Source organism: Trachypithecus francoisi, unplaced genomic scaffold, assembly GCF_009764315.1.
Source record: "Trachypithecus francoisi isolate TF-2019V2 unplaced genomic scaffold, Tfra_2.0 Lachesis_group10, whole genome shotgun sequence".
In the NCBI taxonomy this organism is placed as follows: domain Eukaryota; kingdom Metazoa; phylum Chordata; class Mammalia; order Primates; family Cercopithecidae; genus Trachypithecus; species Trachypithecus francoisi.
In genome coordinates, this window is record NW_022681455.1 from 83,745,880 (window position 1) to 83,882,816 (window position 136,937).

General features: G+C 50.8%; 8 protein-coding genes, 1 non-coding gene and 1 pseudogene across 17 annotated transcripts; 5 read left to right on the forward strand and 5 right to left on the reverse strand.

Moving 5' to 3' along the window:
- Positions 1-21,913: 21,913 nt before the first annotated feature.
- On the reverse strand, positions 21,914-23,276 carry LOC117087669 (leucine zipper putative tumor suppressor 2). The gene is given in 4 exon segments (XM_033218157.1): positions 21,914-22,091; positions 22,094-22,131; positions 22,336-22,384; positions 22,387-23,276. Coding segments are annotated over 4 exon segments (660 nt in total). The 5' UTR covers positions 22,832-23,276; the 3' UTR covers positions 21,914-21,963.
- SRCAP (Snf2 related CREBBP activator protein) lies at positions 22,523-66,746 on the forward strand. Its single transcript, XM_033218160.1, has 34 exons — positions 22,523-22,659; positions 24,154-24,227; positions 25,744-26,006; positions 28,702-28,953; positions 32,364-32,549; positions 32,766-32,906; positions 35,668-35,890; positions 36,006-36,283; positions 36,903-36,996; positions 37,148-37,237; positions 37,721-37,894; positions 37,985-38,310; positions 38,416-38,593; positions 38,832-38,968; positions 39,370-39,539; positions 39,680-39,872; positions 41,609-41,745; positions 41,836-42,022; positions 45,392-45,561; positions 45,940-46,205; positions 46,416-46,703; positions 47,347-47,511; positions 47,786-47,971; positions 48,190-48,466; positions 48,810-50,307; positions 54,505-54,770; positions 54,910-55,112; positions 59,847-60,016; positions 60,168-60,364; positions 60,460-60,574; positions 61,079-61,198; positions 62,778-62,972; positions 63,119-63,202; positions 63,648-66,746. Exons 3-34 carry the CDS (start codon positions 25,953-25,955, stop codon positions 66,327-66,329), a joined length of 9,702 nt encoding a protein of 3,233 aa, XP_033074051.1. The 5' UTR covers positions 22,523-22,659; positions 24,154-24,227; positions 25,744-25,952; the 3' UTR covers positions 66,330-66,746.
- LOC117088856 lies at positions 26,469-26,565 on the reverse strand (annotated as a pseudogene).
- Positions 36,698-36,826, forward strand: LOC117088892. Its single transcript, XR_004439408.1, has one exon. It is a non-coding gene; the product is annotated as a small nucleolar RNA SNORA30/SNORA37 family (small nucleolar RNA).
- Positions 66,747-66,979: 233 nt separating the features above from the next.
- On the forward strand, positions 66,980-71,169 carry TMEM265 (transmembrane protein 265). 2 transcript variants are annotated; one of them, XM_033218158.1, is made up of 3 exons: positions 66,980-67,322; positions 68,321-68,491; positions 70,673-71,169. In XM_033218158.1, the coding sequence occupies exons 2-3, from the start codon at positions 68,324-68,326 to the stop codon at positions 70,832-70,834; spliced, it is 330 nt and encodes a 109-aa protein (XP_033074049.1). In that variant the 5' UTR covers positions 66,980-67,322; positions 68,321-68,323; the 3' UTR covers positions 70,835-71,169. The 2 variants fall into 2 exon arrangements, with proteins under 2 accessions (XP_033074049.1, XP_033074050.1); XM_033218159.1 differs by lacking the exon at positions 66,980-67,322 and adding an exon at positions 67,338-67,827.
- A 4,240-nt stretch (positions 71,170-75,409) lies between these two features.
- Positions 75,410-85,434, forward strand: PHKG2 (phosphorylase kinase catalytic subunit gamma 2). 5 transcript variants are annotated; one of them, XM_033218150.1, is made up of 10 exons: positions 75,410-75,630; positions 76,021-76,133; positions 78,400-78,575; positions 78,854-78,908; positions 81,303-81,368; positions 81,465-81,628; positions 84,258-84,348; positions 84,431-84,596; positions 84,666-84,791; positions 84,880-85,432. In XM_033218150.1, the coding sequence occupies exons 2-10, from the start codon at positions 76,039-76,041 to the stop codon at positions 85,171-85,173; spliced, it is 1,233 nt and encodes a 410-aa protein (XP_033074041.1). In that variant the 5' UTR covers positions 75,410-75,630; positions 76,021-76,038; the 3' UTR covers positions 85,174-85,432. The 5 variants fall into 5 exon arrangements, with proteins under 5 accessions (XP_033074041.1, XP_033074040.1, XP_033074043.1 ...); XM_033218149.1 differs by having other exon boundaries at positions 75,415-75,702; positions 84,880-85,434; XM_033218152.1 differs by having other exon boundaries at positions 75,428-75,630; positions 84,443-84,596.
- A 62-nt stretch (positions 85,435-85,496) lies between these two features.
- CCDC189 (coiled-coil domain containing 189) lies at positions 85,497-90,040 on the reverse strand. 2 transcript variants are annotated; one of them, XM_033218154.1, is made up of 9 exons: positions 89,512-90,040; positions 89,163-89,194; positions 88,552-88,617; positions 88,228-88,397; positions 87,270-87,340; positions 86,959-87,075; positions 86,795-86,864; positions 86,629-86,718; positions 85,497-85,727 (listed from the first exon to the last, which is right to left on the reverse strand). In XM_033218154.1, the coding sequence occupies exons 1-9, from the start codon at positions 89,725-89,727 to the stop codon at positions 85,549-85,551; spliced, it is 1,011 nt and encodes a 336-aa protein (XP_033074045.1). In that variant the 5' UTR covers positions 89,728-90,040; the 3' UTR covers positions 85,497-85,548. The 2 variants fall into 2 exon arrangements, with proteins under 2 accessions (XP_033074045.1, XP_033074046.1); XM_033218155.1 differs by lacking the exon at positions 86,629-86,718 and having other exon boundaries at positions 89,512-89,842.
- A 170-nt stretch (positions 90,041-90,210) lies between these two features.
- RNF40 (ring finger protein 40) lies at positions 90,211-103,168 on the forward strand. 3 transcript variants are annotated; one of them, XM_033218146.1, is made up of 20 exons: positions 90,211-90,365; positions 90,442-90,644; positions 91,075-91,242; positions 91,375-91,516; positions 92,146-92,352; positions 92,895-93,016; positions 93,138-93,284; positions 93,382-93,456; positions 94,119-94,238; positions 94,335-94,514; positions 94,697-94,832; positions 96,167-96,288; positions 96,376-96,803; positions 96,892-97,009; positions 97,111-97,260; positions 97,459-97,671; positions 97,748-97,873; positions 99,804-99,944; positions 100,060-100,161; positions 101,904-103,168. In XM_033218146.1, the coding sequence occupies exons 2-20, from the start codon at positions 90,513-90,515 to the stop codon at positions 102,078-102,080; spliced, it is 3,006 nt and encodes a 1,001-aa protein (XP_033074037.1). In that variant the 5' UTR covers positions 90,211-90,365; positions 90,442-90,512; the 3' UTR covers positions 102,081-103,168. The 3 variants fall into 3 exon arrangements, with proteins under 3 accessions (XP_033074037.1, XP_033074036.1, XP_033074038.1); XM_033218145.1 differs by having other exon boundaries at positions 90,226-90,327; XM_033218147.1 differs by lacking the exon at positions 90,211-90,365 and having other exon boundaries at positions 90,502-90,954.
- A 3,716-nt stretch (positions 103,169-106,884) lies between these two features.
- ZNF629 (zinc finger protein 629) lies at positions 106,885-115,675 on the reverse strand. Its single transcript, XM_033218148.1, has 3 exons — positions 115,484-115,675; positions 112,830-112,935; positions 106,885-112,674 (listed from the first exon to the last, which is right to left on the reverse strand). The coding sequence occupies exons 2-3, from the start codon at positions 112,900-112,902 to the stop codon at positions 110,129-110,131; spliced, it is 2,619 nt and encodes an 872-aa protein (XP_033074039.1). The 5' UTR covers positions 112,903-112,935; positions 115,484-115,675; the 3' UTR covers positions 106,885-110,128.
- Positions 115,676-119,887: 4,212 nt separating this feature from the next.
- On the reverse strand, positions 119,888-120,804 carry LOC117087668 (40S ribosomal protein S2-like). Its single transcript, XM_033218156.1, has one exon. The coding sequence runs from the start codon at positions 120,781-120,783 to the stop codon at positions 119,902-119,904; it is 882 nt and encodes a 293-aa protein (XP_033074047.1). The 5' UTR covers positions 120,784-120,804; the 3' UTR covers positions 119,888-119,901.
- Positions 120,805-136,937: the final 16,133 nt, after the last annotated feature.

Consider the following 136,937-nt stretch of genomic DNA (forward strand, 5'->3'; position numbering starts at 1 on the left):
GCTTGGCACTTAATAGAAACAAGGCAATTTTTCTTATCTAAGGAAATCATTTTATCTCAACCCTCCCCATCTCATTCCTACTTCAGAAGTGTAGGAGACTCCCCTAGATTCTGATCCTTAATTCTGGCATCACAGAGCCACTTTGGGAGGAATAATGTGTGGAATCAATACTGAGGATGCTGGCCGGGCGTAGTGGCTCATGCCTGTAATCCCATCACTTTCTGAGGCTGAGGCGGGTGGATCATCTAAGATCGGGAGTTTGAGACCAGCCTGGCCAACACGGTGAAACCCAGTGAAACTCAGTCTCTACTAAAAATACAAAAATTAGCCGGGCATGGCTACGCAGTAGGTGCACGCCTGTAAACCCAGCTACTATGGAGGCTGAGGCAGGAGAATTGCTTGCACCCAGGAGGAGGAGGTTGCAGTGAGCCGAGATCTCGCCACTGTACTCCAGCCTGGGCAACAGAGCAAGACCCCATCTCAAAAAATAAAAAATAAATTTAAAAAAGACTGAAGATGCCTAGAGCCATTGTTCTAGGTGCAGAACAGGCTAGTTAGGCAAACAATAGACAGATACCGAAATATATATATGTATAAGTATTTTTAAAATAGAGATAGGATCTCACTACAGTGCCCAGGCTAGTCTTGAACTCCTGGCCTCAAGCAATTATTCCACTTTGGACTCCCAAAGTGATGGGATTACAGGAGTCAGCCTCTATGCCTGGTGGAAAGATACTTTTATATTTTATTTTATTTTATTTATTTGACACAGAGTCTTGCTGTCACCCAGGCTGGAGTGCAGTGGCGTGATCTCGGCTCACTGCAACCTCCGTCTCCTGGGTTCAAGTGATTATCCTGCCTCAGCCTCCAGAGTAGCTGGGATTACAGGTGCCTGCCACCACACCCAGCTAATTTTCATATTATTTATTTATTTATTTATTTATTTATTTTTTGAGACGGAGTCTTGCTCTGTCGCTGGGGCTGGAGTGCAGTGGCCGGATCTCAGCTCACTGCAAGCTCCGCCTCCCGGGTTTACGCCATTCTCCTGCCTCAGCCTCCGGAGTAGCTGGGACTACAGGCGCCCGCCACCTCGCCCGGCTAGTTTTTTGTATTTTTAGTAGAGACGGGGTTTCACCGTGTTAGCCAGCATGGTCTCAATCTCCTGACCTCGTGATCCGCCCGTCTCGGCCTCCCAAAGTGCTGGGATTACAGGCTTGAGCCACCGCGCCCGGCTATTTATTTATTTTTAGTTAATTAATTAATTTAATTTTTTATTTTATTTTTATTTATTTATTTTTTGAGATGGAGTCTCACTCTGTCGCCCAGGCCGGAGTGCAGTGGCACGGTCTCCACTCACTGCAACCTCCGCCTCCCAGGTTTACGCCATTCTCCTGCCTCAGCCTCCCGAGTAGCTGGGACTGCAGGCGCCCACCACCACGCTCGGCTAATTGGTGTTTTTTTTTTTTTTTTTGAGACAGAGTCTCACTCTGTCACCCAGGCTGGAGTGCAGTGGCCAGCCTTCCGGGTTTATGCCATTCTCCTGCCTCAGCCTCCCGAGTAGCTGGGACTACAGGCGCCTGTCACCTCGCCCGGCTAGTTTTTTTGTATTTTTTAGTAGATACGGAGTTTTGCCGTGTTAGCCAGGAAGATCTCGATCTCCTGACCCCGTGATCCGCCCGTCTCGACCTCCCAAAGTGCTGGGATTACAGGCTTGAGCCACCGTGCCTGGCCTAAGAGTTTTTTTTTTTTTTAGTAGAGACGGGGTTTCACTGTGTTAGCCAGGATGGTCTCGATCTCCTGACCTCGTGATCTGCCTGCTTCAGCCTCCCAAAGTGCTGGGATTACAGGCATGAGCCACTGCGTCCAGCCAATTAATTTTATTTTTGAGACAGAGTCTCACTCTGTTGCCCAGGCTGGAGTGCAGTGGTGCGATCTGGGCTCACTGCAGCCTCCACTTCCCGGGTTCAAGCGATTCACCCGTCTCAGCCTCACAAAGTGCTGGGATTACAGGCGTGAGCCACCGAGCCTGGCCATGGAGAGATATTTATTTATTTATATATTTTTAATTTTTATTTTTTGAGACAGAGTCTTGCTCTGTCACCCAGGCTGGAGAGCAGTGGCATGATCGTGGCTCACCTCAGTCTCCGCTTCCCAGGTTCAAGCGATTCTCCTGTCTCAACCTCCCTAGTAACTGGGATTACAGTGTGGACCACAATGCCCAGCTAATTAATTTTTATTTATTTATTATTTATTTATTTATTTTTTGAGACAGTCTTTCTCTCTCACCCAGGCTGGAGTGCAGTGGTGTGATCTTGGCTCACTGCAAGCTCTGCCTCCCGGGTTCACGCCATTCTCCTGCCTCAGCCTCCCAAAGTGCTGGGATTACAGGTGTGAGCCACCACGTCCGGTCAATTTTTTATTTTTAGTAGAGATGGGGTTTAACCATGTTGGCCAGACTGGTCTGGAACTCCTGTACTCAAGTGGTCCACCCACTTCGGCCTCCCAAAATGCTGGATTACAGGCGTGAGCTACCACACCTCGCCTGGAGAGATATTTAGAGAGAGAGAGAAAAAAAAAAAACCTTACAGTGTTTCCTTATGCGTGAAGATACGCACAAGGGTACATGCTATTATGATATATACTGGTTTTCATTAATGATTCCTGGCTCCTGACTTCTGTATCCCTTATTACAGTCTTTTGTTACGATGTTGGGTGTGTTAGGCCTCAGGAAACAAGAGTCTCTCTCCAGCCCTCCTTTCACTTTCACCTGCCCCAAGGCAAGACTCTAATCTACTCCTGCCTTTCTGATTATGGGCTTTAAAACTCTCCCAGAAAAGGGTCCCACCCTACACCCTGAAGGCAGGAATGCTGATGCCGTGAAGCTTCCATAAAAACTCAAGAAATTCATGGCTCACACCTGTAATCCCAGCAAACTGAGGCCTAGGTGGGAGGATTGTTTGAGCCCCGGAGTTCCAGACCAGCCTGGGCAACATAGGGAGACCTCATCTCTACAAAAAAGTAGGCAGGCGTGGTGGCACACGCCTTTAGTCCCAGCTACTCAGGAGGCTGAGGTGGGAGGATCGCTTGTCCCAAGAGGTTAAGGCTCCAGTGAACCATGATCATGCTGCTGCACTCCAGCCTGGGTGACACAGCGAGATCCTGCCTCAAAACACAGAACAGAAAGATAGAAAGAAGGCCAGGAGCGGTGGCTCACACCTGTAATCCCAGCACTTTGGGCGGCCGAGGTAGGAGGATCACCTGAGGTCAGGAGTTTGAGACCAGCCTGGCCAACATGGTGACACCTCATCTCTACTAAAAATACAAAAATTAGCCTGGTGTGGTGGCGCGTGCCTGTAGTCCCAGCTACTGGGGAGGCTGGGGTGGAAAAATCACTCGAACCAGGTAGGTGGAGGTTGCAGTGAGCTGAGATCACGCCACTGCACTCCAGCCTGGGTGACAGAGCGAGACTTTGCCTCAGGAGAAAAAAAGAAGAAAGAAGAAGAAAAAGAAGAAGAAGAGGAGGAAGAGGAGGAAGAGGAGGAAGAAGAGGAGGAAGAGGAGGAAGAAGAGGAGGAGGAAGAAGAAGAGGAGGAGGAAGAAGAAAGAAGAGAGAAGAAAGAAGAAGAAGAAGAGAGGAAGAAGAAGAAGAAGAAGAAGAAGAAGAGAAAAGACCCAAAAGGACAAGGTTTGAGTGAGACTCTATCTTGGGAGAGGAAAAAAATAAATAAATAAAGAGGAGGAGGAGGAGAAGAAGAAGAAGAAGAAGAAGAAGAGAAGAGAAGAGAAGAAGAAGAAGAAGAAGAAGAAGAAGAAAGAAGAAGAAAAGAAGAAGAAGAAGAAGAAGAGAAGAAGAAGAAGAAGAAGAAGAAGAAGAAGAAGAAGAAGAAGAAGAAAGAAGAAGAAGAGGAGAAAAGACCCAAAAGGACAAGGTTTGAGTGAGACTTTATCTTGGGAGAGGAAAAAAATAAATAAATAAAGAGAAAAGACCCAAAAGGACAAGTTCAGTGAGCTTCTGGATAGCTGAACAGGCTTCCCCCATACCTCAAACTACCTTCTGTCTGGGCGACAGAGCGAGACTCCTTCTCAAAATATATGTATAAAATAAAATAAAAAAATAAAATGAAATATTGTTTCTAGAGGCAGAGAACGGAAACAACTCAAGTGTTCAAAGTAGGAGATTGATTAAATAAATCCTGTGAGGTTGATCGCAATGTGTAGATCTGAAATAGTCTTCAATAATTATTATTAATTAGTAAATATCGATATCTTGTATTCATGGATAGGAAGACTCAGTATTGTAAAGATGTCAATTTTCTTCAATTTGTTCCATACAAGGCAATGCAATGCTAACAAGAATCACAACAGGGATTTTCATGAAACTTGCCAAGCCAATTAAAAAATATGTATAGGAGGCCGGGCACGGTGGCTCATGCCTGTAATCCCAGCACTTTGGGAGGCCAAGGTGGACAGATCACGAGATTAGGAGATCAAGACCATCCTGGCTAACACGGTGAAACCCCATCTCTACTAAAAATACAAAAAATTAGCCAGGCATGGTGGCACACGCCTGTAGTCCCAGCTACTCGGGAGGCTGAGGCAGGAGAATTGCTTGAACCCCGAAGGCGGAGGTTGCAGTGAGCTGAAATCGCGCCATTGCACTCCAGCCTGCGCGACAGAGTGAGACTCCGTCTCAAAAAACAAACAAACAAAAAAGTATAGGAAGGGCTCAGAACAGAAAGATACTCTTGAAGAAAAAGGGAGAGGAGATTTGCTCTACCTGAATTATTATAGAGCTGTGGCAAAAAAAGATGAGGTAGTGTTGCTAGGGGTAGGAAGTCACCAAAATTAACTCATGAATATATGAAACTTTGATAATGACAGGGTGGTATACCAGATCAAAGGAGGTGCTCATCAATAAATGGAGGTGGGCTGGGCGCGGTGGCTCATGCGTGTAATCCCAGCACTTTGGGAGACCAAGGCAGGCAGATCACCTTAGGTCAGCAGTTTGAGGCCAGCCTGGCCAATATGGTGAAACCCCATCTCTACTAAAAATGCAAAAATTATCTGGACGTGATGGCACATGCCTGTAATCCCAGATACTCGGGAGGCTGAGGCAGGAGAATTGCTTGAATCCAGGAGGCAGACGCTGCAGTGAGCCGAGATCATGCCACTGCACTCCAGTCTGGGTGACAGAGCAAGACTGTTTAAAAAAAAAATGGAAGCGGAAAGAAAGGTCATCCACATGGGAGAAGATGAAATTAAATCAGTGACCTGCTGGGCACGGTGGCTCATGCCTGTAATCCCAGCACTTTGGGAAGCCGAGGCAGTTGGATCACGAGGTCAGGAGTTCGCGACCAGCCAGGCCAAGATGGTGAAACCCTGTCTTTACTAAAAATTAGCAAGGTACGGTGGCGGGCGCCTGTAATCCCAGCTACTTGGGAGGCTGAGGCAGGAGAATCGCTTGAACCTGGGAGGCAGAGGTTGCAGTAAGCCGAGATCGTGCCACAGCACTCTAGCCTAGGCAACAGAGCAAGACTCCGTCTCCAAAACAAAAAAAAAATCAGTGAAAAATATCAGTGACCCACACTATATACAAAAGTCAACTCAAGATATAAGGACTTAATTATCAAAAGCAAAACAAAAACTTTTAGGAGAAAAGTAAGATAATTTATTTCTGACATTGGCAGTAATGAAAACTCAAAACACAAAAGGCTAACTATAAAAGAAAATAGTAATGAATGAAACTATACTAAAATGAATGAAAGTATAAGCTACAAACTTGAAGAAGATATGTGTAAACATATATAGCCATTCAAAAATATATACTGAGATAATCTAAAGGCCTTGTAAAAATCAGTAAAGCCAGCCTGTGCAACATAGTAAGACTCTGTCTCTACCGAAAGAAAAAAATTAGTCAGGTGTGGTGGTGCACACCTGTAGTCTCAGTTACTCAGGAGGCTGAGGAGGGAGGATCACTTTAGCCCAGGAGTTCAAGACTTCAGTGAACTATGTCATGCCACTGTACTCTAGCCTAGGCAACAGAGCAAAACCCTGTCTCAAGTAACAAAATCAATAAATGAAAATAAGCTAGTAGAAAAATGGATATAAGACGTGAACATGCATTTCAACAAGGAAGAAACATGGCTAAAAAGCTTATGAAGAGATGCTCACATCATTAGTGATCAAGGAAATATACAGATCATAAGGAGATACTATTTTATAACCAGTATATGGCAAAAATTAAGAAGTCAGATAACACCAAGTATTGATCAACAGATCTTCTATACATTGCTGGGGAGGAATATGTATCTGTACAGCCATTTTGAAGATTATCTTTTTTTTTTCTTTGAGATGGAGTCTTGTTCTGTCGCCCAAGCTGGAGTACAATGGTGTGATTTCGGCTCACCGCAACCCCTGCCTCAGCCTCCCAAGTAGCTGGGGACTAAAGGCGCATGCCACCACACCTGGCTAACTTTTGTATTTTTTGGTGGAGACGGGATTTCACCATGTTGCCCAGACTAGTCTTGAACTCTTGGTCTCAAGTGACCCACCTCAGCCTCCCAAATGCTGGGATTACAGGCCTGAGCCACCACGTCCAGCCAAAAATTATCATTCTCTTGTCAAATTGAACATTTACATACCTTAAAACCCAGCAGTTCCATGTTTGGGCAAATATCCAGGAGCAAGTCTTGCTCAAGTGTTCCAGGAAACATGTATGTGAATATTCATAACTGCAGTCAACATATGGCAGAAACACCCATAAAGAAACCAAAATGCCCTTCAACAGGAGAATGGATAAATACAATGGGGTACCATGACAAAATAAAATATTATAAAAGAGTGAAATTTCAATGAACCACAGCCACACATAAAAGTATGAATGACTTTTGTCAATACAATATTGAGTGTAAAAAAGAAACAGCTAGAGGATTACATACACCATTATATCATTTTTTACATTTTATTTATGTATTTATGTATTTACTTTGAGATGGAGTCTTGCTCTGTTACCCAGGCAGGAGTGCAGTGGCGCAATCCCCCCTCACTGCAACCTCCACCTCCCAGGTTCAAGTGATTCTCCCACCTCAGCCTCCGGAGCAGCTGGGAATACAGGCACACACCATCATACCTGACTAATTTTTTGGTATTTTTAGTATAGAAGGAGTTTCACTAGTTTGGCCAGACTGGTCTCGAACTCCTGACCTCAGGTGATCTGCCCACCTCAGCCTCCCAAAGTGCTGGGATTACAGACATGAGCCACTGGGCCTGGCTCATTATCCTTTCTTTCTAAAGGTTGCACATATGCCATTTATAGTTACAGCACAACTGAATCAAACAATCCCTAACTATTGCAGTTTTTTGTTTTTGTTTTTGTTTGAGATGAAGTCTCGCTCTGTTGCCCAGGTTAGAGTGCAGTGGCGCCATCTTGGCTCACTGCAACCTCTACCTCCTGGGTTCGAGCGATTATCCTGCCTCAGCCTCCTGAGTAGCTGGGACTACAGGTGCACGCCACCATGCCTGGCTAATTTTTTGTATTTTCAGTAGAGGTGGGGTTTCACCATGTTGTCCAGGCTGGTCTGGAACTTCTGACCTCGTGATCCGCCTGCCTCAACCTCCCAAAGTGTTGGATTACAGGCGTGAGCCAACGCGCCTGGCCCAGTTTGTTTGTTTGTTTGTTTATTAAGACAGAGTTTTGCTCTTGTTGCCCAGGCTGCAGTACAGTGGCCGTTCTTGGCTCACCGCAACCTCCATCTCCCAGGTTTAAGCGATTCTCCTGCCTCAGCCTCCTGAGTATCTGGGATTACAGGCATGCGCCACCACACCTGGCCAATTTTGTATTTTTAGTAGAGATGGGGTTACTCCATGTTGGTCAGGCTGGTCTCAAACTTCTGACCTCAGATGATCTACCTGCCTCAGGCCTCCCAAAATGCTGGGATTACAGGTGTGAGCCACCGTGCCTTGACAGTTTACTTTTTAAGTTCCTTTTTTGTCTTTTCTTCCCCCTCTACCTATAATCCTGTTAAAAAAAAAAAAAAAGCTTTTAATTATAAAATATATCCCTGGTTCAGGCACAGTGACTCACGCCTGTAATCCCAGCACTTTGGGAGGCCCAGGCAGGCGGATCAGGAGTTCGAGACCAACCTGGCCAAAATAACGAAACCCCATCTCTACTAAAAATACAAAAATTAGCTGGGAGTGGTGGCCCACTCCTGTAATCCCAGCTACTCGGGAGGCTGAGGCAGGAGAATTGCTTGACCCCAGGATGCGGCAGTTGCAGTGAGCTGAGATCATGCCACTGAACTCCAGCCTGGGCGATAACAGCGAAACTCCATCACACACACACACTGTAAAAAACTGTAAACTGGCCGGGCGCGGTGGCTCAAGCCTGTAATCCCAGCACTTTGGGAGGCCAAGACGGGTGGCTCACGAGGTCAGGAGATCGAGACCATCCTGGCTAACACGGTGAAACCCCGTCTCTACTAAAAAAACAAAAAACTAGCCGGGCGAGGTGGCGGGCGCCTGTAGTCCCAGCTACTCGGGAGGCTGAGGAAGGAGAATGGCATAAACCCGGGAGGCGGAGCTTGCAGTGAGCTGAGATCCGGCCACTGCACTCCAGCCTGGGTGACAGAGAGAGACTCCGTCTCAAAAAAAAAAACAAAACTGTAAACTATAACACACCAGCAGAGTGTATAAAATACATGCATTTTTTTAAAAAAGTAAACAGATGGTCGGGCACGGTGGCCCACGTCTGTAATCCCAGCATTTTGGGAGGCCAAGGTGGGTGGATCACCTGAGGTTGGGAGTTCAAGACCAGCCTGACCAACATGGTGAAATCCCGTCCCTACTAAAAATACAAAAAATTAGCTGGTCATTGTGGTGGGCACATGTAATCCCAGCTATTCGAAAGGCTGAGGCAGGAGAATTGCTTGAACCCAGGAGACGGAGGTTGCAGTGAGCCGAGATTGCGCCATTGCATTCCAGCCTGGCAACAAGAGTGAAACTCCATCTCAAAAAAAAAAAAAAAAAAAAAAGTCCGGGTGCGGTGGCTCACGCCTGTAATCCCAGCACTTTGGGAGGCCGAGACGGGCAGATCACGAGGTCAGGAGATCGAGACCATCCTGGCTAACACGGTGAAACCCCGTCTCTACTAAAAATACAAAAATTAGCCGGGCACGGTGGTGAGCGCCTGTAGTCCCAGCTACTCAGGAGGCTGAGGCAGGAGAATGGCGTGAACCCGGGAGGCGGAGCTTGCAGTGAGCCGAGATCGTGCCACTGCACTCCAGCCTGGGCAACAGTGCGAGACTCCGTCTCAAAAAAAAAAAAAGTAACTATAAGCCGGGTGCTGTGGCTCATGCCTATAGCGCCAACGCTTTGGGAGGCCGAGGCAGGCGGATCACCTGAGGTCACGAGTTCCGACACCATCCTGGACAACATGGTGAAACTCTGTCTCTACTAAAAATAGAAAAAAAATTTAGCCGGGCATGGTGGCTCATGCCTGTAATCCCAGCTACTTAGGAAGCTGAGGCAAGAGAATCGCTTGAACCTAGGAGGAGGAAGTTGCAGTGAGCCAAGGTCATGCCACTGCACTCTAGCCTGGGAGACAGAGGGAGACTCTGTCTCAAAAATAAATAAATAGTAACTATAAAGCAAACATTTGTGTTACCTCTACCTTAAAAACATTTTTAGTTGTTGTTTTGTAAAGGCAGGGTCTCACTATGTTTTACCTGCTGGTCTGGAACTCCTGGGCTCAAGGAATCCTCTTTCCTCAGCCTCCCAAAGTGTTGAGATTATAGGCGTGAGCCACTGCTTCCAGCCAGTTGTTTTTAAGTTTAAAAAAAAGTATAACAGGCCCGGCGTGGTGGCTCACGCCTGTAATCCCAGCACTTTGGGAGGCCGAGGAGGGAGGATCACGGGGTCAGGAGATCGAGACCATCCTGGCTAACATGGTGAACCCTGTCTCTCATAAAAATACAAAAATTAGCCAGGCATTGCGGCAGTCTCCTGTAGTCCCAGTTATTCGGGAGGCTGAGACAGGAGACCGGCGTGAACCCGGCAGGCGAAGCTTGCAGTGAGCCGAGTTGGCACCACTGCACTTCAGCCTGGGCAACTGAGTGAGACTCCGTCTCAAATAAATAAATAAATAAAAAATAGGTGTAACGCCGGGCGCGGTGGCTCAAGCCTGTAATCCCAGCACTTTGGGAGGCCGAGACGGGCGGATCACGAGGTCAGGAGATCGAGACCATCCTGGCTAACACGGTGAAACCCCGTCTCTACTAAAAATACAAAAAACTAGCCGGGCGAGGTGGCAGGCGCCTGTAGTCCCAGCTACTCCGGAGGCTGAGGCAGGAGAATGGCGTAAAACCCGGGAGGCGGAGCTTGCAGTGAGCTGAGATCCGGCCACTGCACTCCAGCCCGGACAAAAGAGCAAGACTCCGTCTCAAAAAAAAAAAAAAAAAAGAAAAAAAAAAAAAAAAAAAAATAGGTGTAACAAATGCCTGTGGCAGGGCGCAGTGGCTCACGGCTATAATCCCAGCACTCTGGGAGGCTGAGGCAGGCAGATCACCTGAGGTCAGGAATTCAAGACCAGCGTGTCCAACATAGTGAAACTCCATCTCTACTAAAAATACAAAATTAGCTGGGTGTGGTAGTGGGTGCTGTAATCTCAGCCACTCGGGAGGCTGAGGCAGGAGAATCACTTGAACCCAGGAGGCGGAGGTTGCAGTGAGCCAAGATCACGCCACTGCACTCCAGCCTGGGCAACAGTGTGAGACTCTGTCTCAAAAACAAACAAACAAACAAACAAACAAAAAAAACAAGCCTGGGTGTGGTGGCTCACGCCTGTAATCCCAGCACTTTGGGAGGCCGAGGAGGGAGGATCACGGGGTCAGGAGATCGAGACCATCCTGGCTAACATGGTGAACCCTGTCTCTCATAAAAATACAAAAATTAGCCAGGCATTGCGGCAGTCTCCTGTAGTCCCAGTTATTCGGGAGGCTGAGACAGGAGACCGGCGTGAACCCGGCAGGCGAAGCTTGCAGTGAGCCGAGTTGGCACCACTGCACTTCAGCCTGGGCAACTGAGTGAGACTCCGTCTCAAATAAATAAATAAATAAAAAATAGGTGTAACGCCGGGCGCGGTGGCTCAAGCCTGTAATCCCAGCACTTTGGGAGGCCGAGACGGGCGGATCACGAGGTCAGGAGATCGAGACCATCCTGGCTAACACGGTGAAACCCCGTCTCTACTAAAAATACAAAAAACTAGCCGGGCGAGGTGGCAGGCGCCTGTAGTCCCAGCTACTCCGGAGGCTGAGGCAGGAGAATGGCGTAAAACCCGGGAGGCGGAGCTTGCAGTGAGCTGAGATCCGGCCACTGCACTCCAGCCCGGACAAAAGAGCAAGACTCCGTCTCAAAAAAAAAAAAAAGAAAAAAAAAAAAAAAAAAATAGGTGTAACAAATGCCTGTGGCAGGGCGCAGTGGCTCACGGCTATAATCCCAGCACTCTGGAGGCTGAGGCAGGCAGATCACCTGAGGTCAGGAATTCAAGACCAGCGTGTCCAACATAGTGAAACTCCATCTCTACTAAAAATACAAAAATTAGCTGGGTGTGGTAGTGGGTGCTGTAATCTCAGCCACTCGGGAGGCTGAGGCAGGAGAATCACTTGAACCCAGGAGGCGGAGGTTGCAGTGAGCCAAGATCACGCCACTGCACTCCAGCCTGGGCAACAGTGTGAGACTCTGTCTCAAAAACAAACAAAACAAACAAACAAACAAAAAAAACAAGCCTGGGTGTGGTGGCTCACGCCTGTAATCCCAGCACTTTGGGAGGCCGAGGCGGGTGGATCATGAGATCCAGAGATTGAGACCATCGTGATCAACAAGGTGAAACCCCGTCTCTACTAAAAATACAAAAATTAGCTGGGTGTAGTGGCCTGCGCCTGTAGTCCCAGCTACTCAGGACGCTGAGGCAGGAGAATCGTTTGAATCCAAGAGACGGATTTTGCAGTGAGCTGAGATCGCACCACTACACTCCAGCCTGGCGACACAGCAAAACTCCGTCTCAAACAACAACAACAAAAACACACCAAAAGCACCTGTGTACCACTCTCCAGGAATTAACAAACATATTCTGCTAATTTTTTTTGTTTCCTTTTTTTTCTAACAAGACCACAAAACAGAAGGTACTTTATTCTATACACCTTTTTGTTAATTTTAATTTTAATCTTTTTTTTTAGAATACAGTACTTAATGGTCACTCTTTTGTGAGTCACTTAATGGATCAAGGCTTTTCTTATTTATTGTATGTCATGTGACCTCAACCAATCGTCTCTTTTTTGTTGTTGTTGTTTTTTGTTTGTTTGTTTTGGGGTGGAGTCTCACTATTGCCCAAGGAGGGAGTGTAGTGGCGTAATCTCCGCTCACTGCAAACTCAGCTTCCTGGGTTCAATAAGTTTTTTTTTTTTTTTTTGAGATGGACTCTCGCTGTCGCCCAGACTATAGTGCAGTGGTGTGATCTCAGCTCACTGCAGCCTCTGCCTCCAGGGTTCAAGCAATTCTCTGCCTCAGCCTCCTAAGTAGCTGGGACTACAGGCGCAGGTCACTACACCCAGCTAATTTTTGTATTTTTAGTAGAGACGGGGTTTCACCTTGTTGATCACGATGGTCTCAATCTCTGGATCTCATGATCCACCCGCCTCGGCCTCCCAAAGTGCTGGGATTACAGGCTTGAGCCACCGCGCCCGGCCTGAATTTTTTAATTCAAATAAAAAAGTTTGGGCACGCTTACAGTCCCTCCAACAGCAGTGTGTGCACCTAGCTGCCCATACCCTTCCTAGAATTGGATGTCACAATTACAGTTTCCTTCTTGTAGGGTTGGGGTGTTTTGGATTTGTGTGTTTGCTTAAGATGTGCTGGGTTCAATCCATGAAGGCTCAGTGCTTGGCTGTGTTCTGAGAAGTTCCCAGTCCTTGTGGAGGGGAGAGGTATTCTAGCATCTCCCTACCCTCTCCTTCCCTCCTGGGACCTTAGCCACCCACAACTGCCCTCTGGAGTTTCCTCGCAGAGGTTCCCCAGAAGAGTTATTTGCTAAATTTGTTAACCCTACCACCACATTTCCTTTCTACTTAAAGATTTCAATCTCCATCACCTTTTACCTAGACTACAGCAGTCACCTTAGGCTCTTATCCCAACAGTCCGTTGTCAGCACATTGTATCCGGCCTCTGCTCAAAGCCCTCCTGCTACACTTCACATTCCATCTAAGCTCCTTAACTTGGCCTTCAAAGCCCTGCCAGACACAGGCCTGATCCTGTTCTCAGACTGCATTTCCCAGTGCTCCCCTTCCTCTGAAGTCTCCTGGTGGGTTCCTGGCAGGATAAGCTGGGTCTAGCCTCAGGGACTTTGTAATTATTATTACTATTATTATTATTATTTTTTTTTTTTTTGAGACGGAGTCTCGCTCTGTCGCCTGGGCTGGAGTGCAGTGGCCAGATCTCAGCTCACTGCAAGCTCCGCCTCCCAGGTTCACGCCATTCTCCTGCCTCAGCCTCCGGAGTAGCTGGGACTACAGGCGCCCGCCACCTTGCCCGGCTAGTTTTTTGTATTTTTAGTAGAGACGGGGTTTTACCGTGTTAGCCAGGATGGTCTCGATCTCCTGACCTCGTGATCTGCCCGTCTCGGCCTCCCAAAGTGCTGGGATTACAGGCTTGAGCCACCGCGCCCGGCCTCTATTATTATTATTATTATTTTATGAGACAGAGTTTTGCTCTTGTCACCCAGGCTGGAGTGCAATGGCACGATCATGGCTCACTGCAACCTCCGCTTTCTGGGAAAGTGATTCTCCTGCCTCAGCCTCCGTAGTAGCTGGGAGTACAGGTGCTCACCACCAGGCTCAGAAAATTTTTGTATTTTTAGTAGAGATGGGTTTTCACCATGTTAGCCAGGCTGGTCTTGAACTCCTGATCTCAGGTGATCTACCTGCTTCAGCCTCCCAAAGTGCTGAGATTACAGGCATGAGCCACTGTGCCTGGCCCCTTTGTACTTATTTACCTCTGCTTAGGATGCTCTTCCCCAAAGCATCTCTGTTTAAATGTCACCACACCAGAGAGGCCCTCCAGACAATCTTGTCTAAAATAGCACCTCTTCTGCCCCTCACCCGAGCTCGTCCACCCCACGTTATTTTTTCGTAACACATATCAGCCATTATTATTTTATGTATTTATTGAGATGGAGTCTTGCTCTGTTGCCCAGGCTGGAGTGCAGTGGCACAATCTGGGCTCACTGCAACCTCTACCCCCCAGATTCAAGCAATTCTCCTGCCTCAGCCTCCCAAGTAGCTGGGACTACGGGCAGGGGCCACCACGCTTGCCTAATTTTTTATTTTTTATTTTTGAGACAGAGTCTTGCTCTGTTGCCCAGGCTGCAGTGCAGTGGTGGTGGTGTGATCTTGGCTCACTGCAACCTCCGCCTCCCGGGTTCAAGTGATTCTTCTGCCTCAGCCTCCCGAGTACCTGGGAGCACAGGTGCCTGCCACCATGCCTGGCTAATTTTTGTATTTTTAGTAGAGACGGGGTTTCATCATATTCACCAGGCTGGTCTCAAACTCCTGACCTTGTGATCTGCCCACCTCAGCCTCCCAAAGTACTGGGATTACAGATGTAAGCCACCACGCCCAGCCATCCATCATTATTTTATATTCGTACTTATTTATATGTTTGTTCTTTGTCTTCTCCCGCCAAGAATGTAAGCTTGATAAAAACTGAAACCTTGAGTGTTTTACTTGTTTGTTTTCCCAACATTATCTCCCCAGTGCCTAGAATAATGCCTGGCACATGGTAGATGGACTCAGATGGTAGACCTGGATTTGACAAGCTGTATTGCACAGCAGTTAACAGCACAAATGTAACTGAGCACAGTGGCTCATGCCTATAATCCCCACACTTTGAAAGAGGCCAAGGCAGGAGGATTGCTTGAGGCCAGGAGTTGAAGGCTAGCCTGGGCAACATAGCAAGACCTCATCTCTCTCTCTATATATTTTTTATTTTTATTTTTTTATTATTTTTATTTTTTTGAGACAGAGTCTCGCTCTGTCGCCCAGGCTGGAGTGCAGTGGCCGGATCTTGGCTCACTGCAAGCTCCGTCTCCCGGGTTAACGGCATTCTCCTGCCTCAGCCTCCCCAGTAGCTGGGACTACAGGTGCCCGCCACCTTGCCCGGCTAGTTTTTTTGTATTTTTTAGTAGAGACGGGGTTTCACCGGGTTAGCCAGGATGGTCTCGATCTCCTGACCTCGTGATCCGCCCGTCTCGGCCTCCCAAAGTGCTAGGATTACAGGCTTGAGCCACCGCGCCTGGCTGTTTTTTATTTATGTATTTTTTGAGATGGAGTTTTGCTCGTCACCCAGGCTGGAGTGCAATGGCGCAATCTTGGCTCACTGCAACCTACGCCTCCTGGGTTAAAGTGACTCTCCTGCCTCAGACTCCCAAGTAGCCGGGATTATAGTCACAAACCACCACGTCTGCCATTTTTTTTGTATTTTTGGTAGAGTTTCACCATGTTTAGGGGTTTCACCATGTTGGCCAGGCTGGTCTCCAACTCCTGACCTCAGGTGATTCCACCTGCCTCGGCCTCCCAAAGTGCTAGGATTGCAGGCATGAGGCACTGTGCATGGCAAGACCTCATCTCTTAAGACAAGTTAGCCAGCCATGGTGGCTGGCACCTATGGTCTCAGCTACTCAGGAGGCTGAGGCAGGAGGATCACTTGAGCCCATGAATTTGAGGCTAAAGTGAGCTATGATGCCCACCACTGCCCTCCAGCTCCAGCCTAGGCAGAGTGAGACCATTTCTTGGGGAAAAAAAAAAAAAAAAAGCACAAACATGAGTGAAGCCCCTCTGGGTTGACAGCAGTCCCTGTGCTGTTCTTTATCAACTTGTAACTTGCCACAAATTACTTAACCATCCTTTTCATCATCTATAAAAGGAGGATGGTAATTTTTTTTTTTTTTTTTTTGAAGCAGAGTTTTTCACTCTTGTTGCCCAGGCTAGAGTGCAATGGTGCAATCTTGGCTCACCGCAACCTCTGCCTCCCATGTTCAAGCGATTCTCCTGCCTCAGCCTCTTGAGTAGCTGGGATTACAGGCATGTGCCACCACGCCCAGCTAATTTTGTATTATCAGTAGAGATGGGGTTTCTCCATGTTGGTCAAGCTGGTCTCGAACTCCGGACCTCAGGTGATCTACCCACCTCGGCCTCCCAAAGTGCTGGAATTACAGGTGTGAGCCACCACGCCCAGTCGACAATCTATTTAATATGATAATTGTGAGAATTAAGTGAGTTCATTCATGCAAATACACAGGTTGGTGCTTAGTGCTTGTCATTATTATACTTCTTGAGTGAATTTAACACATAGTAGCCAGGCGCAGTGGCTCACGCCTGTAATCCCAGTACTTTGGGAGACCAAGGCGGGTGGATCACCTGAGGTCGGGAGTTTGAGACCAGCCTGACCAAGATGGCGAAACCCTGTGTCTACTAAAAATACAAACAAACAAACAAAAATATTAGCTGGACATGGTGGTGTGCGCCTGTAATCCCAGCTACCCTGGAGGCTGAGGCAGGGGAATTGCTTAAACCCAGGAGGTAGAGATTGTAGTAAGCCGAGATCGCACCACTGCACTCCAGCCTGGGTGAAGGAGCGAGACTCTGCCTCAAAAAAAAAAAAAAAAAAACCACATGTGAGTTATTGTCATCATGCAACATGCAGGCATCAACCAAGCCCAAGGTGTTGATATCTATGATGTGTGTGGCACCCCCACAGACAATGGACATAGATGGGCATGCACTGAAGTGAGCAAGACAGAGCTAAACCCAAGGACTTATTTGTAGAGTGCAGAGAAGCAAAAAGAAAGAAGGAAAGGACGGACGGAAGGAAGGAAGGAAGGAAGGAAGGAAAAGCACAGACTGTTACAGGAGATACAGTGTAGTCTGAGGGCAGGGAGGGCTTCTGGAGGCAGTGACACTGACCTAGGACTAAGGATGTGTAGGTTGTAACTGCGTGGAAGCAAAGAGAGAAGCAAGTGTGAGAAAGTCCAGAACAGAGAAAAGAATCTGTAGAGAGATAGCAGTGGCTGGAGTGCAGGGTCCTGGGAGAGATGAGGCTGGAGAATCTGCCAAGGGCTCATCACGCAGGGCCCAGGGGCCTCGGAAAGGGGTTTCACGGGAGCCATGAAAGGACCTGAAGGAGGAGAGTGACTCTGTCTGATCTGCGGTGAGACAAGTTTCCTCTGGCTGCTGTGTGGAGATGTCTTCTTCAGGTCTCCATCCAACTTCCACCTCACCACAGATCCCCTGGTTTAAAAGGGCCCCTCCCCTGCCCCTCTCTACCTGCTTTATTACGTAATTGCTCTCGGCCGTCCCTAACATTATTTCATGCTCTCAAATGCTTGTTCCGATCCTCCCACTGCAATGGATACCACATGGGAACTGGGGTGGGGCAGGAGAAACCGGCCACACAAAGATCAACTAGGAGGGTGGCACAGACTGCTTCGGATCCAGATTTGTGACTTGCCAGGGGGGGTTAGGAGCAGCTGTTGGGATGGAAGAAAGGAGGCTGGAGGACTCAGTTCATCTGGAAGCTTCATTTGCATAGCACTTTACATAAGACTGAGAAACATCAACTGTCCATGTCAAAGAATGGGGCGGGGAAGCTATCGGAGACCACAGTGGTGTCGCTAAAGTTTCAAACCAGCCATTCTTCAGGTTATAATTCATCAAGGGCTTAGGATCTCTCACAGGAGTGAAGAGAAACAGAATGGAGAAATGTTTAAGATATAATGCACAGAACTTGGTGCCTGGATGTGGGGCATGAGGAAAAAGGAAAGTGATGCCTACATTTCTAGCTTGAGCAACTGAATGGATGGTGCCATCTCCTCAAAGCAGAGGGAGGAGGAGCAAGTTTTGTGGTTCAGATGGTGAGTTCACCTTTTTTTTGAAACGAAATCTCGCTCTGTCACCAGGCTGGAGTGCAGTGATGCGATCTCGGCTCACTGCAACCTCCGCCTCCCGGGTTCAAACAATTTTCCTGCCTCAGCCTCCCGAGTAGCTGGGACTACAAGTGCCTGCCACCATACACGGCTAATTCTTGTATTTTTAGCAGAGACAGGGTTTCACCATGTTGGCCAGGATGGTTTCAATCTCTTGACCTTATGATCCACCTGCCTCTGCCTCCCAAAGTGCTGGGATTACAGGCGTGAGCCACCACGCCCAGCCTTGTTTTGCCCAGGCTTTTGTGCAGTGGCGTGATCTCTGCTCATTGCAACCTCTGCCTTCCGGTTCAAGCGATTCTCCTGCCTCAGCCTCCTGAATAGCTGGGATTACAGGCATGAGTCACCACGCCCAGCTAATTTTGGTATTTTTAGTAGAGACAGGGTTTCAGCATGTTGGCCAGGCTGGTCTCAAACTCCTGACCTCAGGCGATCTGCCTGCCTTGGCCTCCCAAAGTGCTGGGATTACAGGCGTGAGCCACCACACCTGGCTGTGAGTTCACTTTTGGATGGAGGAGTCCAAGGTTCCTAGGGAGCCTCCTGCAGGAGGATTCCAGGAGTTAGAGGGTTCTGAGCTGGGGATAGTCCTTGACTTAACAGATGGTGGTTGGAATAAACATGGAAATCATGAAAAGTTACTGGAGCCTTAGAGATTAACGCCCCTTTTTTCCCCTGAGATGTCTTTAGGCAAATCACCAGAAATGCTTATATGGGAGTGCTTTCTGGTTACAACCTGGCTTCTCCACCTCACCTAGATGGTTCTGTAACCCCCAGCCACTAATAGCAATGGAAGGTCCATTAAAGGGAGAAGTCCTGGAAGCTGAAGCTTCATTAGTTTCACAGTATCTGCCTCGGCCCTTGAGGACTTGGATGAGAGGGGGCAGTTAAGGCAAGAATCCTTAGCAGCCCCACCAACTGATGGAGGGGTCCAGAAGTGTCCTGTGGGAAGAGGGAGAAACGGAGTGGCCAGGAGGTGGGAGGAGCCTGGGAAAGGCTGGAATCACAGAAGGAACGATGTTTAGCAGATCATCATCACTAGCAATCAACGGCCAGGTTCTACTAATTTTTCCTTCTTAGTCTCTCCCCCCATCTCCACTGCCACCTTCTGGCCAACAACTCCCATTACACACAGGTGACTGCTGGTATCCTCCCTGTCTCCAGTCTTACAGACATCCCATGCATCTTGTTACATACATCACCCTTTGTAAAGTGGAACATGGGTCATGCCCATCTTTTTTTTTTTTTTTTTTTGAGACGGAGTCTGGCTTTGTTGCCAGGCTGGAGTGTAGTGGTGTGATCTTAGCTCACTGCAACCTCTACCTCCCGGGTTCAAGCGGTTCTCCTGCCTCAGCCTCCCAAGTAGCTGGGACTACAGGCACACGCCTCCACGCCAGGCTAATTTTTGTATTTTTAGTAGAGACGGGGTTTCACCATGTTGGCCAGGATGGTCTCGATCTCGAGCTGATGATCCATCCGGTTCGGCCTCCCGAAGTGCTGGGATTACAGGCGTGAGCCACTGTGCCCAGCCTGGGTCATGCCAATCTTTTGCTTAACAACTTTCAATAGCTCCCTGTCACTTCCAAGCGAATGCCCCAAACCTAGCCTGGCATGCTGGGCCCTAGCCACTTGGAGCCAGGTGATCTCTCCAACAGTGTTTCAACCTGCTCCCTCATAAAGAAGACAGGCTGAGGCTGGGTGTGGTAGCTCATGCCTGTAGTCCCAGCACTTTGGGAGGCTGAGACAGGAGGGCTGCTTGAGGCCAACAGTTCAAGACCAACCTGGGCAACATAGAGAGACCTCTCACTTTCACTACAAAAAAATAAAAAACAGCCGGGCCTGGTGGTGTGTACCTGTAGTCTCAGCTACTTGGAAGGCTGAGGTGGGAGGACCACCTGAGCCCAGGAGGTCCAGGCTGCAGTGAACTATGATCACACCACTGTACTCCAGTCTGGGGCACAAGCTGATTCACCGTCCCCCTTACCCCCACCACTGAGCCATCAGCCTGTGGAGGCTGTGTCATATTCCTGGAGTGCCTGCCTTCATGCCTAAATTTTTCAAGGTCAGGTTCAAATGATACTTCTCTAGGAAGCCTTCCCTGATACCCCACTGGGTATCCAACCTGACCCTTGGAGAGTTCCTTGACCACCCTTCTTTTGAGATACCACAGCACTGCCATGCCTTTTACCAAGCTCACAGCTTATCCCGCAATGAGACTAAGTTCTTAAGAGCAGGGACTGTGCCAGCTTCCCTCCTGTCTCTCCCACTCCACGCAGCACAGGGTCAGATAGGAAACAGGCAGAGGAAATGCTGGTTAGGAGAACACGCTCATTGACATGCTTGTGTATGAACAAGAGGTCACAAGTTTAACTGCCTTAGGTGCCCGGTATGACAAATTTGTTAAGTTGCCTGGTGCAAGACAATTGGGAATGGTGGGTGGCACATTGGAGATGTCATTCTCTTGCCTGAAGTATTTTTGCTTTTCTTTTTTTGAGATGGAGTTTTGCTCTTGTTGCCCAGGCTGGAGTGCAATGGCGTGATCTTGGCTCACCGCAATCTCCGCCTCCCGGGTTCAAGCAATTATCCTGCTTCAGCCTCCCGAGTAGCTGGGATTACAGACACGTGTCACCACGCCTGGCTAATTGTGTATTTTTAGTAGAGACGGGGTTTCTCCATGTTGGTCAGGCTGGTCTCGAACTCCCAACCTCAGGTGATCCACCTGCCTCAGCATCCCAAAGCGCTGGGATTACAGGCGTAAGCCACCGTGCCTGGCTTCCTGAAGTATTAATAATACCCAGAACATTAAAACACTATGTAAAGCGGCCGGGCGTGGTGGCTCAAGCCTGTAGTACCAGCACTTTGGGAGGCTGAGGGGGGGTGGATCACCTGAGGTCAGGAGTTTGAGACCAGCCTAGGCAACATGGTAAAACCCTGTCTCTACTAAAAATACAAAAATTAGTTGAGTGTGGTGGTGCACACATGTAATCCCAGCTACTTGGGAGGATGAGCCACGAGAATTGCTTGAGCCCGGGAGGCAGAGGCTGCAGTGAGCCAAGATTGTGACACTGCACTCTGGCCTGGGTGACAGAGCAAGACTATCTCAATAAATGAATACATACATAAATAAACACTATGTAAAGCACACCAGAAGGCTAACCTTAAGATCATGGATGTGAGACACTTAATTATAGTGAAATACACTCTGCATTTAGGTGGTCCTTTAGAGCTTTTTTTTTTCCCATACTTTAAAATTTTTAAATTTACTGTAGAGCGGACGTCTCACTGTGTTGCCCAGGCCTGTCTTGAGCTCCTGGCCTCAAGTGGTCCTCCTGCCTTGGCCTCCCAAAGTGCTGGGGTTACAGGTGTGAGCTACCACACCTGGCCCTTCAGATCTTTCAAAGCAATTTTACATCAGCAACTCTATCCTCAGTTTACAAAGGAAACTGAAGCTCAAAAAGGTGAAGTTAATTGCTCAAGGTCACATATCAAGGAGTTAATGGCACAAGGCTAGGGCCAATTCATTCAGACTCTGGCCTGGGATCCCCTCTTTTGGGAGTGATGGGAGGAGGGTCTAGAAAAGATAGGCATCATCCACTTTTTTTTCAACCCAAACTTCATCTGTAAAATGGGACCAATTATCCTCTTCGCAGGGAAGAGCTAAACTGAATGGAGGAAGGGGAGCTTCTCAGGGCTTCCTAACCTGGCCTTTTATGGGGGGCTTTAGGTGGTAAAATTTTGTGACAGCAAGTGCATTCTTGTGGCTTAGACTGCTTGGCTAGGAATCTTGACTTCAGGATCTGTCACTGTGTTTAACGCCTGAGCCTCAATTCGTTTGTAAAATGGAGCACTGTTAGGATTAGAAGAAATAATCAATGCACAAAGTAGTGTCAGTAGAAGGTAGCTGTTATTTATTGTTCTATTCTGGGGTAAAGGTATCAGATTCTCAAAGGGATTCTTAACCTAGAACGTTTTCGAACAGATGGCAAAGGTGTCTGAAAGCTATCAGGAAACCATCCTCGTGTAAAACGAAGCAGCGCTACAGAAGTGGGCTGCCATGGGAAGCCCAAGTTCCACTGCTAACTTGTTTCAGCTCACTGGGTGATCTGTAAATAAAAAGGGAGGTGGCGGTGGTCCGAGCTGGCAGCCGCAATGCAGCCCCAGGTAGCTCTAAGGGCAGACAGTAAAGGCGCTCCGAGGAGGGGCGAGCGCGCAGCCACCGGGAGACTACACCTCCCAGGCTGCCTTGCGCGCCGGGCGGCGCCCTACGCTAGCACGCGAGCCTCCCCGTACCCCCACCCTCCAGTTACTGTCTCTCGCGAGAAGACAGGCCGCGCCGACGGTAGCGATAGCGAGCGGTGGCGGCGGCGGTGGTGGTGGTGGCGGCCGAGACGGCGGCGGCCATTTTGGTGAGGCCTCGGGAGCGACGGCGGCGGTTCGCTGGGAGTAGCGTCTGCCCTTTTTCCCACCCACCGTCCGCATCTGTGTGCTCCGAGAAGAGGCAGTGGAGGAAAGGCGGTGGCAGTAGCTGCAGTCTCCAGGGGAGTTTAAAGGCCGCAAAGGCGGTGGCCAAGAGGGAGCCCTCCCCCCTCCTCGGCGGGAGGGGGGTGGTGCGCACGCCCCCGAGGACGCAGGTAAGGAGAGGGAGACAAGATGGCGGACGTCCCACAGTTTCCCCTCCCCTGACGGCTGGCTGCGCGCGCATCTTTCCGCCACCGCCTCCCCTCCCACCTTCCCGGGGTGCTGCGCGCGCACCCTCAGCCGGGGCCCCGGGGCCGGTGCGCGAGGCTGTCGGCGCGCGCCCATAGAGACAGAGTCAGGGGGTCAGGCCGGCCGGCGCTGGGCCCCGCGTCTCCTCTCCCTTCCCGCTCTTCTGCGCACGCGTGCCTGAGCAAGCGAGCGAGCGAGCCCTGAGAGGACGGACCCAGGTGCGCTCCTGCCCGCCCACCAACCCAGTCACCCCTCAGGGGCGCGCGGGAAGAGGAAGGGGGGCGTGGGACGAGTAGTCGGGGCGCGCGCCCACCACATCCAGCCGGGGGATCAGGACCTGGTGGCACGAACCCTCCCTTGTCTCAGCCTTTCGCGGTCGGGTGATGGGGGGGGGCTCCCTGACGAGCTCGGATGAGGGGCTTCCCAGCCCCGCGACCCTTGTGTGCGTGGGCTTGGGTTCTGGCGGGAGCCCCCGGGCCGTGCGCGCAGCCGGCTCTCTCCGCCTCCAGCCGCGCACGCGCGGGCCCCTCCCCCGCCCGGCGCGCACGTTGGGTGGGGTGGGAGTCGAGGGGGCGGGGCTATCAGGGCTAGTGGCAACTTGGGCAGAGGTCAGGGGTCACGCGAGGTCAGTCCGCCGGGAGGGCTAGGGAGACGGTCACGAAACCTGGAGTCAAGAGTTCAGGCTTGTTGGCTTCTGGTGAGCTCGGGTCTTGGGAACGTGTGGCGGAGGAGGGAGTGAATCAAAGGCGGCACCGTGGTTTAGGAATTTCCTTAAACACAGGGGAAGCATTTCCGGGCCTCCTGAAGGTTCACACTGCCTGTTCCGGCGCGTGGTTCTTGCCAGTGAGGCTTCTCGCTTTTGACTGCTCCAGAGTCTCCCCTTTGCTGTGGTTCTTGTGTTTGGGGAAGTGTCTCATGGCGCCGGTATGGGATTCACAGCGCCCTGCCCTGAATCCTGGGCGGATTTTCCTGTGACCTGCATGTTTGTTGACTCTTCCCGGGAGTTCCATTCTCATTGCTGCATCCAGCCCTCACTGGAAAGGCACGCAGGCCGGTAGCACCTTTCTGAGGTTCTGGATGTGACAGCTTTTTTTTTTGCTGTGCTTTTGTTTTGTTTTCCATTCTATGGTTGGAGTTTTCACACTTAAAATTTTTGAACTTTCTTGCATAACTCCTTTCCTGCTCCTGCCCCCGGGCAGGATCGTATGTCCCTACAGAATTCGCAAAACAGGATTCGTCTTCACAAAACATGATTTGCATTTCCCTGAAATACGAGCTTTTCCTACTATTATTTTTCTGTTTCTAGTCTTTGAACTGATTTGGGTATGTTTAAACGTCTCAAAAAAACTGGAGTAAATAATACGCTTTGATGGATGTTGGCAAATGTGGAAGAGTTCCTCACTGTTCTTCTGTTTCAGGTGTGATTCCCTTCAGTACGGCGGCACCGTGGAAGTGCAGACTTTCACAGGGGGTGTGGTCTCAGCTCACACAGGTGAGGGATCTGCTACCATTTTGTGTGCTGATGCTAATGGGAGAAATGTTTGAGATAATGAAAGCAATTATAGGTCAGTATTGGGGATTTTCACTCTAGAGAACCATGGGAATGTTTGCATGTGATTTTTCTGTGAAGGGTTTGATTATAGTAGTGCAACAACAGAACTGAGGCTGTGGGTTAAGGAAAACGTGGTCAACCTGGCTCTACCAGGAAGAGTAGCAGGTTTTCCATGGTTTTGGCATTAAGACTGTGGATTGAAGTCCTCCTACCACTTTTTTACTGTGTGACCTTCCGCAAATCATAAGGTTTTAAAACTTTCTTACTTATAAAACAGATATTAGAATGTAAGCTCCATTTAGGTTGGGAATCCTTTCTGCATGGCTTTATCCGTTGTGTGTAGGAGGAAGTAAATATTTGTTATGCTGTGAAAAGCACTTGGTTTTTTTTTTTTTTTTTTTTTTTTTTTTTGAGACGGAGTCTCGCTTTCACCCCAGACTGGAGTGCAGTGGTGCTATCCTGGCTCACTGCAAGCTCCACCTCCTGGGTTCATGCCATTCTCCTGCCTCAGCCTCCTGAGTAGCTGGGACCACAGGCACCTGCCACCACACCCGGCTAATTTTTTGCATTTTCAGTAGAGACGGAGTTTCAGCGTGTTAGCCAGGATGGTCTTGATCTCCTGACCTCGTGATCCACCCGCCTCAGCCTCCCAAAGTGCTGGGATTACAGGTGTGAGCCACCACGCCCAGCCAGCACTTGGTTTTTAAGGTAGATGTGAAGATTATAGAATACATCAAGCAAGTACTGAAAGTATCTCATACATATTAAGTGCTCAAGAAATGTAATCTGTAATTTCTGTGTTTTTCTTTATTCAGTGTTATTTCTGGCTTTTTTTTTTTTTTTTTTTTTTATTAGACTTTTGTCGAATTTATACTTTGTGAATATTTTCTCCCATTTTGTTTTTTTTTTTTTTTTTTTTTTATTATACTTTAAGTTCTAGGGTACATGTGCATGACGTTTATATCATGTATAACTCCCCAATGCAATCCCTCCCTCCTCCCCCCTCCCCATGATAGGCCCCAGTGTGTGATGTTCCCCTTCCCGAGTCCAAGTGATCTCATTGTTCAGTTCCCACCTATGAGTGAGAACATGCGGTGTTTGGTTTTCTCTTCTTGTGATAGTTTGCTAAGAATGATGGTTTCCAGCTGCATCCATGTCCCTACAAAGGACGCAAACTCATCCTTTTTGATGGCTGCATAGTATTCCATGGTGTATATGTGCCACATTTTCTTAATCCAGTCTGTCACAGATGGACATTTGGGTTGATTCCAAGTCTTTGCTATTGTGAATAGTGCCGCAATAAACAAACGTGTGCATGTGTCTTTGTAGTAGAGTAATTTATAATCCTTTGGGTATATACCCAGTAGTGGGATGGCTGGGTCATATTTCTGGCTTTTTAAAAATAATTTTTCATCCCCTTTAACTGCATTTCTGTCTTCTTCTTATCCTACTTTAGGTGCTCCAGAGGCTGGTGGACCTGAGCGGAGGCTGGGACGCCCTGGTGGGCCCCGGGCCCTGGAAGGCGGGTCCCGGTGGCCGGTGGCCCAGAATGAGGCCAGCTCCCAGCATGCCCTGCAGCCGGACGCCAGCCCCTCGGCCAGCAGCAGTGGTGATAACGACCCAGTCATTCTTCAGGCATCCAAGGAGGAGCCTGGGAGTGGGACCATGCAGAGCAGCCCCTCCCCTGCTCACCCTCAGCTCCCAGTCCTACAGACACAGGTTTGAAAGTGGGGAGAGTTCCTTCTCTGCTTCTGCTTTGTGGATTGTTGGGTGTGAGGCAGAAGAAATGTGACGGGACTATTTGTGGAGAGTTTTGGAGAATCTATGGTGCTCGGGGGGCTCGGCTGTAGTGTGTCAGGTCTGTTGGATACTCACATTCCATTTAACATTAGTGTAATATCTCCAAGAGTGCAAAAGCTCCTCATTACCTGAAAGAGGTTGGATTAGGCTAGGTTGGAAATGGAGGTCTGGGCACCATGCTTTTAAGACTATACACTTTGAGAATAGTTTAACTTCTATCAGAACTGGAGTAGGATAAGCCTATGGATGATGTGTAGTGTTCATTCCTTTCTCATACCAAGGAAGAGTGTGGGGTAGGAAAAAAAAGCATGGCTTTTAAACACACATCTAGGTGTGTGTACAGTCAGCTTTCTTTTTATTTTAATTTTTTTAAACTTTTTTATAAAAAGGATTTCTTTATTGTGTCATCCTTGCATACGGGCCATGTTAATGTTTTCTGTATCCTCCCAGTTTTAGTATATGTGTTGCCAAAGTAAGCAGTACAGTAAGCTTTTTATGTTTATAAATTTGATAGTTATAATTTTCCTGAGAAACTGGGGAAATTTGTGACAGTCTTGTCATTTAGCTGAGGTTGGAATTTGAGTGGCGCAGTGTAAGGCTTATGTCCTGGAATGAATTTGTGAATTCCCTGAATATCCACATTTTAGTAGGACTTTTCCATTTTTTTCTTTTTTTTTTTTTTATGGATGGAGTCTCTTGCCGTCACCCAGGCTGGAGTGCAATGGCACGATCTCAGCTCACTGCAACCTCTGCCTCCCAAGTTCAAGCAGATCTCCCGCCTCAGCCTCGCGAGTAGCTGGGATTACAGGCACCCACCATCATACCTGGCTAATTTTTATATTTTTGTAGAGATGGGATTTCACCATGTTGACCAGGCTGGTCTTGAAATCCTGACCTCAGGCGATCCACCCACCTCGGCCTCCCAAAGTATTGAGAGTACGGGCGTGAGCCACCGGACCTGGCCTGTTTTCCTTTTCTTTTCTTTTCCTTTCCTTTCTTTTCTTTTCTCTTTTCTTTGCTTTGCTTTGCTTTTCCCCTCCCTCCCTCCTTCCCTCCTTCCCTCCTCCCTTCCTTCCTTTTCCTTTCTTTTCTTTCTTTTTCTTTCTCTTTCTGTCTTTCTTTCTTGCTGTCTTTCTTTCTGTCTTTCTTTGTTTCGAGTCTCGCTCTGTCACCAGGCTGAAATGCAGTGGCATGATCTCGGCTCACTGCAACCTCCACCTCCCCGGTTCAAGTGATTCTCCTGCCTCAGCCTCCCGAGTAGCTGGGGTTACAGGCATCCGCCACCACGCCCAGCTAATTTTCTGTATTTTTAGTAGAGATGGGGTTCACCATGTAGGTTAGGCTGGTCTCGAATTCCTGACCTCTGGTAATCCACCTGCCTCAACCTCAAAAAGTACTAGGATTACAGGTGTGAGCCACTGTGCCCAACCATGTCTGCCTTCCTTCCATCCGTCCGTCCGTCCAGACGTGGCGCAATCTTGGCTTACTACAACCTCTGCTTCCTGGTTCAAGCGATTCTCCTGCCTCAGACTCCTGAATAGCTGGGATTACAGGCTCGCGCTACCACACCTGGCTGATTTCTGTACTTTTAGGAGAGATGGGGTTTCACCATGTTGGTTAGGCTGGTCTGGAACTCCTGACCACATGATCCACCCGCCTCATCCTCCCAAAGTCCTGGGATTACAGGCGTGAGCCACTGAGCCTGGCTTCCATTTCTTAGTGCTTTTGGAGTACGTCGTAGAGTGATGTGTTGGGTGTTTGAGAACAGTGGCTATGCCTCCAGCCCTTGCCTGTCTAGTGAAGAGGTTAAGGTGGCTTGGGATTTTATTGGTGGCTGTTGAATTTAGTGGTAGCTCACATTTATTGCATAAGTGAATTTGCCACACTTGTGAAAATGGAGGGAAAATAGGGAGTTGTTTGTATGAATGAAATCACTGAGGCTCTGAAAGGATCAGAATTTGAAATCATATGCTATATATGTGTGTGTGTGTGTGTGTGTGGTTTTCTTTTTCCCCCGAGTCAGAGTCTTACTCTGTCATCCAAGCTGGAGTGCAATGGCGCGATCTCGGCTCACTGCAACCTCCGCCTCCCAGGTTCAAACGATTCTTGTGCCTGAACCTCCTGAGTAGCTGGGATTACAGGCTTCCGCCACCATGCCCAGCTAATTTTTACATTTTCAGTAGAGACGGGGTTTCGCCATGTTGGCCAAGTTGGTTTCAAACTCCTGACCTCAGGTGATCCACCCGCCTTGGCCTCCCAAAGTGCTGGGATCACAAGTGTGAGCCACCATCCCCGGCCTATATGGGTCTGTGTGTGTGTATATATACGTATACATACATATACACATATATACATATACATATTTACATGTTCTGAAGTTTGGGGACTGTGTAAATGTCAGGACATAATTCTTGCATGTCAAGCATCTATAAACTTGGCTTTGCCATCGGAGTCCCTTATTAAAACTTTATCCTAAACGTTTGTGTTTATGAAAATAAGATTTACACCTTATTCTACATAGTTTTTTCTTGTGAAGATGGAATGAAATAATGTACCTGAAACACTCAGCACAGTGCTAAGCATTTATTTTTGCCATCGTTTTCCACTTTTCTAGATGGTGTCGGACGGCATGACAGGCAGCAATCCTGTGTCCCCTGCCTCATCCAGTTCCCCAGCCTCTAGTGGGGCAGGCGGCATCTCCCCCCAGCACATAGCTCAAGATTCCTCCCTGGATGGACCTCCAGGACCCCCAGATGGTGCCACAGTGCCCCTGGAGGGGTTCAGCTTATCTCAGGCTGCTGACCTGGCTAACAAGGGCCCGAAGTGGGAGAAGAGCCATGCCGAAATCGCGGAACAGGCCAAGCATGTACGTATTAGGAAGGCTCATGAAGATTCTTGGGAGTCATGTTTACTAAACTCCCACGTCCTCTTGAGTATTTTAGGTTTCTTTTCTTTTTTGTCATGGATTTAGGATATAGGTTCTGCCTTAACGTATATGATTGTGAGCAAATTGCTGAATACTGAGTCTCATTTTTCTTGCTGTAAATAAAAAAGGAATGATATAATAATTTGTAGGATATTAGGAGGTTTAAATTATAGGAGCAAGGCCGAGTGCAGTGGCTCACACCTGTAATCCCAGCACTTTGGGGGGCTGAGACAGGCAGATCTCTTGAGCTCGGGAGTTCGAGACCAGACTGGGCAATGTGGTGAAACCTTATCTCTGTAAAAAGTACAAAAAATTGTCTGGGCATAGTGGCACATGCCTGTAGCAGTCCCAGCCACCCAGGAGCCTGAGTTGAGGATCACCTGAGCCCAGGAGGTCAGGGCTGCAGTGAGCCATGATTATGCCACTGCACTCCAACCTGAGCAGCCGAGTAAGATCCTGTCTCAAAAAAAAAAAAAAAAAACGGAACAAAGGAGAAAATAAACGTGAAAGCACTTTGTAAGCTGTGATGCTCTTAAAATTTACTGGTTTCTACTTATTTCTGTCCTGCAGTCTGTGTTACATTTATCCAGTGGTAAGTGTGGTCTCTGGGCCAGCAGCATTAGCATCACCTGGGAACTTAGTAAAAACACAAATTCTCTGTCAGGCGGGATGGCTTATGCCTGTAATCCCAGCACTTTGGGAGGCTGAGGTGGGTGGATCACCGGAAGTCAGGAGTTCAAGACCATCCTGGCCAATGTGGCCAAACCCTGTCGCTACTAAAAATACAAAAATTAGCCTGGCGTGGTGGTGCAGGCCTGTAGTCCTAGCTACTCAGGAAGCTGAGGCAGGAGAATTGCTTGAACCAGGGAGGCAGAGGTTGCAGTGAGCTGAGATGATGCCACTGCACGCCAGCCTGGGTAACAATGAGACTCCTTCTCTAAAAAAAAAAAAAAAAAAAGACGCAAATTCTTGGTACTCCTCACCCACTGACCCATTTGAAACTATGAGGGTAGGGCCCAGCAATCTGCTTTTATTTTTTATTTTATTTATTTATTTATTTTTGAGACAGTCTCACTCTGTCACCCAGGCCGGACTGCAGTGGCACGATCTCGGGTCACTGCAAGTTCGGCCTGCCAGGTTCATGGTCATTCTCTTGCCTCAGCCTCCCAAGTAAGGGACTACAGGCGCCTGCCCCCGAGCCCGGGTAATTTTTTTGTATTTTTAGTAGAGACAGGGTTTCACCATGTTGGCCAGGATGGTCTCAATCTCCTGACCTCGTGATCTGCCTACCTCAGCCTCCCGAAGTGCTGAGATTACAGGCGTGAGCCACCATGCACGGCCTATTTTATTTTATTTTATTTATTTGTTTATTTTGAGATGGAGCCTTGCTCTGTCTCCAGGCTGGAGTGCAGTGGCGCAATCTCGGTTCACTGCAACCTCTGTCTCCTGGGTTCAAGTGATTCTTCTGCTTCAGCCTCCCTAGTAGCTGGGACTACAGGCGTGCACTGCCATGCTCAGCTAATTTTTTGTATTTTTAATAGAGACGGAATTTCACCATATTGGCAGGATGGTCTCGATCTCTGTGATCTGCCAGCTTCAGCCTCTCAAAGTGCTGGGATTACAGGTGTGAGCCACTCTACCTGGCCGCAATCTGTTTTGTTTTGTTTTGTTTTTCTTGAGACGGAGTCTCGCTCTTTCGCCTAGGCTGGAGTGCAGTGGCGTGATCTTGGCTCACTGCAAGCTCCACCTCCCGGGTTCACACCATTCTCCTTCCTCAGCCTCCTGAGTAGCTGGGACTACAGGCGCCCGCCACCACGCTCAGCTAATTTTTTGTGTTTTTAGTAAAGACGGAGTTTAACTGTTTTAGCCAGGATGGTCTTGATCTCCTGACCTAATCTGCCCGCCTTGGTCTCCCAAAGTGCTGGGATTATAGGCGTGAGTGCAATCTGTTTCTAAAAGTCCTCCAGATGATTCTGGTGTCTGCTCAAGTTTGAGAGCAGCTGGTTTAATATACACGTCTTTCTTAATGTTTACTTCACTATCAGGCCATTTAGTTCTGTCTCATCTCTGGCTGTCATTTTCTCTGATTTAGTGTTTTTTTTTTTTTTTTTTTTTGAGACGGAGTCTCGCTCTGTTGCCCAGGCTGGAGTGCAGTGGCCGGATCTCAGCTCAGTGCAAGCTCCGCCTCCCAGGTTCACGCCATTCTCCTGCCTCAGCCTCCCGAGTGGCTGGGACTACAGGCGCCTGCCACCTCGCCCGGCTAGTTTTTTGTATTTTTTAGTAGAGACAGGGTTTCACCGTGTTAGCCAGGATGGTCTCGATCTGCTGACCTCGTGATCCGCCCGTCTCGGCCTTCTGATTTAGTTTTTATCAGGAAAGGACAGAAATAACAAAGGCAGAGGCTGGGTGTGGTGGTTTTTGCCTATAATCTGAGCATTTTGGGAATCCCAGGCAGGCGGACTGCTTGAGCCCAGGAGTTCCAGACCAGCCTTGACGTGAAAACTCGTCCCTACAAGAAATACGAAAAAAATGAGCTGGGCATGGGTTGCACGTGCCTATAGTCTCAGCTACTTGAACGGCTGAGTTGGGAAGATAACCTGAGCCTAGGCAACAGAGTGAGACCCAGAAAAATGTCACCCAGATTTCTGAGTGAGATTCAGAAAAATAACAAGGCAGTTGTCCTGAATTTTTTGAGTCATCTCTGTCAAAAAAATTTTAAATGCTTTTTTTATAAAAGACAATCAGTGTAGAAACTTTAGTAAAAATGACCAATTTTTTACACCTAACAAGTGTTAAACATTTCCTGTATAATGTTTCATGTTTTTTACATAAACACATGCATTTTTACCAAAGTGGTATTTTTAAAAACAACTGTGTCAGTTATAGCATGTTTCTAAGCTTAATGCATCATAAACATACTCTGAGTAAGTAGAATGCTATGATGATGATAATCCCTTGTATCTAGAATCAAGAGGGAAGTATGTGTTCCTTACTCCTCTGGGACGCTCCCCTTGGGATATGTTTTCCCAAGTCTCTTCTATGTCTATGGGGTGTGGAGATTGTGTTAAATAATGGAAAGTGCATGAAATTTGCTGTCTGGAGTCCTCAGACCTATTTTTGATTGCCATCTTCTGTTACTTTCTAGCTGTGTGATCTTGGGCAAATCACTTAATCTCCCTGATCTGTTGTCCCTCTTCTGAAGAGAGTATGGTACCTTGCCTGTAGGTTTGGTATGTGGACTAAGCATAAGCATAACACAATCAGCCCACTTAGTGTTCAGGAATTCAGCCGTGGCAGTGAGATGGAGTGTGTGTTTAGAACTGTTGATTGATCTGGCTCTCCCTGATTAGGAGGCTGAGATCGAGACTCGGATTGCTGAGCTGCGGAAGGAGGGTTTCTGGTCACTGAAGAGGCTGCCTAAGGTGCCAGAGCCCCCTCGCCCCAAAGGTCACTGGGACTATCTGTGCGAAGAGATGCAGTGGCTCTCTGCTGACTTTGCTCAGGAGCGCCGTTGGAAACGGGGTGTGGCCCGTAAGGTAGGTCTTCCACTGGGACTACGTCTTCCTTTTCCTTTTCAGGTTTGTGCTTTCGCTTGAAAGGTGGGTTAGTTGGAAGGTGACCGAACAGAATGGTGTAGGCATTAGGAGGCAAGCTCTTGACTTTCCAGATTTCTTGGCCTTGATTATTTTCTTTGGCTTTGGGTGGGGAAGTCTGGCTTTGAGTGTTTTCACCCTGGGTTTTCATTCCCACAGGTGGTGCGCATGGTGATCCGGCACCACGAGGAGCAGCGGCAGAAAGAGGAACGGGCCCGGAGGGAGGAGCAGGCCAAGCTGCGTCGAATCGCTTCCACCATAGCCAAGGATGTCAGGCAGTTCTGGAGCAATGTGGAGAAGGTAGACAGTGGGGATCAGGAAAGGGAAATGGCCTTGGATTAGATTGGTAGATGGCATGGTAGTAGGAATTATCAAAACTTCTTGAGGGAGTATATATAATTTCAGGCAACTCTAATGATGTTTATGTTGTGTGGATAAAAAAGTATAGTGGCAAAATATGGTTCTTTCTTTGGTGATTGTTAATAATTCTTGACAGCTCTGGGCCACCTGTCCCTTGCAGGGCATTTAGCATGTGTTTACTAAAATGTATTTGTGCCACTTACGTGCTTAAATTCTGCCAAAGTTCCCACTGCCCGTATAGTAAGTTGTAATTATTTCTTTTTTTTTTTTTTGAGACGGAGTCTCGCTCTGTCGCCCAGGCTGGAGTGCAGTGGCGCGATCTCGGCTCACTGCAAGCTCCGCCTCCCAGGTTCCCGCCATTCTTCTGCCTCAGCCTCCCGAGTAGCTGGGACGACAGGCACCCGCCACCTCGCCCGGCTAGTTTTTTTTTTTGTATTTTTTTAGTAGAGACGGGGTTTCACCGTGTTAGCCAGGATGGTCTCGATCTCCTGACCTAGTGATCCACCTGTCTCGGCCTCCCAAAGTGCTGGGATTACAGGCTTGAGCCACCGCGCCTGGCTAATTATTTCTTAAGTACTACCTGGATTCCATCTATATTCTCCGTCTTGCCTCCTGCCATGTTCTTTTCTTCTCCCTTCCACTCCACACCCATCTTTCTTTTGTATGTCTCTGGCCATTTACACATGGACTTTATGCTGCTGGGAATGCCTTTTTCCTCATGTGTACTTAGGGAACAGCTACCTATTTTTTAGTTGTCTTGGACAGGGTCTTGCTGTGTGGCCTAGGCTGGAGTGCAGTGGTACGATCATGGCTTACTGCATCCTCAACCTCCTGGGCTCACGCAATCTTCCTGCTTCAGCCTCCCAAGTATCTGGGACTACAGGCACGTGCTAGCACATCTTGCTAATTAAGAAAAAAATTTTTTTTTTTTTTTTTGAGACGGAGTCTCGCTCTGTCGCCCAGGCTGAAGTGCAGTGGCCGGATCTCAGCTCACTGCAAGCTCCACCTCCCAGGTTTACGCCATTCTCCTGCCTCAGCCTCCCGAGTAGCTGGGACTACAGGCGCTGCCACCTCGCCCGGCTAGTTTTTGTATTTTTTTTTTTTTTTTTAACTTTTTTTTTTTTTTTTTTTTTTTTTTTTTTTTTTTTTTTGAGGTGGAGTCTCGCTCTGTCGCCTGGACTGGAGTGCAGTGGCCAGATCTCAGCTCACTGCAAGCTCCGCCTCCCAGGTTCACGCCATTCTCCTGCCTCAGCCTCCTGAGTAGCTGGGACTACAGGCGCCCGCCACCTCGCCCGGCTCGTTTTTGTATTTTTAGTAGAGATGGGGTTTCACCGTGTTAGCCAGGATGGTCTCGATCTCCTGACCTCGTGATCCGCCCATCTCGGCCTCCCAAAGTGCTGGGATTACAGGCTTGAGCCACCGCGCCCGGCCTTTGTATTTTTTAGTAGAGACGGAGTTTCACCATGTTAGCCAGGATGGTCTCGATCTCCTGACTTCGTGATCCACCCGTCTCAGCCTCCCAAAGTGCTGGGATTACAGGCTTGAGCCACCGCGCCCGGCCAAGAAAAAAATTTAAAAAAAAATTTTTTTTTTTAAATTTTTTTGGGAAACAGTCTCGCCCCGTCACCCAGGGCAGTGGCGCAATCTTGGCTTACAATCTTGGCTTACTGCAGCCTCTGCCTCCTGAGCTCAAGTGATTCTCCTGCCTCACTCTCCGGAGTAGCTGGGATTACAGGCATGTGCTACCATGTCTGGCTAATTTTTGTATTTTTAGTAGAGACAGGGTTTTGTCATGTTGGCCAGGCTGGTCTTGAACTCCTGACCTCAGGTTATCCACCTGCCCCGGCCTCTCAAAGTGCTGGGATTATAGGCGTGAGCCACCGCACCTGGCTTAAAAATATTTTTTTGTGGAGACAAGGTCTCGCTGTTACACACCAAGCTGATCTTGAATTCCTAGGCTCAAGGGATCTTCTCGCTTTGACTTCCCAAAGTGTGAGCCACGATGCCTGGCTTCACCTACCTGTTTTTTTTTTGTTTTTGAGATGGAGTCTCACTTTGTTCCCAGGGTAGAGTGCAGTGGTTCAGTCTGGGCTCACCGCAACCTTTGCCTCCCAGGTTCAAGCAATTCTCCTGCCTCTGCCTCCCGAGTAGCTGAGATTACAGGCGCCCACCACCAAGCCTGGCTAATTTCTGTATTTTTAGTAGAGATGGGGGGTTTCACCATGTTGGTCAGGCTGGTCTCGAACTCCTCACCTCCTGTGATCCTCCCACTTCAGCCTTCCAAAGTGCTGAGAATACAGGCATGAGTCACTGTGCCCAGCCCACCTGCCTACTTTTTGAGATCCAATTCCAGCTGGGTGTAGTGATGCATGCCTGTAGTTCTACCTATGTGGGAGGGCAAGGCAGGAGGATCATTGGAGCCCAGGAGTTTGACACCAACCTGGCCAACGTAGTGAGACCTCATCTCTTCAAAAAAAATCATATTGCAAACCTTCCCTCCACCTGAGGCTAAGCTGGCTCTTCTTCCTGCATGCTCCCTTTGTGCTTCCTTTAGACCATAATAAGCCCCGAAGGTTATTTAGCCTTACTCTCCTAAGAGGCCAGCCCAGGATCTGGTTAAAGAAGGCCTCCCTAAACATCAGGTAAAAGTACCTAAATAAATGGTTATCTTGGTGAGCAGTCCCTTTCACATCTGTGGCAGGTGGTGCAATTCAAGCAACAGTCCCGGCTTGAGGAAAAGCGCAAAAAAGCCCTGGACCTGCATTTGGACTTCATTGTCGGGCAAACTGAAAAGTACTCGGACCTTCTGTCTCAGAGCCTCAACCAGCCATTAGCCTCCAGCAAAGCAGGCTCTTCGCCTTGCCTCGGCTCTTCCTCAGCTGCCTCCAGTCCTCCACCCCCTGCTTCCCGTCTGGATGATGAAGGTGTGTGTTCTCTTTGGCCCTGTTACTCCTCCTCGTGTACCCTTTCCAGAGCTGAAAAACCCACCCTGTGGCTTGCAGGGCCCGTGGACTTTGTGACCTTGTTCTCCTGCTATAGATGGGGACTTTCAACCCCAAGAGGAGGAGGAAGAGGACGATGAGGAAACGATTGAGGTTGAAGAACAGCAGGAAGGCAATGATGCAGAGGCCCAGAGGCGTGAGATTGAGCTGCTTCGCCGTGAGGGAGAATTGCCACTGGAAGAGCTGCTCCGTTCCCTTCCCCCTCAACTACTGGAAGGGCCTTCCAGCCCCTCTCAAACCCTCTCATCTCATGATAGTGACACCCGAGATGGGCCTGAAGAAGGTGCTGAAGAAGAGCCCCCTCAGGTGTTGGAGGTATAGGCAGAAGGAGCAGAGGGGAGGGTTCAGAGGGGGAGCAGAGGGAGAGGTTCAGGATCTGAGTTTGGGGCTATGAGGTTGGTTATGGGTTTGGAGAGTTCTACCTAGTAATGGACATTTGGGCTCTTCTTTGGGGATGACTGGGGAAGAATCTGTTTGGGGCAAGTTGCATTTTGTGATTGGCAGGTTTTGGCGCTATAGTGGAAGAGTGTATTGCTCTTTACTCTTTAAATTACTATGTGGTCTTGAAAAAGTACTTGCTCTGACCGTTACTTGCCACTTCTCTGAACGTGCCCTAATATTCCCTTATTGGCCTTATAGGTTGGAAGCTGGCATGGTACCCTTAAGTCTTTTCTGTTTCTCCGTATGTCCCAAGTGCATGGAGATGTGTTGGGTAACTTTCTTTGTTACCTGGCACTTTCCCAGGTCCTTCCCCAGGCGGTGGGGCCAGGATTTGGTAGCTGGTGCTGAGAGAAAACCCTTGATTGTATTCTTGCCCTGGGATTGTACCAGTGGCAGCTGTCACTCAATGGGATAGAGATTCTTTTTCAAGTTTGTGCCATTCTTCTGCTACTCTAACCTTAGACCCTTTCCTTTTTTATCTTTTGCCGTACAGGTAAAGCCTCCACCCTCTGCTGTCACACAGCGCAACAAACGGCCTTGGCATCCAGAGGAAGATGATGAAGAGTTTACTGCCAATGAGGAGGAAGGTCAGGGCTGTTCTGTTTGTCTTATTGCCACTTACCCCTTGAATGAATTCTCTGGACCTAACATTTCAGTCTTTCTCATCTGTTTCATTTGGACTGGGTCCTGTGCCTCTAGCCTCTATCCCTATTGATCCTGCTTCTGTCTCTTTCCTAGCGGAGGATGAAGAGGACACTATAGCGGCTGAGGAACAGTTGGAAGGGGAGGTGGATCATGCCGTGGAGCTGAGCGAGTTGGCTCGAGAAGGTGACGTTCACCAGACATTTTACTAAGCATCCACTTGGTGTCTGCCCTGTGCAGTACCAAGGATAAAGAGATGAATAAGGCAGTTTGTATCTACCCTGGAGGAATTCCATGTCTAACGACTACGACAGACTTGTAAACGAATAATGATTAGAAAGTGATGAGTGCTTATGATAGAAGTTTAAATGGTGATGTGGGAGTGAAATGGAGGGAAGAGCTAGTGTAAGAAGATATTGGCAGTATCTGACATGGACCTTGAGAGGCTCACCAGGTTGATAATGTTCTTCCCACTTCACATGGTACATCCCCCAGGTTGTGGGGCTTGGTTTTGCTAGCTGCTGCTGAAAGTAAGCTCTTTTGCCTCCCCTCAGACCTGGGCCTAGCAGTATCTACAGAGACCTAGGTAAAATTAATTGGTACCACTCAGACCTCCCCGTCTCCCTCCCTTCAGAGTAGCCAAAAGCTTCCCTTTTATTTCTCTTCCAGGTGAGCTTTCCATGGAGGAGCTATTGCAGCAGTATGCAGGAGCCTATGCCCCAGGCTCTGGGAGCAGTGATGATGAGGATGAAGATGAGGTTGATGCTAATAGCTCTGACTGTGAACCAGAGGGGGCTGTGGAAGCGGAAGAAGCTCCTCAGGAGGATAGTAGCAGTCAGTCAGGTGAATATGTGGTCATGAAGCAGGAGCTGGGGAGGGTGGCCATTGGAGGAGCAGGTATGGTGAGCAGTAAGCCTTGGTCTTACACTTTAGACTCTGTGGAGGACCAGAGTGAAGATGAGGAAGATGAACATTCAGAGGAGGAAGAAACAAGTGGAAGTTCAGCATCAGAGGAATCTGAGTCTGAAGAGTCTGAGGATGCCCAATCACAGAGCCAAGCAGATGAAGAGGAGGAAGATGATGATTTTGGGGTGGAGTACTTGCTTGCCAGGGATGAAGAGCGGAGTGAGGCAGATGCAGGCAGTGGGCCTCCCACTCCAGGGCCCACCACTACTCTAGGTCCAAAGAAAGAAATTACTGACATTGCTGCAGCAGCTGAAAGTCTCCAGCCCAAGGGTTACACGCTGGCCACTACCCAGGTATTCCCAGGTTCTGGCCTCTCCTTTCTCATGTCTTGACTTTTCTCGTGTCCCCACGATAAATGCCTCATTTCCATTGTGTTACCTCTTTTTCCTCTCTGCCAGGTAAAGACGCCCATCCCGCTGCTTCTGCGCGGCCAGCTCCGGGAGTACCAGCACATTGGGCTAGACTGGCTGGTTACCATGTATGAGAAGAAGCTTAATGGCATTCTTGCTGATGAGATGGGGCTTGGGAAGACCATCCAGACCATCTCCCTGCTTGCCCACTTGGCTTGTGAGAAAGGTAAGTAGGCAAGGCCCCTTCTTTTGTGCCCTTAGTCTAGCTCCCTGGGGAGCTTGTTAGCGATGACTCCAGCTTCATTGACTCCTGCTTCATTGACTCCGGTCATTAACTGTATAGAGAGGACAGTGTAGGTGCTAGGATTCCTAGGAAGGGCCAGAGGGTGGTCAGGGTTATAACTGAGGAGTCGGAACCACAGAATTTACATTTCCTTACCATCTCTCATTTTTTTGTCAAACAGGTAACTGGGGTCCCCATTTAATCATTGTTCCCACCAGCGTGATGTTGAACTGGGAAATGGAGTTGAAACGGTGGTGCCCCAGCTTTAAAATCCTCACTTACTATGGAGCCCAGAAAGAGAGGAAGCTCAAGCGGCAGGTTCGATCTTTCATGTGATCACTTTCCCCCCATTGATGCCTCCTTTGTTTTTAAGCCCTTTCCTCAGTTGAATTCCTTTCCCTCCACTTTCTTTTCTTTCTTTTTTTTTTTTTAATTGTTAAATTTCTTGCAAAGATAGAGATGGGTCTCGCTATGTTAACCAAGCTGGCCTTGAACACATGGGCTCGAGATCCTCCCACCTTTGCCTCCCAAAGTACTGAGACTATAGCGGTGAGCCACCGAGCCCAGGCCCCTCCTCTTTCTGTCGCTCCATTTTTTTGCTGGGACTTTCTCTTTTCTTCCAACCTGATTTCTGTCCTTTGAGGAGTTTAGCATGTCTTCCCTTTCCTCTCTTTTCTTTTCATCCCACTATCTGCTACTTTCTGTCTTTGATCCTTCAGGGCTGGACCAAGCCCAATGCCTTCCATGTTTGTATCACATCTTACAAGCTGGTGCTGCAGGACCACCAGGCCTTCCGCCGCAAGAATTGGCGCTATCTCATTCTGGATGAGGCGCAGAACATCAAGAACTTCAAGTCACAGCGCTGGCAGTCACTCCTCAACTTCAACAGGTGGAGATGGAGATGGGGATTCATGGGAGGGTTGACTTGGCTTGAAGGGAGGGCTGCCTGGGTTGAGGAATGTATCAGAATGCTCAGAGGGTTGGGAGCTGCTGACCATCCTCCCTCTGATTCTCTCTGTCTCTTTGCAGCCAGAGGCGCCTGCTCCTGACAGGAACTCCCTTGCAGAACAGCCTCATGGAGCTGTGGTCCTTGATGCACTTTTTGATGCCCCATGTCTTCCAGTCTCATCGCGAGTTCAAGGAGTGGTTCTCTAATCCCCTAACTGGCATGATTGAGGGCAGCCAAGAGTATAATGAAGGTCTTGTCAAACGCCTCCACAAGGTAGGGCCTGCAACAGTTTGTCAGGGTATTGGGAATGGTGAGGAAGCATTCCTGGGCACCTGGGCAGTGCCTAGGAAACCCTTGGGGAGAGGGAAGTCAGTGCCAGGCTGAACTCACTCAGTTGTCAAGCTGCAGTGTTGTAGTGACTACCCATTGCCAGATTGAATGACCTCATCTTAGTCATCAATTCTGTTTTTTTTTTTTTGGACGGAGTCTCGATCTGTTGCCCAGGCTGGAGTGCAGTGTCTCGATCTCCACTCACTGCAAGCTCTGCCTCCCGGGTTCACGCCGTTCTCCTGCCTCAGCCTCCCGAGTGGTTAGTAGCTAGGCGCCCGCCACGACTCCCAGCTAATTTTTTGTATTTTTAGTAGAGACGGGGTTTCACCGTGTTAACCAGGATGGTCTCAATCTCCTGACCTCTTGTTCCGTCTGCCTCGGTCTCCCGAAGTGCTGGAATTACAGGTGTGAGCCACTGTGCCTGGCCTCTTTTTTTTGTTTATTTTTGTGACAGAGTCTCACTCTGTCCCGCAGGCTGGAGTGCAGTGGTGTGATCTGGCTCATTGCAGCAACCTCCACCTCCCGGGTTCAAGCGATTCTCCTGCCTCAGCCTCCTGAGTAGCTGGGGTTACAGGTCTGCGCCACCATACCTGGCTAATATTTGTTATTTTTAGTAGAGGCAAGTTTCAGTGTGTTGGCCAGGCTGGTCTCGAACTCCTGACCTCAAATGATCCGCCCTGTCCCCCTTGGCCTCCCAAAGTGTTGGGATTACAGGTGTGAGCCGCCATTCATAGACTGTTTTTTTTTTTTATGGTGATGTTTTTGTCCTTATTGTCTTTGAGTAGAATGGTACTCCTGATTGGTCCCTGCTTGGATTTCTCTTTACCTGGATTTCTTCAACTTCATATTGTTGGTGTTTCTCTCTCTGGTCTTCTTTGGCTCTCCTTTTCTGCCCAGCTTTTATGTCACAAAATCTTTCAGCATTCCAATCTTTACTTTTTTTGTCTTCTCGGTCTACATATCTCACAGGCCTTCTCATTCCTAAAGCTTTGACTATTTCTTATGTGATAAAGACTCTCTAATCTGTGCTAAAAGTCCTTGACTTTCTAGATCTCTTGACCTGTATTTAAATTTCTGATTTGGTATCATTAATTGAAAGTTCTTCTTGAACTCAACACAGTTCTAAGCCAGACATCTCTGGCCTTATAGCCTGTTATAAGGCCATCTTGGTCAATCACTATCATTAGGTAAACTAAGCTAGAAAACAGGAAGTGTTCCTTAACTATTACTTTTCCTTCATTTACCTCCCTTCCTTCTTCCATGTCACTGTAGACATTGATGACTGTGTCCTGTCGGATTTTGTCTTCTGAGATTTCAGATTTGCCTTTCGTTTTATCTCCCATCAAGGCCACAGTTTTTGTTCTCCTCATCTTCTAGATTTATTTGCATCATCTTGTGAACTTACAATCACTCCTCAAAATCTAGTTTGAGTTTTCTTTCCTGCATAGTTGGTCTGCCCACAGTGCTTCCTTATATCACTTCCTGTGTCGTGGTATCATTTTGTGTCTATCTCCTTCAGCAGACGGCAGATCCCTTGAGGGCTTGCAGTTGACTCATCCCTGTGTGGTTGGTGTCTGATACGGTGTGCCGTATGGCTCCATTAGTGTTTACTGAGGGGCTTAGGCTGGGGTTCGGTGCCTGAGTTCTCCTGTTTAGCCTCCTGCTTAATTTGCTTTTAGGTTTTGAGGCCTTTTTTACTGCGCCGAGTTAAGGTGGATGTTGAGAAGCAGATGCCCAAAAAGTATGAGCATGTTATCCGCTGCAGGCTCTCCAAGCGTCAACGCTGTCTCTATGATGACTTCATGGCACAAACCACGTAAGGGAGGAAGGAGGGTGGGCCCTGGGACTCGAGATTGAAGTGTAGGTGGCTGTTAGGGTGTCCCATTTATTTTTCCTCTTTCCCTAGAACTAAGGAGACACTAGCCACAGGCCATTTCATGAGCGTCATCAACATTTTGATGCAGCTGAGAAAAGTTTGCAATCATCCAAATCTGTTCGACCCTCGACCGGTTACCTCCCCTTTCATCACCCCAGGCATCTGCTTCAGCACCGCCTCTCTGGTGCTAAGGGCCACGGATGTCCATCCCCTCCAGGTAAGTATGATTCCATTAATGTGAAATATAAAGGTTATTGGCATTACCCCAACCATGTACCTCTTTTCGTTAGACGGGGATCTGACTTTTGCATCCTTATTACTCCCCTAAGTATCATTCCCTTAGTTTTATTGTACTCTAGTCATGTGACTTAACGATGGTTCAACTTAATATTTTTTTGGCTTCACTGTGAATTTATCAGAATGTAACCCCATTGTAAATTGAGGAGCATCTGGACTTAGAATGATTCAGCTTACAATTTTTTACTTTTTGATGGGCTTGTCAAGGGTATTAAAGGGTATTAAATTCTCAATTTGCTGAGGGTTTATTGGGATGTAACTTCATCGTAAGTCCGGGAGCATTTGCATCACATTTTGTTTATCCATTCATCTATCAGTGGGCACTTGGATTCTTTCCACCTTTTGTCTCTTGTGAATAAGGCTATGAACATGGATGTATAAATATTTCTGCTTTTTACTTTGGGTATTTACTTAAAAGGAATATTGCTGTAACATACAGTAATTCCATTTCTGCATATTGGGAAAACCTCTACACTGTTTTCCATAGTAGCTGCATGTTTTACATTTCCACCCTAGCAAGGCACAAGGGTTCTAATTTTTCCGCATCCTTGCCATTACCTGTTCTTTGTTTTATTACACCCATATTAATGAGTGTGAATTGGTATTTCATTGTGGTTTTGGTTTGCATTTCCTTAATGATGAGTGCTGTCAAGGATCTTTTCATGTGCTCATTGGCCCCTTGTCTATATTTTTGGAGAAATGTCTGTTGAAGACTTGTTTATTTTGGGTGTTTGTGTGGTGATGGTTGAGCTGTAGGACTTCATTATATACTTTGGAAATTAACCCATTATCAGATGTATGACTTGCAAATATTTTGTCACGTTCCATGAGTTGTCTTTTCACTGTATTGATAGTGTTTTTTGATGCACAAACACTTGTTTTTGATGGTTTTTTTTTTTTTTTTCGAGACAAGGTCTATCTCTGTCACCAAGGCTAGAGTTCAGTGGTACAATCATAGCTCACTGCAGCCTTGAACTCCTGGGCTCAAGTAGTCCTCCCACCTCAGCCTTCTGACTAGCTGGGATCACGGGTATGGACTACCATGCCTGGCTTTTTTTTTTTGAGACGGAGTCTCGCTCTGACTTCAAGCTGGAGTGCAGTGGTGCCATCTTGGCTCACTGCAACCTCTGCCTCCCAGGTTCAAGCAATTCCCCACAGCCTCCTGAGTAGCTGGGGCTATAGGCGCGCACCACCACACCCAGCTAATTTTTGTATTTTTAGTAGAGATGGGGTTTCACCATGTTTGCCAGGATGGTCTTCATCTCTTGACCTCGTGATCTGCCCATCTCAGCCTCCTAAAGTGCTGGGATTACAGGTGGGAGCCATTGCACCCGGCCCCGCTAATTTTTTTTTTTTTAGTTTTCTTGTAGAGATGGTGTCTCACCACGTTGCTCAGGCTGGTTTCAAACTCCTGAGCCGAGTAGCTGGAACTATATGCATGTACCACTATACTTGAGTGATTTTTTTTATTTTTTATTTTAATTTTTTTGTAGAGATCGGGTGTTGATATGTTGCCTAGATGGGTCTTGAACTCCTGGCCTCAAGTGATCCTTCCACCTTGGCCTCCCAAAGCCCTGGGATTATAGGCGTGAGCCGTTTTAAATTTTTTTTTTGGAGTTTTGCTCTAGCTGCCCAGGCTAGAGTCCAGTGGTGCAATCTCTGCTCACTGCAACCTGCACCTCCTGGGTTCAAGCAATTCTCCTGCCTCAGCCTCCCGAGTAACTGGGATTACGGGCATGCGCCACCATGCCCAACTAATTTTTGTGTTTTTAGTAGAGATGGGGTTTTACCATGCTGGCCAGACTGATCTCGAACTCCTGACCTCAGGTGATCTGTCTGCCTCGGCCTCCCAAAGTGCTGGGATTACAGGCATGAGCCACCGTGCCTGGCACCACCCCCCCTTTTTTTTTTTTTTTTTTGAGATGAAGTCTCACTCTGTTGCTCAGGCTGGTGTGCAGTGGTGCAGTGTCAGCTCACTGTAACCTCCATCTCCTGGGGTCAAGTGATTCTCCTGGCTCATTCCCAACTAGCTGGGACTATAGGTGTGTGTCACAATGCCCAGCTAATTTTTGTATTTTCAGTAGAGATGGGGTTTCACCATGTTGCTCGGCTGGTCTGGAACTCCTGATCTCAGGTAATCTGCCCGCCTTGGCCTCCCAATGTGCTGGGATTACAGGTGTGAGCCACTGCACCCGGCCCCCAGTTACAAATTTTGATGTAGTCCAATTTATCCATTTTTTTCTTTTGTTGGCTGTGCTTTTGGCATCATATCCAATAAATCATTGTAAAATTGGCATCTTTGACACTGCGCATTGTGTCGTTATTACTACTTTTTTTTTTTTTTTTGAGACCGAGTCTCACTGTGTCACCCAGGCTGAAGTACAATGGTGCAGTCTTGGCTCACTGCAACCTGTGCCTCATGGGTTCAAGTGATTCTCGATTCTTGTGCCTCAGCTTCCTGAGCAGCTGGCACTACAGGTGTGCACAACCATTCTGGTTGTATTTTTAGTAGAGATGGGGTTTCACCGTGTTGGCTAGGGTGGTCTCAAACTCCTGGCCTCAAGTGATCCGCCCACTTTGGCCTCCTAAAGTAGTAGGATTACAGGTGTGAGCCATGGTGCCCCGCCTATTATTTATTTTTTTACTTTTTTTTTCTTTTGAGACAGAGTCTTGTTCTGTGGCCCAGGCTGGGGTGCAGTGGCATGGTCATAGCTCACTGCAGCCTCAGCCACCTGGACTCAAGCAATCCTCTTGCCTGAGTCTCCTGAGTAGCTGGGACTACAGGTGCGTGCTAACATGCCTGGCTAATTTTTTATTTTCTGTTGAGACGGGGTCTTACTATGTTGCCTAGACTGATCTCAAATTCCTGGGGTCACACAGTTCCCCAATCTTGGCCTCCCAGAGTGCTGGGATTACAGGTTTGAGCCACTACGCCCAGGCTTTTATTTTGGAGTAAGGGTGTACATGTGCAGGTCTCTTACATGGGGTATATTGCATGATGCTGAGGTTTGGGGTACGATTGATCCTGTCACTCAGGTTGTGAGCATGGTCCCCAACAGGTAGTTTTTCAGCCCTTTCACCCAGTCGTTTCTGGCGTGTCTTGCTCTCATCTTTATATTCATGTGTGCCCAGTATTTAGCTCCCACCTTGTGACTGAGTACATGTGGCATTTGGTTTTCTGTTTCTGTGTTAATTCACTTAAGGATAATGGCCTCCAGCTACATCTACATTTCAAAGGATGTGTGATTTTGTTCTTTATGACTGTGCTTTGTGTTCTTTCTTGTGGCAGCGGATAGACATGGGTCGATTTGACCTTATTGGCCTGGAAGGTCGTGTCTCTCGATATGAGACAGACACATTTCTGCCCCGGCACCGCCTCTCTCGCCGGGTACTGCTAGAGGTGGCTACTGCTCCTGATCCCCCACCCCGGCCCAAGCCAGTCAAGATGAAGGTCAACAGGTACAAGGACTAAGGAATGAGGGGATGGTTCCTAGAATAAGTGGCTGAAAGCTGGCCGGAGGGGTCTGGGATGGGAAGAAAAGAGTTGGATACAAGGCTGGAATATTTATATGGGATGGGTACAGGCACATGGAGGGAATTGGGGAGATAATAACTAGAAGAGGGTGCTGGGGTGGGCTTCTGTGTTAGTCACTTTTTCTCCCATTCTGTCTGGTGCTTTCTGATTATCTTAAATTCCTATTCCTCTTCTCCTTTGGGTTTCTTTCTTTTCCTTTGCTTTCATAATCTATCTCCCTACTTTATTTTCTTCTTTTCTTTGATTTTGCTACCTCTTATTCTCCTTCTCTCCCTACCCATTCCCTAAATTTTTCCTCATAGGATGCTGCAGCCAGTACCTAAGCAAGAAGGCCGGACAGTGGTCGTGGTGAACAACCCACGGACACCCCTGGGCCCTGTCCCAGTTCGACCCCCTCCAGGTCCTGAGCTCTCAGCCCAGCCCACCCCTGGCCCAGCCCCCTCAGTGCTGCCAGCACCACTGATGGTTTCAGCCTCACCTTCTGGGCCCCCGCTTATTCCTGCATCTCGGCCTCCTGGTCCTGTCATCTTGCCTCCCCTGCAGCCAAACAGTGGTTCTCTCACTCAGGGTGAGTTGAAAGGGAGCGAAGGAAGATGCATGGTGCTTCAGAAAAGTTGTTCCGACTGAGGAAGAAGTAGTGAAATTAAAGGGTTTGAGGAGCTGGGCTGGGGACAGGGGTCTAGTATTTGATGGGCTGGAAGGGAGGATGGAGGCTTCTGGGACCAAGCTAAGGCTTTAGTCAGGGTATATCTGACAGGTGTTTGCTTTGTGTCTGCAGTGTTGCCATCCCCCCTGGGGGTCCTGAGTGGGACCTCACGGCCTCCCACGCCAACCTTATCCCTAAAGCCAACATCACCTGCCCCAGTTCGCCTGAGCCCAGCCCCACCTCCAGGCTCCTCTAGCCTGTTGAAGCCCCTGACAGTGCCACCAGGCTACACCTTCCCTCCTGCTGCTGCCACTACCACTTCTACCACCACGGCAACTGCTACCACGACAGCAGTGCCAGCTCCGACTCCTGCACCACAGCGCCTCATTCTGTCTCCCGATATGCAAGCTCGCCTGCCCTGTAAGTTCCCAGGGCTCTGTGGTGAGGGACTTGAGATGGGAGAAAAGCTCAGGACTATGACAGCATCAAATTTTAGGCAGCCGGGTCAGGCATAATGGCTCATGTCTATAATCCCAGCGCTTTGGGAGGCCAAGGTTGGAGGATTGCTTGAGCCAGGAGTTTGGAAGCTGCAGTGAGCCATGGTTGCGCCAATGCAATCATGAGCAAGACCCTGTGTCAAAAAAAATTGAGGCAGCCAGCATGTTAGGTATTACGCCAGACATTGTTAGATCATAATTAAGAGCCCTTAAGGAATTGACATAGGGAGATGACACATAGATGAATAAATAGTGGTAAACCTAGCGGTAGAAAAGTATTTGGGGTAAAAGGGCAGTGTAGAGCAGAGGGTGGTGGTTAACTCAGTCTTGTGGCAGGCCGTGTTAGAGGATGTAAAGGAGATTGCTAAGCAAATGGGATTGGAAGGAGTAGCACATCAAAAGCTCAAAGGCTATAGGTGGAGACTGAGTTTGTTGGGACACAGTAAATTGTGGGAAAGGCTTGGTTGGTTGGACTGGACACTCGGGAGAGGTGTGCTTCATGGGGTCTGTGAAGTGGTGTTGAGCAGGATGAACCTTGTGTACAATAAGGCCTTCTCTGTTTTTAGCAGGTGAAGTGGTCAGCATCGGGCAGTTAGCCTCACTGGCACAACGTCCAGTGGCTAATGCAGGGGGAAGCAAACCTCTCACCTTCCAAATCCAGGGCAACAAGCTGACTTTGACTGGTGCCCAGGTGCGCCAGCTTGCTGTGGGGCAGCCCCGCCCGCTGCAAAGTAGGTAAAACCCACCCCCTGTCCTGCCTTTTTCCTCCTCTTCCCTGTCTTTGTTTTTGTGACTTTTTTAAGTGTCAGCCTTAATGTTTCTTTCCCAAGCTTTTGGTGGGTGGGGCCAACGGGCATGGTTGGAGGGATCTTGAATAAAGATAGGGAAGAGGTCATTCTAGAGAATTTATTCCCTCTGTTCTTTCCCTCTCTTCTTGCCTTGCCTCTGCCCTCCTCAGGCTGATAGCTGCTTCTCTCTCTCTCTTTCTCTCTTCCGTTAACCCAGGGAATGTGGTGCATCTCGTGTCAGCAGGGGGGCAGCACCACCTCATCAGCCAGCCTGCCCATGTGGCCCTCATCCAGGCCGTGGCCCCGACCCCTGGCCCTACCCCTGTCTCTGTGCTGCCTTCTTCGACCCCCAGCACCACCCTTGCCCCCACTGGCCTCAGCCTTCCGCTTGCTGCTAACCAGGGTGAGGCTCCTGGCCTTCCTAATTCCTTAGCCCTTGCTGGCCTTGGTCCTTCCAGGCATGCGCTGGGCTACTGTCTGTCCAGCCTTTCCTCAGTGTTGTTTTCCCTTACGAATATCTACGATACCTGTCTGCCACTTTCTCCTGCCCCTGGACTTCTTCCATCCTTTGGGTCTCTTGTTTCTTTTTTACCTTCCTCTCAGTGTAGCTTCCTCTTGCAGTGCCACCAACCATGGTGAATAATACAGGCGTGGTGAAGATTGTAGTGAGACAAGCCCCTCGGGATGGACTGACTCCTGTTCCTCCGTTGGCCCCAGCACCCCGGCCTCCGAGCTCTGGGCTTCCAGCTGTGTTGAATCCACGCCCCACGTTAACCCCTGGCCGGCTACCCACACCTACTCTGGGTACTGCCCGAGCCCCCATGCCCACACCCACTCTGGTGAGGCCTCTTCTCAAGCTGGTCCACAGTCCTTCACCTGAAGTCAGTGGTGAGTCCAGGTGGCTGAGGCCAGAAATCCTTGCCAGGAATGGAGATGAGATGGGGTCGCCCGAAGGTTTCTTAGTTTTAGTACAAGTTTGTTCATACCAGCATACTGCCTTGATTTGTAGTGGGCCCCAGAACTGGGCTGCCTGAGCCCTGACCTAATTTCAAGATACATTTGCTGGAATCTTGGAGGGAAAGAAAATCTAAAGTTGTCAGATTACTTGGGTGTTTGACTTCATGTTGTGGGAGTGAATGCCTTCTGGGAAATGGGAAGCTTGGGGGTAAGGGAAAGGTGGGACAGGGTCAGGAAAGGGTCAGGAAGTTATTCTGGGGCTAACTCATTCTCTCTCTCCACAGCTTCAACCCCCGAACTGCCCCCTTGACCATCTCTTCTCCTCTCCATGTGCCATCCTCACTCCCTGGGCCAGCCTCTTCTCCAATGCCAATTCCCAACTCCTCTCCCCTTGCTAGTCCTGTGTCCTCTACAGTCTCAGTTCCGGCGTCATCTTCACTCCCCATCTCTGTCCCCACCACACTTTCTGCCCCAGCCTCGGCTCCACTCACTATCCCCATCTCAGCCCCCTTGCCTGTTTCTGCTTCGGGCCCAGCTCTGTTGACCAGTGTGACTCCACCACTGGCATCTGTTGTCCCAGCGGCTTCTGTACCTCCCTCCTTGGCACCATCTGGTGCTTCCCCATCAGCATCAGCCTTGACTCTAGGTTTGGCCACAGCTCCGTCCCTATCTTCATCTCAGACACCTGGTCACCCTCTGTTGTTGGCTCCCACCTCTTCACATGTTCCAGGGTTGAACTCAACCGTGGCCCCAGCATGCTCACCTGTCCTGGTGCCAGCTTCAGCTCTGGCCAATCCTTTTCCGGCAGCACCAAATCCAGCTCCAGCTCAGGCTTCCCTTCTGGCTCCAGCATCTTCTGCATCTCAGGCTCTAGCCACCCCTCTGGCTCCTATGGCGTCTCCACAGACAGCAATTCTGGCTCCTTCTCCAGCTCCTCCTCTGGCTCCTCTTCCAGTCCTGGCACCATCACCAGGTCCTGCTCCTGTCCTGGCTTCATCACAGACTCCGGTTCCAGTTATGGCTCCATCGTCTACTCCAGGAACCTCTTTAGCCTCAGCTTCACTGGTACCAGCTCCAACCCCTGTGTTGGCTTCATCATCAACTCAAACTTTGCTACCAGCCCCGGTTCCATCACCTCTCCCGAGCCCGGCTTCTACACAGACACTGGCCCTAGCCCCAGCTTTAGCACCCACTCTTGGAGGCTCATCTCCATCTCAGACACTCTCTTTGGGCACGGGGAACCCCCAGGGACCCTTTCCAACTCAGACATTGTCATTAACTCCAGCATCATCCCTGGTACCAACTCCAGCCCAGACACTGTCTTTGGCACCAGGACCACCACTGGGTCCAACTCAGACGCTGTCTCTGGCTCCAGCACCTCCTCTGGCTCCAGCTTCTCCGATGGGCCCAGCCGCAGCTCACACGCTGACTTTGGCGCCAGCATCATCATCTGCTTCACTCCTGGCCCCAGCTTCAGTGCAGACACTGACCTTGAGCCCTGCCCCAGTTCCTACCCTGGGCCCGGCTGCAGCTCAGACCTTGGCGCTGGCCCCAGCCTCCACACAGTCCCCAGCTTCCCAGGCATCTTCCCTTGCGGTTTCGGCATCTGGTGCCGCTCCCTTGCCTGTCACCATGGTATCCCGGCTGCCTGTTTCCAAGGATGAGCCTGACACACTGACATTGCGCTCTGATCCCCCCAGCCCTCCCTCCACTGCTACCTCGTTTGGTGGCCCCCGGCCTCGACGCCAGCCCCCCCCACCACCTCGTTCCCCTTTTTATCTGGTAAGTTTTACTTCCTCGAGAGGGAACAGGAAGTTGAGTTTCTTTGGAGTATTGGTAGGGTGGATGGAACAATGATGTCACATTTAACCTGGTGAATTACAAAGCTAAATGTTATGGACCAAGTACTTGAGTGACATTTGGACAAGTCCCTTCTCTTCCCTGGGCGTGTACCTCATGATTCACCTGCCTCGGCCTCCTGAAGTGCTAGGATTACAGGCGTGAGCTACCGCGCCTGGCCTCTTTTCCCGTTTTTTAACCTGCATGGTAATAAATGGGCAGTAAAAGGAACTCTTCTCTGTCCCTTTTATGATTTCTGGTAGCCATTTCTTTCCTGTACTATGTATATAGGCCCATGTCTGTGTAGTAGTTGAGTTAAACTCACAGTTCAGCTTAAGTAACCCAGAACTAAGGAGAAGGAAAGTCCAGTGGGTCCCTCCAGGCCCTCTGGCTTTTCCCCACTATAATCAGAGCTGCTGTTTAGTCTTTGCTTCCCGCTTACTCCCCCACCCTCCACCATTGCCATTGACTCCACCTTTGGTCTTTACCTGACCAGCCACTAGGTTGGTCATGGCTGGTTGGAAGTAAAGAGTAGAGGGAGAAAAGCCAAGAGTGACGACGTGTAGTCTGTGCTGAATTTTTTTTCCCCCATCTTGGATGATACGTTGAATTTTGATTGCTCTGCAAGTAGATAATAGCCTCTTGCCACTTCTTTTTTTTTTTTTTTTTTTTTTTTTGAGGCGGAGTCTCACTCTGTCACCCAGGCTGGAGTGCAGTGGCCGAATCTCAGCTCACTGCAAGCTCCGCCTCCCGGGTTTACGCCATTCTCCTGCCTCAGCCTCCCGAGTAGCTGGGACTACAGGCGCCGCCACCTCGCCCGGCTAGTTTTTTGTATTTTTAGTAGAGACGGGGTTTCACCGTGTTAGCCAGGATGGTCTCGATCTCCTGACCTCGTGATCCGCCCGTCTCGGCCTCCCAAAGTGCTGGGATTACAGGCTTGAGCCACCGCGCCCGGCCACTTTTTTTTTTTTTTTTTTTAAGTTTGTGCTGTAAGTCATATACCATCCAATTTACCCATTTAAAGTGTACAATAGTTTTTTTTTTTTTTTTTTTTAATAGAGATGGGGGTCTCACTGTGTTGACCAGGCTGGTCTCGAATTCCTGGCCTCAAGTGATCCTCCTATCTTGGTCTCCCAAAATGCTGGGATTATAGGTATGAACCACCACGCCTGGTCCAAAACTGTACAATAGTTTTTTAATATAGAGTTGTACAATCATCAACACAATCAGAACCGTTCCATGCCCCCAAAAGAAACACTGCACCTGTTAGCTAGCATTCCTCAATCACTCCATCCCTCCTAGTCTTGAATGATCACCATCCTACTTTTTTGTTTCTCTAGTTTTGCCTATGGAGTCATAATGTATAATGTGTGGTCTGTTGTGACTGGCATCTTGCACTTAGATTAATGTTCTTTGAAGTTTATTGTGTTGTAGCATATATCAGTACTTCATTTGTTTTTATGTTGAATAATAATGTATGGATACCACATTTTATCCTTCCTTGAGTTGATGGAAACGTGTATTACTTCTGCTTTATGGCTATTATGAACAATGCTGTTGTGAACATTTCATGTACAAGTTTTTGTATGGACAGGTGTTTTCAGTTACTGTTAGATACATACTGAGGAGAAGAATTGCTGGGTTATATTGTAACTAGATTTTAACTGTTTAAGGAACTGCCAGATTTTTCCAAAGTGGCTGCAACATTTGACATTAGCACCAGCAGTCTGTGAGGATTCCAGTTTCTCCACATTTGAGCCCATACTTTTTTTTTGAGAAGGAGTATTGCTCTGTTACATAGGCTGGAGTGCATTGGCATGATCTTGGCTCACTGCAACCTCTGCCTGAGGTTGGGGTCATTGAGGTGTTCAATGACCCCACCTCAACCTCCCTTATAGCTGGGATCACAGGCATGTGCCACCATGCCCACCTAATTTTTTTGTATTCTTAATATTTTATTTTTGAGACAGAGTCTTGCTCTGTTGCCCAGACTGGAGTAAAGTGGCACCACCTCAGCTCTCTGCAACCTCTGTCTCCCAGGCTCAAATGATTCTCCTGCATCAGCCTCCCAAGTAGCTGGGACTACAGGCATGGCATCACCACACCTGGCTAGTTTTTGTATTTTTAGTAGAGAGAGGGTTTCACGATGTTGGCCAGACTGATCTCAAACTCCTGACCTCAGGTGATCCACCCGCTTTGGCCTCCCAAAGTGTTGGGGATTATAGACGTAAGCCACTGTGCCTGGCTAGAGTTTTTTGTATTTTTAGTAGAGATGGGGTTTACCATATTTGCCTTGCTGGTCTTGAACTCCTGACTTCAAGTGATCTGCCTGCCTCAGCCTCCCAAAGGCTGAGGCACATCAACACTTACTTTGATTATAGCCATCCTGCTGGGTGTGAAGTAGTAGTTCATTGTGATTTTGATTTGAATTTCCCTGTTGGCTGATGTTGAGCTTTATTTCATGTGGTTGAAATACTATGTTGGCCATTTGTGTATCTTTGAAGAACTATCTGTTCAGATCCTCTGCCCTTTTAAAATGGGTTGTCTTTTTATTATTGAGTTGTAAGAGTTCTTTATATATTCTGGTTACAGATCCTTTTTCAGATGTATGGTTTACAAATAGTCTTTTTTTTTTGAGGCAGTGTCTCACTTTGTCACCCAGGCTAGAGTGCAGTGGCACAATCTCCGCTCATTGCAGCCTCCTGGGCTTAAGTGAACCCTCCATCTCAGCCCTCCAAGTAGCTGGGACTGCAGGCTCGTGCCACCATGCCAGGCTACTTGTTTGTTTCTTTTTTTGAGATGGAGTCTCACTCTGTCACCAGGCTGGAGTCCAGTGGTGCGATCTTGGCTCACTGCACCCTCCGCCTCCCAGGTTTAAGCAATTCTCCTGCCTCAGCCTCCTGAGTAGCTGGGACTACAGGCTCGCACCACCACACCCAGCTAGTTTTTTTTGTATTTTTAGTAGAGACGGGGTTTCACCATGTTGGACAGGATGGTCTCGTTCTCTCGACCTCATGATCCGCCCACCTTGGCCTCCCAAAGTGCTAGGATTACAGGTGTGAGCTAACGCGCCTGGCCCTTGTTTGTATTTTTTGTAGAGATGGGGTTTTGCCATGTTGCCCAAACTGTTCTTGAACAGGAGGCTCACGCCATCCGCCTAGGCCTCCCAAAGTACTGGGATTATAGGCTTGAGCCACTGCTCCTGGCCAGATTTTCTCTTTTTGTTACTGTTGAGAGCTAGCCTCAAAAGGAACTAGCTCTTTGAGTCTATTGGTTTTTCCCTCTGCTAGGACACCTTTTTCCGTCACTTGTCACTTAGAGCACTTCAAAGCAAGAGGTGATACTTGGTATCAGTCAGGAAGGAGATTTGGAACACTCCTCTTTTCACAACTATCTCCTGGGGTCTAGTCTCTCTCATTTACTCATTTTGTTAACAGATAGATGTATTGAAAGCTTAATTGTGCTAGTTACTGGGTGATTATAGTGAGCAAGGCATAATTCATGTTGTATGGGGCCTACCGTGTAGTGGACAGATGTTAGTCAAATAATCATACAATTGTGTAACTACAAGCATAATAAGTGATACAAAGAAGTTTTACAAACTGTGAAACTGGAAGCACAAAGATGGGAAAGGATTGGGTCAAAGTCATCCAGGTCTCCTCACTGCCAGGTTGCCCATTTTCTGTCTCAGAGTGATGAGACCTGGATGTCTGGTTAGCTGTTCCCATTCCACCCCATTCCAGTCTGGCCCTTGGCAAAAACCTCGTCTGGATATGACTGGCCTCTCTGTATCCTGGTCAGTGATTTGAAGAAGGCTGTAGTCCTGGAGTTGAGTGTTACATAGGAAAATACCATAAATTGTCCATTCTGTAAACTTGTTGGAATTGTAGATCTTAATTTTGAATATTCAGTCATTCTGCTTTGGTAGCATACAAGGAAAGATCAGTTTTCTCTTGCAGAGAAGTTACTTAATATTGTGAAAAAAATAGTTCTCATTGATAACTTGGAAAACTACAAAAAGAGCATAGTGTATTTTTGGATCTCATGGTTTCTGTATATTTCTATCTGGGAAGAACAGTCAGGTTTTGATGTGGACTCTGAGGGCCCTGATTACTTTCTCTGTTTTTCTCTCACCTCCAGGACTCCCTGGAGGAAAAGCGGAAGCGGCAGCGGTCTGAACGCCTGGAACGGATTTTCCAACTTAGTGAGGCTCATGGGGCCCTGGCACCTGTGTATGGGACTGAAGTCCTGGATTTCTGTACCCTGCCCCAACCTGTTGCCAGCCCCATCGGCCCTCGTTCTCCTGGCCCCAGCCACCCCACCTTTTGGACTTATACCGAGGCTGCCCACCGGGCTGTACTGTTTCCCCAGCAGCGACTAGACCAGCTGTCAGAAATCATTGAGAGGTTGGCAGGGCTAAGTGCTAATGGGGAGTGGGTCTTGGGGCCTCAGAGTGGATGTAGTGCTTAGGGCTGGTGAAGGTGTTAACTTCTGGGGCATTTCAGAGTGCCATCTTTTACATTGTCTGCCTTCTTCCTTCCACAGGTTCATCTTTGTCATGCCTCCTGTGGAGGCACCTCCCCCTTCCCTGCATGCCTGCCACCCACCTCCTTGGCTGGCCCCACGTCAGGCAGCCTTCCAGGAGCAATTGGCCTCTGAGCTCTGGCCCCGGGCTCGTCCTTTGCACCGTATTGTGTGTAACATGCGCACCCAGTTCCCCGACTTGAGACTCATCCAGTATGATTGCGGTGAGTTTGTTGGCTAATGTGGGACCCTTGGCTTCTCTTCCTTTCTTACTAGTAAGACTGTTACATCAGAGGGATGCTGCGCTTAAGGTCTCTCGCTATTTCTGTAAAGGTTTAGATGGTGTTTTAGGTTATGCTTATGGGCAAGATAGAGAAATGTAAGCCTCATGTTAGATTCTTGACATTCATAAATTTGACTTTCTCTTTTTTCTTTCTTTTATTTTGAAACAAAGTCTTGCTCAGTTGCCCAGGCTGGAGTGTAGTGGTGCAGTTTCAGCTCACTGCAGCCTCCTAGGTTCAAGCAATTGTCTCACCTCAGCCTCCAGAATAGCTGTGATTACAGACATATGCCACCATGCCTGGCTAATTTTTGTATTTTTAGTAGATTTTAGTAAGTTTTGTATTTTGCCATGATGGCCAGGCTGATCTCGAACACCGACCTCAAGTGATCCTCCCGCCTCAGCCTCCAAAGTGCTGGAATCACAGGCATGAGCCACCATGCCAGCCATGAATTTGACTTTCATGACAGTTGAAAATGTGCTGCTAACTCATTCATTCAGTGATCATTTTGTGAACATCTGTTACATTTTGCTGATCATTTGGGATACGATAGGAAGTAAGACAGTGCAGCATAGAGTTTTCTTTTTTTCCTTTTTTTTTTTTTTTGAGACGGAGTCTCGCTCTGTCGCCCAGGCTGGAGTGCAGTGGTACAGCATAGAGTTTTCTTTTTTTCTTTTTTTTTTTTTTTTGAGACAGAGTCTCGCTCTGTCGCCCAGGCTGGAGTGCAGTGGTGCGATCTCAGCTCACTGCAAGCTCCGCCTCCCGGGTTTACGCCATTCTCCTGCCTCAGCCTCCCGAGTAGCTGGGACTACAGGCGCCTGCGATCTCGCCTGGCTAGTTTTTTTTGTTTTTTCAGTAGAGACGGGGTTTCACCGTGTAGGCCAGGATGGTCTCGATCTCCTGACCTCGTGATCCACCCGTCTCGGCCTCCCAAAGTGCTGGGATTACAGGCTTGAGCCAGCGTAGAGTTTTCATTTAGCTGTATGGGAAAAGATGTCTGGTGGTACAAGACTACACAGGAAGTAAACAGTAAATTTTGGTCTTGGAAAAGACAATGACCTTTTTGTGTTGGCTAAAATTATTTGGCGGTAACAGAAAACCAACTAACAGTCACTTAAACCACAAGAACATTTATTGTTTACTTAATGAGCCAGTCTGAGAATAGTGGTGTGGAGCTGTTTCAGCAGCTTAACGATATTTTCAGGGACTAGGACCTTTTCTTCCTTCTTTCTTTTTTTTTTTTTGAGATGGAGTCTCGCTCTGTCACCCAGGCTGGAGTGCTGTGGCTCGATCTTGGCTCACCGCAACCTCCACCTCCCAGATTCCAGCGATTCTCCCGCTTCAGCCTCTTGAGTAGCTGGGATTTCAGGCATGCACCACCACGCCCAGCTCATTTTTGTATTTTCAGTAGAGATGGGGTTTCACCATGTTGGTCAGGCTGGTCTTGATCTCCTGACCCCGTGATCTGCCTGCCTCGGCTTCCCAAAGTGCTGGGATTACAGGCTTGAGCCACTGCGCCTGGCCTTTTTTTTTTTTTTGAGACAGAGTTTTGCTCTGTTTCAAGCTATTCTCCTGCCTCAGTCTCCCGAGTAGATGGGATTACAGGTGCCCACCACCACGCCTGGGTGAGTTTTTTGTATTTTTAGTAGAGACAGGGTTTCACCATGTTGGCCAGGCTGGTCTCGAACTCCTGACCTTGTGATCCCCTTGCCTTGGCCTTCCAAAGGGCTGGGATTATAGGCATGAGCCACCGCACCCAGCCTTAAGGGACCAGGACCTTATCTTTCTACCCTGCTGTACCATCTTTAGCTTTTATCTTTTTAGTCTCATGCTTTTGTTTCTTCATGTTAGGATGGCTGCCATAACTCCAGTGTATACACCAGTCCTCTAAACAAGAAACAAGGGGTTGAGACAAAACAGTATGAGAAAGTTTTCTGGGAACAAAAGACCTCCAAGCTGGCCGGGCATGGTGGCTCAATGCCTGTAATCCCAGCACTTTGGGAGGCTGAGGCGGGTGGATCACGAGGTTAGGAGATTGAGACCATCCTATGAATGGTGAAACCCCATCTCCACTAAAAATACAAAAAATTAACCGGGTGTGGTGGCAGGCGCCTGTATTCCCAGCTACTCGGGAGGCTGAGGCGGGAGAATGGCATGAACCCGGGAGTCGGAGCTTGCAGTGAGCTGAGATGGCACCACTGCACTCCAGCCTGGGCAACAGAGCGAGACTCTGTCTCAAAAAAAGAAAAAAAAAGAAGATCTCCAAGCTGACTTTGCTTCATAACTCATTGGCTCAAACTGAGCCATATGCCCATACTTAGAGCAATCACTGACAAAGGGGAATAGCAAAAAAGGCCTCTGGCTTATTTACAACTTATTTATTTTCTGGGGTTGGGTTGGGGCCTCCTTCACCTGGGAGCAAGGAACCTCTGCCAGCTGTCCAGTGTTAATCAGGTTCTGTTACCCAAGAATGGCTGTTGGGTAAGTGACTTGTTTCTTCCACAACCCTGCACAGACATTTCTATAGTAACATGTTTCAAGATTTCTTAAATTTCCTAGAATATAAGAAAATCAGCCGGGCGCGGTGGCTCAAGCCTGTAATCCCAGCACTTTGGGAGGCCGAGACAGGCGGATCACGAGGTCAGGAGATCCAGACCATCCTGGCTAACACGGTGAAACCCCGTCTCTACTAAAAAATACAAAAAACTAGCCAGGCGAGGTGGTGGGCGCTTGTAGTCCCAGCTACTCGGGAGGCTGAGGCGGGAGAATGGCGTAAACCCGGGAGGCGGAGCTTGCAGCTGAGATCCGGCCACTGCACTTCCGCCCGGGGCGGCAGAGCGAGAAACCGTCTCAAAAAAAAAAAAAGAAAAAGAAAATCAAAATTTTTATTAATATGTGTTCAATAAATGTTTTGGTAAAAAAAGTGTTTTTGTTATAATTGAAACTATTCAAATAGATAAACTGAAAGTCTTGGTTAAAAGTGTTCAAGGCCGGGTGTGATGGCTCATACTTGTAATCCCAGCACTTGGGTAGGCTGAGGTGGGCAGATCACTTGAGGCAAATAAAGACCAGCCCAGGCAACGTGGCGAAACCCTTTCTCCTCAAAAATTGAAAAATTAGTTGGATGTAATGGTGCACACCTATAGTCCCAGCTACTCAGGTGGCTGGATTGCAGGAGCCTGGGAGGTCAAGGCTGCAGTCAGCTGTGATCATGTCACTGCACTCTAGCCTGGGCGACAGGATGAGACCCTGTCTCAAAAATAAAATAAGGCTGGGTCCGGTGGCTGATGTCTATAATCCCAGCACTTTGAGCGGCCAAGGTGGGCAGATGAGTTGAGCTCACGAGTTGGAGACCAACCTGGGCAATATGGCAAAACCCTGTCTCTACAAAAAATACAAAAATTAGCCAGGCATGGTGGCACACACCTGTAGTCCAAGCTACTTGGAAGGCTGAGGCAGGAGGATGGCTTGAGCCCGGGAGCCAGAGGTTCAGTGAGCTGAGATAGCGCACCACTGCACTCCTGCCTGGGTGATAGAGCCAGACCTTGTCTCAAAAAATGAAATAATAAAGTAAGTGTTCAGGCTGGGCATGGTGGCTCAGGCCTATAATCCCAGCACTTTGGGAGGCTGAGGCGGGAGGATCACCTGAGGTTGGGAGTTCGAGACCAGCCTGACCAACATGGAGAAACCCTGTCTGTACTAAAAATACAAAATTACCCAGGCGTGGTGGCACATGCCTGTAATCCCAGCTACTCAGGAGGCTGAGGCAGGATAATTGCTTTAACCCAGGAGGTGTAGATTGCCGTGAGCTGAGATCGCACCATTGCACTCCAGCCTGGGCAACAAGAGCAAAACTCTGTCTCAAAAAGAAAAAAAAAAAAAGTTCAAACTGAGTTACCAGAAATGTTGAAGTTGTTTCTGTGTTTGATGGAAGGTTGAACTAGATAACTTTCTAAGAGCCTTTATGGTTCTGACTGTGACCTTAAATCCCTGTCTGTAAGCTGTGACAATGGATTTGTTGACATCTATCCTGTGAATCTGTTCTGGATTTCAGGTAGTATGACTGTTGTAATACTTAAGAATCTCTTGCTCATGAAGCATTGAGGATTCTGTTTTTCCCTCGATGTTATGTATTCATCTACTCTTTTAGTTAGACTCAAAGAAGTTAGATTCTAGGCCGGAGCAGACCAAAGAGATGAAGTCCTTAAAGGAAGAACTTGTATGGTGTTAAATATAGATATGTATTTTTTGTGACAGGGTCTTGCTTTGTCGCCCAGGCTGAAGTGCAGTAGTGGCATCTCAGCTCACTGCAACCTCTGCTTCCTGGGTTCAAGCCTGAGTTCTCATGCCTCAGCCTCCTGAGTAGCTGGGATTACAGGCGCCTGCCACCACGCCTAGCTAATTTTTTATATTTTTAGTAGACACAGGGTCTCATGTTGGCCAGGCTGGTCTCGAACTCCTGACTTAAAGTGATCCACCTGCCTCGGCTTCTCAGAATGCAGGGATTACAAGCATGAGCCACCATGTCCTGCTGTAATTAAACATTTTTGATCCGCTAGGCTAATTGAAACTTTGGCGTAAAGCATTGATTACCTTTTAACCCCAGCCTTACATTGCTAAGCATTCTACCCGTTGCAGCTTGTAGCTAGCTCCCTGTATCCCTTAATATCTTTTCAGGAAAATTGCAGACGTTGGCAGTGCTGTTGCGGCAGCTCAAGGCAGAGGGCCACCGAGTGCTCATCTTCACCCAGATGACCCGAATGCTGGATGTATTGGAGCAGTTTCTCACCTACCATGGCCATCTCTACCTGCGCCTGGATGGGTCTACTAGAGTTGAACAGAGACAGGTAACCCAGGTTTCTGCAACCCTTAGAGGCTCACCTCCACTTCTCTCTCCTTTTCCCAGGATTTGGGCTTCCAGAGGGGGTGCCACTAAGCCTTAGACCTGTTTCGGGGGATAAGTCTCCCAGTATCATCTTTTTTTCCCTTTCCTTCTAGGCCTTGATGGAACGGTTCAATGCAGACAAACGCATATTCTGCTTCATCCTTTCAACTCGGAGTGGGGGTGTGGGCGTGAACCTGACAGGAGCAGACACTGTTGTTTTTTATGACAGCGACTGGAATCCCACCATGGATGCTCAGGCCCAGGACCGCTGTCACCGAATTGGCCAGACCCGGGATGTTCACATATATAGGTATTGCCTAGTCTTCCCTCACCTTACTTCCCCTTTACTGATGGGATTTCCTGGATATATTTGGCTGCTTACCTATGGCCTTCATCACCCCCTAGGCTTATCAGTGAACGGACAGTGGAGGAGAACATCCTAAAAAAGGCAAATCAGAAGAGAATGTTGGGAGACATGGCCATTGAGGGAGGCAACTTCACCACAGCCTATTTTAAACAGGTACTAAGTAAGATCTTTTAGCCTATGCAGGAGAAAACTGCTGTGCCTTTAGGAATTCCTCCTGTTTATTAAAAAAGACTGCTTTGCACTTTGGGAGGCTGAGGCAGGTGGATCACTTGAGGCCAGGAGTTCGAGACCAGGCTGGCCAACATTATGAAACCCTGTCTCTACTAAAAATACAAAAATTAGCCAGGCGCGATGGTGGGTGCCTGTAATCCCAGCTGCTTGAAAGACTGAGGCAGGAGAATCACTTGAACCTGAGAGGCGGAGGTTGCAGTGAGCTGAGATGGCGCCATTGCACTTGAGCCTGGGTGACGAGAGCAAAAGTGTCTCAAAAAAGAAAAAACCAAAAGGACTACTTTGGCCTTCACAGACCTGTGTCTTCAGCCAATGGCACCCCTGATAGTTCCAAGAACCATCAGCCTTACAACTTAGAGCCTTACAGCTTAGACCTAAGACTAGCATTCTGTTGATTCTGACACTTCTCTCTGTTCTATCCGATAGCAGACCATCCGAGAGCTGTTTGATATGCCCCTGGAGGAACCTTCTAGCTCATCTGTGCCCTCTGCCCCTGAAGAGGAAGAAGAGACTGTGGCCAGCAAGCAGACTCATATTCTGGAGCAGGTGAAAAAAGAGTGGGCAGTTCCTAAAGTTGAGCTAATTCTTTTTTTTTTTTTTTGAGACGGAGTCTCGCTCTGTCGCCCAGGCTAGAGTGCAGTGGCCGGATCTCAGCTCACTGCAAGCTCCGCCTCCCGGGTTCCCGCCATTCTCCTGTCTCAGCCTCCCGAGTAGCTGGGACTACAGGCGCCCGCCACCTCGCCCGGCTAGTTTTTTGTATTTTTTATTAGAGACGGGGTTTCACCGTGTTAGCCAGGATGGTCTCGATCTCCTGACCTCGTGATCCGCCCGTCTCGGCCTCCCAAAGTGCTGGGATTACAGGCTTGAGCCACTGCGCCCAGCCAAGTTGAGCTAATTCTTAACAGCATATCTTGTCCTTTGTTAGTCTGTTGAACTTGTTCAGGGGAAAGAGACGTTTTTTCTGCTTCCCAGATTACAGTCAGCCTTTGATAGTTGTAAGCACATTGCTTATTGATTCACATGATTTAGTAGGAAAAAAGACAGGATTTTCAAGTCCTTAGTTTTAAGTTTGAATTCCAGTAATGCTTCTTAATTGTGTTAAGACAAGTTACAATCCTCACTCTTTTGAACCTCACTTCCTATTAAAAGTAATGTGGGCAGGGCATGGTGGGTGGCTCACACCTGTAATCCCAGCACTTTGGGAGGCTGAGGCTCCCAACTGGAAAGCTTTGAAAACACACAAATGCTCAGACCCAGCACCCCAAAATTATGATAGATTTTGAGAGGGGGCCAAGGAATAAATCTTTTAAAAACCTTTCCAAATGTGATTTTATTATGTATAAGTGTTTGAAACAGCGTTTTACATTAAGTACAAAGCATTAAGTACAAAGCATATCTACCTCACCATTTAATCCTCAAAATTATTTCCTTTTCATTAGCATTTCCACTTAAGAGAAGTATTTAGGTTGATGCAAAAATAATTGCAGTTTTTGAAATTATATTACTTTTTTTGGAGATGGAGTCTCACTCTTTCGCCCAGGCTGGAGTGCAGTGACGCGATCTCGGCTCACTACAACCTCTACCTCCCAGGTTCAAGCGATTCTCCTGCCTCAGCCTCCTGTGTAGCTAGGATTACAGGCATGTGCCACCATGTCCAGCTAATTTTTGTATTTTTAGTAGAGATGGGGTTTCACCACGTTGGTCAGGCTGGTCTTGAACTCCTGACCTCATGATCTGCCTGCTTTGGCCTCCCAAAGTACTGGAATTACAGGAGTGAGCCACCGTGCCCAGGTGAATTGTGCATTTCTATTCACATCTTTCTGTGATGGCTTTTTTTTTTTTTTTTTTTTTTTTTGACAGCTGAGGCTGGCTTTAAAGGAAGGGAGATAGAGGGAGCAATCTCTAAAATACTCATTTTTCCCTAGTGGGTGTCCTGGTAAAATCCGTTCCATCCTTTGTAGACCACTGAGTTGTTGTGGTAACTCTGGAGGCCTAGGAGGTTGTTGAGTTCTATTGCAAACCTAGTTTGGTGTATGCTTGGTCTTAAGTTTTTGCCTGAATCAAATCACATGATGTAAAGTACTTGTAGTCTCATGTTTTCGTTTCCTTTTATACACCCTGGTAGGCATTGTGTCGGGCAGAAGATGAAGAGGATATCCGTGCAGCCACCCAGGCCAAGGCTGAACAGGTGGCTGAGCTTGCAGAATTTAATGAGAACGATGGATTTCCTGCTTGTGAGGGAGAGGAGGCTGGCCGGCCTGGGGCTGAGGATGAGGAGATGTCCCGGGCTGAGCAGGAAATTGCTGCCCTCGTAGAACAGGTCAGTGTTGGACCCACTAGTTCTTGACTTTACTGCTTCCCCTGGGCTTGTGACCCTCCTTCTGTCTTCCCTGGTGGGAATAAATAAGGGTGGTGGGTCCCTGGGTACCAGGTTCCTACGTTTATCATCACTGCTCCTCCTTGCAGCTGACCCCCATTGAGCGTTATGCCATGAAATTCCTGGAGGCCTCACTGGAGGAGGTGAGCCGAGAGGAGCTCAAACAGGCAGAAGTGAGTATTTCCAGGGATGGGGCTGGCAGTTGGAAGCTGCTGATTTCTTTTTCTTTTTTTTCTTCTTTTTTTTTTTTTTTTTTTTTTGAGACAAAGTTTCACTCTGTCGTCCAGGCTGGAGTGTAAGTGGTACAATCTCGGGTCACTGCAATCTTCGCCTCCCGGGTTCAAGCAGTTCTCCTGCCTCAGCCTCGCGAGAAGCTGGGATTACAAGCGTGTGCCACCATACCTGGCTAATTTTTGTATTTTTAGTAGAGACGGGGTTTCACCATGTTGGCCAGGCTGGTCTTGAACTCCTGACCTCAGGTGATCCGCTGGCCTCAGCCTCCCCAAGTGCTGGAATTACAGGCATGAGCCACTGCGCCTGGCCTGGAAGCTGCTAATTTCTACTCACTCTCTACTCTGTTTGCCTCCTCCTGACCACTTGTGGGCCCTGTTGTTGTAGGAGCAAGTGGAAGCTGCCCGCAAAGACCTGGACCAAGCCAAGGAGGAGGTGTTCCGCCTACCCCAAGAGGAGGAGGAGGGGCCGGGGGCTGGGGATGAGAGTTCCTGTGGGACTGGTGGAGGCACCCACCGGCGCAGTAAAAAGGCCAAGGCCCCTGAGAGGCCGGGGACTCGTGTCAGTGAGCGTCTTCGTGGAGCCCGGGCTGAGACTCAAGGGGCAAACCACACTCCTGTCATATCCGCCCATCAAACTCGCAGCACCACCACACCACCCCGCTGCAGTCCTGCCAGGGAGCGAGTTTCCAGGCCAGCACCTAGGCCTCGACCCACTCCAGCTTCAGCTCCAGTTGCAATTCCTGCCCTTGTTCCTGTCCCAGTCTCTGCCCCGGTACCCATTTCAACCCCAAATCCAATAACCATTGTCCCTGTCCATATATTGCCTTCTCCTCCCCCTCCTTCACAGATTCCTCCTTGTTCTCCTGCCTGCACCCCTCCTCCCGCCTGTACCCCTCCACCAGCTCATACACCGCCTCCAGCCCAAACCTGTCTTTTAACTCCTTCCTCTCCTCTCTTGCTTGGTCCACCTTCTGTGCCCATTTCTCCCCCAGTCACCAACCTCCCCTTGGGCTTGAGGCCTGAGGCAGAACTGTGTGCCCAGGCATTGGCATCTCCAGAGTCCCTGGAGCTGGCTTCTGTGGCCAGTTCAGAAACCTCCTCACTTACTCTTGTGCCCCCTAAAGATCTGTTGCCAGTTGCTGTGGAGATCCTGCCTGTGTCAGAGAAGAAGCTTTCTCTCACCCCTTCTGCACCCAGCCCGACCTTGGAGGCTGGCAGTGTCCCTAACGGTCAAGAACAGGAGGCACCAGATTCTGCTGAGGGCACCACCCTTACAGTGCAGCTTGAAGGTGAGGAGTTGCCCCTGTGTGTGAGTAAGAGCAATGGCCTGGAGCTCCCACCCTCAGCAGCATCTGATGAGCCACTTCAGGAGCCATTGGAAGCTGACAGGACCTCGGAAGAGCTGGCAGAGGCCCAGACCCCAACCTCCAGCCCAGAGAAGCCACAGGAGCTTGTTACACCTGAGGTTGCAGCTCCATCCACCTCATCTTCAGCCACTTCCTCTCCTGAGGGTCCTTCACCTGCCCGACCTCCTCGGCGTCGCACCAGTGCTGATGTGGAAATTAGGGGTCAAGGGACTGGTCGGCCAGGACAACCACCAGGCCCCAAAGTGCTTCGAAAGCTGCCAGGACGGCTAGTAACTGTGGTAGAGGAAAAGGAACTGGTGCGGCGGCGGCGGCAGCAGCGGGGAGCTGCCAGCACCCTAGTGCCTGGGGTCTCTGAGACTAGCACCAGCCCAGGAAGCCCGTCTGTCCGCAGCATGTCAGGGCCAGAATCCTCCCCTCCCATTGGTGGGCCTTGTGAAGCCGCTCCTTCATCCTCACTGCCCACTCCTCCCCAGCAGCCCTTCATTGCTCGCCGTCACATTGAGCTGGGGGTGACTGGTGGTGGCAGCCCAGAGAATGGAGACGGAGCACTGCTTGCCATCACCCCACCTGCTGTGAAACGTCGGAGGGGGAGGCCCCCCAAGAAGAACAGGTCTCCAGCAGATGCTGGGAGAAGTGTGGATGAGGCACCCTCATCCACCTTGAAGGGAAAAGCCAACGGGGCTGACCCAGTCCCTAGGCCTGAGACCCTAATTGTTGCAGAGCCTGTCCTGGAGCCACAGTTTGTTCCTGGGCCCCAGCCTCTTGGACCCCAGCCACTTCACAGACCCAATCCTATCCTGTCACCTGTGGAGAAAAGAAGGCGAGGGCGACCCCCTAAGGCACGAGATTTGCCCATCCCTGGGACCATTTCCTCTCCAGGGGATGGCAACTCCGAAAGTCGGACACAGCCACCCCCACACCCATCACCCCTAACCCCACTCCCACCACTGCTAGCTTGTCCCACTGCTACTGTTGCCAACACTGTCACCACTGTCACCATTTCAGCGTCCCCACCCAAACGGAAGAGGGGCCGACCTCCCAAGAATCCTCCATCACCTCGGCCCAGCCAGCTCCCTGTGTTGGACCGTGACAGCACTTCTGTTCTCGAGAGCTGTGGACTGGGGAGGCGACGGCAACCCCAGGGCCAAGGGGAGAGTGAGGGTAGTTCCTCTGATGAGGATGGAAGCCGCCCCCTCACCCGCCTGGCCCGCCTTCGGCTTGAAGCAGAAGGAATGCGAGGACGGAAGAGTGGAGGGTCCATGGTGGTGGCTGTAATTCAGGATGACCTGGACTTAGCAGATAGTGGGCCAGGCGGGTTGGAATTGACACCTCCTGTGGTCTCATTAGCCCCAAAACTGCGTTCGACCCGGCTGCGTCCAGGGTCTCTAGTCCCCCCACTAGAGACTGAGAAGGTGCCTCGCAAACGAGCAGGGGCCCCAGTTGGTGGGGGTCCTGGGCTGGCAAAGAGGGGCCGCCTACAGCCCCCAAGTCCCCTGGGGCCTGAGGGTTCAGTAGAGGAGTCCGAGGCTGAAGCCTCAGGTGAGGAGGAGGAAGGGGATGGGACCCCACGCCGACGTCCTGGTCCCCGCCGGCTTGTTGGGACCACCAACCAAGGGGACCAGCGCATCTTGCGCAGCAGTGCCCCTCCCTCCCTGGCTGGCCCTACTGTTAGTTACAGAGGCCGCAAGGCCAAGACGTGAGTGGGCTGCCCCTCCACATAGGCTTTCCACCGTGGCCGCTCCCTCTGTGACCAGGCCTGACTCTGTTAACCACTACTTGAAGTCTTGAGGGGGAAAGCCTCCAGGGAGACATAGGGGCCTTCTCCCTTCTTCCCACCAAAGTAGGGGGTAGGCAACTGGTTGTCATGGAAATGGGGATCATCACAGTTCCCCTCCCCTTCACCCCACGTGGCTGGGCAGTGTTAAGGGTGGCAAGATAGTCTCTGTCCCCACCCCCTTGTACTTGATTCCCGAGCTGTCTTTCACAGCCCCCCACCCTTAGGTGAAAGGGGAGGGGCTTCTCTACAATGAGGTTTTTTTCTTTTTTTTTTTTTTCTTTTTTCTTTTTTTTTTTTTTTTTTAAGAAGAAAAATAATAAACTTAGTTTCTGTACGAGCATCCGCGTAAGGAGGCTTCTGATTTTCTGGTCTGGTGGAGGGTTGGGTGGGAACTTGGGCATCGTTTTTCTCCTCCCTCTTGCTCTTGCAAAGATCCTAGTACCTGATCTTTAGCCTAGGACTGTATATTCCAAGTAGAAACCTACCCAAGAAGAGGGAAGATTGGTGAATTTGATGTGGTAGGGTGCCTTTCCCTAGTCAGTTTGAAGTCACAGACATCCTTCTCCTCTTCTCTTTTCCCTTGGTTCCTAGACGTTCCTGGGAGCTCTCTGATGCCTCAGACCTTTCCCTTTTATCCCTCTTGCTCAGGTGCTTCCTTTCACTCCTTTTTCCAGAGGGCAGGCGTCCTAGCTCCAGTTGGTCCATCCCTTGGGCCCTCCCCTGCTCTTCATCTAGCCAAACTGGTTTGAGTCAGCCACACCCTTTCCCAGCTCCCTGGGCTCTTCAGGTGGTGGCTGGCCACTCAACCCCACCCCTGGGCTTGGCTTGAAGCCCTGAGTCAGCTCCATCACCACCCAAGCCAAACCAAAGCTGAGGCAGGAGCCGAAACTCAGAGTCCCTCAAAGCCTATAGTCAGGTAAGAGCCCTGTTCATTTTATATTCTCTGTTCACTCCCTGGGCCCTCCTTGTGTCTTCCTGTTGACTCTGTTTACCTCATCCGAGTTATTTCTTTGTATCTACTTCCCTGCAGCTTCTTGGCACACATCATTCTTTGCTCTCTGCTTGTCTCACCCCTTTCACCTTTCCTATCCTTTGTTACTTGGGTTCAGGGAGCCATTGTGGTTTCATTTTGTGTGGGTTGTAGGGGAATGGTTGGAGATAAGGGTAGAAAGGTGGTTTGATGCCAGGGCCTAGAGGACCTGAGAAGTAGGGAGACAAGAAATAATTAAGTAGGGCATCATTATGCAGCTTTCTGTGTGATAATGAGGTCATTTGGACTCAGTGTACTAGTCTGATTGTGTTGTGTGGCTTGGGTTAAAATGGAGAGAGGTGGTGGCAGGGAGGCAGCATAGCAGAGGAAGCCCTGACCTAGGGAAGTAAGTTTGGTGTTCGGTTTCAGCGGTAAAAAAGGACTTACTCAGGTATATTTTCCTTACCTTTTTCCATTCCCATAACTGTTTTCATGTAAAATGGCTGCTTTGCTTGAAGTGGGGTGCAGTACCTAAGGTTCTCCTCTCTGACATCTATAGTACTCAGGGGGCAGCCTCTTGGGAATTGGGGGAATTGTAGGGTCGTTTGAAATGCAGATTAAAATAACAGATTCATAGCAGCTTTCAAGAGTTTATATTTCTCCTGCTTCTCGGTGTGCACCTTGTAACAGTAAATAATACAGATAATGCCTTGTCTACATTGGCTTGCTTTCAAAGACTCAGAACCTCAAGCTCAGGTAAAAGGATTCCAGCCACACATTTCCTCTTCTGCTCTGTGAGTCACTAGAGGAATTCCCCAGTAAGGCAGCATTCCTGAGTGCCAGGCTATGCCATGAGAACAGAGTGCTCCGAGGGGTGGAGTCTGAGCAAGCAAGGCCAAGGGCTCAGTTGTTGGGCTCACAAGTACCTTGACTATCGCCCACAGGTGATGGAGGACGAGGAGAAGGCAGTGGAGATCTTGATGGGCAACACGGAAGCTGCTCATCCTCCATCCCCCATCCGCTGCTGCTGGCTCCGCCTCCGCTGCTTGGCAGCTACTAGCATTATCTGTGGCTGCTCTTGCCTGGGAGTCATGGCTCTGGTGTTTGCCATCAAGGTGAGGAGTGCAATTCCCATGGGAACAGGGGGGTGGGTATAAGGCAATGGTTTCATGTATCTGATCTATCTACATTGATCAGTCACTGAATACCTATCAGTGCTCTGGGCCTAGTGCCAGAAATAAGAGTAAGACAGGGTTCCTTGCCGTCAGATGATCCATAGTCTAATGAAAGAGATGACAGTGAAAAAGGATAATTAATAGAATGCAGTTCATCAGTGTCATAATACAGGAAGCACAGGACAGTCTGGGAGCCAGGGAGGATCTATGTATATAATTATATATGTGTATGTGGTAGAGTAGGTAACTGGAAAGGCATCCTAGGAGAGGTGACGGGAATTAACCTTAAAGCGTGAGTGAATAAGGGTGGAAGGGCATTCCAGATAAAGGGAGCAGTGTGTACAAAGGCCTGTGGAGCACGACTGGACCAGTGAGGAATAGTGAGAGATGAAGCTAGAGGACCCAGATTTCTAAGGGCCTCCAGTTCTGTGCTTAAGAGTTTTGACTTTATCTTGAAAGTACTGGGCGGGGGCATTGAATGGTTCCTGCAGGGGAAAGTGACAAGGTTAGATTTGAGTTTTAGAAAGATCCATTCTCAGGGCCTACATCGAGGGTGACTTGGAGGGGGCAAGGCTAGAGGCTGCTGAACGGTGATGAGCACAATCTCTAGGAGTCTGAAAGACACTACTGGGTTTTTGAGAGGGCTTCACCATTTCGAAAAGCCTATTAGAAACAGCACATGTCCGCCAGGCACGGTGACTTAGGCCTGTAATCCCAGCACTTTGGGAGGCCGAGGTGGGCACATCACGAGGTCAGGAGATTTGAGACCATCCAGGCCAACATGGTGAAACTCCGTCTCTACTAAAAATACAAAAATTGCCGGGCGCGGTGGCTCAAGCCTGTAATCCCAGCACTTTGGGAGGCCGAGACGGGCGGATCACGAGGTCAGGAGATCGAGACCATCCTGGCTAACATGGTGAAACCCTGTCTCTACTAAAAATACAAAAAACTAGCCGGGCGACGTGGCGGGCACCTGTAGTCCCAGCTACTCGGGAGGCTGAGGCAGGAGAATGGCGTGAACCCGGGAGGCGGAGCTTGCAGTGAGCTGAGATCCGGCCACTGCACTCCAGCCTGGGTGGCAGAGCGAAACTCCGTCTCAAAAAAAAAAAAAAAAAAAAAAAAAATACAAAAATTAGCTGGGCGTGATGGTGCGTGCCTGTAATCCCAGCTACTCAGGAGGCTGAGGCAGGAGAATTGCTTGAACCAAGGAGTCGGAGGTTGCAGTGAGCCGCGGTCATGCCACTGCACTCCAGTCTGGTGACAGACTCCGTCTTAAAAAAGAAAAAGAAACAGCACATGTCCTTTAGGAAAGGCTACACAGGCTAACTTAAACTTCATGCTGGAAATTTCTCAACCCTAGACATATTTTAATAGTCAGAAACTTGCTGTAAGAACTCCTGGGTTCCATTAAGGCAAAATCCTAAAAAGGGCCCTTAATGATGACAAAGAGACTGGGCACGGTGGCTCACACCTGTAATCCCAGCACTTTGGGAGGCCGAGGTGGGCAGAACACTTGAGGTCAGGAGTTCGAGACCAACCTGACCAACATGGTGAAACCCCATCTCTAAAAATACAAAATTAGCTGGGCGTGGTGGCACGCGCCTGTAATCCCAGCTACTCAGGAGGCTGAGACAAGAGAATTGCATGAATCTAGGAGGCAGAGGTTGCAGTGAGATTGCACTAGAGCACTCCAGCCTGGGTGACAGGAGTGAAGCTGTCTCAAGAAAAAAAAAAAAAGATGGAAAAGATACCCATCAGGCTATGAGAATGAAGTGGTGTTTGGGCATGAATGAAATACTCCAGGCTCACTGTTTCTTGCCAATAGTTACAAATTCTGAATCAATCTTGGATGGTTGGAAAGAATGGGAAATAAAAGAATTGGAAAGTACTTTACCATATGCGATCTTGTGAGCTAACTGTGGCTACGCTGAGAAGTAGGCAGGGCACAGAGATGGGTACCTTATTTTGCAGATGAGAGTTTAGAATCAGAAACTGGAAAGGGAGGTAGAGGGTTTGGATGTGAGATTTTGATCTGTGACAGGGAAGGGGGAGTGCAGTGGGGAAATGGACACCTTGGGGCAGAAGTAGCGGGAGAACCTAACCAAGAACCTGCCCCCACAGGCAGAAGAGCGGCATAAAGCAGGCCGGTCCGAGGAGGCAGTGCGCTGGGGGGCCCGGGCCCGGAAATTCATCCTGGCCAGCTTTGCTGTCTGGCTTGCTGTCCTCACTCTGGGTCCCCTGCTGCTGTGGTTGCTCTCCTACGCCATCGCTCAGGCTGAGTGACCCTGGATGGCCTCTGCTGAGAGCCAGCTGAGACCTCCTGGATCCTGCAATGCGGCATTGCTAAGGTCCTGTGACAGCAGTGGTTGGAAGGATCCTGGTTGGAAGGATGGGGACTCTCAAGGGGCTTCGGAAGAGTTCTTCTAGCCCTTTATAAAAGGAGGGCAGCAGCTGAGACTGATGAGAGGAGGGCAGCCTGCTCTTTTCTTTCAGGGCCCCCCATCCCTATCTCCCCCACCCAAGCCCACCCTAGGCCTCTACCCAGCGGGAGGGGTTGAAGACCAGGCCTGGTTTTATTAGAATTCATTTTGTAATAAAAGCCTTTTTTAGTGGTGAAATACTCCTGTCTAATTGTTCTCCCCCTGCTTTACCTTGGGCCCTTGGTGAGAGCCAGTCTGAACATCTGACTGATGGCAGAAGCCAGCATCCACCTCATCCAGGAGCTTCAAGAGAAGGAAACAATTTTTATTTTCTTCTTCTGGAAGTTTCCCTTCTTGGAAAGACCCCAGCTTCTCCTTTGTACGTCCACAGAGACTCTGAGGCCAAGAGTAGTAGCAGCTGCTATTATTTATGACTTACTATATTCCAGGCTGTGTTCTAAGCACTTTATATTTCTTAACTTCCTCCAGTTTTCAGTCACTCAGTAGGTATCTATACTATCATATCCATCAAATGAATATGTCACATATGATAGGTACCAACTATCTGAGTGAAAACTGGAGGAAGTGTTCTAAAATGACAGTGTTCTCATTTTATACTTGAGGAAACAAGACAGATTTACACAAGGTCCTCAGCTACTAAATGGTAGAGCTGAAACTGAACCCAAACAATTTTGGTTCCAGAGCTGAGAGAGGAGTGAAAGAGTTGGGTAACAGCAACAACCATCCTGTACATGGAGATTTGAATGATTAAAATGGATTTTCATATCTTTTATCTTGGACCTCATAATATTTTAAAATTTTTTAAAAATTATGAAGTATAGCCAGGCGCGGTGGCTCAAGCCTGTAATCCCAGCACTTTGGGAGGCCGAGACGGGTGGATCACGAGGTCAGGAGATCGAGACCATCCTGGCTAACACGGTGAAACCCCGTCTCTACTAAAAAAATACAAAAAAACTAGCTGGGCAAGGTGGCGGGCACCTGTAGTCGCAGCTACTCAGGAGGCTAAGGCAGGAGAATGGCGTAAACCCGGGAGGCGGAGCTTGCAGTGAGCTGAGATCTGGCCACTGCACTCCAGCCTGGGCGACAGAGCGAGACTCCGTCTCAAAAAAAAAAAAAAAAAAAAAATTATGAAGTATATCATACATATAGGAAAATACCCCAAACAAGTACGTATACAGTTCATTAACACAAAGCAAACATGAATAACCACATTCAGTAAAAAAATTGGAACATTGTCAACACTTCAAAGCCTCCATTATACTCCTCCCAATCACTGCTACTTCCTTTCTTCCCACAGGTAACCACCATTCTGACTTCTAGCAGTGTCATTTAATTTTGTCTGCATTTGAACTTAATGGAATCATGTATTCTTTTCATATTTCACAATGTTATTGTGAAATTTGTCAATATTTGGCATAGGTGTAGTTTTCATTGCTGTGCAGTATTCAGTCATACAAATGTATCACAATTTGTCCATTTTCTGTTGGTGGACTTTGGGATATTTGCAGTTTGGGGTTATTATGAGTCATGCCTTTTGGAGTGCACGTGTCCTGGCAAGCACCTTACCATAATTCAGAGTCCAGAAGAGAGCCTAAAGGAATTGGAGATGTTGCACACTGAAGAGAGACTAGAGGGGAAAGATAGGCACATGATGGCTGTCCTCAGTGTTCCCAAGTGCTCCAGGAAGAAGGAAGAGAATTGATTGGTGGTCTCAGAAGTTAGAATTACAACAGTGGGTAGAAGCCATATACAGGGCAGTGTTCTCAACATAGTTTCACAATGGAACCACCTGGGAGCCTTAAAAAGTAGTTAGGCCTGGGCTTTGCCCAGACTATATTCTGACTTAATTGGTGTGAGGTACAACTTGGGCATTAGGATTTCACAGTTTCCCAATTGATTCTAGTGCACATAGTTTGAGAACTACTACTCTATAGATAAGATTTTATTGGGTTCACTCTGAAATTTCTAAATCAGGAAAAAGGTAACACATTTTAGAATTTTTTTTGTTTTTTTTTGTTTGTTTTTTTTTTGGAGACGGAGTCTTGCTCTGTCGCCCAGGCTGAAGTGCAGTGGTGCGATCTTGGCTCACTGCAAGCTCCGCCTCCCGAGTTCACGCCATTCTCCTGCCTCAGCCTCCTGAGTAGCTGGGACTACAGGCACCCGCCACCACACCTGGCTAATTTTTTGTATTTTTAGTAGAGACGGGGTTTCACCGTGTTAGCCAGGATGGTCTTGATCTCCTGACCTTGTGATCCGCCCGCCTTGGCCTCCCAAAGTGCTGGGATTACAGGTGTGAGCCACCGCACCCAGCCTGTTCGTTTTTTTTTTTTTTTTTTTTTTTTAACTTTTAAGTTCTGGGACACAAGCAGAACGTGCAGGTTGCTACATAAGTATATGTGTGCCATGGTGGTTTGCTTCTCCCATCAATCTGTCATACAGGTTTTAAGCACACCCTGCTAATTTTCATATTTTTAGTAGAGACGGGATTTCACCATGTTGGTCAGATCTCTTGACCTCGTGATCCACGCGCCTCGGCCTCCCAAAGTGCTGAGATTACAGGCGTGAGCCACTGCGCCCAGCCCAACACACAGATCTTAAGTGTTCAACTTGATTAATTTTTTTTCTTTTTTTTTTTGAGATGGAGGTTCGCTCTGTCACCCAGGCTGCAGTGCAGTGGTGCGATCTCGGCTCGCTGCAACCTCTGCCTCCCGGGTTCAAGTGATTCTCCTGCCTCAGCCTCCTGAGTAGCTAGGATTACAGGCGCGTGCCATCACGCCTGGCTAATTTCTGTATTTTTAGTAGAAATGGGATTTCACCATGTTGATCAGGCTGGTCTTGAACTCCTGACCTCGTGATCCGCTCACCTGGGCCTCCCAAAGTGCTGGGATTACAGGGGTGAGCTACCGTGCCCAGCCGATGAATGTTTTAACATAAACAAACCTGTGTAGTCAGTCACCACCTATAGGAATATAACATTTGCAGCACATCAGCAAGCTCCCTCATACTCCTCATTATTTTTATCCCTGATACTGACTTATGGAAACCTCTTCAATCTGGTTCCTGTGTCCTTGTGATAAGCCCCCCTCTTTAGTAATTTCTAGCACAAATCGCTCCAGACTCACCTTGTACTTTCCCTGCTGAAGCCTAGAAATCGGCCATTTCTCCTGAACAGCCTTGGTTCCTTTTATTGGGGACTGTTATTGAGAAATCAGCATTTAGACACTAGGCGTTCTACTGCGATGTTACTACTTGGGGCATTCTGAAAGCAGAGTTAAGAGCCAGTAAATAGTTAATGTTATCTATTTTAAATATTTTTAAAATCGTTTAAAAAATTCTAGTCAATCATAGGGTTCTTTCTCCACTTTCCCCATTCCAGATTCCAGATTCCAGATTCCCACAGTAAGAACCTTGGCTTCCAGTCACGTCAATGTGTTGATTACTGAGCTTCAGAATAATCATTCCATTATATTACCAAACAACAAATCTAAGTAAAGTTCAAGATTTCTTTGCAATTTTGCCTTTAGATTGATGGTATAGAGTCAAAGTACTCTATAAAAAGTTACCTGAATTCATTTTTCTTCCCTCATATAATTGTAATCCCAAAGTGTCATTTCTAAGATAGCTGTTGGAAGATAAGTTCATTCTTTTCCTCTTTGCTGGAACATAACCTCCACAAGGTAGGGGTGTGTGTGTGTTTCATTGTCTCAGTCTAGTCCCTAGGTCTTAGATGGTCATAAAAATTTGTTAGTGAATGCCAGGTCTGAGCTATGCACTGAGTCGCTCCTGGCAGAAGCTGGTGGGTTTAGAACAGTGTGATACAAGGCTTTTGGGAGAGGGTGGAAGTTGGAGAAAGTGTATAAACAATCCCAGATAGTAAACGCTAGGGCTTTGGATGTATTCAGGAGGGATTGAAGCGGCCACAGAAAGAGAAGTCTTCTTCTGGCCTTCTAAGTCCGAACTAAGAGGCCAAGCTGGGGGTCCAAGCTGTGTGTGTCCAAATGTTTTAAGGCCTGGAGTGTACTCAAGACAGGCGCTTTGGGCAAGGCTGCTAATATTGAAAAGAGCTTGCTGGGCGTTGTGGCTCAAGCCTGTAATCCTAGCATTTTGGGAGGCCGAGGCGGGAGGATCGCTTGAGCCCCGAAGTTCAAGGTTGCAGTGAGCTATGATCGCGCCACTACACTGCAGCCTCAGTGTGGGCTACAGAGCGAGACCCTGTCTAAAAAAAGAGAAAATGCTGAATGCAGTTAGCGATGCTTGGAGAAGACCGAGGGAATTCCCCTGCTCAAGTCTGGGAGCTAGAGGCGCGGGAAGGTCCTGCTTCCCCGCCACCCAACGATCACGTTTCCCAGTAAACCCAACTTCCGGGTCCCATTCCAGGCCTCCAAGCCCACTTGACAACAAGCTCCGCCCTCCGCTGGCCCGTAGATGCCACTCGGTGATTGGCCGTGTCTGAAGCCGCGCCCCGGCGTCGCGTCGCGGCCTTAGGTCACGCCGAGCTCCGACGCCCGCACCAGTCCCTATTGGGCGGCCGGTTTCCAATCGGAAGAGCTTCAGAGCCTCAGTCTTCGGGCGGCGCTGGCCATTGGCGGGCAGGATGGAGGCGGAGCCTTGGGTTGTCGCCTGCTGCCCGAGGTTAAGGTGAGCGACTGCAGGCGAACCCGGCGACAGCGCAGGTCGCGTCGACCCTGGCTCCTCTGCCTGCCCCAGCGGGTGAGCCTGCGCTAGACCCCCGTCCCCTTCCTGCGTCCGCCCGAATGCGCCTGCGCGGCAACAGCCGCCTGCTCTTGCGCCCCTTCCCCCAGCTTCCTGGGCACCTCTCCCCACTCCCTTTCCTGCCCTGCCATCCTCCCGCCCCCAGGCTCTTCTGCGGGGTCTCCCCAGTCCGGGTCCTTCCCCTACCCACCCACCCCCCCACTCCCCAGGACCCTGGCGCCCCAGCCGCAAGGGCTGCGCCCCCGGGAGCCGCGATGCGGGTCGTCTCAGAGCCTGTGGGCTTCCCTGCCCTCACTGCCCTCCTCCTCCGCGCAGGCCCCCGCCTCCTTCAGGATGACGCTGGACGTGGGGCCGGAGGATGAGCTGCCCGACTGGGCCGCCGCCAAGGAGTTTTACCAGAAGTACGACCCTAAGGACGTCATCGGCAGGTGAGACCGCGGCCAGGGAAACGGAGGTCCAGAGAGGTCGGGCCCCAGCAGTCCCGCTTCCGTTTGAGGGCTCTAGAGGTGGGGTGTGTGTGTGTGTGTGTGTGCCGTTTGAGGGCTTTAGAGGTGGGGGTGGGGGTGTGTGTGTCAAGGTTTTCAGGATAGTTCTTTTTTTTTTTTTTTTTTTTTTTTGAAACGGAGTGTCGCTCTGTGGTCCAGGCCGGAGTGCAGTGGCGCGATCTCGGCTCACTGCAACCTCTGCCTCCTGGCTTCAAGTGATTCTCCTGCCTCAGCCTCCCGAGTAGCTGGTATTACAGGCGTGCGCCACCACACCGGCTAATTTGTATTTTTAGTAGAGGCGGGGGTTTCACCATATTGGCCAGGCTGGTCTTGAACTCCTGAACTCGTGATCTGCCAGCCTCAGCCTCCCAAAGTGCTAGGATTACAGGTGTGAGCCACCGCGCCCGGATGACTGAATAGTTCTAAGTGGAAAGAATCAGTGGTAAGTGGAGAACACCTGATGACTAGACTGTTATCTTGGGTCAACCCCATATTTTTCACGGATTCATTCATTTATGCCTTCAACACACGCGGATGGTTGACGCACCTACTGTGCCAGACACAAAGCTCAACACGGGGAGGGTAGAAAAGATGCCTATGCCCTTGAGGTACTCCACCTAAAGTGACGTGAACATTAAAAAGGCATCAGGCTAGATAGGCAGAGGTCTGTATCAAGTGTTATGGGATTCCAGAAAAACACAGTTTCCCAGGAGTCACCTTTGGGCTGGGTCTTGAGGTATGAGTCGGAGTTCAGGGGGGTCTTTAAAATCGTAAAAATGTATGCGTGTGGTAGATGTCTGCATCAGATTCTCAAAGAGGCTCGTTAAAGCTGGGTCATAATTAAAACATGGCCTCAAACTCAGATGCTCTTAGTGGTTGCGTGGGAAATTAAAACCATGACGTGGCCAAGAGTAACAGAGTAAGAAGTGTTGTGTAAGGTGGAGGATTCATGTCCCACCTATGATGTGTGAATTCAGATTTGTAAAAAAAAAAAAAAAAAAAAAAAAAATCGCACTGGCCAAAACGTAATACATTGGAGGGCTGTGTTTGGCCTATGGATCAATAGTTTACATCCCTTGATTTAACTAGATGTGGGTGACCGAATTCCCAAGTGAGTTATGTGAGCCCAAGGAGGCCCCAGAGAGCATAGTAGTAAGGCTCTGTGAAGGGCAGCGAGGGAACCAGCATAAGAAATGGAATTTGAGGGCCGGGCGCGGTGGCTCAAGCCTGTAATCCCAGCACTTTGGGAGGCCGAGACGGGTGGATCACGAGGTCAGGAGATCGAGACCATCCTGGCTAACACGGTGAAACCCCGTCTCTACTAAAAAAATACAAAAAAATTAGCCGGGCGAGATGGCGGGCGCCTGTAGTCCCAGCTACTCGGGAGGCTGAGGCAGGAGAATGGCGTAAACCCGGGAGGCGGAGCTTGCAGTGAGCCGAGATCGCGCCACTGCACTCCAGCCTGGGTGACAGAGCGAGACTCCATCTCAAAAAAAAAAAAAAAAAAAGAAATGGAATTTGAGGCCTGATCCTGGAGGGATTTGCTCCTTAGACTGAGGAATGTGTAGGGTCATATGGAGTTGGTGATAGCCTGAGCAAGGAAATCCTTATTTCGGACTTTGTGTGTGCCTCATGAATGCCCTTCAACATCCCTTCAGGATGCTGTTGGCCGCATTTCACAGCTGCAGGAGCTGAAGCCCAAGGACCTTATGTCAGGGGACCACTTAGGTTAATTGGTAGCAAATCTGAGGTCTACTCTAAGGTCTGATTCTCAGCTTTGGTCTTCCAGTCAATGGCTTCATATTTATTTGGAGTTTCCTACACTTGAGGGAACTTTGGGATTTGGATGGGGTGATCAGGGAAGTGCAAGTGGAATATGGAGGGAGACTTAAATCTTTCTTCCCCCTTCCTTCAAGGAGCAGGTGCTGAGGCTCAGTGTGGGAAGGACTTGCCTAGGCTTTCCCATGGAGGAAGTGGCAGAGCCTGGATTTGAACTCAGGCCCTACCTGCCTTCCCTGTGAGCTTTGTGTTGTGCCTTGCTGGGTACCCAGGGTGCTGTGAAGCCAGGGTGAGCTCCTAAGCTTGTTGCTCTGTGATCCAGATGGGTCTTCAGGGTCTGGCACGGCGGGCATGAGGATGCTGAAGCCCCAGCCTGTGCAGAAATGTGAGCACAGAGGCCCTGACTTGTGCTATTTTCTGGCTCTCGCAGAGGAGTGAGCTCTGTGGTCCGCCGTTGTGTTCATCGAGCTACTGGCCACGAGTTTGCGGTGAAGATTATGGAAGTGACAGCTGAGCGACTGAGTCCTGAGCAGCTGGAGGAGGTGCGGGAAGCCACACAGCGAGAGACACACATCCTTCGCCAGGTCGCCGGCCACCCCCACATCAGTGAGGCTGTCTTCCTTGGTCCTGTTAGCAGACGACCCCCCACCTCTTGCTGACCCTGCCCACAGCCCACTTCCCCCAACATTGCCTCCACACCTCTCCTCCCTTCCTCCTGGCTTCATTCCACTAAAGAGTGGCCATCCACTGGGCCCCCACTGCCTCCTCTGGTTCTCCTTTCTTCCCAGTAACAGCCCGCTGCTGTCCCAGGGTGACCAAGCCCCATCAGTGTGCATCCACTCCTTTCCATCTCTGTCTCTCTGCCTCTCTTCCTCTCTCCCTAGTCACCCTCATCGATTCCTACGAGTCTTCTAGCTTCATGTTCCTGGTGTTTGACCTGTGAGTATCTCCCTGCCACCATCTGAGAAGCCTCCTCCCCACCTCCATGTATGGCCCAGCATTTGCTGCTCAGTGGGCTGGACCCACCCTGCTCACACTTTCCTGCTCCAGCTGGGGCTCTCTATCACCTGGGCCTGCCTGCTAGCCTACGGCTCTGGCCTTCTCCCTCGGTGCCATCATTGAGGCAAATTCTTTAAAAGTAATAGTGACCAGCCAGGCGTGGTGGCTCATGCCTGTAATCCTAGCATTTTGGGAGGCTGAGGCGGGTGGATCACCTGAGGTCAGGAGTTCAAGACCAGCCTGGCCAACATGGTGAAACCCCATCTCTACTAAAAATACAAAAATTAGCCAGGTGTGGTGGTGCATGCCTGTAAGCCCATCTACTCGGGAGGCTGAGGCAGGAGAATCGCTTGAACCCGAGAAGCAGAGGCTGCAGTGAGCCGAGATCATGCCATTGCGATTCTCCTGTGTCAGCCTCCCGAGTAGCTGGGACTACAGGCGCCTGCCACCACACCCGGCTCATTTTTGTATTTTTTTAGTAGAGACGGGGTTTCACCATGTTAGCCAGGATGGTCTCGATCTCCTGACCTCATGATCCGCCCACCTCGGCCTCCCAAAGTGCTGGGAGTGAACAGACTGTGGCCGGGTGCAGTGGCTCACGCCTGTAATCCCAGCACTTTGGGAGGCCGAGGTGGGCGGATCATGAGGTCAAGAGATCGAGACCATCCTGGCCAACATGATGAAACCCCGTCTCTACTAAAATACAAAAAATTAGCCAGGCGTGGTGGTGGGTGCCTGTAATCCCAGCTAATTGGGAGGCTGAAGCAGGAGAATCACTTGAACCCGGGAGGTGGAGGTTGCAGTGAGCCGAGATCGTGCCATTGCACTCCAGCCTGGGTGACAGAGCGAGACTCTTATCTCCAAAAAAAAAAAAAAAGTGTTCAACAGTGGACTGACCACTTAGAAAACAGATCCTTGCGGCTGGGCGCGGTGGCTCACACCTGTAATGCCAGCACTTTGGGAGGCTGAGGTGGGCGGATCACAAGGTCAGGAGATCAAGACCATCCTGGCTAACACGGTGAAACCCCATCTCTACTAAAAATACAAAAATATTAGCCAGGAGTGGTAGCAGGCACCTGTAGTCCCAGCTACTTGGGAGGCTGAGGCAGGAGAATGGCGCGAACCCGGGAAGCGGAGCTTGCAGTGAGCGGAGATCGCGCCACTGCACTCCAGCCTGGGCGACAGAGCGGGACTCCATCTCAAAAAAAACGAAAAAGAAAATAGATCCTTGCTCATCAGCCTCTCGTGCTGCTTAACACACTAACTACTCTGGTGTCTGTCTCTGCCCATCTGTTCTTTTTCTGGTCAGAATCTGAATGTCAGCTGTAACACGGTATAATGTAAACCAATTGCAAAGGTATTTCAAAAGAGAATGATTTGAATTCCAAAGATTTAAGAGAGGCCCCTGGAAAAAATTCATGAAGGCTTCCATATATTTACAGAAATGGCCCTCTGCAAAAGTCAGAGGGGACGTAAGGATGTCTATTATGCCATCCTCCAGCTGTGCAGAGTGACTACACTCCCCAAAACAGTACCTGATAAGTTACTTTGAGGACTGATGCAGAGTTGCAAGTATAACTCAATTTTGAAAGTATTATTTTTGGCCGGGCGCGGTGGCTCAAGCCTGTAATCCCAGCACTTTGGGAGGCCGAGACGGGCGGATCACGAGGTCAGGAGATCGAGACCATCCTGGCTAACACGGTGAAACCCTGTCTCTACTAAAAAAAAAATACAAAAACTAGCCGGGCGAGATGGCGGGCGCCTGTAGTCCCAGCTACTCGGGAGGCTGAGGCAGGAGAATGGCGTAAACCCGGGAGGCGGAGCTTGCAGTGAGCTGAGATCCGGCCACTGCACTCCAGTCCGGGCAACAGAGCGAGACTCCGCCTCAAAAAAAAAAAAAAAGAAAGAAAGTATTATTTTTAATTGACACATAATTATAACCTCAGCTTTTAAAGACAAAATTTCAAAATAAGGTCCTATTCAACCTTTGTGCCACAAAAAAACTGAAATTTTGGTCCATTTTCTTTATAGATTGATTTTGAGAGGCCTTTTTCAGGCATAGTTAAACAACAAGAAACTCCTATAAATTATATTGTCACAAGAAGTCTCTTATTTTTGCTATAATTGCCATCATAGCATAATGCAGGTATTTCAGCTGCCAACACACCAGGCCAAACTGCCTTGTTGGAGTGCTGTGTCTCTAGATTCTTTGGTTTGTCTGCAGAGGAATCTATCTTTAATGGCCTCTTCCGTGGTATTTTGTATGAGCACTGGTCTGTTTTCTCAGCCCCCAATGTGGGGTGCAGATGCCTCCTATGCCCCTCCTTCCCTTAGGATGCGGAAGGGAGAGCTGTTTGACTATCTCACAGAGAAGGTAGCCCTCTCAGAAAAGGAAACCAGGTAAGGGTTGAGCCTGCAGCCCCAGGGGTGAGCAGGGGGTGGGACAGGGCAGGGAGGAGCCAAGGAGGAGACTGCACCCACCTTCCCTTCCCTCAGGTCCATCATGCGGTCTCTGCTGGAAGCAGTGAGCTTTCTCCATGCCAACAACATTGTGCATCGAGATCTGAAGCCCGAGAATATTCTCCTAGATGATAATATGCAGATCCGACTTTCAGATTTCGGGTTCTCCTGCCACTTGGAACCTGGCGAGAAGCTTCGAGGTGAGGGGATCTACTGCCCTTATAGGCTTGGGAGGGGAGACCCAGGCCTGATGAGATTGGTTGGCTGGGTCTGAGTACCAAGTCCCAGGTGCCAAGAAAAAGGGAGAAGTCATTGGGTACTTGCCAAGTACCCTGTGGGCGCAAAACCTGTGTTTACCTCAGAGTGGGCATTCTGACCTGGGGAGGATGGAGATAGACAAGTGGGCTGACAGACAGTGGTGCACAGTGGGCAGAGGGCCATGCCAGGGGAGCCCGGAGGAAGGAACACCAATTCAGCCTGAGCCCCACAGAAGAGGTAAAAAAGGGAGCAGGGCAGAGTCATGCTCAGCCACATGTTTGGGGTCTGGAGTGCAGGACCACGGGAGCCTGATGTGATATGTCCAGACTGCACTTCCCACCTGGGCCCTGGGCCTCAGGTTCACCTGATGTGAATACATTTGTCGGGACAGTAACATTTCTACTGCAAATGGGAAACTTCAAATAAAATTCACCTGTGGGATTCTTCAGAGCCGTTAGTCTGCCACTGACTCTCTCCCTCAATGGCTTTGCACTAGACTTATGGAAAGCTACCGTTTACTGGGCATTCACCTATGAGGCAGGTATCAGTCTTTTTTTTTCTTTTTTGAGACAGAGTCTTGCTCTGTCACCCAGGCTGGGGTGCAGTGGCATGATCTTCGCTCACCGCAATCTCCACCTCCTGGGTTCAAGCTATTCTGCCTCAGCCTCCCGAGTAGTTGGGATTACAGGTGCCCACCACCATGCCCGGCTCATTTTTGTATTTTTAGTAGAAATGGAGTTTCACAATGTTGGCCAGGCTGGTCTCAAACTCCTGACCTCAAGTGATCCTCCCACCCCGGCCTCCCAAAATGCTGGGATTACAGGCATGAGCACTGTGCCTGGCCAGCACCAATCTTTATATGGCTTATTCCCCTAAATCCTCTCCACAGCCCTGTATGACAGATAGTATTTGTGTCTCTGTTTTTACAGAAGGGCTCAAAGAGGTGAGATGACTTCTCCAGGGTCCTAATGCCAGGACTGAACTTGGACAGTCTGACTTCAAATTTCATACTCTTAACCTGTGGGCTTACTAAATGTCTGGTGGATGTTGTGCTTTAAAACCCTTTGGGCTTCCACATGTACTTTTCCCCTTTCTGGAATCATCTTTGCCTCTGCCCACTCCATCCTCTTCTTGGCTTGGGTAATTCAAGTTTCACTTTACACCTCCAGGGCAGCTTAGGTCCCTTTGCTTTTTGTTCTCCTGTCTTCTTCATTCACAACACCTCTTATTCTATTGTTACTTCCCACTTGCCTTCAGGTAGACAGTGAGCTCGCTAAGGACACATCTCATTTGCCACTTGGCAAATCAATGCCACTGGCATTCAATAAATACTTGGTATAGGAATGAATTTCCCAAGAAAGTCAGTTTCAATTCGGGGCTGTTAAAATCTCCTGGAAGTGTGCCATGGAACACAGTTCAGAAATTACTGGAAGAATTGGTGCCTGAGTGGTGGAAAAAACTAAAAATACAAACTTGAGCCAAGCATGGTGGCACGCATCTGTCACCTCAGCTACTCGGGAGGCTGAAGGAGGAGGATCACTTGAGCCTAGGAGCCCAAGGCTGCAATGAGCTGTGATAGTGCCACCACACTCCAGCCTGTGTGACATAGTGACCCTATCTCTAAAAATAAATAAATATAAAAATACAGACTTGCATAAAGTTTTGGAGGGCTCTGGGCTTTAGAACTGTAGATTTGATCATGTGTCATGATGTGGAATCAGGGAAGGGTTTTAAACAAGGGACTTACCCACTATGTGCTTTAAGAAATCCCATAGCTCACAGGGCACAGTGGCTCACACCTGTAATCCCAACACTTTGAGAGACCGAGGCAGGTGGATCACGAGGTCAGGAGTTCAAGACCAGTCTGGCCAACATGGTGAAACCCCATCTCTACTAAAAATACAAAAAAATTAGCCAGGCATGGTGGCACGCACCTGTAATCCCAGCTACTCGGGAGACGGAGACAGGAGAATCGCTTGAACTTGGGAGGCGGAGATTGCATTGAGCTGAGATCATGCCATTGTACACCAGACTAGGCGACAGGGCAAGACTCCAAAAAAAAAAAAAAGAAAAAACAAAAGAAATTCCATATCTCCGCTTGTTCCCCTTGGGTTGAGTGATGGTTGGAGGTTATAGGAGGAGGAAGAGGTTTGGGCAGATAGGAATGCAGAAATTTTTTTTCCATACGTATTGTGATGTATGTAAAAATACATAATCTTTCCATATGCTTTATGATATGTATAAAACTAAGGTAACAAGTTGTGAGGAGTAGATAGGTTGACTTGGATAGTGGGTAGGTAGGGTTGGAGGAGGCAAATGATATGGTGGAACAAGGACCTTGAAATCAATCCAAAACCCAGGTTTTCCTAGGAAGGCCACCAGGAGCCATGATGGGTATCTGAACTGTTGAGCAGGGATAGTGCCTCAGCGGAGACTTGGCAGAAGGCAGGCAGGAGGAGGATGGGAACACTGGTAGTTCTGGTGGCATTGAGGAGGCTCCAGCAGAGATCCAGTGCTAGGGGCCCTGGAGGGGCCAGTGGCATCCCCTCAATCTTGGTCCTCTCTCCCCAGAGTTGTGTGGGACCCCAGGGTATCTAGCGCCAGAGATCCTTAAATGCTCCATGGATGAAACCCACCCAGGCTACGGCAAGGAGGTCGACCTGTGAGTTCCTGGTCTCCCTCTCCCTCCTGTGCTTGCTGTCCTTTGCCGGGTCTGCCTGTCACTCAGTCCCGCCTGACTCCAGTCTCTTTCCCAGCTGGGCCTGTGGGGTGATCTTGTTCACACTCCTGGCTGGCTCGCCACCCTTCTGGCACCGGCGGCAGATCCTGATGTTACGCATGATCATGGAGGGCCAGTACCAGTTCAGTTCCCCTGAGTGGGACGACCGTTCCAGCACTGTCAAAGACTTGGTGAGCTGGGGCTGAGAGGACAGTAGGGGAGGCCCAAGAGCTGCCCCTCATGCTCTGGGTCTCTCCTAGATTTCCAGGCTGCTGCAGGTGGATCCTGAAGCACGCCTGACAGCTGAGCAGGCCCTACAGCACCCCTTCTTTGAGCGTTGTGAAGGCAGCCAATCCTGGAACCTCAACCCTCGCCAGCGGTTCCGGGTAAGCCTGAGACTGTCAAGGTCTGGGCCCATTCCTCTGTCTCTTGATCTTTCCCCTGCACTAGAGCTCACCCTGCCCCCCTTCCTAGGTGGCAGTGTGGACAGTGCTGGCTGCTGGACGAGTGGCCCTAAGCACCCATCGTGTACGGCCACTGACTAAGAACGCACTGTTGAGGGACCCTTATGCGCTGCGGTCAGTGCGGCGCCTCATCGACAATTGTGCCTTCCGGCTCTATGGGCACTGGGTGAAGAAAGGGGAGCAGCAGAACCGGGCAGCTCTCTTTCAGCACCGGCCCCCTGGGCCTTTTCCCATCATGGGCCCTGAAGAGGAGGGAGACTCTGCTGCTATAACTGAGGATGAGGCCGTGCTGGTACTGGGCTAGGACCTCAACCCCAGGGATTCCCAGGAAGCAGAACTCTCCAGAAGAAGGGTTTTGATCATTCCAGCTCTTCTGGGCTCTGGCCTCAGGCCCACCACTGATCCTGCTACCCTCTTAAAAGACCAGCCCGGTACCTGTCTTCCCACCAGCCAGGGCTCTGAGATCAGAGCTGGGGTGGAAGGGAGCCACTCTGAATGCCACACCTGGCCCAGTCAGTGCTGCCTGCGCTGCATATGAAATAAAACCCACTACACACCAGGGAGAGCGGGTGTCCTGTTGTCTTCTGTCTGGCTTGGGCAGGAAAGCCCAGAAGATACTCACCAGGGTGCAGGGATGGGCCATTCTGGCCCAGACCTTTATTGGGGAAAATGCTGGGGGTCACTTGGTCTTGCTCTTGCCTTTACCCGGAGGTAGCTGGAAGGGCCGCTCTATTACAGTCAACTTGCTGCTGAGCCTTTCCTCGCTGGCCTTGAGCTGCTCTTCCACCAGCCGCTGGAGCTCCTCCAGCTCTTTGTTCACTTGGGTCTTGATGTAGGCTCGGAGGATGTGGACGTGGCCTGCAGGGGCAGGGAAGAAGGGGCAGGGTGAGGAGAGATGCTGTCTGGCAATGGGGATGGTCCCTAGCTGGGCAAACACAGCCCCCAAATTTCCCCTGGGGGATATACAGGTGGCAATGTTGTTTCCCTTTAGGAAATGTTAGCCAGCGCTTGTATGAAAGGTAGTTGGGTAGGGTAGCTATGCTGGACTTTGCAGATTCAAATTCTGATCCCTACTCAGTAGCTGTGTGACCTTAGGCAGGTTATTTAACCTATCCGTGCCTCAGTTTCCTTGTGTGAAATGTGAATAGTGATATCTAGCACATAGGATTAAGGGAGGATTAAATGAGTTAATTTATATAAAATGCTTAGAGCAGGGCATGCACTGCACACCTATTGCCAAGTATGTGCTGGCTGTTACTGTCATTGGCTTTCTAATGATCATTTCTCTGGAGCCACCTCAGCTGTGCATTTTTTTGTTTGAGACAGAGTCTCGCTCTGTGGCCCAGGCTGGAGTGCAGCGGCGAGATCTCGGCTCACTGCAATCTCCGCCTCCTAGGTTCATGTAATTCTCCTGCCTCAGCCTCCCGAGTAGCTGGGACTACAGGAGCGCACTGCCACGCCCGACTATTTTTTGTATTTTAGTAGATATGGGGTTTCACAGTGTTGCCCAGGCTGGTCGCAAACTCCTGAGCTCAGGCAATCTGCCCGCCTCAGATTGTGTTGGGATTACAGGCATGAGCCGCCGCGCCGGGCCTACAGCTACGCTTTTATCTGTCATCTTGGACTTCTGCACAAGGGATCAGTTAGAGAAAGGACTCTATGACTAAAAACAAAAAGTCTGAAGTCCTGATGTGATCCAAACCCTTCATTCTACACCCGCTCAGAGGGACAGGGCAGCCTGCCCCCTCCAGATCCTCACTTGGCTCCGGCTCTGGTGGGGCCACTGTCTCTAGTTCCTCTTCCTGTGGGGTAACTGCCTGCTCCTCCACCTCCTTGCTTTCTTCTTTCTCTGCAAACCAGAAGCAGGAAGAGACTGTGGCCCCAGGCCTGGCCCAGCCCAGCCCTGCCCTGGCACTCTCCCTTACCCATCTCACTCTCTGGCCACAGTTTGGGTGGCTGTAGCCCCATGTAAGTCAAAGACAGATCCAGCCGCACCTGAGACGCAAAGAAAAGGGAGGCTGAGAAGAAGGCACCTGCGCTGAGGGGAGGGGGGGTTGAGGATGGCTCCTCATGGTCCACCACCCCCTACCTGGGGTGTGAAGACGTATTTATAGAGTTTGAAGTGGCGGAAGTAAGTGTTGACCACGTAGTCTTCCAGGGCTAGCAGTTGTTCCTCTTTGAAGAGGTCGATGCTGAAAGGAGGCCGCTGTGGTGACTGGGAATTAGAACCCTGACTACCTCCTGGACCCCTGGCTTTGCCTCCAAAAGCCTAGCAATCTAGGAGCAAGGAGAGCCCACTGGGGTCTTCACAGGAAGATAAGGGTGATGAATGTGAGAGAGACTGGGCTAGACCTTGTCTGGGGATGGGTAAAGGTTCCAGAATGTTCCAGGGGAACTGACCCTGACTCCATGGCAAAAAAGAATGCTGGTGAAGTAGCGGTAGCACTCCTCCACGTTGCCCAAGGGGGTTGCTGGTAGGGAAAGCAAGATGCGGCAGTGAGGCCCTCTCTGGTATCCATTCATTCACTTCACTCAACAGCTGTTTATGACCATGAGCTTCAGAGGCAGACAGATCTGGGTTTCAGCCCTGGCTTGTTTCCTTAACTCATGTAACAAATATTGAATACCCACTATATGCCCACTGTATACTGTTTTAGGCACTCAAGACAGACAAGGTCCTGTTCTTACGAAGCTTATATTCTAGGAGAAGTGACACAATAAACCAAGAAATAGCTCATTTCAGCTATTAAACATTCTGAAGCATGACCTATTAAATATTCTAAAGCAGGTTTTATTGCGCACTATGCATATATTTGCATAAATTATTTCTCAGAACAGTCCTGTAAAATGTGCTGTATCCTTAATTTCTCTCTTTTTTTTTTTGAGATGGAGTCACGCTCTGTTGCCCAGACTCGAGTGCAGTGGCGTGATCTTGGCTCACTGCAAGCTCCACCTCCCAGGTTCACGCCATTCTCCTGCCTCAGCCCCCTGAGTAGGTGGGACTACAGGCGCCCGCCTCCACGCCTGGCTAATTTTTGTGTGTGTGTGTGTGTTTTTAGTAGAGACAGGGTTTCACTGTATTAGGCAGGATGGTCTCAAACTCCTGACCTTGTGATCCACCTGCCTCGGCCTCCCAAAGTGCTGGGATTACAGGCATGAGCCACCATGCCTGGCCTGTATCCTTAATTTCTAGATAAGGAAGCAGTGGATTGGAAAGGTGATGGCTTATGTGTGATAATGCTATTAATAAAGACATATTCCAGGCAGAAATCCCCTGCTTCTGCTTCCCATGGTCACTTGTGCCAGCCCCAGTTCCTCTTCTCCCTGGGGCTCAAACCTGGTAGTTGCCCCCTCTCACCAATACAAGCCTTGTGAAGATCCTGGAGCAGGGCGCAAGCCGCTGACGTCTGCTCCAGTGAGAAGCCCTGCTGGCGGCAGAAGATGAGCGCATGGCAGAAGAGGTCCAGGGTGATGGCGTCCCGCAGGCTCTGCTCAGGACACCCTAGCTCCAGCAGCTCAGCCAACACCCTTGGGAGGGAGAGAGGAGTGAGTGACAACTGGAGCCTCCTTTCATCACCCTAAACCCACCACATGCTTTGGAGTCAGCCATTCCTCATGTCTTCCCAACTTGACCCCTCGACCTTTGCCAAGAGCTCTTCCCACGCCCCCACTCAGTCCCTACTGCCTCATCTCCTCAGCACTGGTAGTCTTCTCCAGCTGGTGCATGGAATGGATGTCCAGGTACTTCCTGTTATAGGAAAAGAAAAAGAGTATTGGTGGCCATTACCTATCATGACAGGGCTGTGACAGCTAGTGCGTGGGACTGGGAGTTGGGCCACTGGTGTGAAGCTGTGCCCTTTTGCCAACTTGCTGTTTAACTATGCAAATCGTTAGCTCTCTGGGCCTCAATGAACTCTTATGAGCCTCTCCATTTCTAAAGCCTAGGGTTAGGAAACTTGAATTCTTTTTTCTGCTCTGCCACTACTTTGTATGACCTTGGTCAAATCCCCCCTGTGGCCCTCAGTGTCCCCCTCTGTACAATACTCCATAGCGGCCATGAGACTCCCTTTACATCCTGCCTTTGGCTCTTTTTTTTCTCACACTGTCTCCTCTTTGGACTGGGGAGGCTGGAAAGCTGGCTTCCAGTCACCTGGAGTAATTGCATCTCTAGGCCTCAGTCTCCTCATCTGTAAAAATGGGGATGCCCTGGCCACAGACAGGACTGTTGGGGAGGCAATAAAGGACGAACGCAAATATTCAGTGTAACTCTTTCCCAAGTCTCTTCACACTCACCACATGCAGATCTGGGGTCGGGGCAGCGGCGGCTGTGAAAAGAAAGCGAATTGGGGAAGGCAGCTGTGGTGTCCTGGCCGTCGCGAATCTCCAGCGGGCCCGAGAACTCGCTGTAACTTGCCATCTCATCTCAACCACTAAGAAGGAGAGGCGCGGGCGAGGGCGGGCTTCAGGAGGCCCTAGGTGCTCCATGCGAGCACAATAACCACAAGGGTCACACACCCCTGCCTCTCCTCGCCCAGGCAGCGGGGGAGACGTCCCGAACGTTAGTAAGCATAATGACGATTGGTGCCTGCGGGGGAGCCCGTTTATAAATATTCACGAGCGGACCAGACTGTCCCGCCCTCACCGGGAACAAGTTGGCTCCGGGGTCTTCATCGGCTTTCGCCGCCGCCGCCGCCGCCGCCGCCACCGTCGACTGGGTCCGCACACTCGCTCTCGTCCACGCGGCCGACCCACGCACTGAGATGCGATCCTTCCCCGCTTCCCGCCGCAGCTCGGAGAGATGTTCAAGTTCCGACTGCACCCTAATTCCCAAAAAGTGGCTGGTCTTGCGGTTGAGCATCTCGCCGCTCTTCCGTGCCGCGGCGCGCCCCGGGCTCCCGCCGCCTCGGTTCCAGAACAGCCAGCGATCGGTCTGCGGCTACCAAGGCCGGGCCCGCTCGCCTTGCTCCGGCCAATCTGCGCGCCTAGAGGCGCGGCGGTGCGAATCCGTGGGGCGTCTCCCTCCGTCTCAACGGCGACGGTTGCCAAGGGGGCTTGTGAAGGAAGGAAGGCGGAAACCGCAGGCTCACGCCAGTGGGGGCGAAGAGAACGCGCAGATACGTAAGAAGTTGCGCGTGCCCACCTGGTCACCCTCTCTTCCAAGTTGCTAATACGAGGGCCGGCGCTGTCCTCCAGGCGGGGAAGTGGGAGCGCGGTGTCAGTTACTATGGGAACTGCCTCTTGGCCAATCACTGAGAGAAAGAGAAGGTGTTTGGGAAGAAGCCAGAGGACCCGAGGGGCGGGACCAAGCGTAACCAATGGAAGCAGAAGATAAAGACGTTTCCTCACATCCGGGGCTGCCTCTGGCGCCTGCGCCCCGCGCCCCGTTGGGGGGGGCTAGTGACGTCCGGTGACGTCCGGTGAAATCCAAGATGGCGGCGCTAAGCTGACCGTGTTGCTGGTGAGGGCTCTGGCGCCGGCGGGAACGGGATCCAGCAGGTGTGTGCGGGGTGGAGGGTGTTTGGGGCTGTGGAACACCAGCCGTTCCCACATCTCTGCTCTCTGTCTTCTGCAGGTGACGGAAGTACCGCCTCCTCCCGTCTGACGCCCCTCAGGGGACCCTGCGCCGCTCCAGCCACCGCGGCCATGTCTGGGCTAGGCAACAAACGCGCCGCCGGCGACGGGGGCTCAGGTCCCCCGGAGAAGAAGCTGAGTCGTGAGGAGAAGACCACTACCACTCTTATCGAGCCCATTCGTCTTGGAGGCATCTCTTCCACGGTTCTTGGGCTCTTGCCTTAACCCTCAGAACTTCCCAGAGCCCTCCCTCTGTTCTCTGGCCAAACTGTCCAGAATCTTACACCCACTTCCCTAAGTTTAGCAAGGTCCGCGTTACAGGATACTCTGTTGAAAGAAGCCGAGAACACGACGCCTGTCTTCCCTTTACAGATAGGAAAACAGGTTCCCAGGGGGCGTGTGACTTGTCAAAGACTAAGGAGTTAGAAGGGGACAGGCAGAAACAACGTGAGCCTCCTCACAACCAAGACACTGTCGCTGTGGGTTGTCTGAGCCTCCTTAGATTCTGTTAGCGGTTAGTGTGGGAATACCCTCATCTCCCATGCTTTCCAGATGCTCTGCTACTCTCTTTCTGTGTGATTGGTTTCTGGGCCCTGCTTGATATTCTCGTGGGCCCCTTTGTTTCCTTTGGTAGGAGGAGATGGACCTGAAGGTATTACAGTTCAAGAACAAAAAACTGGCAGAGCGGCTGGAACAACGGCAGGCTTGTGAAGATGAACTCCGAGAACGAATTGAGAAGTTGGAGAAGCGGCAGGCCACAGATGATGCCACACTCCTCATCGTCAATCGCTACTGGGCCCAGGTGGATGCCTTCTGCTTTCCAAGACCAGGCCTTGATTCAGCTGCCAATCCCCAGATTCCCCTGCTGGAAAAGGAGTATAATGTTGGAAAGCACTAAGGGATTCGTAACATTTTTGATGTTTTCTCCTTCTAGCTGGATGAAACTGTGGAAAACCTTCTCCGATGCCATGAGAGCCAGGGGGAGGTGTCTTCAGCGCCTGAAGCACCTGGAACCCAGGAGGGGCCCACATGTGATGGGACTCCTCTCCCAGAGCCGGGGACATCAGAGCTGAGAGGTAAGACCAGAGTTCTGGGATCTAGGGAGCTTAAGTTTTGGGAAAAGTCCTGGGGAGGAGGGGACTTTGGTGTTGGGCCTCTGAATTGCCTGCCTTACTACTCCCCACGAAATGGATTTCATATTTGGGTAGTAAAGTGCAGTGCACAAAAATATAGGCTTTCGACTCTGACTAACTTGGTTTATAGAGCAATTCATGTTTTGACACCCATTTGTTTCAAAACAGTATTACGGTTGGGTGTTAACTATGTGTTTGGCGCTTTCTAGAAATGGGTACTTGCTCATTGCATTTGCTATGAGGGAGGAAATTACAGACATAGTAAGCAGAAAGTACTGGGGCTCCTGAAAGGGAATAATTGTGTGTGCACACGTGTGTGTGTGTGTGAGATTCTAATTTTTATTGGGAAAGTACAGGAGGCATCCCTGAGGATGTGATACGCAACTCTGTAGCTTTGAGGAAATTACCTCCCTGAACCTCATTTGTTTCACTTTCAGGATGGAGATAATAGTGCACTATAGGTTGTGTTGATTAAATGAGCCATGAATATTGAAGGGCTCAGTCTGGAACTTAGTACAGAGTGGTGGTAACTGCTACTGTTATCCTCATGAGGGTCTGTCCATTCCTTCCAGAGCCCTTGCCATTGCAGCTGCGGCCCCCTCTCAGTGAGCCGGCCTTGGCTTTTGTGGTGGCACTGGGTGCCAGCAGCAGTGAGGAGGTGGAGCTGGAGCTGCAAGGCCGAATGGAGTTCTCTAAGGCAGCTGTGTCTCATGTGGTCGAGGCCTCAGACCGCCTACAGCGCCGGGTGGAGGAACTCTGTCAGCGAGTGTATAGCCGAGGTGGGTTCTTTGTGCCCATACCCAAGAGGTGTCCATCCCTACCTGCATCTTGATGGCACCCCTTCCCGATTCCCCTAATGCCCAAGTCCAAGGGCGGCCAGAATTCCCCAAGGAATAAATCAGCCATGTTCTTGGGAGGGGTAGGTTAGGCTGTAGATGGGGGTTCCAACTTTGATTCCTGGACTGAATGCTAGAGAGATGGGTTGGAGGAGTTGATGCTGATAGAGCCTCCTGTCCAGAGGCCCCTCTGGAGCACTTTGTGTGGGTTGCAGATCCACAAGGCATAGCTTCAAGAGCTCAGGCCTTGTAGGTTGACAGGTTTCTCCCACCTTAGTTCTCACCTGGACATGCTGGGAAAGTGGCTCCCCTCTCTGAGCTGGTTTCCTCCCCTGTGCAGTGGGGATAAAGACTCCTGGCTTTGTCATGAGAAACTGGCAAGACAGCTAGGGGATCACACTGGGCACATAGCAGACTCCAGAATGAGTTAGTTCTTTGCCTCATTGCACTGAGCTGGACTCTTAACCTGGGCCCTGCCTTCCCAGGGGACAGTGAGCCCCTCAGTGAGGTGGCTCGGGCACGCACCCGAGAGCTGGGCCGTGAGAACCGGCGACTGCAGGACTTGGCCACCCAGCTGCAGGAGAAACACCACCGCATCTCATTGGAGGTGAGGAGCCGGGGGCTTTGGGAGTGGGATTAGAATCAGGCAGGATTTGGGTTAGATGGGCACTCAGGGACCTCAGGAACCAAGTCCCCCATCCAAGCATCTGCTCCCTTATTGTTCCCAGTACTCCGAGCTCCAGGATAAAGTGACGTCGGCAGAGACCAAGGTGTTGGAGATGGAGACAACAGTGGAGGACTTGCAGTGGGACATTGAGAAGCTGCGGAAGCGAGAGCAAAAGCTCAATAAGCACCTGGCAGAGGCCTTAGAGCAGGTGGGGCAGGGGTGCTGGGGCAGGTGAGGCAAGGCTGAGCCCTTGGGCCCTAGCTCCTCCCCTCCACTTCCATTGCCTATCTGTTTTCTCTCCACAGCTGAACTCTGGTTACTATGTGTCTGGGAGCTCCTCAGGCTTCCAGGGGGGCCAGATCACACTCAGCATGCAGAAGGTGAGTGGCGTCTTCCTCCCACCCCTTCTCATGACCTCTTCTGTGTTGCAGTCTTGAAATTCCCCTCGAGACGAAGGACAAACGTCCATCTCCAAGGCCCTTCTTGGTCACTCCTGCTGCTCTTTCTTTCATGCATTCATATACTTTTTGAGTAAATTTTTGAACACTTAGTGCTAGGCACTAGGCATATTGGGGAGAACAAAATAGAGGTCAAAACTTTCATGGACCAGACAAGAAATAAATAAAAGAATATATCTTTAGGTTCTACTTGTGGTAACAAACAAGAAATCAGTAAAATAGCCTATCAGTGTGTTATGAGTACCACAAAGATAAAGCACAGAAGAGAGAGAGAGGAGTGAGTTGGAGTTAGTTGGCATCTGGTGGTCACTGTGCCCTTTTTCCCTTTACTGGCACTTCAGGCCTTCCTGGAATGCTTCCATGATTCCCCATCAGTTAAGAGCCTTAGTTCCCAACACCAACCATGCAGTAGTGAATTTTCTCCCATTTATCTGGGAGCCCTTAGGAAAGTACTTGGTTTGGGGCATCAGAATTGGTCATTGTCCTGCACGGAGTGCTTGGGCTGGAGTGTTTGCTGGGGATGTAAGGGAAGCCTGCTGCCACACCTGGCCCTGCCTCCCATGGCCCCGCCTCCCACTCCTTAGTTTGAGATGCTGAATGCAGAGTTGGAGGAAAACCAGGAATTGGCCAACAGCCGCATGGCAGAACTGGAGAAACTGCAGGCTGAACTTCAGGGGGCTGTGCGGACCAATGAGCGCCTCAAGGTGGGCTGCCGTAGGGGCTGAGAAGGCCTGTGCCTGTAAGGGAGGGACTGAGCCCTGAATCCTCTTGCTGATCCCATTTGGGCATCCCTGCCCCAGGTGGCGTTGCGGAGCCTTCCTGAGGAGGTAGTGCGGGAGACAGGGGAGTACCGCATGCTGCAGGCCCAGTTCTCACTGCTCTACAACGAGTCTCTGCAAGTGAAGACCCAGCTGGACGAGGCTCGGGGCCTGCTGCTGGCCACCAAAAACTCCCACCTGCGACACATAGAGCACATGGAGGTATGGCTCTGGAACAGGCGTGGGGACTGGGCTAAGGGCCAGACCCTTAGTGTTGAGGTGTTGGTGGCTTCAGAGGCCCTGTGTGCCAGCCAGGGGTCCCTGAGGAATAGATTCTTCCTAAGATACCGAATCCTAAGGTGGGACCGAGGGACTGTGTGGGTCCTTAACACGTCAATCCACAGAGCGACGAGCTGGGGCTGCAGAAGAAGCTGCGCACAGAGGTCATTCAGCTGGAGGACACACTGGCCCAGGTACGCAAGGAGTACGAGATGCTGCGCATCGAGTTTGAGCAGAATCTGGCGGCCAACGAGCAGGCGGGTATGTGGTGAGGATAGGGTGGAGGTGGGGCCTTATCTGGGAGTGCCAGGCCCTGGTGTGGGGCCGCTGCTTATCCAGATGCAAGAGGCTAAGGCCTTTTTTTTCACAGAGCCTCGGCTTCCTATGCAAAACAGGGCCTGCACTGCTTGGCTCCCAGGCACAGTGAGGGTCACGCCAGCTGGGATGGCTGATGGAGCAGGGACATGCAGAGTTTGAGCTGTCAGCCCTGTCCACAGTCTTCTGGTCTGATGATGTCTCTCTCTCTCAGATACTTGTGTTATAAAGATTTATCAGATGCCACCTATGAGCCAGGCTCTGTTCTAGGGTTTGGGGTTATGCCAGTGAACAAAACAGAATTCCTGCCATGTAGAGCAACATTCTGATAGAAGACAGACTAAAGAAAGACGAACTAGTAGAAGAAAAGTAGAAAATGTGTTAGCTCCTGACAAATACCCTAAGGAAAGTAAAGCAGAAAAGGATGATAGGAAGTATCAGGAGAAACGGTGTTGCAATTTTGGATAGGTGGCCAGGGAAATGCAACTGGGAAGGTGATATTTAAGAATCTAGAGGCCGGGCGCGGTGGCTCAAGCCTGTAATCCCAGCACTTTGGGAGGCCGAGATGGGCGGATCACGAGGTCAGGAGATCGAGACCATCCTGGCTAACACAGTGAAACCCCGTCTCTACTAAAAAATACAAAAAAACTAGCCGGGCGAGGTGGCGGGCGCCTGTAGTCCCAGCTACTCGGGAGGCTGAGGCAGGAGAATGGCGTAAACCTGGGAGACGGAGCTTGCAGTGAGCTGAGATCCGGCCACTGCACTCCAGTCCGGGCGACAGAGCGAGACTCCGCCTCAAAAAAAAAAAAAAAAAAAAGAATCTAGAAAAAGTTGACTAACTTTTGTGAATGTTACAGTTACCTTCTCTATTAAAGGGAATTGGATGTATTAAAAAAAAAAAAGAAAAAGAAAAAACATAGGCCAGGCATGGTGATTCATGTCTGTAATCCCAGCACTTTGGGAGGCCAAGGTGGGAGGATCACTTGAGGCCAGGAATTTGAGACCACCCTGGGCAACAAAGTGAGACACTGTTTCTATTTAAAAAAAAAAAAAAACATATTCTGCATTAGGAAAAGTCATATGAATAGGCAGTGTCAAGTTACTTTTGGGTGAGTTTCCTTGAAGTCAGCATTATTTACTTTGATGAGTTCATGCTCTGAGGCCGCAGTGTTCCCCTCCTGCACAATGGGAGTGATAGCATAGCCTCTTCCCCCACTGAGGGGTTGGAGCCCTAACCCAGGAACTGGTTCTGACACCCTTAATTCCTGATGCTCCTCCAGGGCCCATCAACCGTGAGATGCGCCACCTGATTAGTAGTCTTCAAAACCACAACCACCAGCTAAAAGGGGATGCCCAGCGATACAAGCGGAAGCTTCGAGAAGTACAAGCTGAGATTGGCAAGGTGAGAAGGGGCCTGCCTGGGAAAAGCTTTGGCTAGACTCCAGTGAACAACATCTGACTTCATCCCTCTTCCTCTCTGCCTTTGCAGCTCCGGGCCCAGGGCAGTGGCTCTACCCACTCCACCCCCAACCTGGGCCACCCAGAGGACTCTGGCCTCAGTGCCCCAGCCCCAGGGAAAGAGGAGGGTGGGCCAGGCCCTGTCAGTACCCCCGACAACAGAAAGGAAATGGCTCCAGTGCCTGGCACCACCACTATTACCACTTCAGTGAAGAAGGAGGAGCTGGTCCCCTCTGAAGAGGATGTCCAGGGCTTAACCCCTGGGGCCCAGGGCCCTTCCTCCCGGGGCCGAGAACCCGAGGCCAGGCCCAAGCGGGAGCTTCGGGAACGAGAAGGTCCTGGCTTGGGTCCTCCACCTGTAGCCTCTGCTCTCTCGAGGGCCGATCGGGAGAAGGCCAAGGTGGAAGAAGCCAAGCGGAAGGAATCAGAACTCCTCAAGGGTCTCCGAGCAGAGCTCAAGTGAGGCTGTGTTCCTGTCTCCTTCCTGACCCTGCCAGGTGGCCTCCAGTCCCACTCACCAAGACTTCCTCCTGTACCTCCTTGCCAGGAAGGCCCAAGAGAGCCAGAAGGAGATGAAACTGCTGCTGGATATGTATAAGTCAGCGCCCAAGGAGCAGCGGGATAAGGTGCAGCTCATGGCAGCAGAACGCAAGGCCAAGGCCGAGGTGAGGGCAGCTGGGGCTTGTGGGACATGCAGAAAGGCAGAACAGAGTCCTAGGTCAGCAGGAAGCAGTATCAAGAGAGTTCCTTTTTCCCTGTGCTGTAGGTTGATGAGCTGCGGAGCCGCATCCGGGAATTGGAGGAGAGGGATCGAAGGGAGAGCAAGAAGATCGCGGATGAGGATGCCCTGCGGCGCATTCGGCAGGCAGAGGAGCAGATAGAACACCTGCAGCGCAAGCTGGGTGCCACCAAGCAGGTGCGGCTCCTGTGGTGCCCTCGCCTCTGATTGCAGAGAGATCCCTTCAAACCCTGTTGGGTGCCTGTAGTGCCTGCAGCACCTTGATGATCTGGGTTCCCTCTGTGGTTCTTTGCTTTGCTGCGTTTTCCCATGGTTCCCACACAGCCATCCTGTCCATTTCCCATGTTCCATCTTGTCTCCTCCCACTTGCTGCAGGAGGAGGAGGCTCTGCTCTCAGAGATGGATGTGACAGGTCAGGCTTTTGAGGACATGCAGGAACAGAATGGGCGGCTGCTACAGCAGTTGCGGGAAAAGGACGATGCCAACTTTAAGCTGATGTCAGAGCGGATCAAGGCTAATCAGATTCACAAGCTGCTGCGGGAGGAGAAGGATGAGTTGGGCGAGCAGGTCCTTGGCCTCAAGTCCCAGGTATGGCCACCCCCAGCTTGTAGGGTGGAGCTGGAGAGGTGGGGGTCATGCCCCTGAGTCCTCCTCTGGTCCTTAGGTGGATGCCCAGCTGCTGACTGTGCAGAAGCTGGAGGAGAAGGAGCGGGCCTTGCAGGGCAGCCTTGGGGGTGTGGAGAAGGAGCTGACGCTGCGCAGCCAAGCCCTGGAGCTCAACAAGCGGAAGGTGAGGCTGGGCCAGGGGGATACACAACTTGGGCTGCTGGCTCACCTCCTCACCTCCCGGTTCTGCTCAGAGCACCTGACGCGATAGCCTGAGATGAAGCCAGGCTGTCACAGAACAGCTCACACATACTGAACATTTACATGCGCCAGGCCACATGCTGAGTGCTTGACATGTTTGGTCACATTTCAGTCTCATTAATCCTATCAAGATGGTGTTTATGGGTGTGGTGGCTTACGCCTGTAATCCCAACACTTTGGGAAACAGAGGCGGGAGGTTTGATTGAGGCCAGGAGTTGGAGACCAGCCTGGGCAACATAGACCCCCATCTCTACAAAAAAATTTTAAAATTAGCTGGGTGTGGTGGTATGTGCCTGTAGTTCCCCTTCTCAAGTGACAGGCCGACAGGTGAGAGGATCACTTGAACCCAGGAGGTTGAGGCTGCAGTGAGCTATGATCACACCACTGCACTGCAGTCTGGGTGACAAGGATGAGACTCTGTCCCTAGGAAAAAAAAGGTGGAATTTTTTTATTTTTTATTTTGAAACGGAGTCTTGTTCTATCGCCCAGGCTGGAGTGCAGTGTTGCAATCTCGGCTCACTGCAACCTCCACCTCCCAGGTTCAAGCAATTCTCCCACCTCAGCCTCCCAAGTGGCTGAGATTACAGGTGCGCACCACCATGCCTGGCTAATTTTTGTATTTTTTTTAGTAGAGACGGGGTTTCACCATGTTGACCAGGCTGGTCTCAAACTCCTGACCTTGTGATCCGCCCACCTTGGCCTCCCAAAGTGCTGGGGTTACAGCGTGAGCCCCCATGCCTGGCCGAATTTTGTTTTTAACCTCATTTTATAAATAAGGAAACTGAGGCTCAGGGAGGTGGACTGATATGCTCAAGAGGGAGTGGCCCTGGTATGTGGGTCCAAGCCTCCTTGACTCCAGGCTGTACCTTCTAACCACTCACTGGTGAACTGTAAGCTGGGGATGATGTTCCCTGTCACATAGTTGTATTAAATATAAGAAATGTCTAGCTTTGGCTAAAGGCTTAAGATTAACATTGATTTCCATTTGCTCTGAAGCTGTTTTCTTCTCCAGTTCATTCATTTAAGCAGTATGTTTGTGGTTTTTTTTTTTTTTTGGTTTGTTTTTTTAGATGGAGTCTAGCTCTGTTGCCCAGGCTGGAGTACAGTGGCTCAGTCTCAGCTCACTGCAACCTCTGCCTCCCAGGTTCAAGCGATTCTTCTGCCTTAGTGTCCTGAGTAGCTGGGACTACAGGCATCTACTACCACACCCAGCTAATTTTTGTATTTTTAGTAGAGACAAGGTTTCACTGTGTTGGCCAGGCTGGTCTCAAACTCCTGACCCCATGATTTGCCCGCCTCGGCCTCCCAAAGTGTTGGGATTACAAGCGTGAGCCTCCGCGCCCGGCCCATTTAAGCAGTGTATTTTATACCCCTGCTATGTACTAGGCCTTGTGCTGATTGCTGTGGAGACAGTGGGAACTAGAAGGTCCCTGCCTTCCAGTCAAAGCTGTAACTTCAGGTCTTGGCAGGCAGAGCAGGCCAGTAATCCCTCAAATAAAATAGTGCGGGTCACAGTATGCCTTGTGCAGGAATCTGAGGTGCTGTCAAAGAAAAAAGGGGAGCCTCTCAGGAGGTGACTCTTGAGCTGAGGCCTGGGGGAGCTGTGCGTGTGTTGGGGAAGTTGAGGGGAGCAGAGAGGAGAGCCTTGTGAAGCCTCAAAAACCAGACAGCATCACACAGGAGAGGAACTTGAGAGGGAGAACAGGAGGGAAGGGCTCAGGGATCAGGAGGCAGGAGCAGCTCCAGGGCAGGTGTCACTGGGGCACTGGACACAAGTATTGGTGGGCCATGGCTCCACATGCCTGAGTCACCAGGCTCATACCAGTGCCTCCTTCCTGTTCCACCCCACTCAGGCTGTAGAAGCTGCCCAGCTGGCCGAGGACCTGAAGGTGCAGCTGGAGCACGTGCAGACTCGGCTGCGGGAGATCCAGCCCTGCCTGGCAGAGAGCCGGGCTGCTCGTGAGAAAGAGAGTTTCAACCTCAAGAGGGCTCAGGTGCGTGCAGGGGTGAGGGGCCAGGCTAGGGTGGTCCACGGTCATGGACCTATCATGGGGGCAGACGGCTCAAGGGTGAGGACCCTTGCCCTTAGCCAGGCCTCTCCTGCCCCAGGAGGACATCTCGCGGCTGCGGCGCAAGCTGGAAAAGCAGAGGAAGGTGGAGGTCTACGCGGATGCTGACGAAATCCTCCAGGAGGAGATCAAGGAGTATAAGGTGGGGCTGTGGGCCAAGTTGTGCCCTGTCCACCTGGGAATTGTAGATACAGGATTGCTGAGACTGTAGTAGAGTGTCTAGGGACCCTGGAAGTAATGTAGGGCAGCAGAAAGGGGGCAGCACAGTGGTTGCAGAGTCAAATGCTGACCGAGTGTTGGCTGTACATGCACCGTGAGCCAGACACAGTGCTTGGCTGGGTATGGGTTGGGAGGCTAGGAACTGGCCCTGGTCTCTGACCTCTTGAAACTGACAGAGGAGGAGGCAGCCAAGTAATTCTCTCATCCTAGATGTGTAATGTGATGGCAGAGGCCAGAGGGGCTGAGGGCACTCAAGGGAGGCCCTTCCCCTGGCTCTGGGGTCAGCAGGCTTTCTGGAGCATCACCACAGCAGACCTGAAGAATAGGCCAGAAGTGGCTGTGAGGAATGAGGGTGAGGGGCTGTAGGCAAAGGGAACAGCAGATGTGAAGGCCTGAGCAAGGGGTTGCTGGGGCACGGCACTGGAGGTTGTAATCGGAGGAGCCAATGTGGAGAGGTTGGGTGGTGTCACCTCCTGAAGGGTGTGGTACGCCAGGTTGAGACCTCAAAGGGTTTTAAACAGGAGAGTGATGTAGTTGGATTCGTTGTTGGATTTGAGCTGGAAGAGGTAGACTGGAGGCAGGGAAATTGTTACGGTGTTGCAGTCACTGAGGCAGAAACCACAGTAGATAGGTTCAGGAGACATTTCGGAGGCAGAATTGCTTGGACTCGGGGATGGATTGAATGCATGGAGTGAGGGGAAGGGAACACTTGGAGGACTCCTGGGTTCCTGGTTTGAGAAACTAGGTGAATGGCCAGTACCATTTAGGGGCTTAGACCTGCAGGGGAGCAGGGTCTATGGGGTGGTGTCAAAGGATGCTGAGAAGGCGCATGTGGGACCCCTTGGGAGGCTGGGAAGGTGCTCAAGGCAGAAGGGCTGGGCTGGAGAATGGGCTTGGGGAATGTCAGTAGAGGCAGAGGTGGAAGCCACGTATGACTTGGTCACCCCTTAGAAGCAGTTGAACCTTGAAGGGCAGAGGCAGCTGGAGGCAGCCATGGAGTAAAGGCAGGCTTGGGAGCCTGTTCAGTGCTGGAGCGTAGGGTCCTGGGAGACAGGAGTGATGGCTGGGAGGCTGCTGAGGCAGCAGGCTGGGCTGGGATTTTAACAGGCCAGAGGAGGACTGTTGGGATATGCTGAGTTGAGTCAATCCATGTCTGGAGTTGGAGGTGAGACCCTCCTGGTAGCAGAAGAGAGGTCTCAGGCTGAGAAGGGACCCACAGCAGGGTCTCTGGCCAGTGCCAAGGCTGGGCCCAGTTGAGGGTAGAGAGAACAGATTTCTAGTTGCATTGCCATTCCAGCTGTGACTTAGCAAGTGCAGGTGAAGAGGTAGACAAGATTGGGATTTCACCAGAGAAGGCCAGTGGGGCAGGAGATGAAGCCCCAAGGCAGAGTCCAGGCTGGACCTCTGGGTCCTTGTCCTTTTGAGGGGACACATGATGGGCATACTGCCCAGTGATGAATCCAGACCGTGCTGATTTCTAGTGTTGAGACCTTGGCCTCTGCGCCTCAGTTTGCTCATTCACAGAGTGCTCGTCCCTACCTCTAGGGTTATGGGAGGATGAGGTGCAGTCTCCTGTGTGGTGGGCTTGGCCTGGACTCCTGCTGTCAGCTTGGGGTTTGGGCACTGTCAGAGTTGTTCCCAAGCTGATGCCTTTGCCTGGCCCAGGCGCGGTTGACCTGCCCCTGCTGTAATACCCGCAAGAAGGATGCAGTCCTTACCAAGTGCTTCCACGTTTTCTGCTTCGAGTGCGTGCGGGGCCGCTATGAGGCCCGCCAGAGGAAGTGTCCCAAGTGCAACGCAGCCTTTGGTGCCCACGACTTCCATCGTATCTACATCAGCTGAACCTGAAACTCTGGACTCTGGAACACCATGGACCCTGGGGGCTGTGCCCCTAGCCCCTCCCTACCCCAGGTCTAGTGGCCCCACCCTCCATTCCGGACCCCATGGGCCCAGCCCCTGCCCACCTAGTTGGTTTGGGGACCCTGGTGCGTGCTAGTGGGCATGGGATCAGCCAAGCTTCATTCCATCTTTCCTAAAGATCAGAGCTGCAGCCTAGGGGGCACTGCCCTACAGAAAAGGTCTGCCTGAGAGGCCTGAGGAGCCCAGAGCACTCGACTGAGCTTCCCGGAAACTGGCCCTAAACTGTCTGTCTCCATGGATGCATTCTAGCCCTAAGGAAAATTCCCCAGGCTGTGATCTACCCTAGAGAAGGCTCACTCCCTGCCTACTGGCTCACAAATGAGGGCCTATGGGCCATGTCCTTGTTCCTTGTTTGAGACTGGGCTGCAAGCCCCAAGAAGACTTTCCTTCAGCCACCATCCCCCCACCTCAGCAGGGCTTCTGTTCTGTGGAGTTCCCTGGACACCTTGGTCTGGCTCTTGTGCCAAGGGCTGAAGGAGGTACCCTCTTGGCAGACAGGGACATCACTCGCTTCCTTTGGGAAGCTCTAAGGTTGCTGCAGTCACCTTCCTCATCTTGCAGGTGCTGAACCAACATCATCAGTTTCTATTCTAATCGGGCCCCTTCCCAATCTTCATTTCTCTCTCAAGTCCATTTACTCCCACCTCATGCATCCCAAGGCTCTCCTGGACCTAACCCTGCTTTCATCCTGGTGGCCTTAACTACAGTGGAGGTGGAACTTCCCAGGAGGGGAAGGGACAGACCAGCCCCAGCTGCTGGGCCAACTTCCAATCATTCCAGCTAGAAGAGCTTCCCCGGACACCCTGTGACTGAGCCTGTGTCCTGTCTGCCTGCCCAGGCATGCTCCATGGGCTGTGAGGGCAGGGCCTGAAGAGGCCAGAGGGTTGAAGCTGCAGGGGTCCGTTTGGACCCACAGCCTCTGCTCTAGAGATGCTTGTATAGGCTAATTGTGATGAATAAACGTTCAACCCTCGGCCTGCAGCCAGAGTAGCCAGGCCTTGCACCCCAAATGTAGTCCCCCAATTTTAGCTGCAACAGCTGAGCAGCACTTTGCTGGTTTGGTGTGAGCCTGGGAGGGGGCCTGTGCCACTATGATACCCCGCTTCTGCCCATCTCAGCAGCGAGGCTGTGCTCAGACTTAATGGCAGGCAGGGGTCCCGGACTGGGCCCGAAGGGGAGAGCGTGGTGGTGGCCGCGGAGCCGCCTGTTCTGCTCTCACGGACGCCGGGCTGACGATGCCCCCGGCTGTCATCGGTCTGGGGATGCTGGGACGCCTCGGGCTGCATCCTGGGAAGTGTAGTTCCTGGTTCGCACATGAGGAGGGGGTTCTTGGAGGGAGAGCTGGTTTCCCGGTTGCGCTGGCCAAAGGCCGGCCTGAACTGGATCCTGCGGGCCACTTCTCAGCGGCCTCACCCCGACACCACTCGCACAGATCGGGACACCTCAGCGGGGTGACTCCCTTCTTTGCAATCGGCTTCGGGAATGGTGTGCCGCGTACAGAGCGGCGCCCCTGGGCTCGCTCAGCGCGTTGAGGGCCCACCGGGCGGATTCTTCAACGAGGCGGGACTGGGGCTGGGCGCCAGAGCTCGTGCGAAGAGGTGTTGGTTCCGGCGCTGGCGACAGGGCCACGGCCACGGCAGGGGCTGCGTGCCTCTCAGCGGTGGCGACTTCGCGAAGACTAGCGGTTCTGTCCGCCTTCGGGCTCCATTGGCGCCCGGGGCTTGGCGGGGCCGCCGCTGCTGGACCAGGACGGAGTGGAGACGGAGACGCGGGCCACGGTGACCTCGGGGCAGGGCCGGCGGCGGCGGCGGCGGACACGCTGGTGGAAGCGCGGCCTGCGGCGGGGGAGGACATCGGGCCGCCGAGGAAGTGTGGATGGCCCGGGGCAGCGGTGCGAGGGTGGGAAAAATGCAGGATATTGCATCATAGAGACGCGACCACCTGCGCCCCTGTACAGCGCCAGTCTAAGGAGCGCCGCACGGGTCACGGGTGGAGGTCAGCCAGGCCCCTGTAAGCGCAGTTCCCTTCCAGGAGTCGCCTTCGCCTGGGCTCTTTATAAATGCCAAATAACTCCGCATCGTCTCCCTAGATATATCCTCTAAGGGCCATTCGGTTTTCTTATCAGAGGGGCAAAACTCTCCTCATTGGTCTTCATACCTAATAAAAGTCGGCATCAAACCACTTTCTCAAGGTCAAGTCCGAGGGAACGGGGTGAAGATCCCAGAATGTGAATGGGGCAGCAACCACTGATGTGGCAGGAACCAAACTTTTTTTTTTTGAGATGGAGTCTCTGTCTCCCAGGCTGGAGTTTAGTGGCAGGATCTCGGCTCACTGCAACCTCCGCTTCCCGGATTCAAGCGATTCTCCTGCCTCAGCCTCCCGAGTAGCTGGGACTACAGGCGTGCACCACTGCACCCAGCTAATTTTTGTATTTTTAGAGACAGGTATCACCATGTTGGCCAGGCTGATCTTGAACTCCTGACATTGTAATCCGCCTGCCTCGGCCTCCCAAAGTGCTGGGATTACAGGCGTGAGCCACTGCGCCCGGCCAGAAACCAAACTTTTTTTTTTTTTTTTTGAGACGGAGTCTCGCTCTGTTGCCCAGGCTGGAGTGCAGTGGTGCGATCTCGACTCACTGCAAGCTCCTCCTCCCGGTCCCACGCCATTCTCCTGCCTCAGCCTCCCGAGTAGCTGGGACTACAGGCACCCGCCACCGCGCCCGGTTAATTTTTTGTATTTTTAGTAGAAGCGGGGTTTCTTTTTTTTTTTTTTTTTTTTTTTTAAGACGGAGTCTTGCTCTGTCGCCCAGGCTGGAGTGCAGTGGCCGGATCTCAGCTCACTGCAAGCTCTAGAGGCGGGGTTTCACCGTGTTAGCCAGGATGGTCTCGATCTCCTGACCTTGTGATCCGCCCGCCTCGGCCTCCCAAAGTGCTGGGATTACAGGCATGAGGCACCGTGCCCAGTCAGGAACCAAACTCTTAATAAACATTTCCCATGAGGCTCTGGTGCCCAGAGGATTTGCCTTAATTTTTTGACTGCTTACCATCCCTAGTGGTCCCAGTGGCAGCGGTACCCTGGGCCACTGCCCAGGGACTGGCAGACCAAAACTCCTCCTGGGCCCACCCTGACCTTGGCTGTCTTCTTGGGAGTGAACAGATGTTGACATTAGTGGTGGACATGCCCGTTTCAGCCAGACCTTGGGCACTGCCTGTGATTGGCCAGTGGGTTGCCTGACGTTGACCGCTCTTCTCAAAACTTGCCTTGCATCCAGCGGTGCTACGCTGTCCTGTCCTGGTTTTTCTCATACCGTCTTCTGCTGGTCGTCTTTCTCCACCCCTAAACTAGACCTTCTACTTTGCCACTCTGGGTGTGTTTATTCATGGTTATGGCTATAGCTAAGCTGATAAAACCTAACTGCTCCAGCCACTTCTCTTTCCTGAGTTCCAGACCTGGAGAATCACCACTATTCTTGTGGCAAGAGGAGAGATCATGTCACTCTCAAATATCCCCAAGTGGTACCTTCCTCCAGCTCCTCCAGGGGCTCCACACTGTGGGCTCTGCTCTCTGCCTCTGTCTTCCCATAGTCCCCTCTCTGCTCTAAGCCCATACCCAGCTGTTATGCACTCCTGTCCCCCATCCCACCCCCAACCCATATACCTACTCTAGGGTCTTCTTGCAACCCTCATCCTTCAGGTCACTTTCCCCGGAAAGCTTCCTGGCCCTACACTGTGGCAGGCACCATCTCTGGGTCCACAGACCTGTGAAATGTCTGAAGCAGTCACTGCCCTGTGCCTGCTCTTCCGCTATAGTCACTTTTCTGCAGATTTCTCCAGCACTGGGACTCCTGATGGACCTCAGTGTCCCCAGGGCTTGGCACACAGAGAACGTGGAGTAGCCTTCATTACTTGCTTCTCCTCTCCTCCCAACCCCCTTTCCAGGTGGGGAAGGGAAGGAGACACTAAACCTGCCCTGGGGTGTGATCAGAGGGGTACAGGAAAGGTGCGGAGACACTTCTTGCCTGGGGCAGGATCCCCCCTCAACCCTCTATGGCCAGGCCCAGGGCCCAGGAGACTGAGCACTGAGGCAGGCCTGACATTGGGATAGAGTGGGTGCAAAACATGCTTGAGTTCCTGGCCATTCTGGTTTCCTTCATGGACTTACTGTGGATCTTGGGCAAGTGGCTGCCCTTCTCTGAGCCTCAGCCTCTCCACACAGTGAGGGCACAAGGGCTGACATCCTGGGAGTGAGATGACAAGCCAGGTCTCCACCCACCTCTCCCAGGGTCCCCAAGTGAACCAGGAGTGTTGGATGCCAGCTTCTGAAACTAGATCCTCAGAACTTCCCCGTGGCAGGGTGCAGGTATGGTGGCCAGAGAGGCCTCCCTGGGGCTGCACGGCTAGGCCTGAGCTGGCCAGCGCCAGAGTCACCAGGTGGCCACTCTACAGTAGTCTTGCTGGTGGGGAGGCCAGGCACTGATGAGGACAGCTTGGCTCTGCTGCCATCTCATCAGATTCATCCCTCTCCATACCAAGGGTGTGCAGCTTAAAACTTCATCAACTCCTCAGCTTCCCACAAGCCAGCACTGGATGGGGATTTTAGGGCCCCTGGGTGAAGGGTGGGCCTGGGGCTGGCCTGAGCTTTTGCAGTCACTCCTGGGCTCCGGCTTAAGGTGAGGCCATGCTCTTTCAGCTCACTCTAGGCTGAAATAAAAAACAAGAAACACCCAGGAAATCTTATTCCCTTTATTCTCTTCAACTAAGCAACATGACCACCGGTGACACAACACTGTTTTGGACACACAACACTCAAAAGTGGGGCCTCTCTTCACTCCAAGGGGACAAATCAGGTGACTGGGGCTTCCCTAGTGGGGGCAAAGGAGTCTGGGAGCTGCTGACCTCAGGACGGGTCACGGAACCCCACCTCTTGGCTGTGATGGCTTCAAGTTTCCCCACCATTCAGGATTCATGCCCAGTTCCAAGTTCCCATCTGACCTCCATGTCCACAGCAGTTTCGAGTTTCACTCTAAGCTCTCCCCTCTGCTTTCCCCACTGACTCCCTGACCCTATCTGTTGGGCTCCTCCCTCCACCAGGGCGTTTCTGAGGGGCCTGGGGTCTGCATGTGATTGGACAAGAGGGTTTGGCTGCACAGTGCCTTCCAGACTCAGTTCTGGTGGGCAAATGCTTTGACCTCTGGGCCTTCATCTGAGCCGATTTGAGCAACTCTAGCCACTGCCACCTCCCTGCTTCGATCCTCCCGAGACGTAGCTCACTCTGGGAGGGAAGCGCCTGGTTAAAGGAGCTTGGGGAGGTAGGCAAGAAAGAACAGGCCACACCCCAGAGGTCTCCGACCCTGCCCCTTTCTTACTGCAAAATGCCTGACCCCGCGAACTGTGCTCACATCATCCATCCCGTACCAGAGCCAAGCCCCTTAAGCCCTCACCCATCCCTACAACATGCGAGCATCCTACTACATATGCTACACCCTTGTCCGAAACAGGCCTGCGCCGGCCTTCGGCCACACCGCCTGCCTCCCCTCGGACTGGCCTCTGAGCCCCAAAAGCTGCTCCTCAGTTCTCTTCTGGGGAGATTCCTTAGGCCCGTTTCTGAGGGCATCTGCTTCTGGCTTTGCGAGGGGTTTGTCTCTACAACTTCAGTTTCTGCTACCATCTTGGGGGGCGGGGAAATCTGCTTAGACTTGACGGACTTCTCAGTCTTACAGGGACACCCCTTCATCGGCATTCTGTTAGGGAGACCCACAGGCAGCCCCTCCCTCAGTAGTGCTTCCCTTCCTGGCACTTGGGTAGGCTGGGGCGTTACGCAGATGGCAACAAGGTTCTCTGCACAATCCTGAGGCCTGCCTTCTCCCTCTCCCCAGCAGGACTGGCGTTTTCCTCCCGCAATGTTTGAGATTTCAATCCTTTTAAATGTTAGGATCATTCAGCTGGGGCCAGGATAGATGAAGGAGGAAGGATTTGCATAAAGGTTGTGTGAACCTTTAGGTCATAGAATTAGAGGTCTCTTCCACAGCTTTGCAAAAATCCCGGTCACCCCTGTCTGAGACACGACTCCTGACAGGCCCCGCAGCTGGCATCTCAGTCCTCTTACTCCAGGATAGCGCACTATTGGGGTTGGCCTGCACTTCCTTTCCGACCCAGCGCTGAGCAGAGTCCTCTCCTTTTGAAGGGGTCTCCAGGATTAGGGAATGGGATTCTTGTTACAGATGTTTCATTCAAGAGTTTTCTCTCTTCCACCATCTCACAGGGCAGCAGTCTCTCCCCAGCCACATACGCCCAGGCCTGTGAGCAGGCTTGGCTGAGTTTATGAACATGTAACTGTGTGGTGTGGGAGGTGAGATGGGCCTGGCAAGGGAGCTTTTCTCATCCTTCTGTTTCCCTCTGAAGGTTTCTGGCTAAGGAGGAGAAGAGCCAAATGGATGGAATCCCTCCCATCCATCCCACAGCTGAGATTGGGCTGGATCATCACAACCCTGGAGGGCTCCAGGTACCAGGGTGAGGAGGGTGGTACGGCCTCTGCGGACTCTTCCGGGACCTGTGGCTCAGTCCGTGGGATGCCTGGATCCCCACCAGGGTGGCTGCCTTATCCTGCAAGGCAGCCTTGCTACCAACAAAGATGAATGGCTAAAGTTTAAAATCAAGTTGCTGGCTAATCAAAGCTTTCTAAGGAATTCTGTGGCCCTGCTGACTTGGAGAAGGCTAGGGAGGCCCACATGCAGGCCCTAAGTCTCTGAAGGGCTTTATTCTTTGGAGGTCTGACTAGCAGCGGTTCTCCCTCTTCACTGAGGACAGAATTCGAGGAAATGAGCTGCCACTGGCGGCAGTTAGATTTCAGGAAAAACCTCCTGACGGTGAGACCTGAGAATGTGGTGGGAGGCAACCGCCATCCCTGGAGGCCTTGCAGAGTAGAAGTCCCTGGCTGGGCAGGTAGAAAGGGTGGTCCTGCCTGGTATGGGGAGAACCCTTGCAGCCTGAGAGCTGGGACCTGCCTGCAACTTGCAGTTTCACAAGCTCCCGGAAGCACGAAGGGGCCTGGAGTTAGCTAGGTTCCATGTGAGCAGTTTCCCCACCTTGGTTTGCTCCCCTCAAAGTAATCTAACAGGAACTGACCCCTGCTTCCCCCTAATTTTTGTGGTGGTTTCTCAGTATTCTCATACTGACCATGTTTCTGCACCCCAAACTTCAGCCTTTAAAAGGGCTTGCCAATTTGTTTTTTCTTCCCCATTTTGGGGTTCTTTTTGATAAGGGATTCCACAGGCCTCTTTCCCTAACACACACAATTCATCTAACATTGGCCTCAAACCCCAAGGAACCCCAGTGCAGTGAACAGGACCTTCCCTTCCTAGTCTCTGTCTTATCTCCTCTGGGGGCTCCAGAGCTCCTGGTCACTTATTTTTCTCCTGTTTTCTTCCTTTGCAGTTCCACACAGTTCCCACAGCACTCCCCCAGCTGGAACTGTCCAGGGCCGCTGGGAGAGAACCCTGTGGAACAGCGAAGGAGAGGTGTTTTCTGCACCTTCTGAGGGTCGCTCCTCCCGGGTCAGTGCCATCGCAGCACTTCCCCGACCCTACAGGATTTTCCTAAAGATTTTGATACAGTTTTATAGGGTTGTTCAGAGACATATTGGGACCTCTTCCTACAATTAATAGGGCTCTTATCCACTATAGTTTATAGGGTTTTTCTGCTACAGACTTAAAGGGCTTTTTTTTCCTACATATTTATAGGGCTTCTAACCCAACAGTTTTTCTCTACTGCCTTATAAGTGCTTCCCACCAACAATTTTATAGGGTTTCTCATCACTGATGTAAAAGCACTATTTTTTTCCCAGGGTTCTTTCTCCTCCACTCCACTACCATCTGATAGGGTTATCCTCCCTTCCCCATGTAATTATTTTTGGGGAAAAAAATCCAGTGTTCCTCTCTGAAGAGAGCGAGGCCCCTGGTCTCCAGACCCATTTCACAGGGAGACACCTGGGTGGCAGCTCCTATGGAGCAGGAGGGCCGCGACTTCTGTGAAGCCGTCTCCACACTCGGGGCACAGATAGGGCTTTTCTTCCACTCGGGTTTTGGGGCTTTCCCCTTCTTCCCCTTCCCCATGGCTGCTGCTCCCCGTGGGGGTAGGGGCTTCCCCCTCACCTTCCTGGCCTGTGGACAGGGTGGCTGCCTCTGGAGGGGGGTCCTCGGGACTGGGGGACTTTTCCTGGGTGTGGGTTTCTTGGTGCCGGGTGAGGGCCATGCGGTCGAGGAAGGAGGCCCCGCAATCTGAGCAGCTGTAGGGTCTGGCCCCCAGGGGGCTCCTGAGATGCTCCAGGAGGACGGAAGAGCTCTTCCCCAGCTCTGTACTCTTCTGGGAGCTCTTCCCGCCTGCATGGACTTTCTGGTGCAGTAACAGCTCAGAGCTGAGGCCAAAGCTTTGTTTGCATTCAGGGCATTTAAAGGGCTTCCCACTTAGGAAGGGGCTGGGGCCTGCGCTTTCCCCTAGGCCAATCCTATAATCAGGAAAGAGAAAGGGCTTTTCGTTGCCGTGGGTGAGCTGATGCTGGAGGAGCACAGAGCGATCCAGGAAGCTCTCTCCGCAGTGGGAGCAGATGTAGGTCTTGGAGGACAGCAGCCCCCGCCTCTGGCTGAAGCCCTCCTGACCCTCTGGCGGCTTAAGGGGCTGTCCCGGGGCGTCGGCTCTGCCCTCCGCAGCCCCGGGGTAGGAATTCCCTCGGAAAGGGAGCCTCGGGGATCGTAACTGAGGAGGTTTGGGGGCTGGGTGTGCGATGAGGCCGTCTGCATTTTTGTAGGGGTTTTCTCCGATATGGATCCTTTGATGTTGCATGAAGATGCCCTCGTCGTTGAAGCCCTTTCCGCACACGAGACACTTGTGCGGCTTGGCTCCCGGCGGCGGGGTCAGCAGGGAGGGGTCCCCGAGCCCCAGCAGGGCGTCGCCCTGGGCCCTCCGCGCTGGGGTCTTCCCCCTCTCATGGATCACCCGGTGCTGCTCCAGCTCGTGGGCTTCCAGGAAGGCCTTCCCGCAGTCGGAGCACACGAACAGGTTCTCGTCCATGTGCGTGCGGACGTGGGTGATGAGGTTGGAGCTCTGGCTGAAGCTCTTGCCACACTCGGGGCACTTGTAGGGCTTCTCGCCGGTGTGCGTGCGGCGATGCTGGATAAGGTGGGAGCTGCGGATGAAGCTCTTGCCGCAGTCGGAGCACTTGTAGGGCTTCTCGCCGGTGTGGATGCGCTGGTGGCGGATGAGGGTGGAGCTCATGATGAAGCTCTTGCCGCAGTCGGCGCAGATGTAGGGCCGCTCGCCGCGGTGGATGCGCTGGTGGTTGATGAGGTTAGAGCTGACGCTGAAGCTCTTGCCGCACTCGGGGCACTTGTAGGGCCGCTCGCCCGTGTGAGTGCGCTGGTGCCGCAGCAGGGTGGCGCTCAGGGTGAAAGTCTTGCCGCACACCGGGCACTTGAACGGGTCCTCGCGCAGGTGAGTCCGCTGGTGCTTGATGAGGGTGGAGCTGTGGCCGAAGCTCTTGCCGCACTCCAGGCACTCGTAGGGCTTCTCGCCTGTGTGCGTGCGCTGGTGCTGGGTCAGCTCCGAGCTCTGGATGAAGCTCTTCCCGCACTCGGTGCAGCGGTATGGTTTCTCGCCCGCGTGGATCTTCTGGTGCTTGAGGAGGTTGTGGTTCTGACCGAAGCGCTTCCCGCACTCGGGGCACTTGTAGGGTTTCTCCCCCGTGTGCGTGGCCTGGTGCTGGATGAGGTCCGAGCTGCGGTAGAAAGCCCGGCGGCACTCGCCGCACTTGTAGGGCTTCTCGCCGGTGTGGGATCGCTGGTGCTTGATGAGGTTGGTGCTCTGGGTGAAGGCCTTCTCGCACTCTGTGCACTTGTAGGGCTTCTCTCCCGTGTGCGTGCGCTGGTGCTGCACCAGGTTGGAGCTCCAGCTGAAGCACTTGCCGCAGTCGGGGCACTTGTAGGGCTTCTCGCCGGTGTGCGTGCGCTGGTGCTGCACCAGGTGCGAGCTCTGCGTGAAGCTCTTGCCGCACTCTGAGCAGGTGTTGGGCCGCTCTCCCGTGTGGATGCGCTGGTGCCGCAGCAGCTTGGACCACTGGCTGAAGCTCTTGCCGCACTCGTTGCAGATGTAGGGCTTTTCCGCCCCCGCCGGGCGGCCCTGCACCAGCTCCCGCAGGCTGGGCTCGTTGGCGGGGACGACGGGGGGGCTGTTCCATGTGGTGAGAGCGCCCCACTGCCAGCTGGCCTCGCAGGCCTTGGTCCAGTCAGATGGGGTAGGGACAACCTCCGGGGCTGGGGGTTCCAGGGGGGTCTGGTGGTCCAAGGGGTTGGAGTGAGCCAGTAGGGTTGGGGGGTTCTGGGTGACAGAGGGGTCCTGGGAGGGTCTCTCCAGGGACATCTCTATGGAGTCCTTGGATTCTGGACTCTGAGCCGGGTCTCCCATGATGATCTCCTCCCCAGAACTTTCCTGCCGAGGGCTCTCCTCTTCGTTTTCACTCTCGGCACCTACAGAGAGAAAGGGAGTCTCCAGCCCCCAGCCCCTTTCAGAACACGGGGTCTGGTCTCTCTTCCCTCCCCTGGGTGTCCCCCAGAGTCCAGGCCCCTCCCTGAGCCGGGGCCACCGTCTTGCCGGGACCGCAGCCCCTTCTTGTGCCCCTCACCTCTGTGAGCATCGTTGGGGCTCTGTTCCGGACCCTGCAGATCCGGGCCCCACAGCGCAGTCTCGGGCTCCATCCCAGAGCTCAGGACTGCAGTGTTCCAGGGACCCTGCGGGGGAAGAGAGCGATGAGCGCACACTGGGAGCTGATTTCACACTTTGCTTTATTCCCCCTGAACCTCACTCCCGCCCTGCCCCACCCCATTCCTCCTTGTGTGAGCTTCACTGTCCTCCAACCCCATTTTTTCTGGGCACGAGTTCTTGCTGTGGCCCCCTTCCCCTGCAGGCCTGATTCTGGCTCCAGATCTTAAGAGCACAACTAAGCAAGCAGGTGAATTTAAGAGCGTAATTAAAAACTCATCACTCATAAACCTTTGAACCCAGACTGGGGGCTGGAACTGTCTCTGACATCCACAGGGGAAGGAGGTTTTCACCCCACACCTAAGATGCCCAGAGGCTGAGAAACCTGTTATTTGCTAATCAGAGGAAGCTCATTAAGACTCTAATTTTCCTCCTAATGGGGCTGCTAATTGAGACCAATAAACTTTTCTGTGCCCCAGAGTGAACGCAGGCTGCTGGAGACACTTAAAGGGTTAAAAAGCACCCCAGTTTCCCAGAGGAGACAGGGGCCCTCTAAAAGGACTGGGGCACTCTCCCGTTATCCAAGCACAGAAAGAAGGTCAGGCTGGAGGTGGGGGGAGGGGCAGTTTAAAGCGGCCAGGAGCATCTGCAGGAACCGCCCAGAGGAAGAGAAAAAGTAAGGAGAAGGGGAGAATGGATGCTTGTGTGAACACCTGCAGCGGACCCAGCACCTGCCATGGTGTCATTTCTTTCACCCAGTCCTCCCACAGCATGGTGAGGAGACCCAGAAATCTGGCTGTCCATTTTACAGATTAGTACATCAACGCCTGGGGAGACCTCTCCAAGGTCAAGGCTGGGAAGTGGCAGAGCTAAGATGACAAAAGCAGGGCTCCGTGTCTGGCTCACCCCTGTCTCTTAGAGCACGAGGTGACCTTGGGAGTCATGTGAGACTCATGCTCGTGGGAGGCTGGCAGGAAACAGGTGATGAGGACAGCTCATGGGGAGCCTGCCGGCAGTGAGAATAGGCTGGAGAAATTCCTAGGACCCAGAGGGTTCCCAGTCTAGAAAAGGAGGAGTTGCACCCAGGGACTAGGCCTGCTGGTCTGCACCCATGAGCTGGAACCATACTCCTCACCAAAGCCCTCCTATTCCCACTCCCGCCTGGACCCTCCTTCTACTCCTTCTGTTCTGCTTTGTTGAGGCTGTTTCCCAAGCCTAGGACTGCGCCTGGCACCGAATAGGTGCTCCAGGAACGTTGTTGAATGAATGAATGAATCAATGAATGAATCAATGAATGAATGAATGAGATGTCCCTGGCCCCTGGAACACCTATTTGGTTTAATGCCTTAAAGATCAGTTTGCAAGGGGATGGCAGCAAAGGAGCAGGAGTTCCAAGTGGCCCCCTGGTAAAAACAAACAAACAAACAAACAAAAAAACAGCCAGCTGTCACTCCAAAAATGGTGAGATGAGTCCAGGATGAGGGAACGGGGCCACATGAACAAAGCACTAGAAGGAGGTCCCACACCATTTACACCCTTCAGAGAATCCCTGGGTGGGGCCTGGAAACTTTAGATGGCTGTGTGGGGTGGGCGCTGTATGCACAGGGGCAGTGGGCCAAGGGAGACATGGCAGGAGGCAGCCAAGAGGTGACCAAGGTGAAGCAAGACTGGCTGCACCCTGCCAAAGAGCGGTAGGAGAGACAGAAGTTAGCGTTTAGGAAGTAAATTAATTTCTTCATCTCTGCAGCTCCTTAAGCTCCGAGAATCCCCCCTCCCCGCCTGTAAGTGTCTTTGGGGTGGTGGAAGTGGAGACCTCTGCCACACTGGGGGCTGCCTGATGTCCGGTCCGGGAAGGATGCCCTGCTGTGTTTGCTGCGGACAGGTAGGAGCTTGTGGACCTCGATGGTCTCCAAAAAATTCTCCCCCAGTGGTCCAGAGTAGGAGGGAAAGGGTTAATGACAGGGCCGACACAGAGCATGGACGTGGGAAGACTGAGGGAGGCCGAGTCGCTGGGAGCCCAGGCGCCAGGCGCGCCAGCCTGAGACCTCGCGATGGCCCTGCTGCAGAGGGAGGGAAGGAGGAGCCGCCTCCCGAGAAATGTGGGGAACGGCCCAGGGTGACCCTGACATGGAGGCGGCGGGAATGCGGCCGCCTGGCCCGGTCCCCCCACCGCCTGCACCGTCGGCCCCGGGCTTCTGCTCCCCCGGAGCCGCGACCCCTGTCCCGCTGCTGATCCAGAGCCTGGGCATCCGCCCCCACCCTGGCCCCCGGGGTCCCGGCTCCTTCAAGCACTGCCAGGTTCCTCCAGGGCTGCGCTGGCAGCGCCGGCCCCCGGCCCCAGCCGATCCCTCTTCCCAGAATCCCCAGGCTCCCCTCCCCCGCCGCCGACCCCCGCGCTTCCCAGAATCCTCGGCCCTCCGCGCCCCCCACCCGCCCCCACCCTGGCCACAGCCTCGGGCGCGGGTGGGGGGCTCAGGCCCGGGCTCCCAGCCCCCCCCTCCCGGGCCCCATTGTTTCCCGGCGGCCGTCCCGGGCCCTCCAGGCCACCCCCCGGGAACCCAGGCGTCCCCAACTCACGGCTCTGGGGTCTGGGAAAAGCCGGAAGGCAGAATCCAGCCCCAGGGGACTTAACCCCTTCAGTGCCCTGCCTTGGGGGACGGACTGGGCGCCGAGGACTCTAGGGTCCTTCTCAAGGGGTGATTCCAGGCTGAGGACCCGGGGACCAGTTCAGGGTGACTGGGACGGAGCAGGAAGTGACCCCAGCTTCCCGGGCCCCTCTAGCCTGGAGTCAGAGCATCAGCTCTATGGGATTTAACCCTTTGCCTCCCGCAGCCTGGGGAAAAAAGGGGACAGCGGTGGGAGCAGGAAGGAGGCTGGGATGACGCCCCTGTCCCCGTCTCCAGTGGGAGCAGGCAGCGTGGGCATCTGGGAGCCCCAATGCCCGCGAGGGTCCCTGGGCTTCTGGCCACTCTTCATCTCGCAGGGTTCCGCCGGCAGGGCCAGGAAAGCCCTATCTCAGATTCGGCGGCTGCTGATCCCCTGAGGCCAGCCTTTGTTTGGACTCACCCTGGGATGGGGCTGGGGTGGGAGTAGAGGCTGGCAGGGCAGACCTTAGAGGGAACACCCTACGCACTAAACATGGCCTTAATGCTTGGTGGAAGTCATGGCTGCAGGAGTTGGGGCTGCAGGGACAAACAGCCGGGAAGGATTTGCAATAGCCTGTGTCCCAGCCCCTTTTCCCCAGACACCTCCCCTCAGAGGAGGAAACTGAGGCTCACGGTGGCAGGAAAGAAATCAGTGGGGGTTCCCTTGCCAAGGAGGGAGAATCTCTTTCCTCATAGCTCAGAGGGCATCCGCCTTACAGCAGAAGAAACCTTTAAAAACCCAGGAACACTGGTGGCCTCCCAAGGTCCAAGTTATCTATGCTCGCAATTTTTACAGTCTTTCTTTCTCGTCTTTCTTATCACAGTCCCATGGGATAACATTGCCCATCATCCCTATTTCACAGGTGAGGAAACCAAGGTATGAGAAGTGAGTGGTGTACTTAAGGCCACCTGATTCTTTCAGTTCGACACATTGCATTATTATTCCTGGACACTGTGGTTAACACTGAGGCGGGCGTACTTCAGAGATGCATGGAAATTGGGCTTTCTACCCTTGGGAAGTTTGGTATTGTGTATGTGTTACAGACACAGAGGAATCCTGGGAGTGTGCGGAGGGCTCTGTCCAGAGACTGAGGGGCCTGGGGGAAGAGTAAACCAAAGGTCAGAAATTACTACAGGCAGCTGGGCGTGGTGGCTCATGCCCGTCATCCCAACCATTTGGGAGGCCAAGGCAGGCGGATCACTTGAGGTCAGGAGTTCGAGACCAGCCTGGACAACATGGTGAAACCATGTCTTTACTAAAAATACAAAAATTAGCCAGGTGCAGTGGCTCACGCCTGTAATCCCAGCACTTTGTGAGGCCAAGGCAGGCAGATCACTTGAGCCCGTAAGGCAGAGGTTGCATTGAGCCGAGAGCAAGACCCTGTCTCAAAAAAAAAAAAAAAAAAAAACAGGAGGGAGGGAGGGAGAGAAGGAAGGAAGGAAGGAAAAAGAAAAGAAAAGAAAAAAGAATTGCTAAAGGCCAGGCCTGGTGGCTCATGCCTGTAATCCCAGCACTTTGGGAGGCTGAGGCAGAAGGGTAACTTGAGCCCAGGAGTTTGAAGGTTGGGCAACATAGTGAAACCCCGCCTCTACGAAAAACTTAAAAACAATTAGCCAGGCAGGGCACGGTGGTTCATGCCTGTAATCTCAGCACTTTGGGAGGCCAAGGTGGGTGGATCACCTGAGGTCAGGAGTTCCAAACCAGCCTGACCAACATGGAGAAGCCCCATCTCTACTAAAATACAAAAATTAGCCCGGCGTGGTGGTGCATACCTGTAATCCCAGCTACTTGGGATGCTGAGGCAGGAGAATCGCTTGAACCTGGGAGGCTGAGATTGTGGTGAGCTGAGATCGCGCCATTGCACTCCAGCCTGGGCAACAAGAGCAAAACTCAGTCTTAAAAAAGAAAAGAAAAGAAAAGAAAAACAACAACAACAACAAAAAACAAACAGTTACCCTTGTGTGGTGGTACATGGCTGTGGTCACAGCTGCTTGGGCTGAGGCAGGAGAATCACTTAATTTTGGGAGGTGGAGGCTGTAGTGAGCCATGATTGCACCACTGCACTCCAGCCTGGGTGACAGAGTGAGACCCTGTCTCAAAAAAAATAAAAATAAAAATAAGTCCGGGCACGGTGGCTTATGCCTGTAATCCCAGCACTTTGGGAGGCCAAGGCAGGCAGATCATGAGGCCAGGAGATCAAGACCATCCTGGCTAACACAGTGAAACCCCATCTCTACGAAAAATACAAAAAATTAGCCGGGGGTGGTGGCACATACCTGTAGTCCCAGCCACTTGGGAGGCTAAAGCAGGTGCATCTCTTGAATCTGGGAGGTGGAGGCTGCAGTGAGCCAAGATCATGCCACTGCACTCCAGCCTGGGTGACAGAGGAAGACTCTCGTCTCAAAAAAAAAAAAAAAAAAAAAAAAAAAGGCCGGGCGCGGTGGCTCAAGCCTGTAATCCAGCACTCTGGGAGGCCGAGACGGGGGATCACGAGGTCAGGAGATCGAGACCATCCTGGCTAACACGGTGAAACCCCGTCTCTACCAAAAAATACAAAAAATTAGCCGGGCGAGGTGGCGGGCGCCTGTAGTCCCAGCTACTCGGGAGGCTGAGGCAGGAGAATGGCGTGAACCTGGGAGGCGGAGGTTGCAGTGAGCTGAGATCCGGCCACTGCACTCCAGCCTGGGCGACAGAGCGAGACTCCGTCTCAAAAAAAAAAAAAAAAAAAAAAAAAAAGATGGCTGGGCGAGGTGGCTCATGCCTGTAATCCCAGCACTTTGGGAGGCTGAGTGGGCAGATCACTTGAGGGCAGGAGTTCGAGACCAGCCTGGCCAACATGGTGAAACTCCTTCTCTACTAAAAATACAAAAAATTAGCTGGGCATGGTGACGTGCACCTGCAATCCTAGTTACTCAGGAGGCTGAGGCAGGAGAATCGCTTAAAATCCAGGAGGCAGAGTTTGCAGTGAATCGAGATCGCACCACTACACTCCAGCCTGGGCAACAGAGTGAGACTCCATCTCAAAAAATAATAATAATAATGATAATTGGCCGGCGTGTTGGCTCATGCCTGTAATCCCATCACTTTGGGAGGCCGAGGCAGGTGGATCATGAGGTCAGGAGATCGAGACCATCCTGGCTAACATGGTGAAACCCCGTCTCCACTTAAAAAACACAAACAAAATTAGCTGCACGTGGTGGTGGGCACCTGTAGTCCCAGCTACTCAGGAGGCTGGGGCAGGAGAATGGCGTGAACTCAGGAGGCGGAGCTTGCTGTGAGCCGAGATTGTGCCACTGCACTTCAGCCTGGGCAACGGAGCAAGACACTGACTCAAAAAAAAAATTAATATAATAATTAAACAAAAAACATTAGGCCAGGCGTGGTGACTCATGCCTGTAATCCCAGCACTTTGGGAGGCCGAGGCAGGTGGATCTCGAGGTCAGGAGATCAAGACCATCCTGGCTAACACAGTGACATTCCGTCTCTACTAAAAATACAAAAAATTAGCCAGGCTTGGTGGCGGACGCCTGTAGTCCCAGTGCCAGCTACTCGGGAGGCAGAGGCAGGAGAATGGTGTGAACCCGGGAGGTGGAGCTTGCAGTGAGCCAACATCTCGCCACTGCACTCCAGCCTGGGCGACAGAGTGAGACTCCGTCTTGAAAAAAAAAAAAAATTAAAAATTGCCAGGCGTGGTGGCTTATGCCTGTAATCCCAGCACTTTGGGAGGCTGAGGCAGGAGGATTACCTGAAGTCAGGAGTTCAAGACCAGCCTGGCCAACATGGTGAAACCCAGTCTCTACTAAAAATACAAAAATTAGCTGAGGTTGGCCGGGCACAGTGTCTCACGCCTGTAATCCCAGCACTTTGGGATGCTGAGGCGGGCGGATCACGAGGTCAGGAGTTTGAGACCAGTCTGATCAGCATGGTGAAATCCCGTCTCTACTAAAAATACAAAAATTAGTTGGACGTAGTGGTGCACACCTGTAATCCCAGCTACTCAGGAGGCTGCGGCAGGAGAATTGCTTGAACCCGGGAGGCGGAGGTTGCAGTGAACCAAGATCACACCATTGCACTCCAGCCTGGGTGACAGAGTGAGACTCTGTCTCAAAAAAAAAATAGCTAGGTGTAGTGGCATGCACTTGTAGTTCCAGCTACTCAAGAGGCTGAGGCACAAGAATTGCTTGAACCCAGGTGGTGGAGGTTGCAATCAGCTGAGATCACGCCATGCACTCCACCCTGGGTGACATAGTAAGACTCTATCTCAAAAAGAAAACAAAAAACCTAAAAATTGAATTTCTTTTTTTTTCTTTTTCAGGCTTAATTCACTTTCTTTTCCTTGTATAAAAAGCCTATGTTGTAGCCACAGCTGGAGCCTGGGTCCGCTGCACGGAGACTCTGGTGTGGGTCTTGACAAGGTGGTCAGTGAATTCCTGGTAGGGAGACTTGGTAAACACAGTCTCCTTCCAGAGGTCAGGGGTCAGGTAGCTGTAGGTCTTAGAGATGGCATCAAAGGTGGCCTTGGCGAAGTTGCCCAGGGTGGCAGTGCAGCCCCGGGCTGAGGTGTAGCAGTCATCAATACCAGCCATCATGAGCAGCTTCTTGGGCACAGACGCTGAGACGATGCCAGTGCCCCTGGGTGCAGGGATGAGGCGCACCAGCACAGAGCCGCAGCGGCCTGTCACCTTGCAAGGGACGGTGTGGGGCTTGCCAATCTTGTTCCCCCAGTAGCCTCTGCGCACCGGGACAATGGAGAGTTTGGCCAGGATAATGGCCCCACGGATGGCGGTGGCCACCTCCTTGGAGTACTTAACACCCAGGCCGACGTGGCCATTGTAGTCCCTGATAGCAACAAATGCCTTGAACCTGGTGTCCTGGCCAGCACGGGTCTGCTTCTGCACCGGCATAATCTTCAAAACCTCGTCTTTGAGAGAGGCCCCCAAGAAAAAGTCAATGATCTCAGATTCCTTAATGGGCAGAGAGAAGAGGTAGATCTCCTCCAGGGACTTGATCTTCATGTCCTTGACCAAACGGCCCAGCTTGGTGACGGGCATCCACTCCTTATCCTCGGCCTTGCCTCCGCGAGCTCCGCGGCCTCGGCCCCGACCACATCCACGGCCTTGACCCTGGCCCCGGATGCCACTGCCGAAACCTCCGCGGAAGCCACCGCGGTTCCCCATCCCAGGGCCACCAGGGCCTCCGGGCCTCCCCGCTGCACCGGCGTCATCCGCCATTTGGTGTTTTCTCGGAGAAGAAGAAAATTGAATTTCTTGCTTATTTATTATTTATGTATTTTTTGAGACAGAGTCTCCCACTGTCGCCCAGGCTGGAGGGCAGTGGTGCGATCTCGGCTCACTGCAAGCTCTGCCTCCCGGGTTCACACCATTCTCCTGCCTCAGTCTCCTGAGTACCTTGGACTACAGGTGCCTGTCACCACACCTGGCTAAGTTTTTTTGGTTTCACCGTATTAGCCAGGATGGTCTTGATCTCCTGACCTGGTAATCCGTTCACCTCAGCCTCCCGAAGTGCTGGGATTACAGGCCTGAGCCACCGCGCCCAGCCTGAATTTCCTGCTTCTTTGGAAAATCCAAAGATGTGGCAACATGATCCACATTTTCACATGTCAGTAACTGGCTGTTGCTGGGCAGCTTGTGTCTTTACAGGGCACTGACCTGCCAGCTGGTCACCATCCCTGTCACTCCTCTGTGTCCCCAACCCTGAGGCCAAGGTGGCTTCATGATATGAATGGTCCTTCACTGCTGATGTTCCAACCCCTGTTTAACTGTAGGTATAGATTCTGGACCCCTTAGTCTGTGTCTCCAAGGTTCAGAGTAATCTTTTATTTTTAGAGACAATGTCTTGCTGTCACCAAGCCTGGAGTGCAGTGGCACGATCATAGCTCACTGCAGCCTTGAATTTCTAGGCTCAAGCAATCCTCCCACCTTAGCCTCTGAAGTAGCTGAAGCTACAGTTGCATGCCACCATGCCTGGCTAACTTAATTTTAAAATATTTTGTTCCTAATTCTTCCTGAATGATTTTTTAATATTTTGTAGAAATAGGATCTCACTATATTGCCCAGCCTGGTCTCAAACTCCTGGATTCAAGCAGTCCTCCCGCCTTTGCCCCCCAAAGTGCTGAGACTGTGGGCATGAGCCACCACGCCCAGCTCCAGAGTAACACATAAGGGTGGTGCCTGCTGACATAGTTACATTTATTGAGTACTTATGCACTAGGCACTGTTGCAAGTGTTTGCGTGTAACAACCCCTTAAACCTCCACAACTCATGGCACCAACATTATTATCATCCCTGGACAGAAAGAGTAAGTCACTTGCACACAGGTCACCAGTGGCAGGAGTGGATTAAAACCACGCATGGTGACTTCAGAGCCACCGTGGATCCAAAACATGCCTCTCCTGCTCAGATGGGCCCAAGCATGTCTGGGACCCAAGGGTGAGCCTCTCAGTCCCTCTGTCCTCTCCCTCAGAGTTGGAGAGAGGAGCTGGGAAGGGCAGGGCACCCCCATTGGGCCAATACATCCTCCAGGAAGAGTCTGGGTGTCCTGCTCCTAGGGACATAAAGGCTGCCATGTCCTCTTGCCCTCAGTCAGCTGGCATTGCAGCCATGGCGTCAACCTGCCTGGCAGGGGAGCTCTTGCAGGGATGTAGAGGATCCCACCCCCACACCTGTCAGGAACAACTCACCCAGTGGTCTTCTCTTTGTGTGTTTGTCTGAGAAGAGTCTTGTTCTGTCACCCAGGCTGGAGTGCAGTGGTACAGTCTCGGCTCACTGCAACCTCCGCCTCCTGAGTTCAAGGGATTCTTCTGCCTCAGCCTCCCGACTAGCTGGGACTTCAGACACACACCACCACGCCCAGCTAATTTTTGTATTTTTAATAGAGACGGGGTTTCACCATATTGGCTAGACTGGTCCCGAACTCCTGACCTCATGATCCACCTGCCTCGGCCTCCCAAAGTGCTGGGATTACAGGCGCGAGCCACCACACCCAGCCCAATACTCTTGTTAGTTATGGGCCTTGTGCCCCAAGGGGCTGCAGTAACAGTTCCTGGCCAGGTTTGGTGGCTCACACCTATAACCCCAGCACTTTGGGAGGCCAAGGCAGGCAGATCAGTTGAGGTCAGGAGTTTGAGACCAGCCTGGCCAACATGGTGAAATCCTGTCTCTATAAAAATTCAAAAATTAGCTGGGCATGATGGTGGGTGCCTGTATTCCCAGCTACTTGGGAGGCTGAGGCAGGAGAATCACTTGAACCCGGGAGGCAGATGTTGCAGTGAGCCAAGATCGCGCCACTGCATTCCAGCCTGAGCAACAGAGCAAAACTGCATCTCAAAACAAAAAAACAAAAAAGTGAGGTCCTGGAGGTAGACCCAGGTCCAAACCTGCAGCAGCGCTCCTCTCGAGGGGACACTGGCTGTGGGCAGTCTGTCCCTTGCAGACCCCTGACCTGGCAATGGATGAATAAAGTATAATGGCATACAGATACTCTGCTCTGCCAGTCCAGCTAAGGGTCCAAGCTGCTTACAGGCTGCCTGCTGTCCTGTAAACAGTTGCGACTGTGGCCCTGATCAGCTAGTCAAACTCACATTTATTCAGTAAGATTAATTAACAAAAGCTTGAGTCAACATCATTAGAGAGTAATTGACATTGTGGACTTCACGAGTAAAAAGCACTTAAGCACCTGGTACATCAAAGGTTAGTTTTAAGATAGTATGAGTAAACAAGCTAGCTAGGTAAACTACTCTGCCTTCCTTTATTACTACTTTAATTTGTTTAAAGGTAAAGATCGGCCGGGCGCGGTGGCTCAAGCCTGTAATCCCAGCACTTTGGGAGGCCGAGATGGGAGGATCACAAGGTCAGGAGATCGAGACCATCCTGGCTAACCCGGTGAAACCCCATCTCTACTAAAAAATATAAAAAACTAGCCGGGCGAGGTGGCGGGCGCTTGTAGTCCCAGCTACTCGGGAGGCTGAGGCAGGAGAATGGCGTAAACCCGGAAGGCGGAGCTTACAGTGAGCTGAGATCCGGCCACTGCACTCCAGCCTGGGCGACAGAGCGAGACTCCGTCTCAAAAAAAAAAAAAAATAAACAAAAAATAAAAAAATAAAGGTAAAGATCAGCTTGCCTTCAACCATATCTATTACTGAAGCTAATGCAAACTTCTTGGCCTTCCAAGATTTGTGTCTATCTCTCTTTAATATTTTTCCCACCAGCCTAATTGAATCCCAACACAAACCCTGCACCATCCTCACTGGCTGGTGTGGTGTTGGGCAACTCTTGGAGATTCAGCTTCCTCTTTATTGGGAAGAAGCTGAGCCTTGGTACCCAAGGGGCAGAGGGGTAAATGAGATAATGTGTGTCTGAGCACTTGGGAAGAATGTGTTCCCTCTCCCAAAGGAGGTGACCAGTGGAGCCGGGTTGGCCTCACACTTCCTTGTCTGAGCTCACAACCCTTGGCCGGATAGGTAGGAGATGGAGGATTCTCAAAGCCATGTCCTGAGATGACACAGGGAGTGTTTAACCTGTGAGGACTCACCATCATAAGCTCCAACCTCTGCTGTCTGGCCAGGTATACTCTAGAGGGCAGGATGGTGATGCTGGAGGGACCCATGCTGTTCCACACCTGAGGCACCCCCTCACCTGGAGAAGGTCTCATCACAGGCAGGGGAGGCTGAAAAGGCCGCTGTCAGGCCAGGGTGGGCCTCCTTCCTGGAGTTGTGTGAGTCACAAATGTGCTGGCAGCTGCTTTTCAGGACTGCAGTCCTTAAATGTGGAGCAAGAGCTGAGGCTGAGGAGCTAGCAGGCCCCTCCCACCTTGGGATTTCATGATCAGTCACTCACTGCCCAAAAACCTACCACGTCTCCCTAATGCTTCACACATCAGACTTCCTGTTCTCCTGGTGCCTGCTAACAGCTGCATTTCCCAAGGCTCAGACCTGAGCCCTTCCCTTATGTTCTCTTCCTGAAAAATCTCCGTGTGGCCAATTCCAAAATCCCTAGATGTCCACCGCCCAGCCCCTAGCCCTCTCCTCACTGCCATGCCCCTGTGTTTTGTAGTTTGTTTTTTGAGACAGAGTCTCGCTCTGTCGCCAGGCTGGAGTGCAGTGGCGCAACCTCGGCTTACTGCAACCTCCACCTCCCAGGTTGAAGCGATTCTCCTGCCTCAGCCTCCTGAGTAGCTGGGACTACAGGCGCGCAACACCACACCCAGCTAATTTTTGTATTTTTAGTAGAGATGGGATTTCACCATGTTCGCCAGGATGGTCTCGATCTCTTGACTTTGTGAACGCCTGCCTTAGTCTCCCAAACTGCTGGGATTACACACGTGAGCCACTGTGCCCGGCCTTGCCTCCCTGTTTTTAAAACACAGGTTCTGACTCTGTCACCCAGGCTGGAGTGCAGTGGCATGATCGCAATTCACTTCAGCCTTGACCTCTTGGGCTCAAACAGTCCTCCTGTCTCAGTCTCCTGACCAGCTGGGACTATAGGCGTGGGCTACCACACCCCCTTACTTTTTTTATTTTTTGTAGAGACAGGGTCTTGCTCTGTTGCACAGGCTAATCTCAAACACCTAGTCTTGAACTCTTGGTCTATAACTCTGACCTCAAGTGATCCTCCCACCTCAGCCTCCCAAAGTGCTAGGATTACAGGCATGAGTCACCGCCTCCTCACTTTGTTCTTTCTCTCCATTTGCCTGTCAGATCTTTCCACTAGGCCATCACTGCAGATTCACCAGCTCCATTGCCCTATACCACACCTGATCATTCTGCTCCCCAAGGCCTAAGGGATCCAACCCCTTAATCAGTAGATCCTGATCCCTGTGGTGCTCCTGCTGCCCTCACCCCCACCCCAGGCCACTGGAGCCCTCAGGTGCTCATTCCTGAATCACTGCAGTGACTTTCAAATGGGTTGTCCCCACTCCAGCCTTCTTCACTTCTCCCTGCCCATCTAGTGTCCCATGGATCTTCCTAAAGGTACCAGTATGTTCCCCCTTCAGAACCCTCCGTGGCCCTTATTATCTTTTTTTCTTTCTTTTTTAGTTTGAGACGAGTCTTACTCTGTCACCCAGGCTGGAATGCAGTGGTGCGATCTTGGCTCACTGAAACTTCCACCTCCCAGGTTCCAGCAATTCTCCTGCCTCAGCCAAGCCCGGTTAATTTTTGCATTTTTTAGTAGAGACGGGGTTTCACCATATTGGCCAGGCTGGTCTCAAACTCCTGACCTCGTGATACACCTGCCTTGACCTCCCAAAGTGCTGGGATTACAGGTGTGAGCCACTACGCCCAGCCAGGTCCTTACTATCAGTGGAGGGCTTAAACACAGTTTTTTAAGCTATAGAAAACCATATATAAATGGGTAAACAAAATAAATGTATAGGCCGGGCACAGTGGCTTACACCTATAATCCCAGCAGTTTGGGAGGCCAAGGCAGGCAGATCACTGGAAGTCAGGAGGTCGAGACCAGCCTGGCCAACATGGTGAAACCTGGTCTCTACTCAAATTCAAAAATTAGCCAGGTGTGGTGGCTCAGGCCTGTAATCCCAGCTACTCAGGAGGCTGAGGCTGGAGAATCTCTTGAACCTGGGAGACACAGGAAGCAGTAAGCCAAGATCGCACTCACTGCAACACACTACAAAGTCGCCCAGGCTGGAGTTTAGTGGTGCAATCTTGGCTCACTGCAACCTCCGTCTCCCGGGTTCAAGCAATTCTCCTGCCACAGCCTCCTGAGTAGTTAGGATTACAGGCATGCACCACCATGCCGGGCTAATTTTGGTATTGTTAGTAGAGACAGGGTTTCACCATGTTGGCCAGGCTGGTCTCAAACTCCCAACCTCAGGTGATCCTCCCTCCCGACCTCAGCCTCCCAGACTGATGGGATTACAGGGATGAGCCACTGCACCTGTCCGGGGGTTGAGTTTTATAAAGGTATTCTCACTAGACTAATGCCTTCTGACTGCAAAGAGTTTGTTTGTTTTCTTTGTAGGTTTATTTCTTTTTTTCTTTTTTTTCTTCTTTTGCACTGAGTTTCGCTCTTGTCCCCCAGGCTGGAGTGCAATGGCATGATTTGGCTCACTGCAACCTCCACTTCCTGGGTTCAACTGATTCTCCTGCCTCAGCCTCCTGAGTAGCTGGGATTACAGGTGTGTGCCACTATGCCTGGCTAAATTTTGTATTTTTAGTAGGGACAGGATTTCACCATGTTGGCCAGGCTGGTCTTGAACTCTTGACCTCAAGTGATTCACCCACCTTGGCCTCCCAAAGTGCCAGGATTACAGGCGTGAGCCACCCTGCCCAGCTGGCTTATTTTCAAACACATATTTATAAGGTGACCTATGAAGTTGAAGTTGTGCAGCCTTTCTCTAGTTATATAAGGCTTCAGATATTTAAAGAACATCTTTAAGTGGGTCCTATAAAGGAGCGGAGGGAATTTTACAGTTGTGTTTGTTTGTTTCTTTGTTTATACCTTGCTTGGTTTCAAAAAGGCCATGAAGCATTTAGAGAGCCACATATTACACAACAGGTGCCTGGCATCTGATCCTTACTGACTCACAGTCCCTAAATCTTGGCCATTGTTACTGACAGTAGCAATAGTAATGGAGTAAGTAGTATCATTAACAAGACAAAAAACTGAAATACAAAGGGAAATTAAAGGGAGAATTATAACAGGAAGCTAGTGTTGGTACACAAAACGTATGGTATAAAGTTCCGTACAATAGCTAAAAGTGGCTTGCAGATTGGCTGATCTTTCTAGAGACCTGTGCAAATAAATACTGGGTCCAGGCCGGGCATGGTGGCTCAAGCCTGTAATCCCAGCACTTTGGGAGGCCAAGGCGAGTGGATCACGAGGTCAGGAGTTCAAAACCAGCCTGGCCAATATGGTGAAACCCCGTCTCTACTAAAAATACAAAAAAATTTAGCTGGGTGTGGTGGCGCGTGCCTGTAGTCCCAGCTACTCAGGAGGCTGAGGCAGGAGAATTGTGTGAACCTGGGAGGCGGAGGTTGCAGTGAGCCAAGATCGTGCCACTGACTCCAGCCTGGGCAACAGAGTGAGACTCTGTCTCAAAAATAAAAATAAACATAAAAAAAATACTGGGTCCAGACTTCATGTGGCACATCCAGGAAAGTTCTCCTGTGGGTCTTCAGCAAACCGATATTTTGAGATGCACAGGGCTACGTCTTCAACCCCATCCCTTTGTTCTGGACCCAGTCTAACATGGACATGGATGGACAAACAAAGCCCTAATGATGTATGATAATGAGTATGGCTGCCGTGATTTGACAGTCACGCTTTTAAAGCCGCCATTACTAAGCAGGCGAGGTGGCTCACACTTGTAACGCCAGCACTTTGTGGGGGCCAAGGCAAGAGGAACTTGAACTAGCCGGGCGAGGTGGCGGGTGCCTGTAGTCCCAGCTACTCGGGAGGCTGAGGCAGGAGAATGGCGTAACCCGGGAGGGGGAGCTTGCAGTGAGCTGAGATCTGGCCACTGCACTCCAGCCCGGCGACAGAGCGAGACTCCATCTCAAAAAAAAAAAAAAAAAAGGAGGAACTTGAGGCCAGGAGTTCAAGACCAGCCTGGGCAACATAACGAGACCCTAAACTTCTGAGATAAAAAGGAGAGAGCCAGGCCGGCGCGGTGGCTCAAGCCTGTAATCCCAGCACTTTGGGAGGCCGAGACGGGCGGATCACGAGGTCAGGAGATCGAGACCATCCTGGCTAACACGGTGAAACCCCGTCTCTACTAAAAATACAAAAACTAGCCGGGCGAGGTGGCGGGCGCCTGTAGTCCCAGCTACTCGGGAGGCTGAGGCAGGAGAATGGCGTAAACCCGGGAGGCGGAGCTTGCAGTGAGCTGAGATCCGGCCACTGCACTCCAGTCCGGGCGACAGAGCGAGACTCCGCCTCAAAAAAAAAAAAAAAAAAAAAAAAAAAAAAAAAAAAAAAAAAAAAAAAAAAAAGGAGAGAGCCTGACAGATGACCTGAAGCTAGACCAGCTTAACACCAGTGCAGCTTGACTGCCCCTATAGGCAGGCTTGCTCCAGACCTAGTGGATAGCACTAAGAGTACAAAAGCAGGCTCATGCCTACAATCTCAGCACCTGGGGAGGCTGAGGTGGGAGGATCGAGCCCAGGAATTGGAGGCTGCAGTGAGCTATGACTGTGCCACTGCACTCTAGCCTGGGTGACACGGTGAGACCCTGTCTCTACAAAAGAGAAAAGAAGTAAAGCAGCAAACAAACAACAAAACGTCCAAATACTCTCTCTTAGAGTATGAAACAGAAACCATCTTCTTACTGGTTGGATATTTCTAGGGCCACTGTGTTTCATTCTCTCTGAATGGCCCCTGGAGCTGAGCAGGGAGGAGATGCTGTGTATCTATGGAGTAACCCCATAGGGTCAAAAGTCACATGTTGTCCTGGTTTTTCTTAGACTTCACCAGTGCTTATTTATTTATTTATTTATTTGTGTGTGTGTGTGAGACAGAGTCTCGCTGTGTTGCCCAGGCTGGTGTGCAGTGGCGTGATCTCTCGGCTCACTGCAACCTCTGCCTCCCGGGTTCAAGTGATTCTCCTGCCTCAGCCTCCCAAGTAGCTCAGAATACAGGTGCGTGCCACCATGCCTGGTTAATTTTTGCATTTTTAATAGAGACAGGGTTTCACCATGTTAGCCAGGCTGGTCTCGAACCTGACCTCGTGATCCGCCCACCTCAGCCTCTCAAAGTGCTGGAATTATAGGAATGAGCAACTGTGTCTGGCCTAATTTTTGTATTTTTAGTAGAGACGGGGTTTCACCATGTTGGCCAGGCTGGTCTTGATCTTCTCGACCTCTGGTGATCCACCTGCCTCAGTCTCCCAAAGTGCTGGGATTATCGGCATGAGTCACTGCACCTGGCCTAACCAGTGCTTAAAATTTGACATTCTCTAGATCCTCTACTGGGATTGTTTAAGGCTGGGAAATATGATTTGTAATAGTGGCTTTATTTATTTATTAGTTTTTTGAGACAGGTCTTTACTCTGTTGCCCAGGATGGAGTGCAGTGGTGCAATCCTAGCTCACTGCAGCCTCGACCTCCCAAGGGTCAAGCAATCCTCCCACCTCATCCTCCCGAGTAGCTGGGACTACAGGCGCACACCACCACAACTGGCTAATTTTTGCACTCACAGACTCACCACTCACTTTTTTTTTTTTTTTTTTGAGACAGAGTCTTGCTGTGTTGCCCAGGTTGGAATGTAGTGGCAGGATCTCAGCTCTGTGCAACCTCCGCCTTCTGGGCTCAAGCGATCTTTCTGCCTCAGCCTCCTGAGTAGCTGGGACTACAGGCACATGCACCCGCCTAATTTTTGTATTTTTAGTAGAGACAGCGTTTCACCATGTTACCCAGGCTGGTCTCGAACTCCTGACCTCTGGTGATCCACCCGCCTTGGCCTTCCAAAGTGCTGGAATTACAGATGTGAGCCACTGCTCCCAGCCTGAAATACTATTTTATTTTATTATTTTTTTTTTGAGACGGAGTCTCGCTCTGTCGCCCAAGCTGGAGTGCAGTGGCCGGATCTCAGCTCACTGCAAGCTCCGCCTCCCGGGTTCACGCCATTCTCCTGCCTCAGCCTCCCGAGTAGCTGGGACTACAGGCGCCTGCCACCTCGCCCGGCTAGTTTTTTGTACTTTTTAGTAGAGACGGGGTTTCACCGTGTTAGCCAGGATGGTCTCGATCTCCTGACCTTGTGATCCGCCCACCTCAGCCTCCCAAAGTGCTGGGATTACAGGCTTGAGCCACCGCGCCCGGCCTGAAATACTATTTTTAACCTAAGAGGTTATCAAGTACAAATAGTTTAATTATCTACTATGTGGAGAAAGAGGCACTCTCAAACATTAGTAAGAGTATACATGTGCACTTCCTCTTTGAAGAAAGATTTGGCTACACTGATCAAAATTCAAAATGCCCATACCCTTTGATGCAGCAATTCCACTTCTAGATCCCACAGGCATGGTCACACATGCACATGGAGATGTATTTACATACTACAATTTCCACTGAAATGTTTTTATAGCAAAAGACTGAAAATAACCTATGTCCACCATAGGAGAGTTGATTAAATAAATCATAGCATATCCATATAATGGAATACTTGGCTTTGAAAATAAAAGCAGCTATGTAGAAACTGACATGAAACATTCTCCAAAATAGGTGCTGATGTGAAAAATGCAAGGGAAAAGCAAGTATTACCATGTGCCATCCATTTTCTGCTTTCTAAAAGGAGATCCTTGCATATGCCTGGACTAGCTCGGAAAGACACGACAAATTGGTAACAGCTCAACTCAGGAGAGGGAAAGGGAAGGGCTGGGCAGAAGCAGGAGGGAATCTTGCTTTTTTTATACATCTACCTTTTTATACAGTTTGAATTTCTTTTAACCATGTGAATTCTTTTTCTTTCTCTCTCTCTCTTTTTCTTTTTTTCTGATGGAGTCTCCCTCTACTGCCCAGGCTGGAGTGCAGTGGGGCGATCTCCACTGCACTTCGTCACCAGCCTGGTCACGAACTCCTGACCTCAGATAATCCTGCAGAGGATTGCTTTGGGCCCAGGAGTTCACGACCAGCCTGGGCAAGATAGTGAGACCCTGTCTCTATTAAAAAATACAAAGCTTAGCCAGACATGGTGGCAGGTACCTGTGGTCCCAGTTACTTGGGAGGCTGAGGTTGGAGGATTGCTTCAACCTGGAAAGTCAAGACTGCAGGGAGCCATGATCGCACCACTGCACTCCAGCCTGGGGGACAGAGTGAGACCCTGTCTTTTTCTAAAAAGAGAAAAAAGTGTGCATGGTCTTTGAATCCAGGGACGTGCCATACTCCTCTTGGTACCGTCGTGTACCTTCTGTGAGACATTCACTGCCCTGGCCAATGTACACCAGAGAGAATTTTTTTTTTTTTTTTTTTTTTTTTGAGACAGAGTTTCGCTCTTTTTGCCCAGGCTGGAGTATCTGGGATTACAGGTGCCTGTTACCATGCTCTGCTAATTTTGTATTTTTAGTAGAGATGGGGTTTCACCATGTTGGCCAGGCTGGTCATGAACTCCTGACCTCAGATAATCTGCCCACCTCAGCCTCCCAAAGTGCTGGGATTACAGGTGTGAGCCACCACACCCAGCCACCAGAGAGAATCTGATGCAACGTGAAGCCCTCAGCCAGCAGGTAAGAAATCTGGGTTCCAATCCTGACTAAACTTGTAGAGTCCTCCTGAAAAAACCCCACACTGTTCTCAGGGTTAGGATGCGGAGGTGATGAGATGGACAGTGCCCTGCCCCTCAAAGCTTACACCAGGCAGAGCCAGAAGCATGGCCAAGGGCATGGCCATGAGAAAGTCCTCACCCCAGGGTACCCCCTACTCTCTGGCCTTCCCTCCTCCATGACTGTCGAGTTGCTAAGCCTCTAGGGTTCAGGCTCCACAGGGAATGAAAGGAAGACAAGACAAGCCATTTCCTCCAGGCCTTCACAAACTCTATGAGCCTTTAGTACTAAACGCTGGAGCTCTAGTACTAAATGCTGGAGACTTTAGTACTAAACGCTTTAGTACTAAACACTGGAGTGGAATCTGCCCAGAGAGCCCTTGAGCAGTGGAAGCAGGAAGAAAGGCCGTGCGGGAAGGTCTGTTCTTCCAAGTCTCCACAGGCTGTATGAAAGGGAGGCCGGATGGTAACTGTTCTTGCAGGTAAGAGCATGGTTTTATTTTATCCTCAAAACACACTCAGTGCCTTTCTGCTTTCTGTTTTTGTCTAAAACTTGCTTCATTTCAAGGTCACAAGATCGTCATCTTCTTCTTCTTCTTCTTTTTTTTTTTTTTTTTTTTAAGACAGGGTTTCACTCTGTCACCAAGGGTGGAGTGTGGTGGCATGACTATATCTCACTGCAGCCTCGACCTCCTGGGCTCAGGTGATCCTCCCACTCAGCTTCCTGAGTCGTTGGGACCACAGGTGCAGGCCACAACAGCTGGCTTCTTTTCCTTTGTAGTGACTGGGTCTCCTTGTGTTGCCTAGGCTGGTCTGGAACTCCTGGGCCGAAGCAATCCCCCCTCCTTGGCCTCCCAAAGTGCTGGGATTACAGGCGTGAGCTCTTCTTTAAATGAAGTTGGTGTCTATTCTGGGGCAGCACCATTCATGATTAGTTTTCATCCTGTTGTAGGAATTAGGTGAGTTAGCACAGCTTTGAATTAACTAGATGTTCAAGTTTGATGTTTTAGTTTGGAATTCCCAGAAAAAGTTTCCCAAATGGAGATTCAGTGCAGAGGAGAGGGAAAATCGTGGACTCTGGAATCAGGTGGTTTTGAGTTCAAATCAGACTCTGACATATACTCAGTTATTAATCTGTTATTTATTTCTCTTTGCTTTTTTTTTTTTTTTTGGAGATGGAGTCTCACTCTTTCACCCAGGCTGGAGTGCAGTGGCATGATCTCGGCTCACTGCAACCTCTGCCCACTGGGTTCAAGCAATTCTCCTGCCTCAGCCTCCTGAGCAGCTGGGATTGCAGGCGCCTGCCACCACGCCCGGCTAATTTTTCTTTTTTTTTTTTTTTAGTAAAGACGAGGTTTCACCATCTCAGCCAGGCTGGTCTTGAACTTGTGACCTCGTGATCCACCCGCCTTGGCCTCCCAAAGTGCTGGAATTACAGATGTGAGCCACTGCACCCAACCCTTTTTTTTTTTTTTTTTTCTTTTTTTGAGACAGTTTCGCTCTTGTCACCCAGGCTGGAGTGCAGTGGTGCAATGTCGGCTCACTGAAACCTCGCCTTTTGGTTTCAAGTGATTCTCGTATCTCAGCCTGCCAACTAGCTGGGATTACAGGCGCCTGCCATCACGCCCGGCTAATTTGCTATTTTTTTTATTTTTAGTAGAGACAGGGTTTCACCATGTTGACCAGGCTGGTCTTGAATTCCTGAACTCAAGTGATCCGCCTCCATCAGCCTCCCATAGTGCTGGGATTATAGGCATAAGCCATTGTGCCTGGCTTTATTTATTTATTTATTTTTTGTTACAGAGTCTTGCTCTGTTGCCCAGGCTGGAGTGCAGTGGCGAGATCTCGTCTCACCATAACCTTGCCTTCCGGGTTCAAGTGATTCTCCTGTCTCAGCTTCTCGAGTAGCTGGGACTACAGATGCGTGCCACCATGCCTGGCTAATTTTTTGTAGTTTTAGTAGAGACGGGGTTTCACTATGTTGGCCAGGCTGGTCTCGAACTCCTGACCAAGTGATCCGCCCGCCTCGGCTTCCCAAATTGCTGGGCATGAGCCACCGCGCCTGGCCATTAACCTGTGTTTTTTTTGTTTTTTTTTTGAGACGGAGTCTCACTCTGTCGCCCAGGCTGGAGTGGAGTGATGTGATCTCGGCTCACTGCAACCTCTACCCCCCAGGTTCAAGTGATTCTCCTGCCTCAGCCTCCCGAGTAGCTGGGATTATAGGCGCCCACCACCACACATGGCTAATTTTTATACTTTTAGTAGAGACGGGGTTTCACCATCTTGGCCAGGCTGGTCTTGAACTCCTGACCTCGTGATCCACCCACCTCGGCCTCACAAAGTGCTGGGATTACAGGTGTGAGCCACCACGCCCGGCCTAATCCATTTCTTAATCCATAAAATGGGAATAATATTAACATTCCCTTCACAGAATTGCTCTGAGGTTATAGAGATAAGGTGTATAAGGAACCTAGCACACAGAAGGCTCTCAGTAAATAGCAGTTATTAGTATGATTTTTATCATGTTTCTTATTCTCATGTCTCAAACGTGACCCTCCACCAAAAGTTCTTTTGTAGCAGAGTATAAACAATGAAAAAAGTGATATCTAGCTTTTTATTTATTTATTTTTTCCCTCCAGACAGTGTCTCACTGTCACCCAGGCTGCAGTGCAGTGGTGGGATCATAACTCACTGCAGCCTCAAGCCCCTGGGCTCACGCTATCCTCCCGCCGTGGCCTCCCAGCGCTGCACAGGCGCGCGCCACCACGCCGGGTCCAGCCTCTCTTCTGAGTGCTGCACATGCATTAATTCATGGAATCCTTACAGCAACCCCTTGCGAGGAAGAAAGCTGTGACTCAGAGAGGTTGAATAACTTGTCCAAGGAGCTCAGCCATGAGGCAGATCAGGGATGGAAACCCAGGCCTTGGGCCCTGCGCTGTTACAGGCACTCAATCCTCCAAATGTCTCCAGAGGGACTAGCGGCTATCATTCGGCCCTTCTCAGGAAGAAGGCGAGCGAACACCTCCCGCGGCGACGGCCTCCCGGAGCTGAAGGGGTTATTCCCACTGAGACGCGGGCGCCTCCGCTCCTAGAGAGGCCCGCGGAGGGCGCCGCACTTCCGGCCTGGGTCCAGCTGCGGCTCCGGGTACTGCTCCTGACCTGCGGCTTCCTGGGCGGGCGGCTGGACCCAGGCGGCCCGGGCCTCCGTGCTCAGAGGCTGTGCTGAGAACCGAAGGAGGGGAAGGGATTCCCCAAAGGCATCCCTGACTCCCGAATTCCCGCAAGGGAGGACCAAGCGCTGGGGAAGCAAAGAGAGGGCCGCGGCTGTCCCCGGGGGCCACGGGGCGCGAGTCTTCCAGGACCTCGGCTGCTGGTCCCAGTGGACCCCAGGCGGTCCGAGGCTGGCCGAGGGAGCGGCCGTCTCCTGCCTCTTCTGGAAGGGCCGCCTCCCAGCCACGCTGTAGACCCCGAGCTGCCGGGGGTAGGGGGGAGGGGAAAGGATCCGCTCCTTCCATCCTCCACCCTTCCTAGCGCCAGCCTGGGAAGGAGGGGATCCCAGTTCCTCCTTAAAGGCGACTCCTTTATCAAGTCTGATTTAGACACAGGCTCGTCCAAGGTCGCCCAGCAGCGAGTAGCGAAGCTGGGGCTGCACCAAGGAGCTCAGGCCCCTCTCCGTGTTGCGATCAAGACCAGATTTTTGGGCCAGCTTCTCAAATTCAGCACTACCAGCACCGGACTGCCTGGCCCCTCCTTCTCCTGAGAGAGGGTTCATTCTCTGTCAAATTGGAACCTTAGTTTTTCTCTCCTGCTTTCCAGCTGCTTCCCTCGTCCTCTCCTGACCATACTTTTATGCTTCATCTTTTTCATTCAACCTGTCTTTCCAGTCCTCTCTTGGCCGTACTGCCGCAAACCTGTGTCGTTGCAATAACCTGCAACCCTGCCTGCCTCTCCCTTTATTTCACATGAAACTCCACTACAAGGAGTCCCCAAATCCTTGCCTCAGGCCACCCCTCGTTCCAAAAACACCTTTTAGTGATTTGCTCACTGCCTGTGAGTTCAAGTCAAAACTCCTTAGCTTGGCATTCAAGGCGATTTGAAACCTGGCTCAAGCCCACCTCTCTGACCGTATCTCTCTTGGTTTCCTAAGAAGAGGTCACAGACTGACAGATGCAACTGGGAAATGTGTTTCAACTGGCAGAGTGTTTCTTCTTCTTTTTTTTAATTGGAGCCAATGGCCAGGCGCAGTGACTAACGCCTGTTATCCCAGCACTTTGGGAGGCTGAGACAGGCAGATCACTTGAGGTCAGGAGATTGAGACCAGCCTGGCCAACATGACAAACCTCATCTCTACTAAAAATACAAAAATTAGCCGTGCATGGTGGTGCACGTCTGTAATTCCAGCTACTTGGGAGGCTTAGGCAGGAGGATTGCTTGAACCCGGGAGGCAGAGGTTGCAGTTAGCCAAGATCATGCCACTGCACTTCAGCCTGGGTGACAGAGTAAGACTCCGTCTAAAATACAAAACAAAAGAAAGCCAAGGTCCATGCCTGAGTAATGTGCCAAAGGCCACAGAGTAACAGGCAGACCCAGGATTTCAAGCCCACAGGGGCTGATTCCAGGGTCCCTGTGCTTGGCACTGTGCTTTTTGAAACATCTGGGGCTGAAGAGGTGCATGGTCGGGACCCAGAGCCTCCGCTGGCAGCTCCTTCATGTTCTGGGTTCTGTACCCAAGAGTAAACCTAAAGCAGCACCTGCCCCCAACTCCTTCTCACCAGTTTTCTCTAACATCCTCCTTTATCTCTCTGCTTAAGGGATTAAAATACATATCAGAACAAATGAAACCTTAAGTTCAAAGAGAAACTCCTCCCCTCTTTTTTTTTCTTTCGAGACGGATTCTCTGTCGCACAGGCGAGAGTGCAGTGGCACGATCTCGGCTCACGGCAACCTCCGCCTCCCAGGTTCAAGTGATCCTCCTGCCTCAGCCTCCCCAGTAGCTGGGACTATAGGCGTATGCCACCACAGCCGGCTAATTTTTTATTTTTAGTAGAGACAGAGTTTCACCATGTTGGCCAGGTTGTTCTCGAACTCAAGACCTCAGGTGACCCGTCCGCCTTGGCCTCCCAATATGCTGGGATTACAAGCATGAGCCACCG

Excerpts from the sequence above, each read along its gene's own strand:
- ZNF629 (XM_033218148.1), bottom strand. The coding sequence starts at position 112,902 with ATGGAGCCCGAGACTGCGCTGTGGGGCCCGGATCTGCAGGGTCCGGAA. Across the intron at positions 112,675-112,829 it reads CCCCAACGATGCTCACAGAG|GTGCCGAGAGTGAAAACGAA; the intron begins GTGAGGGGCACA and ends TTCTCTCTGTAG.
- RNF40 (XM_033218146.1), top strand. The coding sequence starts at position 90,513 with ATGTCTGGGCTAGGCAACAAACGCGCCGCCGGCGACGGGGGCTCAGGT. Across the intron at positions 96,289-96,375 it reads TACAAGCTGAGATTGGCAAG|CTCCGGGCCCAGGGCAGTGG; the intron begins GTGAGAAGGGGC and ends CTGCCTTTGCAG. Across the intron at positions 97,874-99,803 it reads TGGAGCTCAACAAGCGGAAG|GCTGTAGAAGCTGCCCAGCT; the intron begins GTGAGGCTGGGC and ends CACCCCACTCAG.
- TMEM265 (XM_033218158.1), top strand. The coding sequence starts at position 68,324 with ATGGAGGACGAGGAGAAGGCAGTGGAGATCTTGATGGGCAACACGGAA. Across the intron at positions 68,492-70,672 it reads CTCTGGTGTTTGCCATCAAG|GCAGAAGAGCGGCATAAAGC; the intron begins GTGAGGAGTGCA and ends CTGCCCCCACAG.
- PHKG2 (XM_033218150.1), top strand. The coding sequence starts at position 76,039 with ATGACGCTGGACGTGGGGCCGGAGGATGAGCTGCCCGACTGGGCCGCC. Across the intron at positions 78,576-78,853 it reads CGCCGGCCACCCCCACATCA|TCACCCTCATCGATTCCTAC; the intron begins GTGAGGCTGTCT and ends CTCTCTCCCTAG. Across the intron at positions 78,909-81,302 it reads ATGTTCCTGGTGTTTGACCT|GATGCGGAAGGGAGAGCTGT; the intron begins GTGAGTATCTCC and ends TCCTTCCCTTAG.
- LOC117087668 (XM_033218156.1), bottom strand. The coding sequence starts at position 120,783 with ATGGCGGATGACGCCGGTGCAGCGGGGAGGCCCGGAGGCCCTGGTGGC.
- CCDC189 (XM_033218154.1), bottom strand. The coding sequence starts at position 89,727 with ATGCTCAACCGCAAGACCAGCCACTTTTTGGGAATTAGGGTGCAGTCG. Across the intron at positions 87,341-88,227 it reads TCTTCACAAGGCTTGTATTG|CAACCCCCTTGGGCAACGTG; the intron begins GTGAGAGGGGGC and ends TTTCCCTACCAG. Across the intron at positions 86,719-86,794 it reads GTGGCCAGAGAGTGAGATGG|AGAAAGAAGAAAGCAAGGAG; the intron begins GTAAGGGAGAGT and ends TCTGGTTTGCAG.
- SRCAP (XM_033218160.1), top strand. The coding sequence starts at position 25,953 with ATGCAGAGCAGCCCCTCCCCTGCTCACCCTCAGCTCCCAGTCCTACAG. Across the intron at positions 38,311-38,415 it reads ACACGCTGGCCACTACCCAG|GTAAAGACGCCCATCCCGCT; the intron begins GTATTCCCAGGT and ends CCTCTCTGCCAG. Across the intron at positions 41,746-41,835 it reads GACTTCATGGCACAAACCAC|AACTAAGGAGACACTAGCCA; the intron begins GTAAGGGAGGAA and ends CTCTTTCCCTAG.